Genomic DNA, 144,179 nt, shown 5'->3' with positions numbered 1-144,179 from the left:
GCCTCCACTATCTACATACCAAAGGCTATCTAAGCATGCAGAAGCTCCCTGCACATGAAGTAAAAGGATTAGTTCATTAGGGTCTCCAAAGCCAATAAGGCTTTGGATGGGGTCTCAACAGTGTCTGGGATGAGTTCAGGTGGATGGACAGTGGTTAGCTCAGGGGTTTGGACAATTTTGGTTCTGTTTTTTTCTAACCACTGCTGGGGGTCTTGCCCAATGATCTGCTGATAACCAAATGGATGCCTGTTCACTCTTGGTTTAGAAGGCTTTTTGTAAACCTCAAAAACATGTGGGATCCTTTGGTATGGTGGTTGACCTTTACCTCTTCGGTACTGGTTGCCAGGGGGTGCATAAGTCACCTGAACATCTCTTTTAACAAAGGTTTGGTTCAGCTATTTTGTAATAGATGTTTGAACTGGCACAAACAATGGTTGATTTTTGGTGAATTTGACAGATGATGTTGATGAACTCAAGGATGTTTTTGTAGTGTATTCATTCTTTTTTACATCAAAGGATTTGAGATACACACATTCCTGAGTTTTGTGGTTTGATTTACCACAGATGGTGCAGCTCTCAGCAGGTAAAATAACACGTGTTTTGTTGATATCATATGCTTTTAGATGAAAATAGTCTTTTGTTAGATGATTCTTCTTTTCACAGAAATCACAAAAAAGGTTTTTAACTTTTTATCTTCTTTTCTTCTTCTCAGACTCCTTAGCAACAGAGTTTTGAACCACTGTTGGGATGTCTTTGAGAGGAATGACCTTTGCTTTAGGAGCTTTTACACCATCAGTGGTTGTGAAGTCCATTGGTTTAAAATTCTCAAGAATGTCACACTCATCAGACCATGTGGGTTTAAATTGGTATTTCTTAATTTCCTCAAAAGTTGAGGACCCCACAGATCTTTCCAAAGTGATCTTGTTACCAAGTTTGTCAGTTATTTTAACTTCTTGGCCATTCTTGTTGGTTGGTGAGATTTCAACTGAACCAACTTGTTTAGCAGCAGTGTTTTCAATTTCATCATATTTTCTAAACCCTATGCCAAATTTTACATTGCCTTCAAGCTGTTTTTCTAACATGACCTCATAACCTTTGCAAGATTCCACCCATCTCTCACAAGTGATTTGGGTGGATTCCAACTCCTTTTTGCAAACATGATATTTTTCTACCATAGTTTGGAGTTAGTTCTTGGTTATGCTTTGCTCTTCTTTGAGACTGCAGATTTCTTTATCCTTTTCAGCCAATTTGTTTTTAAGTTCTTTTAAAGACTTTTCAAATTTGACCTCATCATTCAACACTCTATCCCTAAGGTTTTCATTCACCTCTTTAATGTTAGCAAATGCTATGATGCACTTGTCTGAACATAGATTTTCAAAAACCTAAAATGATACCTTAGCTGCAGCCATCATGGCACAATCACAAGTATGCTCTTTCTCATCAGTCACCTTCTCCTTCTTCTCACCATGTTTCTTCTCTTCTTCTTCTTCAGACCAGGGGTCAGTCAGTGGTTCAATCAGGGGTTTTGAATTTTCTTCCAGCAGTAGTTCACCAGCAACAGCAGTAACCACTGCTTCAGCAACTTCATCCACTGTTTCAGCACTTGTTTGCCCTTTTTCAGCATCCAGCTCTTCTGGTATTGATTCTAATGCCATAAGACAAAATTCATCATTAGAAGCATCATTAGTAGCATAGAGTGCAAAATTTTCATCACCTAGCTCATCAGGTAAGCTGCTCCAGTCAACAAAGCCTTGAGTGAAAAAGCTTTGTTGATCTGGTTGAACCACTGCTGGTGGTGCAGCTTGTTGTGGTGCAACTTGTTGCACTTGAACCTGAGGTACAGGAGCTTGGACATACTGGATTTGAGGGACAGTGGTTTGAACATAATGCACAGGAACAGGGTTTACATAATGAGCAGTGTTTACATGGGCAGCAAGGGTATAATGGGAATAGTGCACAGTGCTTTGGTTTTGTGGTCTAGGGTTTGAGCTGGGATGAGTAACAATTGGACCAGTGGTTTGACTCCTACATTCCCTAGCAAAGTGACCTAGCCTATTGCACTTATAGCACTTGATCTTTGACTTATCCAACCCCACTTTTAAATTCCCATGTAACCCTGGGAATTTTCTCCTTGTCCTCTTATAAAATTTGCTTGTTCTTACACTAAGCAAAGCCAATTGGTGCAAAATATCCATTTCTTCAAGATCAGTTGGATCAAAGTGCTGTAAGTCATTGAGTTCAAAGCACAGATTATCTGAGTTCTGGTTTTCACAATTAGCAGTGAAAGCTTAATTTGTAGAGTAAGGATCAGAGTTGTTAAAGGTTCCACCAGCAGTTATGTCAATGTAATGATCATAACTCTGATCCTTACTACTACTACCAGACTCTTCCTGACCCAAAAGAGTTGTGCTGCCAAATGAGTAGTCATCAGCAACTTTTCCAGACTCTTGCAACTTCTTTTTCTGGTTCAACTCCCTTTCATAGGTCAGGAGTCTACCATGAAGTTGGGTCAGTGTCAGATCTTTGAACTCAACAGAGTTTCTGGTCACAAAAGCAATTGTATCCCATTTTTCAGGCAATGATCTAAGAAACCTGCTATTTTGTGTAGATTTAGCAAATTCAACTTTAACAAGTCTTAGCTCACTAATGAGACAACTGAATCGCTCAAACTGTTGAGTCAATGATTCACCCTTAATGTGACAAAAGGTTTCCTACTGCTGATTCAGAATTTCCCTGTTATTTTCAATTACTTCTTCAGTTCCCCCAAATTGTTCCTTAAGTGCATCCCATAATTCCTTGGCACTGTTACAGTGTAACAGCCCAGCATAAATTTCATTTGGAATAGCAGATGCAATGATGCTAAATGCTTTGGCATCGAGTTCGAAGTTTTGAAAGTCAGTTTCAGTATAGTTTTCAGGTTTTTTAGGTTCGAACTTCTTTGTATCCTCAGCACTTGGCCCCATAGGAACATGTGGTCCAAAAACAACAGATCTCCAAAATCCGGTATTCTGTTGAGCAAGGAAGGATGTGACCCATCCTTCTCTCCCAGATGTTGTATTCATTACGTTTCAACATGGGTGGTTTGAAAAGTGATCTGATGTTATTCTTATCATCTTGTGATTGTGACGTCATCCTGGTTGTTTTACAGGCACTGATTAATCAACTTTGAACGTGATTAAACCTTACTCTGTTTTCCAACAAAACGAACAACTATCAGTATCAACGATTGTGAGCTGAACTATTTACGTTAAAATGATTGTTAGATCAAATTTGACTGTCCCAGCTCTGATACCAATTGTTAGGATCTGAGTTTCTTTTTTATTGTGTTTTTGTTTAAGAAATGATGAAGATGAACAAGTAATGCAGCGGAATTAAAATGGAAATAAACTTTGCACACAATCAAACAGGAGAAATGCTTTTAACACACAAGTTTTAACATTGAATCGAATGCTTGAATTTATTCCAAGGTTCAATTACAATATGCATGCATGTAACAAACTCCCCCTCAGCCTAAGCTCATAATGTTTGTTCGTACAGGAAGAAAAGTGATGAAGAGCTGATAGAATAGTACAGGGTACTATTCTATTTATAGGCATGCCCAAACCACTATGGCATCTTTGCTGACACACCATGAAAGTGACATCAAAACTCCTAACAAACTCTAACAACTGATCTAATACAAACACTGCTATGCTAACTACTGATTACAATACATTACATAAGAAAGACTAAACTACTGCTTTATCCTTCCACTGTTGTGACTCCAGTAGTACTTGATATCTTCAGCAGTGCTTGACCCATAGCAGTAGATTGATCAACAGAGCTTTAGTCTTCATCAGTCTTTAACTTGATCAGCAGTTGTAAGTCAGCAGATGTTGTAAAGGATCAGTGGATGGAGATCATCAGTTGATAGAATCACTTTCAAGGGGAGAGACTTGTATACATCCACTGCTTATTCTGGATCCACTGCTCTGATCCAGATTTGGCTTTAATCATCTGTTCCTCTTATAGGGTTCAATCCCGACACGTGCAATTTAGCTCTGTGGTAATATGGCTGATTGAGAGCAGTTTGTACGATAATGATGGAACATAAAGACAATTTGATAACTTCATAGTTGGTGAAATTTCAATTGTTCCTCCTCCTTTCACTTGCATCGTTCTGTTGTTGGCAGTGTGGATTTGAGTTTATTGACGATTGAACATTGACCGTATGTCTAACGGTTCAAACGTCATGGTGTCAGTGGCACCAGAATCGAATATCCAAGAACTGTTCTTCCCATGATTGATTTACATTTTTAACCAGAGCTGTTTGACGCTTCTGTGGAGTTTGCCGAAGACTGATAGGTGGGCAAGAAGGAATTGACGAAGAAGGAACCGAGGAACACCTAGCCGAGGAACGAACTCTATGAAAGGTTAATAGGATTCGAATCAGTCAAGCTACACTATAACGATAGCCGCGACCATTATCAGACCTACTAAGCAATCGAGAAGAGGAACCGGCTAGCAACAGATCCAAAGGGTCGAACAGAACCGAATCCCGGAAGCGAATGGAAGGAGCGAAAGATCAACTTAGGGCGAGAGGTTAAACCAGGAGAGATAGCGACCTCGCACACTAAGCCTGTCTTCTCCTCTTCGTCGAGCCACCGGCGACCGGAGAAAGGAATGTACGTGGGATGTGGAAGGGTTCGTGGGATGTGGAAGGGTTCATGGGTTGTGGAAGGGAAACAAAGGCTGTTGAAAGGTTCGTAGGCTGTTGAATAGTTGAAAGGGTTCGTGGGAAGTTTGAAAGTTTCTTAGGCTATTGTGTAGTTGAAAGGGTTCGTGGGAAGTTTAAAAGGGTTCGTGGGAAGTTTGAAAGGGTTCGTAAGCTGAGGAAGTCAAAATGAGAAGGGTTCGTGGGAAACAATGGAGGGTTCGTCACATCTAGGAGTTCGTCTGAATGAGAGTTCATTGGCAACTGATGCTACGAGGGTGTTGTTAACTGAGGGTTCGTGGTTAGTGAATGAAAGGGTTCGTCACATCCAGGATGCTGTTGGTAACTGAGGGTTCGTGGACTACAAGGTTGATGCTACGGAAAACAACAAAGATGATGCTGAAATTTCAGATGCGGACATTTCTTTCTTCATAAATCTCTTTCCAGATGGATATTCGATTGGAAACCTCTCTGAGAATCGAGCTAATCAAGCCACTGTACAAGATGATAATCGACTGGACGACGGCAGCGGCTGATTATACTAGTTAGGGTTCTTACACCAGTTTGAACCTCAAAAACAAGAGGAGGATTGGATTTTTTTCCGGTGTGTGATTTTGGTTTTGGGTTTTTTCTGGTTTGATTTTGATTTTTGTTATGATTGATTATAGAAGGTGAACAAGATGTTTCACAGATCAGAAACTCTGCTCTGATTATATCAAATATGGTATAAAATCAACCCTTTCATGTATTAATGTTGGGAAAAGTGCGTTTCTTTATATACTTTTGATTTTCATATTTAAAAGAGCTTAAATGTATAAAAGGAACAAATTAACGGCAAAAACCAACATATACACAAAAGAATAGAAGTTGATACATCATGCCGACCCTCTGAGCTTCACCCCAAGGCCAAAAAAACAAATCATAAGACAAGCACGAGATCGTGCCCCACTCCAGATTCCATGAAGGAAAAGGCAAACAGAAGCAAACAAGAGACACGGGGTCATGTCCCATGTACACGGGCCGTGGTTAACTCCCAGATATGTAAAATCTTCAAAAGTACAGCAAGTACAAGGCCATGGGGCCGTGTGAGCACACGGACTGACACGGCTCATTAAATGGAGACCGAGAAGAATGAGACATGAGGTTGTGCCCTCTGGGAAAGGGGGCATGTGAAGAGTCTGTTTCCAGCTATAAATAGGGGTGTTTGGTTCAATTGCAATACATCCCTTTGCAAACCAATTCTCTCACACTTGCCACCACTCCACCACCATCATCCACCACATTCCTCCAACATCCATCTTTAGAGTGTGTAGTAGTCTCGGGATCCAAGATTGATCGTAAGAATTGTTGTCAAACAAATGCCATGCTTGGCTAATCTCTTGCATCACTTGGTGAAGACAAGTCTTTCATGTATTACTTTTGATTTCCAAGCTTTGGTTAACTTTTTAATTGGGTATATATTAATGACTTTAATAACTAGTTTTTTTATATTGAAAGTGAACTTTATTCTATAATCTCTTCATTTTTTTGTTGATTCACTCATTCGTGTCTTTACGGTCTATATAAAGCATGTTAACTGCATGGAAGGGAGTTAGAAGGGTGGTTTGGGTAAAGTTCTTGCCGCGTTCAGTGTATAGATCCTACGAGAACTTGATTCAAGCTTACTAAGATTTCCTTTGAGGCAGATAGCATCAAATCGGGGGAAGTAAGAACAGCTTGAACCCCTTATAAATAAACTACTATTAAAATTTTAAGCCGGCCTTGCAGGACTGTATCCCTGCTAACTCAGACCAACATGGCCGAGGGTAGCGTTGCCTCCAAAAGAGGGACATGCCACATTTTGCATTAATAACTTACTTAATTATCTTCCAATATTCCGGCCTTGCGGGACTGTATCCCTGCTGACTCAGACCAATATGGTGTAGGGTAGCGTTGTCTCCAAACGAAGGACTTGCCACTATAACTAAGATAAGTCAGAACCAATCGATTCTATCTTGTCTATTTGTGTCTTTTATTATTTTAGTTTCTTTCTTTAATTTAATTACTAAAAATATTTTCTCAAAAATTTGGTTAGATTAACCATTGACGATATTCCGGTATTAAAAGGTCGTGTGTCCTTGGACGACCTCGCTATCTTACTGTCACTATACTATGCCAACGATGGGTGCACTTGCCCTAGCATGTTGTAGAGAGTGATAGTGGTGTATCGTATTTTATAAATTTAAAGCTTGATAAACGATTAAAAGTGCTTAAAAATTATATCCACTCGACTAGGGATGGCAAAAAAGCCCAAGGCTGACGGGTATGCCCGAAACCCGAAACATACGGGCCAGGTATACCCGAAGCCCAATGGGTATAGGCCGGGTACGGGCTTAAATAAAGAAAAAAATCGGGTACGGGTATGGGATTTAGTGATACCCGCCCGATACCCGGCCCATTTACCCGAATAATACCTGAAAGTATCATGTTATAGATTTCCATATATATAAACTTAGTACATGTACATATTACCTTCTCTATAGTTATATGTGGATATGTATTTAGCAAGTGCTTAGTGAATAAGTAGCTTATTTTTGAGCATGTATATTGGATATGGAAGCAATCACCCTTTACTATGTGGATGTTTATGCAATTAGGTGGTCCTGATACAACTACTTAATTAAGTAATCGTTTTGATTTAGTTTGGTATATATGGTCTGAATATGATATGTAAGTTATTAATCATATTTTCATTTGTTATAGTCATTAAAATAGTAAATTATATACACATCAAAGTAAAAATTGCACATTTGTCCTAACGGGTACTTTTATGAAATTAACGAGTATACCCGATACACGCGGGTATGCCCGATACCCGACGGGTAATTACCCAACAAATACTCGATGGGTAACGGGCCGGGTATGGGACAAAGAATTACAACCGGGTAAGGGCCCGACATTACCAATACCCGGCCCATTGCCATTCCTACACTCAACACCACATTAAGTTTTTGGCGCCGTTGCCGGGGACACAAGGGTTTTAAGAAGGTTTAAAATCGACGGCCTAATCATTTTTTATCTTCTTTAATTTTTCTTTTTTTCTGCATTTTTTATACTTTCTGCAGGTGTAACACGGAGCCGTGTTTGATCAACATGGGATCGTGTCAAACTTACAGTACAGAATGTCACACCCTGCTCGTAGCGGAAGCGCGAGGTGTGATCTGTTGGTTCTCATTGCATAACGATATAAGTAAACATACTAAATGAATAAAACATACTCCATTGCCATTACCATAATTGTTCAAAAGATGCACAACATACATTAAGTTTATAATTTACAAACCATTCAAAGAAACTAAGGTGTTATTATTTCATACATTCAAAACGAAAGTTTTAAACACTAAGGCTTTGTCCACTATATCACCGCAAAGCGGCAATATAATAGATAAACCCTTCAAAAGATGGCACGGAGTCTTGATACTTGTTTCCTGAATTAGAATCCCTGACAAGGTCCACTAATTCCCTGAAATACATGTTTAAGTAGAAAAATCAACAAAGGTTGAGCGAGTTCATGCAGTTTAGTTGTGTATGATACACCCGAAAAATGAAAAATGTATTTGTATTTGAATCAAATATAGTATGAAAAGCGTCAATGAAATCGTGATCATTAATGTTTTGCAAGGACATTAATATGTGTGACGAAATAGGAAGCAAACCAACCCTAGACGATTTTAATTGTATCGACACCATGTCGTAGGGCAACAAATGCACTCCTAGGCAAAAGAATGGCCATGAGTGGGGCTCGCCAAAACCCATTAGATCTAACCCTTTGTTCCTTGGTCCAAACTGGATTAATGGTGCTTTAGTTATGGCCCTAATTTCTCACATGATCTAAAGTGTTTCATTCCTTGACTTATCATACTTATTGTACATGTATTTTCCCCGATAGTTGTAAAGCTTGAAAAACATTTAAAATGAAAAGGGGACATGAACTCACAATATCGCTTCAGTGAGTAGAAGTAAATATGATTTCACGTACGGTAGTCCTGAACAGTATTGCGACCTACAATCATTGTTATATTTTGTTAGACACTTCGGTCTTTGTAAATAACTTGAGTACAAGTCTTATGTCTTAATTATGTGTAAGACTTGTATGTCTTTATTGTTTAACCGTTATATACATATTTTTCCAAATACATATATGTAAGTAATCGTGTATCTGGTATGTCATATAGTCGGATCTAGTTCCCTTGAATTCGTGTTTAGTAGTAATTAATCGTATACTTGTATTTCATTACAAGTTATGTTATTTGGCCTAAATAGTGTTGGGTTTAAATATTGTTGGGCTTTAAATAGTGTTGGGCTTTTGGGCCCATAAGTTTGGTATTGGGCTTGGCCCATGAGTTATTTGCTATTGAGCTTAGCCCAAGTATTTAGTTTAAGCCCAATATAATTTATAAAAAAAATATAAGCCCATTTTATATAAATATTTACCCAAAAGATAAGTCTTTCATTTTTATAAATATAATTTTATAAAAATTTTCTAGTTATACTTTTTAGATAATAAAAACATAATACCTTTTATAAGTTTTCAAAATGTTCAAAGTTTGTTAACAGTAACGCAAATTTTGTGTCCGTGTCGAAAGATCGTCTAGATGTCGTATTAAGTCCTCGGGTTGGTAATATGTCCATAAGTTCATCTGTCGTCCGTTTTGTCCATAATTTATGTCCTATTGTTCGTAATGTCCGTAATATGTCTTTAAGGCGTATTTATATGAAATTTGGTAAGACTTGAATTCTAAAGTCTTTTTGAGTTTGTTATCACCATTTTAATCAAGTTCTTATCTTTGATATATATAACTAATACACAAATTACTACATATCACATAACTTGTTAAAATGAACAAGTATATATTTTCTCAAAATATATAATTATCTAATCTTTTCTTTTTATAAAAATCTTTCTTTTATATCTTTGTAAATCTTGGAAAGATTGAACTAAAAATGATAGTTTTTATATCATATAGTTTTTAAGAAAATTTTGCCATATAACCTTTGTTTTAATCACTTTGCCATGTTTAATAAACATATCTTTTTCTTTTCAAATCAACATCACAATTTACTCATAACTTTTATAAACAAGATACATAAACTTTATAACAAGATTTATAACATAATCTTATCAAGATGATCTCAAAATCATGTAGGGTTTTGAACATGATCATAACATATTTTAACTAGTTCAAAAACCAAGTTTACTTCTAGTTTTAACAACTTTTATAAAAATCTCATGTTGTATATTATCTTGTAAAAAGTCTTGTTTTTAATTAAAACCTTAGATACTTTAATTACACCATAAATTTTGATCATCCATTATCTAAAAAAAACTTTAACATATTCATGTATACTTGTTAGATCATATTTTTAGAACTTCATCTAACAAGTTATACATGTCTTAATCATCTCAACAAGATCAAATATGCAAATAACAATCTTAATCACCACATAAACAAACATATACATCATGATTTGTAATTTTTGCTTCTTTGTATCTTCATATTATTATTTATGATTACTTTGTTATTACTAGTTATAATAATAATCATAACATAAATAAGTATGAAAAATAAAGTTAGAAGCTTACTTCTAGCTCTAGGCTAGGGATGATCTAGAGGATGTTAAGAAACAAAGAAGATGAAGATCTTGTTGTTAGAAGACTCTTGGATGGATGAAAAGACTTGATTTAGCTTGCAAATGCTTTAGATCTTCTTAGGTTCCATGAAAATCCATGTTGATCATAAGAAACATGAAGAAGATGAAGTGGGTTTTCTATGGTGTTCTTGATGAAATGATGAAGATGAAGAGAGAGTTTGTTAAGTGTGTGAAAGTAAAGGTGAAAAGGAGTTGTAATTGTGTTAGTGATTTATGAGAAGTGTTATAACAAGGACACCACATTACTAACTCTTTACACTTATGTTAATTTCATGCCACCACACCTTCCACTTATTATTTAGATAAGTATCATTAACTAAAAATAAAATAATAAAAAAAACAAAGAGAGAGGGGGGGTTCCCACTAGTTCACGGTTCACATGAGGGGGGGGGGGTCTTTTATTGTAAAAATGGGTTAGTAAAATTAATGGTTCATAATTGTGATGAAATGTTTAAATGTTTAGATGTTTTAGGGATTTAATGTTTCAAGAGGTTTCATAACATTGAATGACTATAAATAGGCCTTAAAAGACCCAAAAATAATATTCACTAGTTCACTACATATGTCAATTTGTAGTTCGGATAGTCTTTTGTCGCTCGTTCCGCAAGAAGATAGTCGAAAGGTTTGCTTATGAAAGTTGTAGAGAAACATTTGGTTATATTTTTATATGATGTTCCTTATGTATTTTCATATGGAATTTGAGTTTAAACAACCCATTTTGCACTTTGTAGTAAAAATACAAATGCTGAATTTTGCGGAAAAATATTAAAATGGTCATTTTTGGTGGTTTTTGGCAGTTTTTTGTGCTATCGGACATTGGTAATATATTAGACCAAACCCTTGTATTTCCAAGTAGGGTTTATCGTATAATTGATATTGGACTTTCGTCTGAGTAAAAAAAAATATTTCATCACACTAGTTTGGCGGATCCTGAGTTTTTGTCAGCACACTAGTTTACTAGGCACTACTCTAGTTGTTTCGATGCACTGTTTACACTGTTTCAAATGTAACCACTAAAAATGAATCATGTGCATCATAAATGAATATTCCATAAGTATTCTAAGATGTATATCATGAAATCATGCATTCCGGATATTCTAATCACGTATTTGTATAATGTAATTTATTGCTTTAAATGTAAGTAATTTACCAGAAAGTGGCAGTTGTCACATTCTCCCCCTGTTATTGAGAATTTCGTCCCGAAATTCGAGCTTTGTTATTCTTTGTAGGAGTCTTCGGAAACAGGTGAGGATATTTTTCTTTCATTTGATCTTCACGTTCCCAAGTATACTCGGGTCCGTGACGAGAGTTCCAACGAACTTTTACTAACTTGATACGACTTCTTCGTGTTTTCTGAACCTTCCAGTCCGTGACCTCAACAGGTTCTTCGGTGAATTGAAGTTTGTCGTCAATGTGAATTTCATCCGCAGGGATGATAACGGTATCTTGTGTTGGACACTTTCTAAGATTCGACACATGAAACGTGTGGTGCACACTGCTAAGTTCTTCTGGTAACTTCAACTTGTAAGCAACAGTGCCAATCTTTTCTAAGATTTCAAATGGTCCAATGTAACGTGGGTTTAGCTTTCCACGATTACCGAACCTTGCTACGCCTTTCCAAGGAGAGACTTTCAACAATACTTTGTCTCCGACCTCGAAAGATAATTGTTTTCGCTTTTTGTTTGCGTAGCTCTTTTGTCGATCGCGAGCCGCCTTGATACGGTCTCGGATCTGGAAAATTTTGTCCGTAGTCTCTTGGACTAGTTCCGGACCAATTAACTGACTATCGCCTGTTTCCGCCCAACATAGCGGAGAGCGACACTTTCGACCATAAAGAGCTTCAAACGGTGCAGCTTGTATACTAGTATGGTAGCTGTTATTGTAGGAAAACTCAACTAAAGGTAGATGAGTATCCCAATTGCCGCCTAAATCCATAACACACGCACGAAGCATATCTTCGAGTGTTTGGATTGTCCGTTCGCTCTGGCCGTCAGTTTGAGGATGAAAGGCCGTACTTAGATTTAATTGTGATCCAAAGGCCTGTTGAAATGAATTCCAAATTCTAGAAACAAAACGACCATCTCGGTCCGAAATGATTGAAATAGGTACCCCATGACGAGCCACTATTTCTCTGACATAGATTTCCGCTAGTTTCTCAGTACTATCCTTCTCCCGAATTGGCAAGAAGTGTGCGGACTTTGTTAATCTATCGATGATTACCCATATCATGTCATGACCTTTTGAGGTCTTGGGTAACTTCGTAATGAAGTCCATCGATATTTGTTCCCATTTCCAAACAGGAATCTCAGGTTGTTGTAACAAGCCCGAGGGTTTCTGATATTCAGCCTTGATCTTCGCGCAGGTTAAGCATTTTCCAACATAAGTCGCGATATCACCTTTGAGTTTAGGCCACCAATAGTACTCTTTCAAATCTTGGTACATTTTATCCGATCCAGGATGAATCGAGTATTTAGACCTATGTGCTTCCTCAAAAATAACATCTCGAAGGCCTCCAAAGAGTGGAACCCAAATTCGACCCATAAGGTATAAAGTTCCATCTTCTTTTGGCACTAATTGCTTTTCCATGCCTCGAAGTGTTTCAGCTTGAATATGCTCTTCCTTGAGCGCTTCTTGTTGTGCATTATGAATCCGAGTGATAAGATCTGTGTGAATTGTCATTTCAAATGCTCGGACTCTTAGCGTTTTAACTCGCTCCTTGCGGCTCAAGGCGTCAGCTACCACATTCGCCTTGCCCGGATGATACTTAATTTCACAATCATAATCGTTTAACAATTCAACCCAACGTCGTTGACGCATATTTAATTCTTTTTGGTTGAATATGTGTTGTAGACTTTTATGATCTGTGAAAATAGTACATTGAGTACCATATAGATAATGTCGCCATATTTTCAAAGCAAATACCACTGCGCCTAATTCAAGGTCGTGAGTGGTATAGTTCTTTTCGTGAACTTTTAGTTGGCGAGACGCGTACGCGATAACTTTTTCACGTTGCATGAGTACGCAACCCAAACCTTGATGCGAAGCATCACAGTATACAACAAAATCATCGGTACCATCGGGTAATGATAAGATTGGTGCAATGCACAACTTGTCTTTAAGAAGTTGAAATGCTGCTTCTTGTTTCTCTCCCCAATCGAATTTCTTGTCTTTATGTGTAAGATAAGTTAGCGGTTGAGCAATCTTTGAAAAATTCTCAATAAATCTCCGATAATATCCTGCTAAGCCCAAAAATTGTCTCACTTCGGTAGGAGTCTTGGGCGCTTCCCAATTCTTAATTGCTTCTATCTTCGACGGATCTACTTGAATGCCTTTCTCGTTCACTACATGCCCCAGAAATTGTACTTCGCGAATCCAAAATTCGCATTTGGAAAATTTCGCGTATAGTTTCTCCGTCTTTAGCAACTCCAAAATTGTTCTCAAATGTTGTTCATGTTCCTCAGTCGATCGAGAATATATCAAGATATCGTCAATAAACACTATAACGAATTTGTCAAGATACGGCTTGCACACGCGATTCATTAGATCCATGAAGACCGCTGGTGCATTCGTTAAGCCGAATGGCATAACGAGAAACTCGTAATGACCGTAACGAGTCCGAAAAGCCGTTTTCGGTATGCTTTCCTCTTGAATCCGTAATTGATGATACCCCGATCGTAAGTCTATCTTTGAGTATAAGCTCGACCCTTGTAGTTGATCGAATAGATCATCAATCCTCGGTAATGGATACCGATTCTTGATGGTAAGTTTATTCAACTCGCGATAATCGATGCACATCCTGAAAGTTCCGTCCTTCTTCTTTACAAACAAGACTGGAGCTCCCCAAGGCGAGTAGCTCGGTCTAATGAATCCTTTATCCAACAACTCTTGAAGTTGTGTGGATAACTCTTGCATTTCAGAAGGTGCTAAACGATATGGAGATTTAGCTACGGGTCCGGCTCCTGGTACCAAATCGATATGAAATTCGACTTGTCGATAAGGGGGTAGTCCTGGTAAGTCTTCAGGGAAGACTTCCGGAAATTCTTTCACTATAGGAATATCTGTCAACTTTGGCCCATCAGTCTTCTTGTCAACAACATGTGCTAGAAAAGCAATACACCCTTTCCGTAAGCACTTCTGGGCTTTCATGCTATTAATGATCCGTAATGGGGTGTCTCGCTTCTCTCCATGTATCACAAGTGTCTCTTCGTTCAATAGTGGTATGCGAATGATCTTTTCATGGCAAACAACTTCGGCTCGATTATTGGATAGCCAATCCATGCCAACCACTACATCGAAACTACCCAACTCAACAGGTAAGAGATTGATAGTGAATTTTTGTTCTCCAAGTTGTAAGGAACACTCCTTAACAACTTCCCCCGACTCTACTAGTTTACCGTTAGCCAATTCTATAGAATATGGGACATCTAACTTACTAGATTTTAGTCCCAGAGTATTTTTAAATTCTATAGAGATAAAGCTAAAATCGGCACCAGTATCAAATAATATGGATGCAAAATGATTGTTAAGGAGGAACGTACCAGTGACCACATTAGGGTCTTGGCGCGCATCCTTAGCTCCAATCACAAATGATCGACCACGAGCTAGGTTTTCTTTAGGGCAATCCCTTTTGAAGTGATCTTTGCTTCCGCATCCAAAACATCCTTGCTCACGCCCATTCCCATTCTTATTGTTGTTTCTATTCTCCGTTCCTGATCTATTCCCTGATCCCCAGCATGACTCGGTACGGTGGCCAAGTTTGCCACACTTGTCACATTTCCTACAATTACCCACGTGATGATACGTGCATCGCTCACACTTGGGCATAGTACCTGAGTACTTCTTCGGGCCAGTATCATTGGTGGCTACAAACGCCTTTGCATCCCTTGCCTGAGTATTCTCTTGTTTTATGTTATAATTGTTGGGGTTGTTGTGATTGCGGTTGTTGTTATTGTTGTTGTGGTTATTGCGGTTGTAGTTGTTGGTATTGTTGTTGGTATTGTTGTTGGGGTTGGTGTTATTGTTGTAGTTGTTGTTCCTACGAGTTCCCTTCTTGAAATTTGAGTAACTCCTTTTTCCACCCGTGGAAGACTCGACATGTGAATCTTTCTTCTCATCTCCTTTCACATTATATTTCTTCATCCTGATCGCGTCTTCATTAAGGCTCACAGCTAAAGTTACCGCCTGCGTGATAGTCGTGGGTTCTGCTGCAGTAACATGGCTTCGGATCTCAGGAGCAAGTCCCCAAATATAGCGTTCAATACGCTTGTATTCTGGTGTAACCAAATAAGGAATCACACGAGACAGGTCGTGAAACCTTTGTGTATACCCAGTAATATCAGATCCGACCATAGTAAGGTTCCAAAATTCATTCTCCAACTTCTGGAGTTCAGCACGGGAACAATATTTTTCTCTCATCCTTTCTTTCAATTCTTCCCACGTCAATCCGTATGCTACACTATCACCCAAAGTTTGCACTTGTAAATTCCACCATGTAAGGGCCTCATTGATGAACAAGCCAGTGACGTAGGTGACTTGCTGATCAAGAGAGCATCTACTCATTCTTATGGTGGAATCCGTTTTCTCCGTCCAACGCACATAAGCCACAGCACCGCCTGTGCCATCATAATTGAGTGGCTTGCAGTCTAGAAACTGCTTGAATGTGCATCCTGAAATAGACAATTAACGGATTAAGAATGAGCAAACAATGAAACACACGAATAGATTATAAAAGGAATTGGATAAGTTGTGACAAAACACTAAGTGTTACCATTGGTATTGGTTCCGCCATAGGTACCGCCGTGTCCTGGGCCTCCTGATCCGCTAGTGCCACCACTGTGTTCGGCACGTGAGGCCTCATAAAGGGCTATAGCTTGGGAAACCCTTTCTCCGATTAATGCATTCAATTCCGCCTCATTTGTAGGCATTGGTGGAGGTGGGGGTGGATTAGATGTTCGTGTACGTGGAGGTTGTCTTCTTGGCGCCATTATTCTTCCAAAAGAATATACGATTAAGTTTAGGCGTTGGTTTGTTAAATATTTTTACTAAGTATATAAAACACATTTATAACATTAATAAAAATATAATCCAGTAATATATCATGTGAATAGACCAAACAATACAAGCAACAAAACATGTATCATATAACATTCAAATGCACATATAGGATAACACCAAGTTTTCTTATTTATATAACTGACAACCGATTACATGATTGTTTTTGAAAAGGAAATCAAAATAGACTCGGGCTACATCCCCCGGTCTTACTAGACTAGTACATATACAAAGTGGCAAAATTTTTCCTTCATTCCATGCGGTCTTTAGTCTTTCAGTTGTCTTGAAACTTGGTGTGAGTCTATGTACACAAAACGCTGATATAGCTACCTATCACAAAAGAAGTACCTGCAAACACAAAGTCTATGGTGGAGGAAAAACTGGTGGTGGAACCGGAAACAATGCCCTGTAAACATGAGAAACCCTATCCTCCATATCATGAACCAAACGGTGAAGGAAAATCATCTGCTGCTCGAGTGTCAAAACACGAGCAGGTAAGTCAACTGGTGGTATCTGAGGTGGTAGTGGGGGTAATGGTGGTAACTCTGGTGGTGGTGGTGGAGCATGAGGTGGTGAATGAGCTGGTGGTGATGGAGTCAAAAATACCAAAGCCTCAAGATGAAGAAACTCCTCCTCGAGTTCATGAACTCGACGGACAATAAAGTCTATCTGATGCTCGAGAGTCAGCACACGAGCACATAACTCGGTAGTAACAGATGGGTAATGCGATGGGTGGTATGGATCTGTCACGGGCATGACGTGAGGTGGAGAGTGTGGCGCAATAAGAGGCTCACTGGGTGGTATGTGGGCATGTCCAGAGGGTCCTGCCTCGTCAGTATGGTCGGTCTGTGGTAGGATAGAGGCAATATGGTCAGGTGTAGGGACAACTGGCTCATCTGGTAGGAGAGCATCCTCATCAACTGCGTTGCGCTGTAGGCCAAGGGCCTGCAGTGCAGATGAAGTAACGGATGCATAAGAAGAAGCATCCGAGTCTGTATCTGCATCCGAAGAAATATCGATCACCGAGACCACCGGTGATGCAATATCTAAAATAACCACATCATAAACATCTCCGTCTCCCAAGTCATCATCTATATGCTCTACGGGAATCACCGGGACAATGTCGTCATCATCCTCGTCAAGGTCGACGAAAGGCACCATAGCAAGAGGAAGTACATCCAAAGGTATAATCTCGACTATATGTTCACCCTCCGGGTGACCTATAATAACTATGTCATTGAGTGGTGGAGGTACAGCTAATACATCATCGTCAACAATATCCCCTAGATATGCAAACGGCTGAAAATCATCCATATCGCTATCAGATCCCGTCTCACTATCTGATGTAATGACCTGAACCTCGGGTATGTAATCATCATCTGAAGAAGGTGTCATAGGATCCACGTCATCATAAATGTTACTTCCTTCGGATGAAGACATGATATCCTGTAACATAATTGGTTTGACGTATGTATTAATAAAATAATTTTTCAAATATATATATACACAAAATGTTGAAATCACATAATTTCATTTTAAGTTATTCTATTTGTTTTATGCGGATTAACTTAATGTTTCATGTCTACCATTTAGAGACTAATGCACTTAATGTCCTTGCTTGATTTGTATGATATGAATTTGTTTATGCAATGAAAACTCTTGTTTTTGTATAAATTGTTTTCGTGAGAGGTTCCCTAGTGATTGTAGACTAGACTCGAGAAAGAATCCTGATTCACTACAATCGAAGCTCTGATACCAATCTGTCACACCCTGCTCGTAGCGGAAGCGCGAGGTGTGATCTGTTGGTTCTCATTGCATAACGATATAAGTAAACATACTAAATGAATAAAACATACTCCATTGCCATTACCATAATTGTTCAAAAGATGCGCAACATACATTAAGTTTATAATTTACAAACCATTCAAAGAAACTAAGGTGTTATTATTTCATACATTCAAAACGAAAGTTTTAAACACTAAGGCTTTGTCCACTATATCACCGCAAAGCGGCAATATAATAGATAAACCCTTCAAAAGATGGCACGGAGTCTTGATACTTGTTTCCTGAATTAGAATCCCTGACAAGGTCCACTAATTCCCTGAAATACATGTTTAAGTAGAAAAATCAACAAAGGTTGAGCGAGTTCATGCAGTTTAGTTGTGTATGATACACCCGAAAAATGAAAAATGTATTTGTATTTGAATCAAATATAGTATGAAAAGCGTCAATGAAATCGTGATCATTAATGTTTTGCAAGGACATTAATATGTGTGACGAAATAGGAAGCAAACCAACCCTAGACGATTTTAATTGTATCGACACCATGTCGTAGGGCAACAAATGCACTCCTAGGCAAAAGAATGGCCATGAGTGGGGCTCGCCAAAACCCATTAGATCTAACCCTTTGTTCCTTGGTCCAAACTGGATTAATGGTGCTTTAGTTATGGCCCTAATTTCTCACATGATCTAAAGTGTTTCATTCCTTGACTTATCATACTTATTGTACATGTATTTTCCCCGATAGTTGTAAAGCTTGAAAAACATTTAAAATGAAAAGGGGACATGAACTCACAATATCGCTTCAGTGAGTAGAAGTAAATATGATTTCACGTACGGTAGTCCTGAACAGTATTGCGACCTACAATCATTGTTATATTTTGTTAGACACTTCGGTCTTTGTAAATAACTTGAGTACAAGTCTTATGTCTTAATTATGTGTAAGACTTGTATGTCTTTATTGTTTAACCGTTATATACATATTTTTCCAAATACATATATGTAAGTAATCGTGTATCTGGTATGTCATATAGTCGGATCTAGTTCCCTTGAATTCGTGTTTAGTAGTAATTAATCGTATACTTGTATTTCATTACAAGTTATGTTATTTGGCCTAAATAGTGTTGGGTTTAAATATTGTTGGGCTTTAAATAGTGTTGGGCTTTTGGGCCCATAAGTTTGGTATTGGGCTTGGCCCATGAGTTATTTGCTATTGAGCTTAGCCCAAGTATTTAGTTTAAGCCCAATATAATTTATAAAAAAAATATAAGCCCATTTTATATAAATATTTACCCAAAAGATAAGTCTTTCATTTTTATAAATATAATTTTATAAAAATTTTCTAGTTATACTTTTTAGATAATAAAAACATAATACCTTTTATAAGTTTTCAAAATGTTCAAAGTTTGTTAACAGTAACGCAAATTTTGTGTCCGTGTCGAAAGATCGTCTAGATGTCGTATTAAGTCCTCGGGTTGGTAATATGTCCATAAGTTCATCTGTCGTCCGTTTTGTCCATAATTTATGTCCTATTGTTCGTAATGTCCGTAATATGTCTTTAAGGCGTATTTATATGAAATTTGGTAAGACTTGAATTCTAAAGTCTTTTTGAGTTTGTTATCACCATTTTAATCAAGTTCTTATCTTTGATATATATAACTAATACACAAATTACTACATATCACATAACTTGTTAAAATGAACAAGTATATATTTTCTCAAAATATATAATTATCTAATCTTTTCTTTTTATAAAAAGCTTTCTTTTATATCTTTGTAAATCTTGGAAAGATTGAACTAAAAATGATAGTTTTTATATCATATAGTTTTTAAGAAAATTTTGCCATATAACCTTTGTTTTAATCACTTTGCCATGTTTAATAAACATATCTTTTTCTTTTCAAATCAACATCACAATTTACTCATAACTTTTATAAACAAGATACATAAACTTTATAACAAGATTTATAACATAATCTTATCAAGATGATCTCAAAATCATGTAGGGTTTTGAACATGATCATAACATATTTTAACTAGTTCAAAAACCAAGTTTACTTCTAGTTTTAACAACTTTTATAAAAATCTCATGTTGTATATTATCTTGTAAAAAGTCTTGTTTTTAATTAAAACCTTAGATACTTTAATTACACCATAAATTTTGATCATCCATTATCTAAAAAAAACTTTAACATATTCATGTATACTTGTTAGATCATATTTTTAGAACTTCATCTAACAAGTTATACATGTCTTAATCATCTCAACAAGATCAAATATGCAAATAACAATCTTAATCACCACATAAACAAACATATACATCATGATTTGTAATTTTTGCTTCTTTGTATCTTCATATTATTATTTATGATTACTTTGTTATTACTAGTTATAATAATAATCATAACATAAATAAGTATGAAAAATAAAGTTAGAAGCTTACTTCTAGCTCTAGGCTAGGGATGATCTAGAGGATGTTAAGAAACAAAGAAGATGAAGATCTTGTTGTTAGAAGACTCTTGGATGGATGAAAAGACTTGATTTAGCTTGCAAATGCTTTAGATCTTCTTAGGTTCCATGAAAATCCATGTTGATCATAAGAAACATGAAGAAGATGAAGTGGGTTTTCTATGGTGTTCTTGATGAAATGATGAAGATGAAGAGAGAGTTTGTTAAGTGTGTGAAAGTAAAGGTGAAAAGGAGTTGTAATTGTGTTAGTGATTTATGAGAAGTGTTATAACAAGGACACCACATTACTAACTCTTTACACTTATGTTAATTTCATGCCACCACACCTTCCACTTATTATTTAGATAAGTATCATTAACTAAAAATAAAATAATAAAAAAAACAAAGAGAGAGGGGGGGTTCCCACTAGTTCACGGTTCACATGAGGGGGGGGGGGTCTTTTATTGTAAAAATGGGTTAGTAAAATTAATGGTTCATAATTGTGATGAAATGTTTAAATGTTTAGATGTTTTAGGGATTTAATGTTTCAAGAGGTTTCATAACATTGAATGACTATAAATAGGCCTTAAAAGACCCAAAAATAATATTCACTAGTTCACTACATATGTCAATTTGTAGTTCGGATAGTCTTTTGTCGCTCGTTCCGCAAGAAGATAGTCGAAAGGTTTGCTTATGAAAGTTGTAGAGAAACATTTGGTTATATTTTTATATGATGTTCCTTATGTATTTTCATATGGAATTTGAGTTTAAACAACCCATTTTGCACTTTGTAGTAAAAATACAAATGCTGAATTTTGCGGAAAAATATTAAAATGGTCATTTTTGGTGCTTTTTGGCAGTTTTTTGTGCTATCGGACATTGGTAATATATTAGACCAAACCCTTGTATTTCCAAGTAGGGTTTATCGTATAATTGATATTGGACTTTCGTCTGAGTAAAAAAAATATTTCATCACACTAGTTTGGCGGATCCTGAGTTTTTGTCAGCACACTAGTTTACTAGGCACTACTCTAGTTGTTTCGATGCACTGTTTACACTGTTTCAAATGTAACCACTAAAAATGAATCATGTGCATCATAAATGAATATTCCATAAGTATTCTAAGATGTATATCATGAAATCATGCATTCCGGATATTCTAATCACGTATTTGTATAATGTAATTTATTGCTTTAAATGTAAGTAATTTACCAGAAAGTGGCAGTTGTCACACAGAAAAGAATATGTTCTCTGGGTACTGGAATAAAAACACGGGGTCGTGTTACAGGAGCATGAGACCGTGGAAAACCTTCAGTATCTGGGAACAAGAAAAAAGAAACATTATCTCGACAACATGGGGTCGTGCCTATATAGACACGGGGCCGTGCTTGTTAACTGATCAGCATTTTTTTGTTCGCAAAAACATACACCATTTCATATAATTGGCAGAAAATACGACCCAGTGCATGACCTCCACCTCCAACAAAGACATAAAAGTGCCGCTCGAAGAACCCGAGCGCTTTTTAAGAAAAAGACTTAAAGCTAAAAACCAACAAAAACCTCCCCATGGCGATCAACGTACTCTCATGGATTACCTACGGCCCACGGTCGGTAATCTTGGAGCCGCTATTAACCCACCAAATGCCAATGCTATCAATTTTGAGCTTCGACCACACCTAATCCAAATGTTCCAAAATTCCGCCACCTTTCATGGCCTACCCTAGGAAGATCCCCATCTACATATTACCAAAATTCCCTTTTTCACTCAAGGACCGAGCTAAGGTGTCACGGCCCCCATCCCGGTTTTACCCGGTCCAGGAGCCGCGAGGCAGAAAACCCGTGGTATTTATTATTTGATTTGGCAGCGGAAGATTTTTAGCAGGACCTTTAAATTTGAAAATGCCCGATTATTTTATTTCATAACATGGGACTAACCCCGTAATTTACAATAGAGGAATTTCCCGAGGAAATTCCCTGGTTTACAAAACATGTTTATTTATTTAACTGAGCCACCCTTCATGCTTGATTAGTGCTCCGTAGCACTTTTCCTTGATTCATATGAGGTTGCCTGAAACATGTTTTAAAAAGATTTTTGTCAGCGGGGAAATTCTGGTGAATCATTCAAAGTTAACCAAATGACACTTAGCTATTAATTACATCATAAGCGCGATTACAAGGGCTTTTATCTTATTTTTATCTGGCGCCGTCTCACACCCTGATGACGATGGTCATACCCACTATTGGGTCCTTTCACTCAAGTAGTGACGATTATCACTGTTAGGATTTATTAGCCTAACCGTGAGAAATTAGTAATGTGCACAATACCCCACTAGCCAGTGATTCAATATAACCATGACTTAATCCCTGTAATTATAATTTTTTTAAAATACTTGGAGTATTGTAAAACACTGTTAATAAAAAGAGAATGACTCACATTGCAAGTTTAAATGGGCAGCGTTTAGCCTACTGATTATAGCCTGATTAACCTAAATTCACATAACAATGCACACGAAAACTAGGTCAGTAACTAATACAACATTTACGATAACTCACGAGATACAAACCCTCACAACGAATGACAAAGTGCGATACTTAACATCCATCGAGTTAACGACGAATGACAAAGTATAACCCTAATGTGGGCAGCACTTAAATATCCATTGGATAGTTTCAATCGATCGGACATTGAATTGTAAAAGCGATTGAGTTATTACCCTGTTGTCATGGCAACGTTTCGTGTTGTGTATGTGTGTTTTGTAGTAAACAGAGGATATCTCAACGTACGATTTGAATTTTAACATCAAACCAATGCCAGAAATCAAGTCCCACATGTGACACCTATGTCACCACCACCATCAAACAAATACCAAGCCAATGAAATATTGTATTTCATACTTGGGATCTGTATAAATATGTGTATCTTTTGCACGTATCAATTCTTGTTTGATTTCGGGCTTTAAATCGCTTTCTGGAAGGTTATACGCGATCTGATGCGTAAATATAACCAGTTTAATGCAACAAACACTCCAGAACAGTGAAATAGGCTTAACATACCTTAAATAACCATTACATAACTAAGTAAACATACAAGGTAGAGATGTAAAACAATGTGTCCATATGTTACGAGAACATATGCAACAGGGATGCAATGTAAAATAATGTACTAAGTATGCTAAGTAAACATACAAAGCAGAAAAAGTAATGTAAAACAATGAGCTAGCATGTTAAGTAAACATACATAGCAAAAGAATGAATGTAAAACATTGTGCTAGCATGTTAAGTAAACATACATAGCAAAACAATGTAATGAAATCATGTGCTAATAGTGTACTAATAAAAGCATGAAATCATGAAAGTGACAAGTAGGCACATGTGTTTCACCCCAAAATGTTTGGAAAACAGTAAAAGAGGGGACTATGTACTCACCTTGGGTGCGTTTTTAAATGTTAACACGATCCCTCAAATTGTTTATGCGTCCTAAATAAAGTAAGGATGATTTTAATAATCAAAATTCACATAAATACCGAAGTTTCTCCGATACTTAGAATTTTCACATAACTTTGAGTTTTCTCGAAAAGTTATTATTTTTGATTATTTTGGTGTATTTGTATATATACATATACTCAAGCGTAATACGCATAATCTTGTCAACACTAACACATCATCATACACATATTGTAAAACACATAGCACATTGTGACACATTAAATTTACTTATGAACAACCCATTCTAGTTATGTTGAAAAACACTTATTTTATCGTTTCGGTAACATTTTTGAGCGTCGGAAGTCACGTATGACTAACCGAACACCAAGTAAACTTAGTATAAGTTAAAATACTTGTTTTTGTATAAAAAATATCAGTTTGGTTACTGATCAAAAACAGTTTAATAAAAATTCTCCGAAAAGGCGATTTTTAACCGTTTTACTGCATAGTTTTGCATCAAACGTTACCCGAACCATCCGAAATCGAAACGACTTGAAATTTTGACACAACCCATGTTATTTACTGAATAAAATAATTGTTATACTCACAATAGTGCAGGTCTTAAATAGAGCATATAAATCATGCAAATTTCACATATTTTATCACTTTTTAAGCTATATGTACAACATGCAATGCTACCAAACCTATGTCAAAGTTTTATGCCATTATATTACACCAAAAAATGTTATTTTTAGTGTTTATAACCTGTTCAAAAATATTTTTGTCATACAACCATTTTTTTTATCACTTCTTGAGCTTTAAATCAACATGTATCCTCATGTACAAGTGCCTAAAACACACTATCATAGCATCATCATTTTATATGAGTTTTAGATGCTTCTAATATGTGATTTATTCATGTTATTTGCTGATGCTTGAACATTTAACATATCATACATAGATCATCAATCACTTGCATTTAAACTATTATTCAAGAACATGCAACATCATAAACAAGTACTTAACAAGGAATCAAACTTCAAGACTCATACACACATATATATATATACGGTTATACACACACATATATATACATCACCATTTATATTTTGTATCAAGACCCATTACTTTTTAGATCTCAAGTTTGTGAAAAATTCCAAGATTCAAGAGAAACTTCAAATCATCAAGAACAACCAAGAATCAAGAGTATGATTTAAACATAAATTTTATACCTTCAAGATTCAAGTAGGTTATGGGATGAGATTTTGATGATAGAAAGCTTGAAATTACTTGAATGCACCTTGAAAAACCCTTTAGATCTTCATACTAACTTGAATTTAGCTTGAAATGGTGATGAATTCTCAAGAACAAAGTTGAAGGTATGAATATGGTGAGAGAGAGAGATGGGACGATTTGGGAGGAGGGATGGAAGGAGGTTGAGTGAGGTGTAGATTGAAGTATGGTGTACTTATAAAAGAAAAATCCCATAAATCTAAACATAATCTAATAAAATCTAACGAAATCCAAGAAACATCAATTCAAATCTTGGAAAATCTTGACAAAATATATGGTGTGGTCCCCATAATATTTGAACGGAAATTAGATGGGGGGGGGGTAAAGTGTAAATTCGATGGTATATTAGATAAAAACAGGTGTTTAATCGGGTACCGGGTATTTTATCTAGCGTTTAAATCCCGATTTATGGCGTTCCAATTTATTTTTATTATTCTATAAAAATAAACTCGCCAAAGTATTACTGAAATAAATTTCAGTTGCCAAGACTGGCTACGTTGTCCGCGTTTCGCAGTAAAAGCACTGCGTCGCGCAGAAACACGCGGTACGTGCTTAAACTTGGAAAATAACGTTTTTAAGCGTTTTAATTTATTTTTCAACACGAACCTGATTAAAATAAGATTTTAATCATAACACAATATTTGTGGGATTTAAATATTATCCGGGCGGTCACCAACGTTCGTTTCGCAGTTTTGTCGTAATTAGTTCTTTAGTTTAAATAAACATGTTTTCGCCATACCGAATCCTTCGAAACTTATTTCTAAGTTATGAAAGGGATATTTAGGGTATGTTTGGCTTTCGTCACAGTTCCGGAATGTACGTCGCGTTAAACTGATTGCGTTTAAGCACCAGTTTGCGTATAACCTTCCAGAAAGTGATTTAAAGTTTGAAGTCGAAATCGGATCAAATTGTAAAATCATTAAACACAAGAACACATATAATAACACCAAAGCGTATTGTTTTATTGATAACCAACATTGTTTTACATTATACGGTGCTTACAGAACACAGTTGTCACAGTCTCCCCTACTTTAGGAAATTTCGTCCCGAAATTTTATTTAGAGGAAACTTGTGAAAGCTTGAAACATGAAGTTGAAAAGATCGAACAATCACTGGTTAGAGTCTTGAACTTCTAGTAACTTTAATTAACATCATGCTTGCAATGTGAGAGGGTCACTTATATACAAGTATATAAAGTGTTATTGGTGCGTCCACCGTACCTCTATTACATTGTTCACATTTCGTTATGGTTGTCACTATCGGTTCTTACACATAGTAAGTCTTACCACGGTTTCTTGTGCACTGAACTTCGTAATTATGTATGCATCCATAATTACGTAATCCCTTGCATAGTCACGTAGTGCATCTTAGAATGTGTAGGGGAGGAAAACAATGAACGAGCCTGTGATGATTGTGATTTGACCACACTGGGGTCCTTTTTAATTGAGTCAATAAATGATCTCCAGACCGCCAAGAAGTCTTTTCAGCTTATATCGTCACATGTCATTCTCAACCAGATCTTGAATCAAACCTTTGACTAGACCACTCAAAGGGTCTCTTTTTGAATCATGGAATGGTACTATATAATCCAAGGGTCTTGACTATCACGTAGAAACCCAATAAGGAATTAAGGTAGTACCTTTTTGAATATCCTACTACGAATCCCTCATATGAAGATATGGAAGGTTCTATGAGGATTTGGATAACGAATATCCAGAGTATTCAAAAACACAAAAATGCATAAAAGAAAACATAAATTGCATAAACACATAATCACATAACCACAAAATTGCTTATCTTGATTTTAAATTTGTCATGACTTAATTTGTTCTGTTAACTGAGCACATGCATTTAAGCACACCAGGTATCCAATCAGTGGATTTTGATTGGTGCTTTAAACATTATCAAGAATCCAACTATGAAGATAGAAAGATCTTAAATAGGAAATTCGATTTCGATTGTAAAGAACCGAAATGTTCAAATTAAGGTACACAAGGAATCCAATTAAGGACTCTGATTTGAAAGATAATTAACCGCAAGGGTCTAATTGTAAAGATAAAAAGATCTCATATGGATTTTAGAAGTTGAATATGTTTTGAAACCTTGCACTGGATGTGCTTTAAGTCAAAACATGAAGTAAAAAAAAATGCTTATAAAGATGAGATGCTGGATATGTCAAGGTGACATATGAAGCAGAATTTGAAGGTTAAGTCAATGAATGAAGAAAATATTTTTGAAAACTATGCATGGGGTTCTAAAAAAAATGTGTTCAATGTTTTTAAAACCTTATATATAATACTTTTGAAATCATAAAGTAGGTGCATTAGGTAGGTATATTTATAAAAATGTTTAAAAATCATGCGGGATGAATTTTGAAATTATGTATAAGGTTTTTGAAAACATGAGTGATGCTTTGAAATCATGCACTTGATGTAAGTAATTATACTGTATTAATAATATTTTGAAATCATGAAGGTCGTTTTTTGAAAACATAGACATTGTTTTTGAAATCATGGAGGTTGTTTTGAAAACTTATGTTATGCATGTTGAAAAATCAGAACGTAACGAGTATGAGGTTTGAAAATACCCTTAGTTATCTAACCAAGGATTCAAAGGCACAAATGTGAAGAAGCACGATTACTCATAATTTGCTTTATTTCTTGTACTTTGTCTCCTAGAATGAAACGAGTACTTAAAATTTTGAGGAAATCATGAGCGATCACTTGAAAGGGAGAATCACAAGAGTAGTTTGTAAGGAACATAGTTCCTTGATGAAGGTATCATAGGAAAATGCCATACACACATGTAACTACATTTGTACACCAGAATTGCAAATAACAACTTTTATTTATGAACAAGGCAGATTGTTTCACAGTACAAGAAAACAAAAGAAACAAAGGCATAAGACAGCAACATCTTTTACTCAGCCAAATGCTCATCCAAGGGTCAGATTTGCATTAGCATGCTTTGGGCAATCCCTTCGGATATGGCCCATCTCGCCACAGTTGTAGCAAGAACGAGCTTGTGTAGGATTGTTGCCAGCCTGATTTGGTGTTGTTGCAGCTGGGCAAACTCTTGCTGTTTGCTCGGACATCTGAACGTTGCTGAGATAAAGAGACATTCCAGAAGAAAATGAAAGACATAGGAAGAAACAAGTGAAAGGTTATCGGGTGATCAAAACAAAATGACAACGCATAGAAATTGCGATCATTTGTTTGTTACCTAAGGCAAACAAATGAGATGGTGAAGAATCAAAGTAAGCGGGTCATAATAATGCATCGCTGAAGACATGCTCGCCTATAAGTGAACACTCACCCCAAGAGTTCCCAGGTAAGAGTGACTGGTCCGATACTGTGGATTTGTATGAACACTCTAGCCTTAGACAGAAAACTCAGAGTACAGGCATTCACTCTTCCAGTTCGCACGTGTTCACATCATTTAGACCCAAACTTTGACGGGATTTTTGAAAACTCGAAAGGCACTAAGCCAAATATGAGTTAAACTGGAAGGGTTCAAAACCTTATAACAAGGGTTCAAAACCTAGTAATCAATCATCCTAGAACAGATGATTAGTTTTCAAAGCGGATCAAATTTATGTTCTTGTTGTGGTTGTCACCTAAGGATAAGTGACGGTATTGTTTTATGACTAAACGCAAGTAAACTCGCGTTAGGGTCCTAGGAAGGTTATAGACTAGGTCAAAGCATTACTAATAACCTAATTCCCTATAACCATGAGCTCTGATACCAACTTTTCTGTCACACCACGACCACGTAAAACAACAAAACGTGGCGGAATCGTCGGGGAGTGTTGTAACAGAATCATTGTTTCATAACACATCGAAAATTGAAATATTGTTTTATTGATTAAAAGAGTTTCAATGTCTTAACAAACAAATAAGTATAACATAATTAACTAGTCTTGCATCTTTTATTGTCACTAAGGCCCAAGTCCGCCTATGTGTATCTTGATCAATCCTATGCATCATCTCCTGAAACACATGTGAAAATAGGTACGTCAGCATAAAAATGCCGGCGAGTAATGTCACACCCCCAAAATACCACCTAGGGAATATCCCTTTTAGGCGTGTGACGAATCAACAACGAGCCACTAATTACATTGAACCCATCCAAGTTATAATTAAAATCCTCAATTATTAATGAAAAATACCATCAACAAGTTTAAATGAAAACCAACATGTTTAGCGGAAGCAAATAGTAAACCAAGGTTAAACAGTTTCAAAGCCAATGTATAGCATCAAGTAATCAATCACATGAATCCCTCCAGTCGACCCATGACCACTCCAGCTACTCCAGATAGCAAGTTCCCAAATCCAAGATATCTAACGACCTGCGAGCATGCAACAAGTGTATCAGACAACGCTGGTGAGTTCATAGTTTTATAAAAACGTTGGTTACCAAGTGTTTAGTTAATCCATTGAATTTAATTCCGAAAATAATGTTGAAAACAATGTTGATAATACCCCAATACAAGACGGCTTCTGATTATTTTGCCCTTTCTCCAATGCTCCTATCAAAGCATTGGTCATGACTAGGTCATTAGTTCAACACCCGTCCTCCCAGGAATGGGGTGAGGTTGCCAAACCTAAGTAGCGCTACTAACTAATACCATGTTACCTTCCAGGTAACCAAACAACACGGAGGGACTTTAAAGGTGATAGGAAGAGTATATTATCCAACATTCCCGTTTTAACCCAAAAGACTTATCCCTTCCCGGGATACCCACTGACTGTCCCAACCACCGGGACGCATGCTCAAGAGATGAACTCACCTTGGGTTGCTCGGTTGAACTCTTTAAAATAGCTAACGGTCGAGGTTGGTCAATCACGTCCTAATATGATTACCATTTAGTTTATTAATAATTTCAATTAAAACACAAAGTTCCTACACGCATCTATCACATAACATACACTCACTTTAACAGTTCACACCCATATGTACATGCCACCTATAACTACGCACCAACAAGCATACAATATTTCACATAACACTTTCATCGACATATAACAAGTTGGATCGTTATCAGATAAGATAATTGACAATCAGATGCACACATTGCGACTTAATACGTTTCAGCTTCAATACTCAAAACTGGGCTGTTTTCGGGTATTTTTATAAAATAGTTACAGGTCATAATTAATTCCCAAAAAAATATATGACATGTGAAAAGGTCTCGGCGTGTTCCTGTAAAATTTTCAAAGTCTACTTGTTTACAGATTTTTCGTAAAAAAAACGAGCAATGAACAGTGATCTGAATTGTTACAATTCTGACCCCTGCCCACCGTTTATTCTATTTAAAAATCACCGAGTCTCCAAACGAGGTGAATCCAGTTGGAGAATTTCAGTTCACTCGCATATTTCCTACAGTTTAAATTTCATAACTTATATCCCAATACACCCTTAGATATGACAGAAATCGTGACCTGCAATTTCTGCAGAAAATGGACAGTCCAGTGCACTGTAACGAAAAATTCCATTTAAAATAGTAAACGACGTCGAAAATTTATGATTCCAGTTCCGTTTGAATTGTATTTCTAAACTCTACTTTTTGGACTCCAGAAAACTCAGTTTTCGGTATGTTATGACCCAGTTACAGCCAACGGAAGTTGGCTGTAAATTTCAGACAGATTACTGTTTACGTTTCCGATCCCGCAAACGATTAACTAGTGAACCCGAGACACAAAAACATGATTCACAGCAGGTGCATAGTTGTTTTATATCATATTCGTCAACAAGTACATCAAGATCACCAATCAAAACAGAGCCACGCAACCATCTTAACTCTTTGATAATCACGCATGAACATTATAAATATCATCACAATTCAGCAAGTTTCAACCCGCAGCTTACCCCAAACAAATAACGACTCGAACATTATGAATACAAGATCCCTAACATATAACACCTTAGATGACAACACCATATATAACAGTTAAACACAGCCATATAAAATCCCAATTGAACCCTAGAAAAGCATGTATAATCACATATATTATAACAAAGGTGCAAGGACTAGTACCTAGCGGAGTAATAGAAGTATTATCACCTTGAACCGAAGTTGTAAAGGGTCTCTTTGGGTCTTGTATACGTTGGCAGAAAAGAGAAAGAAGGAGCGCAAGGTCGCAGGTCGGATATGTGGTTTTTAGGGTTTGCCTTTTGTGGAGTTGGTGTATTAATGAAGAACATGCACACTACATACGTATATAACAAACTGGTGGGATGTGGGCAATTTGAGAATGGTCGACATGGGCTTGAGCCCATCTTGAAGGTGTTAGGCTGATTACATAAAAGAAGAAACAAAGTGGCAGATTATATGTTACCGATTTGTTGTTATATGTTATTTCTTTATTTTTATTTTATTTTATTTTTACATCCAGCAATCAACTAAATACAAGTATACAATTAGTCAATTAATATAAATTAATATAAATGTGTAATATCCGTGCTATGGTTCGGGCCTCATAAGTTTTGAGTTACGCGAGTGGGTTGGATCGACAAGCGAGACATGTACTTCGGTTCAAACGGTTCGGGTCGGTATACGATATAGATTTGGTTTCAAATATTCGTTGACACGCTATAATTTAAATAAGTATAAATTAATCCATCAAAAAAATAAGTATAAGATTTAATTTATAAAAACGAAATAAACGGTTTCTACCTTGAAGTCACGGGTTGTCACATCATCCCCAACTTGGAAGAAATTTCGTCCCGAAATTTGATAAGTAATCCAAAAGCGGCGAAGTGCCAGATCAGGATGACTGTGGATTTTCCTCAGGTACCACATCATCCCCAACTTGAAAGGGAATTTCGTCCCGAAATTCCTCAATGATATCAGGAGTTGATTCAACCCTGCAAACAACTGGAGAAAATAAAGCTCCCTCTGAGTGTTACGTTCCCATAAGGACTACGGTCCACGTACTGAGTTCCAACAAACTCTCATGATCGGAATTCGACTATGATAACGAATTTTGACATCTTGGTCCAGGATTTAAGTAGATTTCTCAACCGCTGCAACCTGTCATTAACTTCCGACTCTAATAAGGGTATCACAAGTGTCTCATCGGACGAGCACTGCCTTAGGTTTGAGACATAAGTGATATCACACACGTTACTCAACTCGACATGTAATTCAAGCTTGTATTGTACGTCACTTGCCAACACGTTTCCAAAATTTTGAATGGCCGAACATAATGTAAGTTAAGCTTGCCACGCTTCCCAAGGCGTACCGCACCCTCCCAGGGTGAGACTTCCAATATGACTCGTTGTCTACAGCGAACTCCCAGTGTTTCCTAAATTATCAGGTTTCCTGGCGATCACACGTTGCCGCCACATGATTTCCAATCTAAAAAAAAAAATCTTCCCAAGAGTTTCGAGTGTAAGTTCTGGACCCATGATTAGGTTGTCATCCACCTTAGTCCAACAAGGGGGGGGGGGGTTGGCGTTGCCATCCATGCAATGCTTCAAACGGAGTTGTATGCATACTAAAGCGGTAACAGCTGGATGCCCAAAGATAAGTGTCCTTCTAAATGTTTACTAAAGTCAATCACGCACATGCTCTCAGCATGTCTTCAGGTGCCAGGATGGTTTGTTGCTCTGATTGTTTGTCCAACGACGATAAGCAACACTCTGGTCCTGACGTGAGCCAAGGGTGTTGGGTATTGCCTGACATAGATCAAGCATAGCTCAAATTCAGAGGTAACATGAGTTGGCACCTCGTTCCTAAAAGCCGTCCCTCTCAGAGGAACATTCACAACTGTGAAGACTCGTCAGTTTCCTTGATTGCAAGAAAGTGTACTGTTTACATGAGACAATCAACGATCTCCCGGGCGATATTGTTTCCGTTTTGAGTTTTAAGTGGATCAGTGACGAAGTCTATGGCAGTCTATTCTCTTTTCCGTATGGGATTTCCGATTGCCGATCCAAACCAGAGGTTCCTAATATTCCCCTTTGTCTTTCACACACGTCAAACGTCATTCACATACATTGCTATGTGGGCCTTAATGCCCGGTTGCCCGTACAAAATCCTCAGATCCTAATATTTCCCATTAAGATCAATATGAGCAGAATATTGAGGCTTGTGACGCCGTGTTAGGAATCGTCCTCCCCACGGTCTTCCATCGGATGACAGTCCGGCATTAAGTCAGTTTCCAGATAGAATCTTGATTATTGCAACGGGTTAAACAGGTCGTCGATGCGAGATGACGGTCTATGGTTGCCACCTTGTGGTAGTCGGCACACGTACGAAAGAACTCGTCCTTCGTTTTCACAATAAGCGCGTTTCCACAAAACGAGAAGCTAGATCTACAAAACTCCCATCCTGTAGTTTCATGATGCTGATTGGGCAGTTTTTGCAACTTTCTAGGCGCCAACCAATGAGGAGTACGAGTAATCAAGTCTGGCTCTGGTCGTGAGATCAATCTGAAACTCTACCTAATCAGTTGTGGAAGTAAACCTGAAAGTTCCTCAAGTGGCACGCTGCGTGGAATCACGAACAATTGTTAGATCCTCGATCCTCATCCCTTAGCCCACACATTAGTAACGGTTGCCAACATAGCGGGGTAGTCCCTCCGTAGACGCTCCTGGCTTTCATTGCTGAAAAGATACTAATCTTTACACCCCTCTGATTCTTTAGAACAGACGACGATTCGCCACTAGGGAGAGAGATACTCAAAACTTTCTCCTCACAAGGTATATCTGTGCGATATCCGGTTAACCAATCTACACAAATACTGCATCGAAACCATCAAGATAGTAGGAGGGAAGTCGATGCCGAACACTTGTCCCACAAGGTCGAGTTCCCATCCCAACGAACTTATGAGGTGTCAGTTGTCTTGTCATCGGCCGGTTCCACAACAGGTTCGGTTTCGAGAAGTATCAGGGCTTAAACAGAACAGTGACGAAGTGATTAGTTACCGAGAACATGTAGGCCACCATGTTGTTATAATCCTGGCGTCGCCCACGCCAATCCTAAATGTCCCTCCATGAGCATCATTTCCCGTGTTGTTGTCGTTTCATTTAACAACGACCACTACATGTTGTAGGCACCTTCATTTTCCATACAGTTGGTTACCATTACAAATGCCTTGATGTTGCTGTGACTGTTGCCTCTAGTGTTGTTTGAAACAGAGCTCTACTCATGGTGAGGGGAGTTTCACATTCCATTCTCCAGTCAGTTGTCATTGCTTATGTCCTGATTGGTTTGTAAAGGTTGACTCCCATCTGTCGCTGACTAGGGTTGGAGATTCGATTGCAGTCACTTTGCTGGTGTTCGTTGCTGGTAATCAGGGTTATCCAATTACTGAGGTCGATAAAATACTAAGCTCACCCTTTTGCCCATCAATCTAGCAAGTCGATTGAGTAATACGCGGTATACTGCGAGAGTGTTGCAGAAATGATTACACTCCGGAGTCTAAGACGTCAATGCATAGAGTTTCATCAAACGAAGGGAAGCGAGAAAGGTACAAACCAACTCAAGGACGTACATGCAAGCACCTAACATTCTACACGTGTCGCTAGGCGTTCAGATGTGTGTTCAGGTAATACTCGACAACATCGAGATTCGAAAGGATTCAGAGAGGAGTGAGGAGATCACGTTCGAGTATGAGACAGTCACTGCTATGACTCCTATAGACTTGTTACGTTTCACATTGATCAAATAACAGAGCAAAACCCATTTTCCACTTGTTAAGGCTCACTGGTACTCGCATGCACCCCACATTATTATTGTGTGTGCACCCACAATAATATTGCGATTTGCATGCTCATCTCAGTTCCTCTTAACCCATGTCAAATGGTTCCTCAAACTCGAATGCCAATTAGAGGTTATCAAAAGATAGAACCACAGAAATCCAAGGACTATAACAAATTATCAATGCATCATAATGTAAGCAAGTAGTTCAGGTATTCATGCTATAGCGACGAGTGTGTGTTTGTATGTTACGTCATAAACAAATGTGTACTAGTCATGTAATGTATGCATCAAGTGAGAAAGACGAACCTTGTAATCTGGAGCTGAGTGTCATGGTCGATTTTCGAAGTGGTTGGGTTATAGTCTGGTTTTATGAAAACGTTTTAAAACCAAGTTCACTATAACCAATGGCTCTGATACCAAACTGTCACACCCCCAAAATACCACCTAGGGAATATCCCTTTTAGGCGTGTGACGAATCAACAACGAGCCACTAATTACATTGAACCCATCCAAGTTATAATTAAAATCCTCAATTATTAATGAAAAATACCATCAACAAGTTTAAATGAAAACCAACATGTTTAGCGGAAGCAAATAGTAAACCAAGGTTAAACAGTTTCAAAGCCAATGTATAGCATCAAGTAATCAATCACATGAATCCCTCCAGTCGACCCATGACCACTCCAGCTACTCCAGATAGCAAGTTCCCAAATCCAAGATATCTAACGACCTGCGAGCATGCAACAAGTGTATCAGACAACGCTGGTGAGTTCATAGTTTTATAAAAACGTTGGTTACCAAGTGTTTAGTTAATCCATTGAATTTAATTCCGAAAATAATGTTGAAAACAATGTTGATAATACCCCAATACAAGACGGCTTCTGATTATTTTGCCCTTTCTCCAATGCTCCTATCAAAGCATTGGTCATGACTAGGTCATTAGTTCAACACCCGTCCTCCCAGGAACGGGGTGAGGTTGCCAAACCTAAGTAGCGCTACTAACTAATACCATGTTACCTTCCAGGTAACCAAACAACACGGAGGGACTTTAAAGGTGATAGGAAGAGTATATTATCCAACATTCCCGTTTTAACCCAAAAGACTTATCCCTTCCCGGGATACCCACTGACTGTCCCAACCACCGGGACGCATGCTCAAGAGATGAACTCACCTTGGGTTGCTCGGTTGAACTCTTTAAAATAGCTAACGGTCGAGGTTGGTCAATCACGTCCTAATATGATTACCATTTAGTTTATTAATAATTTCAATTAAAACACAAAGTTCCTACACGCATCTATCACATAACGTGCACTCACTTTAACAGTTCACACCCATATGTACATGCCACCTATAACTACGCACCAACAAGCATACAATATTTCACATAACACTTTCATCGACATATAACAAGTTGGATCGTTATCAGATAAGATAATTGACAATCAGATGCACACATTGCGACTTAATACGTTTCAGCTTCAATACTCAAAACTGGGCTGTTTTCGGGTATTTTTATAAAATAGTTACAGGTCATAATTAATTCCCAAAAAAATATATGACATGTGAAAAGGTCTCGGCGTGTTCCTGTAAAATTTTCAAAGTCTACTTGTTTACAGATTTTTCGTAAAAAAAACGAGCAATGAACAGTGATCTGAATTGTTACAATTCTGACCCCTGCCCACCGTTTATTCTATTTAAAAATCACCGAGTCTCCAAACGAGGCGAATCCAGTTGGAGAATTTCAGTTCACTCGCATATTTCCTACAGTTTAAATTTCATAACTTATATCCCAATACACCCTTAGATATGACAGAAATCGTGACCTGCAATTTCTGCAGAAAATGGACAGTCCAGTGCACTGTAACGAAAAATTCCATTTAAAATAGTAAACGACGTCGAAAATTTATGATTCCAGTTCCGTTTGAATTGTATTTCTAAACTCTACTTTTTGGACTCCAGAAAACTCAGTTTTCGGTATGTTATGACCCAGTTACAGCCAACGGAAGTTGGCTGTAAATTTCAGACAGATTACTGTTTACGTTTCCGATCCCGCAAACGATTAACTAGTGAACCCGAGACACAAAAACATGATTCACAGCAGGTGCATAGTTGTTTTATATCATATTCGTCAACAAGTACATCAAGATCACCAATCAAAACAGAGCCACGCAACCATCTTAACTCTTTGATAATCACGCATGAACATTATAAATATCATCACAATTCAGCAAGTTTCAACCCGCAGCTTACCCCAAACAAATAACGACTCGAACATTATGAATACAAGATCCCTAACATATAACACCTTAGATGACAACACCATATATAACAGTTAAACACAGCCATATAAAATCCCAATTGAACCCTAGAAAAGCATGTATAATCACATATATTATAACAAAGGTGCAAGGACTAGTACCTAGCGGAGTAATAGAAGTATTATCACCTTGAACCGAAGTTGTAAAGGGTCTCTTTGGGTCTTGTATACGTTGGCAGAAAAGAGAAAGAAGGAGCGCAAGGTCGCAGGTCGGATATGTGGTTTTTAGGGTTTGCCTTTTGTGGAGTTGGTGTATTAATGAAGAACATGCACACTAAATACGTATATAACAAACTGGTGGGATGTGGGCAATTTGAGAATGGTCGACATGGGCTTGAGCCCATCTTGAAGGTGTTAGGCTGATTACATAAAAGAAGAAACAAAGTGGCAGATTATATGTTACCGATTTGTTGTTATATGTTATTTCTTTATTTTTATTTTATTTTATTTTTACATCCAGCAATCAACTAAATACAAGTATACAATTAGTCAATTAATATAAATTAATATAAATGTGTAATATCCGTGCTATGGTTCGGGCCTCATAAGTTTTGAGTTACGCGAGTGGGTTGGATCGACAAGCGAGACATGTACTTCGGTTCAAACGGTTCGGGTCGGTATACGATATAGATTTGGTTTCAAATATTCGTTGACACGCTATAATTTAAATAAGTATAAATTAATCCATCAAAAAAATAAGTATAAGATTTAATTTATAAAAACGAAATAAACGGTTTCTACCTTGAAGTCACGGGTTGTCACAAGTAACATAGGTTTTGTGAAAATAGGATTCATGACTTATAAGTTTAAGAAAAGTGTTTAATAAAAGTTAGTCATGAACCTTGTAAAATGTTTTGTTTTGTAAATCATTCGAAAAGCGATTAAATTTGATGATATGTATAAATAAAAGAATTATGTATGGTTAAAGAATAACCAAGTAAAATAAGTTGTATAAAGCAAGTTGTTTTTGTAAAACGAAGCCTTGTGAAAATGTATTATTCGTGTAAAAATGTATAAGTCCAAACTAAATGATTTAAATAACGCTATGACATGTAGTACAATACAAGCACTTATATATAGGAAGTACCAGCGGCGTATCCACCATGCTTGTAGCATACTACACACATATCTTTACTTAAGTCACTTAAACAAACCATCAAAACATATAGTTCATGTTCAAACTAATCATCAAATGTTCTTGTCTAAACCATTGTCAATGTTTAAAACCCAAAATGTAGTCATGTAGTTATGTGTAAACAAAAGTTATGTATGGTAAGTAACAAAATGAGAATACTTAACCATAAGTAAAAATGAACCAAAACAAAGTATTTTGAGTAAATCAAAAAGTTATGTTTTGCAAAATAAAAACATGTTTTAATGATACAAACATTTATGTGGTGAGTTAACGCATACATCCAAGCCTTGAGACAGCAGGATAACCTTAGAGTAAAGGTTATCAAAGTAAAATGTTCACGGATTCGGTCATTCCATCCATCCAAACAAACCTAGGATTTTAGGAACGGGATTTGTCAAGTCCTATGGTACCACTACCTACTACCGAGCGGCATGATCGGTGTTAATGAATGTAATAAAGAACCGTTTAAACAAACCAAATGTTATACCAAATGTAAGCATGTTTTATGAAAATAATGTACCTAGTATGCTAAGTAAACATACAAGGTAGAGATGTAAAACAATGTGTCCATATGTTACGAGAACATATGCAACAGGGATGCAATGTAAAACAATGTACTAAGTATGCTAAGTAAACATACAAAGCAGAAAAAGTAATGTAAAACAATGAGCTAGCATGTTAAGTAAACATACATAGCAAAAGAATGAATGTAAAACATTGTGCTAGCATGTTAAGTAAACATACATAGCAAAACAATGTAATGAAATCATGTGCTAATAGTGTACTAATAAAAGCATGAAATCATGAAAGTAACAAGTAGGCACATGTGTTTCACCCCAAAATGTTTGGAAAATAGTAAAAGAGGGGACTATGTACTCATCTTGGGTGCGTTTTTAAATGTTAACACAATCCCTCAAATTGTTTATGCGTCCTAAATAAAGTAAGGATGATTTTAATAATCAAAATTCACATAAATACCGAAGTTTCTCCGATACTTAGAATTTTCACATAACTTTGAGTTTTCTCGAAAAGTTATTATTTTTGATTATTTTGGTGTATTTGTATATATACATATACTCAAGCGTAATACGCATAATCTTGTCAACACTAACACATCATCATACACATATTGTAAAACACATAGCACATTGTGACACATTAAATTTACTTATGAACAACCCATTCTAGTTATGTTGAAAAACACTTATTTTATCGTTTCGGTAATATTTTTGAGCGTCGGAAGTCACGTATGACTAACCGAACACCAAGTAAACTTAGTATAAGTTAAAATACTTGTTTTTATATCAAAAATATCAGTTTGGTTACTGATCAAAAACAGTTTAATAAAAATTCTCCGAAAAGGCGATTTTTAACCGTTTTACTGCATAGTTTTGCATCAAACGTTACCCGAACCATCCGAAATCGAAACGACTTGAAATTTTGACACAACCCATGTTATTTACTGAATAAAATAATTGTTATACTCACAATAGTGCAGGTCTTAAATAGAGCATATAAATCATGCAAATTTCACATATTTTATCACTTTTTAAGCTATATGTACAACATGCAATGCTACCAAACCTATGTCAAAGTTTTATGCCATTATATTACACCAAAAAATGTTATTTTTAGTGTTTATAACCTGTTCAAAAATATTTTTGTCATACAACCATTTTTTTTATCACTTCTTGAGCTTTAAATCAACATGTATCCTCATGTACAAGTGCCTAAAACACACTATCATAGCATCATCATTTTATATGAGTTTTAGATGCTTCTAATATGTGATTTATTCATGTTATTTGCTGATGTACTTGAACATTTAACATATCATACATAGATCATCAATCACTTGCATTTAAACTATTATTCAAGAACGTGCAACATCATAAACAAGTACTTAACAAGGAATCAAACTTCAAGACTCATACACACATATATATATATATACGATTATACACACACATATATATACATCACCCTTTTTATTTTGTATCAAGACCCATTTCTTTTTAGATCTCAAGTTTGTGAAAAATTCCAAGATTCAAGAGAAACTTCAAATCATCAAGAACAACCAAGAATCAAGAGTATGATTTAAACATAAATTTTATACCTTCAAGATTCAAGTAGGTTATGGGATGAGATTTTGATGATAGAAAGCTTGAACTTACTTGAATGCACCTTGGAAAACCCTTTAGATCTTCATACTAACTTGAATTTAGCTTGAAATGGTGATGAATTCTCAAGAACAAAGTTGAAGGTATGAATATGGTGAGAGAGAGAGAGAGATGGGACGATTTGGGAGGAGGGATGGAAGGAGGTTGAGTGAGGTGTAGATTGAAGTATGGTGTACTTATAAAAGAAAAATCCCATAAATCTAAACATAATCTAATAAAATCTAAAGAAATCCAAGAAACATCAATTCAAATCTTGGAAAATCTTGACAAAATATATGGTGGGGTCCCCATAATATTTGAACGGAAATTAGATGGGGGGTAAAGTGTAAATTCGATGGTATATTAGATAAAAACAGGTGTTTAATCGGGTACCGGGTATTTTATCTAGCGTTTAAATCCCGATTTATGGCGTTCCAATTTATTTTTATTATTCTATAAAAATAAACTCGCCAAAGTATTACTGAAATAAATTTCAGTTGCCAAGACTGGCTGCGTTGTCCGCGTTTCGCAGTAAAAGCACTGTGTCGCGCAGAAACACGCGGTACGTGCTTAAACTTGGAAAATAACGTTTTTAAGCGTTTTAATTTATTTTTCAACACGAACCTGATTAAAATAAGATTTTAATCATAACACAATATTTGTGGGATTTAAATATTATCCGGGCGGTCACCAACGTTCGTTTCGCAGTTTTGTCGTAATTAGTTCTTTAGTTTAAATAAACATGTTTTCGCCATACCGAATCCTTCGAAACTTATTTATAAGTTATGAAAGGGATATTTAGGGTATGTTTGGCTTTCGTCACAGTTCCGGAATGTACGTTGCGTTAAACTGATTGCGTTTAAGCACCAGTTTGCGTATAACCTTCCAGAAAGTGATTTAAAGTTTGAAGTCGAAATCGGATCAAATTGTAAAATCATTAAACACAAGAACACATATAATAACACCAAAGCGTATTGTTTTATTGATAACCAACATTGTTTTACATTATACGGTGCTTACAGAACACAGTTGTCACACAAAAGCAATTAGGATAGGTTTCGTTTTAGTACGTAGGCTTTGTTAAACCATATTACATAAGTTCCCATACTTATTTGGTTTACGAACCCTTGTACTACCCGATCCTCCGATAGGTCCGTTTATTAATGTAGATACCTATATAGGTGCCGTTTGATTCCGTGATCTTCTAGCTTTGCTTGGTGGTTATCCTTAGACTTCTAAGCACCCTCAAGTGAGTACATAGTCCCCTCTTTTACTGTTTTCCAAGCATTTTGGGGTTAAACACATGTACCTACTTGTTACTTTCATGCTTTTCATGATTTCATATCATATACATGCTATGTTCATTTGTACGCTAGTAGTACATGATTTCATTATGTTTTAGCTATGTATGCCCATTGTGTGCATACTTAGTACATCGTTTTACATAACATTCCATGCTATGTATGTTCATCATACTTAGTACATTTTACATCACATGCTTTGTATGCCCATTGTGTGCATACTTAGTACATCGTTTTACATAACATTCCATGCTATGTATGTTCATCATACTTAGTACATTTTACATCACATGCTATGTATGCCCATTGTGTGCATACTTAGTACATCGTTTTACAAAGACATCTTATACTTGGTATCATGCTATGTATGTCCATCCGTCGCATACTTAGTACATTGTTTGTGCATTCTTACTTATGGTTTGGTTGTTACATATTTCACTTGCCACACATGACATTTTGTTTACACGTTACTTGATTAACATTTGACAACTGTTTAGACATGGGCAATTTACATTGGTGGTTTATGTGGGTAAGTGATTTGAGTAACGAGACGTGTGTAATGTGATACAAGCATGGTGGATACGCCGCTGGTACTTCCTATATATAAGTGCTTATATTATATTACATGGCGTAGCGTTATTTAAATCATTCATTTGGATTTATACATTTTTACACAAATAACATATTTTTCACAAGACATTGTTTTACAAAACAGTTTGTTTTATACAAACTCATTTTTACTTGGCTATTCATTTAACCTTACATCATTCTTTTAACTATACATATCTATCATCGATTTTCAAACGTTTTATAAAAGCAAACACTTAAACTGGGTTCATGACATGTTTTTGGTTAAACATTTTTTTAAACCTAAGTCATGGATCCTATTTTTCATAAAACCTATGTACTCGCCGGCATTTTTATGCTGACGTATTTTCACATGTGTTTCAGGTACAATAGTTGATGATATTGATGCATGCTCACATAGGATTGGATGAGACCTTAGTGACATTAAAAGATGCAAGACTAGTTAATTTTTGTTATGTTTCTTTATTGTTAAGACATTGTAACTCATTTAATTCAATAAAACGAAATTTGTTTAATCCATGGTTGTGAAACAATGATTCTGTTACAACACTCCCCGACGTTTCCGCCACGTTTTGTTGTTTTACGTGGTCGGGGTGTGACAGAAAAGTTGGTATCAGAGCCAATGGTTATAGAGAATTAGGTTATTAGTAATGCTTTGACCTAGACTATAACCTTCCTAGGACCCTAACGCGAGTTTACTTGCGTTTAGTCATAAAACAATACCGTCACTTATCCTTAGGTGACAACCACAACAAGAACATAAATTTGATCTGCTTTGAAAACTAATCATCTGTTCTAGGATGATTGATTACTAGGTTTTGAACCCTTTGTTATAAGGTTTCGAACCCTTTAAGTTTTCAAAATTTCGTCAAAGTTTGGGTCTAAATAATGTGAACACGTGCAAACTGGAAGAGTGGGTGCCTGTACCCTGAGTTTTCTGTCTAAGGCTAGAGTGTTCGTACAAATCCGCAGTATCGGACCAGTCACTCTTACCTGGGAACTCTTGGGGTGAGTGTCCACTTATAGGCGAGCATGTCTTCGCGATACATTATATTGACCCGCTTACTTTGATTAGTCACTATCTCATTTGTTTGCCTTTGGTAATAAACAAATGGTCACAATCTTCATGCGTTGTCATTCTCTTTTGACTATCTTTTGCTTGTTTCCTCCTATGCCTTCCATTGTCTTCAAGATGCCTCTTCATCGCAACAATACTCAAATGTCTAAACCTGGTGCTGCAATTACCCATCGAATAGGCGTCGTACTCAAGAGGACCGTTGATTTAACTACCACCATGACTCGCCTCAGGGATGAAGCTGTATAAGGGAACTGCTCCTTGGTGCAATCAATGCCACCGTCATCATCCGAATCAAATACCCTGTTTTAAGTGTACCCACAGTGGATGATGGGGACATTTGGTTAACATGTGCCGCTTTGCAATCCAAAGCAAAGCTGTTACAACCCTGCTGCTGCTTAACCTTCAATTTCTGCTTCATATGTTGTCTTGGAATATCTATCGCCTCAACCTCATGAACTTTCTACCCTGTGTATCGACGTAAGCACGCCTAGTGCAAGGTGTCGGAACACCTCTCGTTACACAAACTCCAAAATCCATATAGGATCTTTCTATCCTCATAATTAGATCCTTGTGGGTGAGTAACATTCATCGGAGTCCTTAATTAAATTCTCTGTATGATTCAATACGTACATTACAATTCAATAAGGACAAAGCCGAATTCCTATTAAGATTTTTCTATCTTCATAGATAGATTCTTGAAAATGATTAAAGTGCCAAATGAAATCCACGGATTGGATTCCTGGTGTACTTTAAGTATCCGCGTCCAAAGATAACAAATTAATAACTGAGTTAAGCAACTATGTGATTATGTGCTTATGTGTTCCCTTTTATGTTTTCGGTGTAATCCAAGTTTTTGTTATCCAATTCCTCGTAGAATCTTCCATATCATTCGTATAAAGGATTCATAGTAGGATATCCAAAGGTACTTTATTAAATCCTCAATGGGCTTTTACGTGATAATAAAGACCCTTGGATTATATTGTACTATTCCATAATTAGACCCCTTGAGTGGTCTAGTTAAACAGATTGATCCAAAAATCTAGTTAGGAATATCATGTGATGATATAGCTGAAAGGACTCCTTGGTGGCCTAGTTAAAAAGATCATCTGTCGATCTAATTAAAAGGACCCTATGGTAGTCTAGTCACCCTCATCACAAGTTTGATATTCTTCCCCAAAACATTACAAAACAAACTGTGCGGACTGTGCAAGGAATTACGTAATTATGGATGCATACATAATTATGGAATTTAGTGCACAGAAACCACAGCAAGTTTTGTCGTGTATCTAGAGTTAACCCTGTTCATTTTCGTATCTGAAGAAATTGTGGAAAATGACTCATTCCGTTCATTTTCGTATCTTAAGAAATTGTGGAAAATGACTCATTCCGTTCATTTTCGTATCTGAAGAAATTGTAGAAAATGACTCATTCCGTTCATTTTCGTTTCTGAAGAAATTATGGAAAATGACTCATTCCGTTCATTTTCGTTTCTGAAGAAATCGTAGAAAATGACTCATTCCGTTCATTTTCGTTTCTGAAGAAATTATGGAAAATGACTCATTCCGTTCATTTTCGTTTCTGAAGAATACCCATTAAGGAAAATGACTCATTCCGTGCATTTTCATTTCTAAAGGATACCCATTAAGGAAAATGACTCATTCCGTGCATTTTCGTTTCTAAAGGATACCCATTAAGGAAAATGACTCATTCCGTGCATTTTCGTTTCTAAAGGATACCCATTAAGGAAAATGACTCATTCCGTGCATTTTTCGTTTCTGAAAATTTTCCCTCGAAGGGAAATGAATATCCCTGATTTTTCCTTCATTTCTATTTCTGAAGAGTCTCCGTTAAGGAAATGATAGGATATTGCCTTGCAAATCTTTGGTGGCTTTTTGACACAAAGTCACAGATAGACTCCTACGAATATATTTCGCGACGAAATTTCCTAAAGTAGGGGAGACTGTGACACCTGTGTCACCACCACCATCAAACAAATACCAAGCCAATGAAATATTGTATTTCATACTTGGGATCTGTATAAATATGTGTATCTTTTGCACGTATCAATTCTTGTTTGATTTCGGGCTTTAAATCGCTTTCTGGAAGGTTATACGCGATCTGATGCGTAAATATAACCAGTTTAATGCAACAAACACTCCGGAACAGTGAAATAGGCTTAACATACCTTAAATAACCATTACATAACTTAGAAATAAGTTTTGGATGGTTTGGTATGCCGAAATCAAGTTTATTCGCATACAGGGACTAAATTCGACAAACTGCGAAAGTATGTCAATTTGTACTGTAACAGACCTTCCAGAACTTGATCATAAGTTAAGTATGCCCTAAATATTCTTTACATAGCTTAGAAATTGGCTTTGAGGTGTTTGGGGCGCAAAAATAAACTTTATGCTCATTCAGGAACTAAAAGCGTCAAAAAGTGCATAAGTTTGCATTTTCGCGCATATATTACGTTCTGAATACTTCCGGACTTCCAAAATTTTATGTAAGCATTAAAATATTTTATTTTAGTGTTTGGTATGATAAATTCCATTCGTCTCTTAATTTGGATCGTTTTTGCGTTCATTACGACTCCCGTCGTAATTAAGCGAATAACGCAACCGTACGACCAAACGAACCGACATCCGTGATGTATTTGAGCATATTTTAAGTTCCCTATACTTTAATATCATTTTAGAGCCTTGAAATGAGGTTAAAGGGGTTTAAAAGTGCCAAAAAAAATCAAGTTTTACAAGTGTAAGGACCATTTCTGAAATTTCTGGCAGATTCAATGAACCTAGTCCATTTTGAAGTGTTAATGGTTTTCACCCATGGTTTTGCAAAACCATGGGATGGTATTCAATGAACATAGTCCACATTAGGGGCTCCCATGGTTTTTGAAAACCATGTGCCCACATGTAAGGTCTAGATCAAATCACGTTTTTCGACGAACGATCTTAACGGTTCAAGGAAATCTATAAATACCCCTCACCCATTTCATTCTTCCTCACATTTGAATCTGATTCTACACTCTCTAAGTGGAAGTATATGCTTCCTACCTGAGAGTGAATCGGGTTCGAATCTTGCGGGGACCTTCTGTAAGTATTCTTTCGCGTTTTTCATTCGTTTTAGCGTTAAAGTCAAACTGCGTTTGACTTTCTGCATTAACCAGTTTATGGTCAATGCGAAGTTCGTTTGAACTTCATAATGTGCGTGTAATCACGATGGTTATAGTCCCTAGTAACTATACCTACTGATTACCACGTTATCTAGGCTCAGTGACGAGTCGTAGTTTCGGCCAAAATGCGTTTTCTCGCGTATTTTGTAACCAAACTACTCTAGGGTATTAAAACCATTTGTTTTAATACCAAACCTGTTTTCTAACTTTACTAAACATGTTCTAGCATGTTTAGCTCGTCGCTTTTAGATTTGTGCTTGTTTAGGGTCGTAAAGGTAAGCGATCTAATCAATCGCTTATGCTTACGAACCCGACCCAGTTGGTCGATCTTTAGGATCCGACCAAACACATTAGGTGACCATAGTTGTATAGGGAATAACCTTCCGAGGTTATACCTTATGGTCACGACGTTTAGTTAGTTATATGATAGGTAGTTTATATGCCTTTGGTAAATTACCAAAATGCCCTTTTTACGCATAAATTCATTTTAAGTCTATGTAACGAAATTTTTGACATCTAAGCTGATTTAACAACAATATTAAACATGTTAAGGCATATCTTGCTTGTCATAGGACTAGTTAGGCATTCCAAACGCGTTTTACGCAAACGACGCGTTAAAGTGGCGTAAGCTACCTAAACGGGTCGTAATGGGTCAAAAGCACTTAGGATAGGTTTTGTTTTAGTACGTAGGCTTTGTTAAACCATATTACATAAGTTCCCATACTTATTTGGTTTACGAACCCTTGTACTACCCGATCCTCCGATAGGTCCGTTTATTAATGTAGATACCTATATAGGTGCCGTTTGATTCCATGAACTTCTAGCTTTACTTGGTGGTTATCCTAAGACTTCTAAGCACCCTCAAGTGAGTACATAGTCCCCTCTTTTACTGTTTTCCAAACATTTTGGGGTGAAACACATGTACCTACTTGTTACTTTCATGCTTTTCATGATTTCATATCATATACATGCTATGTTCATTAGTACGCTAGTAGTACATGATTTCATTATGTTTTAGCTATGTATGCCCATTGTGTGCATACTTAGTACATCGTTTTACATAACATTCCATGCTATGTTCATCATACTTAGTACATTTTACATCACATGCTATGTATGCCCATTGTGTGCATACTTAGTACATCGTTTTACATAACATTCCATGCTATGTATGTTCATCATACTTAGTACATTTTACATCACATGCTATGTATGCCCATTGTGTGCATACTTAGTACATTGTTTGTGCATTCTTACTTATGGTTTGGTTGTTATATATTTCACTTGCCATACATGACATTTTGTTTACACATTACTTGATTAACATTTGACAACGGTTTAGACATGGGCAATTTACATTGGTGGTTTATGTGGGTAAGTGATTTGAGTAACGAGACGTGTGTAATGTGATACAAGCATGGTGGATACGCCGCTGGTACTTCCTATATATAAGTGCTTGTATTATATTACATGGCATAGCGTTATTTAAATCATTCATTTGGATTTATACATTTTTACACAAATAACATATTTTTCACAAGACATTGTTTTACAAAACAGTTTGTTTTATACAAACTCATTTTTACTTGGTTATTCATTTAACCTTACATCATTCTTTTAACTATACATATCTATCATCGGTTTTCAAACGTTTTATAAAAGCAAACACTTAAACTGGGTTCATGACAAGTTTTTGGTTAAACATTTTCTTAAACCTAAGTCATGGATCCTATTTTTCATAAAACCTATGTACTCGCCGGCATTTTTATGCTGACGTATTTTCACATGTGTTTCAGGTACAATAGTTGATGATATTTGATGATGATATTGATGCATGCTCACATAGGATTGGACGAGACCTTAGTGACATTAAAAGATGCAAGACTAGTTAATTTTTGTTAAGTTTCTTTATTGTTAAGACATTGTAACTCATTTAATTCAATAAAACAAAATTTGTTTAATCCATGGTTGTGAAACAATGATTCTGTTACAACACTCCCCGACGTTTCCGCCACGTTTTGTTCTTTTACGTGGTCGGGGTGTGACACCACACCCCTCTATTTATATTTGGAAAACAGCTCCCTCACGTGGTGCGAGGGGCTGTCGCGTGGCGCGAGGGGTACCCCCCCTAGCATAGGGTAGCCCCGTGTGTTTGTAGCCTGGGTGAGTCGACAGAACGAGAAAATTCGATTTCTACGAAAAACTGTAAGGATAATATCAATTAGGGTTTACCCCCCCCTTGAATTTCTGGGGGCCCTGATTCTGATTCTGATTATTCTGGAAATTTTTAGGGGTTATGCAGGATTACTTGGGGGTCTTAATTAGGGTTTCCTATGGGATAAAATAAAATAAGAAATGTTGGTATAGTTTTTTGTCGACTACATCTTCGTTCAAGTCTTAGATAGGATTGTTTGTACAATGCATGGAAATCAAGAAAACATGTTTTTAGGGTTGATTTCGCTCATAATGACACCTGGTCATATGAGCGAAATCATCAACAACTTGATTTCGCTTATAGGGTCAATTAGTATGATTTCGCTTATTCAGTCATGTATGATTTCGCTCATGTGGACCTTGTGTCCCTTGGGGCGAAATCCCTTGCCTATAAATAGGTATCATAAGCGAAATCACGAGGGAGTTAACTTGTTTCCGACGGCGAAGCCCTGTCAAAGTGTCTTCGCGTCTGTAACAGCTTTCTAATCAATACAAGAGACAATTAATAGTGAATACAAGCTATAGAAAGACAGAATCAATGAATTCTGCCTCTGATTCTGTCTGAGCACTCTTCTGATCGACATGTTAGGTCGTTTCGCGATCCTACAAGAAATAGTAATTTTGATGAGAGTTGTTACATCCTCCCCACCTTAATTAAAATCTCGTCCTCGAGATTTACTGAAATAAGTAGGGATACTTTCGCTTCATTTCTGATTCCAGCTCCCAAGTGTATTCGGGTCCTCTCTTTGAATCCCGCTTGACTTTGACCAGCACTAGTCGTTTGTGTTTGAGAAACTTGACTTTTCTGTCTTCCATTTGCAATGGCTTCTCAACAAATTTTAACTTTTCATTTACCTCAACATCTTGAAGTGGTACTACCAGGGATTCGTCTGACAGACATTTCTTGAGGTTGGATACATGAAACACATCATGTACTCCAGCTAGTTCTTCTGGTAGTTGTAAGCGATAGGCAACGGGTCCTATTCGTTGGATTACTGGGAATGGTTATACGTACCTTGGACTTAGTTTCCCTTTCCTTCCGAACCGCACTACTCCTTTCTAAGGAGAAACTTTCAAGAGTACCTTGTCACCGACTTGGAATTCTAATGGCTTGCATCGATTGTCTGCATAACTTTTCTGACGATCCCGAGCCGTTTTCAGTCTTTCCTTGATTTGAGTGATCTTATCGGTGGTTTCTTGTACTATTTCAGGACTGATAACTGACTTTCTCCTATTTCTGCCCAACAAACTGGAGTTCTACACTTTTCGTCCATACAGTGCTTCTAATGGGGCAGCTTCAATGCTTGCATGATAACTATTGTAATAGGAGAATTCAATTAAGGGTAGATGGTCATTCCAGTTTCCACCAAAATCTATTACACATGCTCTGAGCATGTCTTCCAGGGTTTGAATCGTCCTTTCACTTTGTCCGTCTGTTTGGGGATGATAAGCTGTACTTAAATTTAATCGTGTCCCCATGGCTTCTTGGAAACTTGTCCAAAAATGTGAAGCGAAACGACTATCTCTATCCGATACAATGGAGAGTGGAACTCCATGTAGGGATACTACTTCGTCTACGTATAGTTTTGCTAATCTTTCCATGCTGAAAGTTTCCTTCATGGGTAGAAAATGAGCTGATTTGGTTAATCGATCCACAATTACCCAAATTGCATCATTACCTTTTCTGGTTTTGGGTAGCTTAGTAACAAAATCCATGGTTATTAATTCCCATTTCCAAACAAGCATTTCTAATTGTTGAAGTAACCCTGAAGGTTTCTGGTGTTCTGCCTTAACTTGTGAACAAGTAAGACACTTAGATACATATTTAGCTATGTCCTTTTTCATTCCTATCCACCATAGATTATTTCTTAAGTCTTGGTACATTTTATTGTTTCCTGGGTGCATGGTAGACCTAGATTTATGGGCTTCCTCTAAGATCTTATTTCTTAACTCTCCTTGCTTAGGTACCCAAATCCTTTTCTTATGGAACCTCCAAATTTCATCAGTTCCTTGCTCCAATTCCTTTATTCTTCCTTTCATTCCTTCATCATCATCATCCTTGAATGTTGTTTCTTGGACCTTCTTCAGTTGTTCCATTAAATCTAGTTGTTTTTTGGAATAAATAAGTATATCGTCGATGAAGACAATTACGAATTTATCCAAATATGGTTTACAGATCCTATTCATCATGTCCATGAATGCTGCAGGAGCATTTGTCAGTGTGAAGGGCATGACTGTAAACTCGTAATGTCCATACCTAGTTCTGAAAGCAGTTTTAGGTATGTCTTCTTCTTGGACCTTCAATTGATGATACCCGGAGCGTAGATCTATCTTAGAGAAATATCTAGCTCCCTGAAGCTGATCAAAAAGATCATCAATCCTAGGTAATGGGTATCGATTTTTAATTGTAACTTTGTTCAATTCCCTATAATTGATACACATTCGCATCGAACCATCTTTCTTTTTCACAAACAACACTGGTGCTCCCCAGGGGGATGAACTAGGTTGTATAAACCCTTTACTTAGTAATTCATCTAACTGCTTTTTCAATTCTAACACTTCGGTGGGTGCTAACCTATAAGGTGCCTTGGCTATCGGTGTAGTTCCGGGAATTAGATGAATTCTAAATTTTACTTCCCTATCGGGTGGCAATCCAGGTAGTTCTTCTGGGAATACATCCGGGTATTCTGATACTACTGGAATATCCTTAAGTTCTTTACTTTTGGTATTAATCACTACCGAAACCATATATGCTATTCCCTGTTTTCTAGAGTAACTGGCCACTTTCATGACTGAAATGAATTTCATTGGCTTTCGTGGCTTATCTCCTACAATCACAATTATTTCTCCTGATGGCGCACGAATTTCTATGGAATTCTTTTCACAAAGGATTCGAGCATGGTTGGCTACTAACCAATCCATTCCTAATACAACATCGAATCCGGCTAAGTTTATGGGTAACAGGTTTGGAGAAAATTTATGACCTGAAAGTTCTATTTTACCTTCCTGCAAAACTCGATCTATGCTAACAGAGTTACCGTCGGCTGTTTCTACTATATAAATCTGTCTAAGTTTGGTTAAAGGTAACTTAATAGCTTGGCAAAACGAAGTATTTATAAAACTTTGGTTTGCACAAGAGTCAAATAATACTTTCGCATAAACATTGTGAACTAGAAACGTACCCGCTATCACATCCGGAATCAGATCCGCTTCTTGTGTAGTCAACTAGAAGGCTCTTGCATTCTTCTTAGTCGTTCCTTCTGCAGGTTTAGCCTTATTATCAACCGGTTTGACCAGCTTAGGGCAGTCTGGTCTAAAATGTCCAGCTTCCCGACAATTGAAGCAGATCGTCGATTTCTTCCTTCTGCAATCTTCTTCTTGATGCCGTGGAATTTTGCAGAAATTGCAATACCCTCTGCATCTTCCAGAATGCTTTCTTTTGCAAATCCTGCAAAATGGAATAGTGGAGGATTGCCCAGTTCCTCTTTTCCTGTAACTATTACTAGCATTACCCCCTCGGAATCCTTGGGTAATTTTCTGAGCCAGGTCCTACTTTCTGTTTTCTTCTCGCGTGCGTACCAGTTCATCTGTCAAGGTATTGGCTAATTCCACCGCATCATCAATTGTGCGAGGTCTGGCAGCTTTGACGATATTGCGGATCTCGCTAATCAAACCCCAAATGTAGCGAGAAATAAGTACTGGCTCTGGCGAAGCCAGAGTTGGCACAATCCTAGCATATTCGAAAAATTTCGAAGTATAACCTCGACAGTTAACATCCACCATTCGGTGGCTCAGGAACTTGTTTGCCATTTGTTCTTTTTCATATTTGGGACAGAATTTTCTTTCCACCAATTGCCTAAATTCTTCCCAATTCATAGCATAGGCCAAGTCACTTCCCTTGGCTTGCAGGACCGTATTCCACCACTCTAATGCTTCTTCCTTAAAAAGGTGAGAAGCGTACATGACTTTATCTTCCTCCACACATTTACTTATTTTAATTACTGCTTCAGTTTTCTCTAGCCAATGCAGTGCGGCAGTCGCCCCTTCAGTGCCTGCAAATTCAGCTGGTTTACAGGCAAGAAATTCCTTGTAAGTGCAACCAGGTGTTGCAGCTTTCATTCTTTTGAGTATTGGGGCCTGAATTAAGTTGTTGTTATCGCCTCCTCCGTTAACACTATTACTGGAATTATCATCGCACATGCGTTTACTGGGGTGGGCTTGTGAAGGCTCGACAGGACTTTTAACTGCAGCGACGATTGCTGGAATAGCGTTAGCTATTCCCTGAGCGACAATGTTTTCTATATCTTGTCGATTTAAGAAGTGGTCCTCATTATGGTTTTTCGATTGATTAACTTCATTAACCGGTTCATTCACAGCGTGTTCCATCAGATAACTAACAATATATCTAAATAAGTTATTGGTATGAATAAATACGACCAAATGCAATTAAAGTAATCGCACGAAATCACACTAAACACGTATAGCTAAAATAGTCGACTTTTATTTATATACATGTCTATTACAACTTACAATTGAAATTTAAAATATACTAGGTTTGTGCATTTTAATCTAGCTAGGGACATTCTACTCAGCATACTTTTATTTTATTTCTTTTTACTAAAGTTTCTGGTTTATAGATGATATGGGTGCTAGTACTGGATAAAGGTGTTGAGATCTAACTTTATAGGTTGGTCCGGGTTTGGCTAAAGGTTGGCATTTACTGCTGTAGTAGCTAATATATAGAGATCTGCCCATTTGTCATCTAATTCGTCTTCCCATGGGGGTTTATTACTTATTTCCTGAGTTTCCTTATTAGTGATCATTTCTTTTTCTTGACTTTTTCTAATAATCCGACATCTTTTCTTAGCGGTAAGTGGTTCCTCAATTTGTGCCTTACGAACAAATATTCCTTCCTTAGTATCTGCTGAATATTTTGAGGAATTCGTTTAAGATGAGGTTCCCTTATCTTTTGGTGAATTATCTAGTTGACGATAGATGTCCGAAATTCTTTGCTTACCCATACTGTAAATTAACAAATAGTCAAATAAAAGAAAGACAGAAACACATAATCACACTAACATGTACAGCCAAAATTGTCGACCTTGCGACTATCCGATTTTATATATTCTTAATAGTATGCATCCGTACACACTGATTATCTTACAGAAGTTTTATTTTAAGAAATTTTACAAGATTACATTATTTATTATTTTATTATTATTAAACAAACACACCACACCCCCACATACTATCCCCGTCAGCTGGTATTTCAGAAACGACGTTCCCTCTCGTCGTACTTCCAGGAGATCTGTTCTCCCACTTCCCGGATCCTATTTCCTGCATCCACCAACTCCTCGCCATAGAGGCGGAGTTCAGCCAAGTTCTCATTGCTCATTGGTGGGTTTGGTGCAGGTTCCGGGTCGAACTGAGGGAAAAAGGTGTTAGGGTTATTTAAAAGGTTCTGAAATTGCTAGTCGGTGGTCCACCATTCTTCCAGTTCTGCTGGTAAAGGTTGGGGGTTAACAATGGGATCTGGGATAGCTGGCTCCAAATTTACTGGGAGTTGGGATTCAACTGGGTAATAGAAAAAGTCTTCATCGGCAGGTCCGATGAGGTCACTAATTGCCAGTTTATGATCTAGCTCCTCCCAAGGTGGCATTTCTTGAGCTTGCCTAGAACTCTCTCCAATCTCGATCCCTTTTCCCTTATCCTTGGGATCCTCAACCTTTCTAACTTTTGCCTTCGGTATCTTTGGTCTCTTCCTACGCACACGCCTCCAGCCTACAAACTTCGTTCTCTTTTTCACTTTTGGTTTATCCTCGGGTTGGGCCCGGAATACCATTGGCTCCTCAACATCAGCCTGATAGCCCATAGTAGTATCCATATCTGTAGTATGGATAGTAAAATTTTGAAGGGCTTCTGATAGTTCATTCATGCTGTTAGCATGAAGAAACATCCAAAATTCTAAGTTAAATTCTTGTTACTAAAATTTCATAGAATCACAGAAAGGCAATCAGAAATTTAAATATTTAAGAATACTTAATTGGCTTGAATCAGTGGCTCTGATACCACCTTTTTCTGTCACGGCCCCCGTCCCGGTTTTACCCGGTCCAGGAGCGCGAGGCAGAAAACCCGTGGTATTTATTATTTGATTTGGCAGTGGAAGATTTTTAGCAGGACCTTTAAATTTGAAAATGCCCGATTATTTTATTTCATAACTTGGGATTAACCCCGTAATTTACAATAGAGGAATTTTCTGAGGAAATTCCCTGGTTTACAAAACATGTTTATTTATCTAACTGAGCCACCCTTCAAGCTTCATTAGTGCTCCGTAGCACTTTTCCTTGATTCATATGAGGTTGCCTGAAACATGTTTTAAAAAGATTTTTGTCAGTGGGGTAATATTGATGAATCATTCAAAGTTAACCAAATGACACTTAGCTATCAATTACAGCATAAGAGCGATTATAATGGCTTTTATCTTATTTTTATCTGGCGCCGTGTCACACCCTGGTGACGATGGTCATACCACTATTGGGTCCTTTCACCCAAGTAGTGACGATTATCACTGTTAGGATTTATTAGCCTAACCGTGAGAAATTAGTAATGTGCACAATACCCCACTAGCCAGTGATTCAAGATAACCATGACTTAATCCCTGTAATTATAACTTTTGAAAATACTTGGAGTATTGTAAAACACTGTTAATAAAAAGAGAATGACTCACATTGCAAGCTTAAACGGGCAGCGTTTAGCCTACTGATTATAGCCTGATTAACCTAAATTCAAATGACAATGCACACGAAAACTAGGTCAGTAACTAATACAGCATTTACGATAACTCAGAAGATACAAACCCTCACAACGAATGACAAAGTGTGATACTTAACATCCATCGAGTTCACGACGAATGACAAAGTATAACCCTAATGTGGGCAGCACTTAAACATCCATTGGATAGTTTTAATCGATCGGACATTGAATCGTAAAAGCGATCGAGTTATTACCCTGTTGTCGCGGTAGCGTTTCGTGTTGTGTATGTGTGTTTTGTAGTAAACAGAGGATATCTCAACGTACGATTTGAATTTTAACATCAAACCAACGCCGGAAATCAAGTCCCACACCCCTCTATTTATATCTGGAAAACAGCTCCCTCGCGTGGCGCGAGGGGCTGTCGTGTGGCGCGAGGGGTACCCCCTACCATAGGGTAGCCCCGTGTGTTTGTAGCCTGGGTGAGTCGACAGAACGAGAAAATTTGATTTCTACGAAAAACTGTAAGGATAATATCAATTAGGGTTTACCCCCCCCCCCCTGAGTTCTAGGGGGCCCTGGTCCTGATTCTGATTATTCTGGAAATTTTTAGGGGTTATGCAGGATTACTTGGGGGTCTTAATTAGGGTTTCCTATTGGATAAAATAAAATAAGAAATAGTAATTTTAATGAGAGTTATTACATAAGGCTTGGCTAAACACCCTCCCAAGTGGATCCGTACACACTTGGGATGAACTTGCCCAAAAATTTCTTTACAAATATTTCCCTACCGGTAAAACCGCCAAACTCATGACCGAAATAAACTCATACTCCCAAGAGGATGGGGAATCTTTATATAAAACATGGGAAAAAGTTCAAGGAGTTATTAAGGAAATGCCCACATCAAGGTCTAGAACGTTGGCAACAAGTGTCCATTTTCTACAATGGACTCTTACCACACACGAGGCAAATCCTTGATTCTAACTCCGAGGGACTCCTTGGGAATCGGCGAGACCCGATGATATTTATAACCAAATTGAGGAAATTGCTCAAAATAGTTTTCAGTTGCACACTCCTAAGGGTTCAAAATCAATAGCCCCTGGTGCCCATAAAATGGACGAAACCACCTCTTTACAAGCCTAAATCGAAGCTTGAACCACAAAAACAAAGAAACTTGAATTAACTAAAATGGCCTCGGTTAGGGCTTGTGAGGGGTGTGGCGGAACACATGAAAACTAGAGTTGTATGAAAGATATGGAAAACCAAACGGAAGTGGTAAACTACCTCAATAACCATCAACGACCATCGGGAGCCCCAAGCAACTCCTGCAACCCTGAGAAGCGAAAGCAACCCAACTTGTGTTGAAGGGAATCGAGAGGTAGCAACCAACAATATCAAAATCAACGGCCCAACGTTCAACAATAACCCAACAACGAGCAACAAAGTTACCCACAATAACAACAAGGAGGAAGAGAAAGACTTGAAGATCTCATCACTCGTCTCTTCTCCGAATCTGACAAACGGTATTCTGAGAGGTTCCTACAAACCGAAGCCGAAATTAGGAACCAACGGGCCAGTATACAAAACATTGAAAAACAAGTAAGCCAACTTGCCCAAAATTTCTCCAAGAGACCACAAGGTGCCTTGCCTACTAACACTGAACCAAACCCAAAAGCCTAAGTAAACGTCATCAATTTAAGAAACCAGAGAGTAGGGCCCGATAATGACACAACGTTTCCTCAAAAAAAAAAAAAAAACTCTACAAACTAACCAACCCACAAACACACCCGTAACCAATAACCAAGAAAATACTCAACCCTAAAACGCCGAACCAACCAAACCACCACCGGTACCCTACCCCGGCCGTTTACTTCGCCAAAAGACCGACGAGCAATTCACGAAGTTCGTAAACCTACTAAAACAACTTCACATCAACCTTCCTTTTGTTGAAGTCCTCACAAAAATGCCAAAGTACTCCAAATTCATGAGAGACTTCCTCAATCACAAAAGGAAGATTGAGTTAATTCAACAAGTCAACCTAAGTGAAGAATGCTCGGTGGCACCGACGTGAATGGAGGGTGTACGATTTTTAACATAATTTTAAGCATTTTTACTCGTTTATCAAGCTCTAAATTTATAAAACACAATATAACACTTTCACTCTCTACAACACACTAGGGCAAATGCACCCATCGTTGGCGTAGTATAGTGATGGTAAGATACCGAGGTCGTCCAAGGACACCAGAGCTTTTAATACCTGAATATCATCAACGTCTAGTCTAACCAAATTTTAAAAAAAGATTTTTAGTATTTAAATTAAAGAAAGAAACTAAAATAATAAAAGACACAGATAGACAAGATAAAATCACTTGGTTCCGACTCATCTTTTACGTATCCTTTGATGAATTCCGCCCTTTGGGTTTTTTAAGAGATTATCTTAGGTATAGTGGCATGTCCCTCTTTTGGAGGCAACGCTACCGTCGGCCATATTGGTCTGAGCCAGCAGGGATACCGTCCTGCAAGGCCGGAATATTGAAAAATAATTAAGTAAGTTATTAATGCAAAATGTGGCATGTTCCTCTTTTAGAGGCAACGCTTCCATCGGCCATATTGGTCTGAGTTAGCAGGAATACAGTCCCGCAAGGCCGGTTTAAAGTTTTAATAGAAGTTTATTTATAAGGAATTCAAGTCGTTCTTACTTCCCCCGATTTGATGTTATCTGCCTCAAAGGAAGTCCTAATAAGCTTGAATCAAGTCCTCGCAGGATCTATACACTAAACGAGGCAAGAACTTTACCAAACCACCCTTCTAACCCCCCTCAGGCAGTAACGCACTTTATATAGACCGTGACACGAATGAACGAATCAACAAAATATGAAGAGATGATAGAATAAAGTTCACTTTCAATATAAAAAACTAGTTATTAAAGTCATTAATACAAACCCAATTAAAAAGTTAACCAAAGCTTGGAAATCAAAAGTAATACATAAAAGACTTGTCTTCACCAAGTGATGTAATAGATTATCCAAGCATGGCCTTTGTTTCACAAAAACTTTTACGCTCAATCTTGGATCCGAGACTACTACACACTTTAAAGATAGATGATGGAGGAATGTGGTGGATGATGGTGGTATTGTGGTGTTGTAGTGGTGGCCGGTGTGAGAGAAGTGGTTTGCCAATGGATGGATTGCAATTGAACCAAGCACCCTATTTATAGCTTGAAACAGACTGTTCACACGGCCCCATGCCCGGAGGGCACGACCTCGTGCCTCCTTCTTCTCTGTCTTCATTTAATGAGCTCTGTCAGTCCGTACGCTCACACGACCCCGTGCGTCAACGGCACGGCCCCGTGGCCTTATACTTGATATACTATCCAAGAGTTTGCATATCTGGGTGTTGACCATGGCCCGTGTCTCTTGTCAGCTTCTTTTTGTCTTTTTCTTCTTGGAATTTGGAGTGGGGCATGGCCCCGTGCTTGTCTTCTGATTTGTTTTTTTGGTCTTGGGGTGAAGCTCGGAGAGTCGGTATGATTTATCATCTTCTCTTCTTTTGTTTTTATGTTGGTTTTTGACGTTAATTTGACCCGACCCGAACGAGGACCGACCAGAAAATTTTAATGTTTTGTTATGAAAATTTTGAACACCGAAAAAATGGACTGCATTAAAAAATAAATCTTAAGTCCACCATCGGCAGTAAAAGTCTTGACAATATCAACCATCATTAACAATATTGACCTGAAAATACCAGAAACCCGAAACAAATCCTAGAAGAGCACCCCTAATTCCGATGTGAATACTCTAACCAATATTAACCACAGGTCTCAAGTTCGAATCCGATCCTAACCGGGTTTTATCAGGGGGGTCGGGCCGCCCCGTTATGAAGGGCTGGCCACGCGTCGTCTACCATGATACATCACCGCCACCATGTCTTATAACACATTGACTTGGCCACGCGTTGCCATGATCACGCGTGAAGAATTGAAGGTGCTGCACATGTTCGATGATGGAGATGAGTGTGTGGTGAGTGATGGGCATTTTCACTAAAATTCATCACTAGTGATGGAATAACGCTCAATGACGTGGCGGAACTTGATTGAATGTTGTGAGTGATGGAATTCCATCACTAGTGGAGCGCCCCTACCCCCCTCATAGTAAGCCTTCGAACGACTGATTTTCCCCGAAACTGGAGATGGTGGGCAGGGCCGGCCCTAAGAATTTGTGTACCCTATTTGAGCTTGAAAAAACGTGCCCTTAGGCCTTAACGAAATTGGGTATTGAGCTCATTAAAGGTTTAAACCTAATGGCAATTGCCTAATAACTAATGTTAACCATAAAAATAGTTTTGTAAGTGGGTCAATGTTGGTGTTTGTATGAGTATACACTATTCGTTTATTTATTTTTACATTTACATATCGGATTTTTTTTAAAATAACGTGCCCTTCAAAGTATCAGGCCCTGGCCGATCGTCCTCCCCGCCCACCCTAAGAGCCAGCCATGATGGTGGGTATGGGTTACCCTAAGTTGTCTAATAGTACGGGCGTTTGGAGTCACCTTTTTCCTTTGAATTATTCAGCTAGGGTCGGGCTTTAATTTGTTTGGGTTTTAAAAAAAGAATATTAACCCTATTGACCCTTTTGACCAATATTGACCATGCCCAATGATGACCTCATTGATGACCAATGAATTTGCGCACATGGTTGCCGGTTAGTTGAAAAGGACAATCCTTACTAGAAGGTGTGATATGTGTATCAATAACGGCCATGATTAAAAATTTGTTCATTAATGCGTTCATATTAAAAAAAAACATGTGATTACGCGGTATCTTGACATATATATATATATATATATATATATATATATATATATATATATATATATATATATATATATATAAACAAACCAGATGCACTTAATCTCCACACTAAAAACTCAAAAGACTTGAAGTTTGATCAGACCTGAGAGAAAAATGACGCTGAAAGTATACTGTGATCGAATGTCCCAACCGTCTCGTGCAATTCTCATCTTCTGCAAGTAATATATATCTATGATCATCCATATGTTTTTTATTTCTGTTTAGAAATAATGTTGAATCTTTTCTAATGTGAGTGTTTGTTTGTTGTGTGTTATATAAAGGATGAATGGGATAGATTTTGAAGAAATCACCATTAATATCTTGAAGGGCGAGCAACACACCCCTGAATATAAAGGTTTGTTAACCCCTGAATATAAAGGTTTATTAACAACAATAAGTATGTTCATTGATCTTGTTTTATGCAGCGATAAATCCCATGTCTCAAGTTCCAATGATAGTTGACGGAGATTTTACACTGTTTGAGAGGTTTTTACTTTTCCTATATCTTTTAGAGTTCGGGTTTTAGGGTTTATGTTACTTTCTGTAATGTGTAAAGTAAAAGCATTGTGTGTTTTTGCAGTCACTCAATTCTTATCTACTTTTGTTGTAAGTATCCGAGAGTGGCTAGTCACTGGTGGGTCATTTTTCTTCTCCTTCCACATATTTATGCAAGTTCCAAACTCTAAATTAAAACCATTGTTGTAATTTGGACATTTAACTTTTATATTTATGTAGGTATCCGAGTGATCTTGTTGAAAGAGCAAAGGTCCACTCTGTTTTAGACTGGCATCATGCCAATTTACGACGTGGCTCAGGTAATATAATAATATAAATCTTTAATTTCCGATACTTAGTATATTTTTACTGAATAGTTTCATGATCTGCTCGGTTTAATGCTTCGGATTTCAGTTGGAGTTATTGTAAACAATGTCCTCTTACCGCTAAATGGTGTCCCATCAAACCCTCAATTGGCCGAAGAAGCTGAGAAGACACTTGAGAAAGCATTGACTGTATTAGAAACCTTTTGGCTAAAAGATGGACCGTTTTTGGCTGGAAGATCTCAACCGTCAATTGCTGATCTCAACTTAGTATCTCAAGTCATGGAACTTGAGGTAATGAGTTTGTTTTCCTATGTTTTTGGTTAAATTTGCATCAAAACACTTAATATCACGAGTTTTCAGCTTCTGAGCGAGGAGCTTCATGATCGGATCTTAAGTCCTTACAAGAAAGTTCTTCAATGGGTTGAAGATACAAAGAGTGCAACGGCGCCTCATTTTGAAGAAATTCACGGGGTTTTGTTTAAAACTCGAAAAGAATTTCGTGAACTGATGGCAGCAAAATCTGGGAAAACCGAGTGAAGTCCATGTTGATTGTTGGTATCTTGATCATTGAGTCTATTTATATTCATCCAATAAAGTTTTAAATTTCGGGTTGTAGTGGACAGTTGTGTGAAGGTTAATTTTAATTTGTCATTTGTTATTGGGTAGTTTGGAAATAATGACATTTGCTGTTGTTTGGTGTTTTTTATGTCTGGATTAAATAATTAAACAAGTTATAATTAATATTTTTTATGACATCACAAGGAATAGATGTTTTGATGGAAAAATAGTGACATCAACGGTTTATGCATGTGTGAAAATTTCGAGCGCCCCATAAAACTTCACAATCGTCCCTCTTTAACTTTTGAAACCTATTGCATAAAATTTACAAACCGACCCCTAAGAAAAGTCAAATTGAAAGTTTACAAAATTTTCAAATCTAACTTTAATATAAATAATATTCTCAATTAAACACTAGTTTTTAGGACCCCACGTTTTGCGGGACCATTAAATCGAAGAAAAAGTATACGTAAAAACGTGGAACCAAACACTCACTTTGCGGTGGTTAACTCGCAAAAGTTTGACCGAAATGTAAAACATAGAAAAGAATATTTAAGTCGATTATAACTCATGCGTTGCGACGTGAAAAGTATGGAGAAACAAAGTTGAACTTAGAAAACTATTGAGGTTAAAAAAGAAAAAAAAATGTGACAATTTGTTAACTTGAAAATAATGAGGTTTAAAGTGAACAAAAGTCAAAGAAGAAGTCAAATTATGATGAATAGTAAATATTATGGACTCGCACATGTTGTTGCACGCTAAACCATGCGAATAATTAAGGTACTAAAAACTTTATAAAATAAAATTGAAACCTATACATAAACCCACAACGTTAAACTATAAAGAGAAATGAAATTTTGAAAATAGAAAAAAAATACTCAATTTTAAAGATTATTAACATCTTAAACACTAAAAGGTAATTTAATGACTACGACTAAAAGACCGTGTTTTGCGTGAACTTTTGGCCAGTATCAGTTTAGTTTGTTACAGTACCGTCACATACTAAGTAGAGCAATTAAAAGAGATAAAAACGAATACTGATATTATACCCATTTATATATTTATAGTTTGTAAACAAATATATATAGGCTTATAGTTATAATATCAAACTTGAATGTTAATATTTATGAGTAGGATATAAATTTTGTTCTTTAGTATTCAATACGGTCTTGTAATAATAAGAATACGATATAGAAATTTATACAATATTAAAGTATTAATCGGATAGTGTACTTGGACCATTACTTAGAGCTCTTAAGAACATATTGTACTCTCTCTCTCTCCATATACAAATTGCTGTATCCATCATCATCATCATCAAATCTAACTTATAATAAAAGATTTCAAATAATGCCACATAACATTCTCTCCTTCAAACTAATAAATTTTATTTATAAATATTTAATAAATTTCTTTTAATATTAATATTAATAACTAATATATAGATATCATTTATTTTTATGCTTATCTATATATCTATATCTATATAACTATATAAAGCATCACACAATGGTAATTTCCAGCAAAATTTTAAGATGGCATACAAAAAGTCAAGTTAAAATGCTAACTTTTTGCTATTTTCTACCAATCCTGCCCCTCTTCGTAACACACCGGCCTCCCTCTTTTCCTCATGAAAACCCTATCACGTGCCTTGTGTCTGCGGTCTTCAATTGCAAGCAAATGAAGCGTCTCGCCTTCCGGCGGTTTCCTTCGCCCCTCTACTCTATAATACCTATACAGATTTGGGGAATTTTAGGATCATCGTCAGTCGTTTAGGGTTCGAGAATCAAAACCCCTAATGTTGAACATCAATGGATTCAGACGTAGCGATGGTTCCCGCCGATGTCCTTCATCATCTTCAAAGAAACCGAAGCGTCTTGAAATCAAGAAGTGGAACGCCGTCGCTCTTTGGGCTTGGGGTCGGTATTTCAAAAACCTAATTCTGATTTTATGTTTTTTTATGATAATAATCTGTTTGATGTTTTTCGTACATTGATTGATGCAAATATTGTTGTTGACAACTGTGCGATTTGTAGAAATCACATCATGGATCTATGTGAGTGTTTTTTTTTTTACTGAAATTTGATTTTGTTGTTGGATCCAGTCTTTAACTCTTATGTGTTTTGATTTATTCAGGTATTGAATGTCAAGCTAATCAGGCTAGCGCTACCAGCGAAGAGTGTACTATTGCTTGGGGTAAGTTTTCGGCAAAGAAGCAATTGAAGGATGATTTTAGTGCCGGGTTAAGGGAGCCGGTGCCAGTTTCTTGATATTATTTGTTTTCATTGTTTCATATAAATGGCACACCGTAACAAGTGGATGTACAGAGTTCACATTCATACACGGGGCACACACATATACACTTATTCACGAGTTTTATAGGATGTTTCATAACATTTGTCACTATTAGCCATGGGTATCAGTTACCAATTATTGGATGGGGTGGGCGTGGGTTGAGTATGTTTGATATGTTGTGGGCTTTGGGTCTTTTGGTTTGGGCTTGAGATATAAGGGAGTAGCAGGTAGTTGACCCGTATAGAATTTCTGCTTGTTTTTTGGTTGTTCGTTTTCATTCTTCTCATCTTCTTATTTGGTAGCTACATTTTCGGTCCTTGAACCCTTTTTAATTCTTTTTAGCGGGTTCAAAATGACACATGACCACATTTTAGTCTTTAGAAGCTGTGATCTTTATTTCTTGTTTTAGAGTGCTTATATGTAATGTTAATATTTTAACTTGAAATTTTAAATCAGTGGTACTGTTTCGTTTGGTTCAGGTTGCTGGTGAAGAGCCAAATCCTTGCTGGTGGAAGGGGCCTAGGGAAGTGTTTAAATCAGTGGTACTTTCTTTACTCTATGGTTTAAAGCACGTCATCTTTGCATTGATCATAAATTTTGACCATTCAAATTTTATCTTCATCTTGGTCGTAATCGTGATTGTCCGTTTCCTTTCCTTGAATTCTTTAATCATGTCTATTACAACTTACAATTGAAATTTAAAATATACTAGGTTTGTGCATTTTAATCTAGCTAGGGACATTCTACTCAGCATACTTTTATTTTATTTCTTTTTACTAAAGTTTCTGGTTTATAGATGATATGGGTGCTAGTACTGGATAAAGGTGTTGAGATCTAACTTTATAGGTTGGTCCGGGTTTGGCTAAAGGTTGGCATTTACTGCTGTAGTAGCTAATATATAGAGATCTGCACATTTGTCATCTAATTCGTCTTCCCATGGGGGTTTATTACTTATTTCCTGAGTTTCCTTATTAGTGATCATTTCTATTTCTTGACTTTTTCTAATAATCCGACATCTTTTCTTAGCGGTAAGTGGTTCCTCAATTTGTGCCTTACGAACAAATATTCCTTCCTTAGTATCTGCTGAATATTTTGAGGAATTCGTTTAAGATGAGGTTCCCTTATCTTTTGGTGAATTATCTAGTTGACAATAGATGTCCGAAATTCTTTGCTTACCCATACTGTAAATTAACAAATAGTCAAATAAAAGAAAGACAGAAACACATAATCACACTAACATGTACAGCCAAAATTGTCGACCTTGCGACTATCCGATTTTATATATTCTTAATAGTATGCATCCGTACACACTGATTATCTTACAGAAGTTTTATTTTAAGAAATTTTACAAGATTACATTATTTATTATTTTATTATTATTAAACAAACACACCACACCCCCACATACTATCCCCGTCAGCTGGTATTTCAGAAACGACGTTCCCTCTCGTCGTACTTCCAGGAGATCTGTTCTCCCACTTCCCGGATCCTATTTCCTGCATCCACCAACTCCTCGCCATAGAGGCGGAGTTCAGCCAAGTTCTCATTGCTCATTGGTGGGTTTGGTGCAGGTTCCGGGTCGAACTGAGGGAAAAAGGTGTTAGGGTTATTTAAAAGGTTCTGAAATTGCTAGTCGGTGGTCCACCATTCTTCCAGTTCTGCTGGTAAAGGTTGGGGGTTAACAATGGGATCTGGGATAGCTGGCTCCAAATTTACTAGGAGTTGGGATTCAACTGGGTAATAGAAAAAGTCTATATCGGCAGGTCCGATGAGGTCACTAATTGCCAGTTTATGATCTAGCTCCTCCCAAGGTGGCATTTCTTGAGCTTGCCTAGAACTCTCTCCAATCTCGATCCCTTTTCCCTTATCCTTGGGATCCTCAACCTTTCTAACTTTTGCCTTCGGTATCTTTGATCTCTTCCTACGCACACGCCTCCGGCCTACAAACCTCGTTCTCTTTTTCACTTTTGGTTTATCCTCGGGTTGGGCCCGGAATACCATTGGCTCCTCAACATCAGCCTGATAACCCGTAGTAGTATCCATATCTGTAGTATGGATAGTAAAATTTTGAAGGGCTTCTGATAGTTCATTCATGCTGTTAGCATGAAGAAACATCCAAAATTCTAAGTTAAATTCTTGTAACTAAAATTTCATAGAATCACAGAAAGGCAATCAGAAATTTAAATATTTAAGAATACTTAATTGGCTTGAATCAGTGGCTCTGATACCACCTTTTTCTGTCACGGCCCCCGTCCCGGTTTTACCCGGTCCAGGAGCCGCGAGGCAGAAAACCCGTGGTATTTATTATTTGATTTGGCAGTGGAAGATTTTTAGCAGGACCTTTAAATTTGAAAATGCCCGATTATTTTATTTCATAACTTGGGACTAACCCCGTAATTTACAATAGAGGAATTTTCTGAGGAAATTCCCTGGTTTACAAAACATGTTTTTTTATCTAACTGAGCCACCCTTCAAGCTTCATTAGTGCTCCGTAGCACTTTTCCTTGATTCATATGAGGTTGCCTGAAACATGTTTTAAAAAGATTTTTGTCAGTGGGGTAATATTGATGAATCATTCAAAGTTAACCAAATGACACTTAGCTATCAATTACAGCATAAGAGCGATTACAATGGCTTTTATCTTATTTTTATCTGGCGCCGTGTCACACCCTGGTGACGATGGTCATACCACTATTGGGTCCTTTCACCCAAGTAGTGACGATTATCACTGTTAGGATTTATTAGCCTAACCGTGAGAAATTAGTAATGTGCACAATACCCCACCAGCCAGTGATTCAAGATAACCATGACTTAATCCCTGTAATTATAACTTTTGAAAATACTTGGAGTATTGTAAAACACTGTTAATAAAAAGAGAATGACTCACATTGCAAGTTTAAACGGGCAGCGTTTAGCCTACTGATTATAGCCTGATTAACCTAAATTCAAATGACAATGCACACGAAAACTAGGTCAGTAACTAATACAGCATTTACGATAACTCAGAAGATACAAACCCTCACAACGAATGACAAAGTGTGATACTTAACATCCATCAAGTTCACGACGAATGACAAAGTATAACCCTAATGTGGGCAGCACTTAAACATCCATTGGATACTTTTAATCGATCGGACATTGAATCGTAAAAGCGATCGAGTTATTACCCTGTTGTCGCGGCAGCGTTTCGTGTTGTGTATGTGTGTTTTGTAGTAAACAGAGGATATCTCAACGTACGATTTGAATTTTAACATCAAACCAACGCCAGAAATTAAGTCCCACACCCCTCTATTTATATCTGGAAAACAGCTCCCTCGCGTGGCGCGAGGGGCTGTCGTGTGGCGCGAGGGGTACCCCCCTACCATAGGGTAGCCTCGTGTGTTTGTAGCCTGGGTGAGTCGACAGAACGAGAAAATTTGATTTCTACGAAAAACTGTAAGGATAATATCAATTAGGGTTTACCCCCCCCCCCACCCCTGAGTTCTAGGGGGCCCTGGTCCTGATTCTGATTATTCTGGAAATTTTTAGGGGTTATGCAGGATTACTTGGGGGTCTTAATTAGGGTTTCCTATTGGATAAAATAAAATAAGAAATAGGAATTTTAATGAGAGTTTTACATAAGGCTTGGCTAAACACCCTCCCAAGTGGATCCGTACACACTTGGGATGAACTTGCCCAAAAATTTCTTTACAAATATTTCCCTACCGGTAAAACCGCCAAACTCATGACCGAAATAAACTCATACTCCCAAGAGGATGGGGAATCTTTATATAAAACATGGGAAAAAGTTCAAGGAGTTATTAAGGAAATGCCCACATCAAGGTCTAGAATGTTGGCAACAAGTGTCCATTTTCTACAATGGACTCTTACCACACACGAGGCAAATCCTTGATTCTAACTCCGAGGGACTCCTTGGGAATCGGCGAGACCCGATGATATTTATAACCAAATTGAGGAAATTGCTCAAAATAGTTTTCAGTTGCACACTCCTAAGGGTTCAAAATCAATAGCCCATGGTGCCCATAAAATGGACGAAACCACCTCTTTACAAGCCTAAATCGAAGCTTGAACCACAAAAATAAAGAAACTTGAATTAACTAAAATGGCCTCGGTTATGGCTTGTGAGGGGTGTGGCGGAACACATGAAAACTGGAGTTGTATGAAAGATATGGAAAACCAAACGGAAGTGGTAAACTACCTCAATAACCATCAACGACCATCGGGAGCCCCAAGCAACTCCTGCAACCCTGAGAAGCGAAAGCAACCCAACTTGTGTTGGAGGGAATCGAGAGGTAGCAACCAACAATATCAAAATCAACGGCCCAACTTTCAACAATAACCCAACAACGAGCAACAAAGTTACCCACAATAACAACAAGGAGGAAGAGAAAGACTTGAAGATCTCATCACTCGTCTCTTCTCCGAATCTGACAAACGGTATTCTGAGAGGTTCCTACAAACCGAAGCCGAAATTAGGAACCAACGGGCCAGTATACAAAACATTGAAAAACAAGTAAGCCAACTTGCCCAAAATTTCTCCAAGAGACCACAAGGTGCCTTGCCTACTAACACTGAACCAAACCCAAAAGCCTAAGTAAACGTCATCAATTTAAGAAACCAGAGAGTAGGGCCCGATAATGACACAACGTTTCCTCAAAAAAAAAAAAAAAAAAAAAAAAAAAAAAAAAAAAAAAAACTCCACAAACTAACCAACCCACAAACACACCCGTAACCAATAACCAAGAAAATACTCAACCCTAAGACGCCGAACCAACCAAACCACCACCGGTACCCTACCCCGGCCGTTTACTTCGCCAAAAGACCGACGAGCAATTCACCAAGTTCGTAAACCTACTAAAACAACTTCACATCAACCTTCCTTTTGTTGAAGTCCTCACACAAATGCCAAAGTACTCCAAATTCATGAGAGACTTCCTCAATCACAAAAGGAAGATTTAGTTAATTCAACAAGTCAACCTAAGTGAAGAATGCTCGGTGGCACCGACGTGACTGGAGGGTGTACGATTTTTAACATAATTTTAAGCATTTTTACTCGTTTATCAAGCTCTAAATTTATAAAACACAATATAACACTTTCACTCTCTACAACACACTAGGGCAAATGCACCCATCGTTGGCGTAGTATAGTGATGGTAAGATACCGAGGTCGTCCAAGGACACCAGAGCTTTTAATACCTGAATATCATCAACGTCTAGTCTAACCAAATTTTAAGAAAAGATTTTTAGTATTTAAATTAAAGAAAGAAACTAAAATAATAAAAGACACAGATAGACAAGATAAAATCACTTGGTTCCGACTCATCTTTTACGTATCCTTTGATGAATTCCGCACTTTGGGTTTTCTAAGAGATTATCTTAGGTATAGTGGCATGTCCCTCTTTTGGAGGCAACGCTACCGTCGGCCATATTGGTCTGAGCCAGCAGGGATACCGTCCTGCAAGGCCGGAATATTGAAAAATAATTAAGTAAGTTATTAATGCAAAATGTGGCATGTTCCTCTTTTAGAGGCAACGCTTCCATCGGCCATATTGGTCTGAGTTAGCAGGAATACAGTCCCGCAAGGCCGGTTTAAAGTTTTAATAGAAGTTTATTTATAAGGAATTCAAGTCGTTCTTACTTCCCCCGATTTGATGTTATCTGCCTCAAAGGAAGTCCTAATAAGCTTGAATCAAGTCCTCGCAGGATCTATACACTAAACGAGGCAAGAACTTTACCAAACCACCCTTCTAACCCCCCTCAGGCAGTAACGCACTTTATATAGACCGTGACACGAATGAACGAATCAACAAAATATGAAGAGATGATAGAATAAAGTTCACTTTCAATATAAAAAACTAGTTATTAAAGTCATTAATACAAACCCAATTAAAAAGTTAACCAAAGCTTGGAAATCAAAAGTAATACATAAAAGACTTGTCTTCACCAAGTGATGTAATAGATTATCCAAGCATGGCCTTTGTTTCACAAAAACTTTTACGCTCAATCTTGGATCCGAGACTACTACACACTTTAAAGATGGATGATGGAGGAATGTGGTGGATGATGGTGGTATTGTGGTGTTGTAGTGGTGGCCGGTGTGAGAGAAGTGGTTTGCCAATGGATGGATTGCAATTGAACCAAGCACCCTATTTATAGCTTGAAACAGACTGTTCACACGGCCCCATGCCCGGAGGGCACGACCTCGTGCCTCCTTCTTCTCTGTCTTCATTTAATGAGCTCTGTCAGTCCGTATGCTCACACGACCCCGTGCGTCAACGGCACGGCCCCGTGGCCTTATACTTGATGTACTATCCAAGAGTTTGCATATCTGGGTGTTGACCATGGCCCGTGTCTCTTGTCAGCTTCTTTTTGTCTTATTCTTCTTGGAATTTGGAGTGGGGCATGGCCCCGTGCTTGTCTTCTGATTTGTTTTTTTGGTCTTGGGGTGAAGCTCGGAGAGTCGGTATGATTTATCATCTTCTCTTCTTTTGTTTTTATGTTGGTTTTTGACGTTAATTTGACCCGACCCGAACGAGGACCGACCAGAAAATTTTAATGTTTTGTTATGAAAATTTTGAACACCGAAAAAATGGACTGCATTAAAAAATAAATCTTAAGTCCACCATCGGCAGTAAAAGTCTTGACAATATCAACCATCATTAACAATATTGACCTGAAAATACCAGAAACCCGAAACAAATCCTAGAAGAGCACCCCTAATTCCGATGTGAATACTCTAACCAATATTAACCACAGGTCTCAAGTTCGAATCCGATCCTAACCGGGTTTTATCGGGGGGGTCGGGCCGCCCCGTTATGAAGGGCTGGCCACGCGTCGTCTACCGTGATATGTGACAACTCGTAATTCGAGCCCACTTCTGTGTAACATTATGTGCTGATGTGAACTATTACGATTGTTATGACGTTATGATTTTGTGTTTTGTGTTATATGAGTGCATGTATGTATGTCATAAACAAACCGAACCACACAACATGAATTTTGGGCCGTAATATTTGTACTCGAGATGTGGGGCTCGGCCCACTCTCATGCCCGCAAACAAACATCTCTTTAGGGGTTATTGCCCTTAGTTAGTTACAACACACACACACAATACTCTCTCTCTCCCTCTCGGCTACTTGGAACCCGGCGACACACCCACACCCTACAACCGAGGATCACTCTTGTCCCTTCTCTAATTCGGTTAGTTATTGATATGTTTATTGTTGGTTTGAATATTGTTGAGGAATCGGCTGTTATATGAATGTTCTTGTTAGTATTGTTGCATGATAGTATGTTTGATTTTGATGTTAACTATTAATGTTCATGAATCGGCTATTATATGTGATTACCGGATATATATTGTATGATGTGTTAATGGTATCTTGGGTTTGATTATGATTTAGCTGGGAAATTGTTATGCTTTAGGGTCTAAACCGATTTATGTTTGGTGAAAAATTGATGTTCACGCTTTGATCATGACTAGGGTTCATGAGAATTATGTTAAAACTGCCTGTTTGATTCGTTTGTATGGTAAACGAAACTGTTAATTGATTCTGATTGAATTGCCAAAATTATGCATAATCTGTTACGGAATTTAGATGCTACAAATCAGGAAAACTGTTACACACTTGGTTGCGACACATGGTTGCGAGTCGAGACCATAGTTGCGGGTCTAGTTACGACTCGAGACCCCACACTGGTACACACAGAGCGCAACTCGAAACCGTGGTTGCGAGTCCAGTTGCGACTCGAAACCAGACCATGACAAACCGAAACCACTGTTGCGACTCGTAATCTCTGTTGCGACTCGTAAACCACAGTTGCGACTCGAAACCCCTCGTTGCGACTCGAGATCGCTGGTTGCGACTCGAGACCTTTCTTTGTTGCGACTCGAGACCATATAACCGTACATGCTAATATTGGGCCTGCACAATACGAGCCCAACTGATTGGGCTGAACACTTGGACTTTGCTTGTTTAAGTGACTGTTTACGTCGATGCCTATACGTGGATTATGATGCCGAATACTTGTACAACTTGTATACGAATCTGACTAGCATAATAACTTTGGTAGGACGGGGTTGACCACTTTGTAACTTAATTGAACTGTGTGAATCATACCGAGCAATCCCAGGTGAGTTCATTGCATTTTCTCAAGCATGCGTCCCAGTGGTTTGGGACAACTGGTAAACATTGGACGGGAAACATTGGGTAAACAACTTAATCGGTTTTGGTTATTGCCTGGAGGGCAATGGGGGTAATTAGTTGATAGCGCTATTAGGTACTAATTATCTGGGTTTCACTATGGTTGTTTAGAGGCACACTCCTCGGTTACGTAAGGGCGGTTCCCCTAGGGTAACTAACCGAACAACATAGTGGGTTGCTAAGAGGCACACTCCTCGGTTACGTAAGGGCGTAGTCCCTAGGGTAATCTAACTTGAGCAACATCGTAACATATCATTGAATCGTATTAACATATATCTGGTAACATATCGCGTAATAACACCTTGAACTCACCAGCGTAGTCTGACAAACTTGTTGCATGCTTGTAGGTCGTTAACTTTGGAGCGTGGACTTGCTATCTGGGAGTGCTGGAGTTGTCATGGATCGAAGCTATGGGATTACTAGTATTGACACTTTGGTTTTGAGTTATTATGAAACGATTACAAAACAATTTATTGTATGCTTCCGCTACTCAACATTATTGAATTGATAACATGTTTTATTAAGTATTTTCTATTGGTTCAATGTGATTGGTGGCTCAGACTCTGATGTGTAACACGCCTCGCGGGGGTTTTCCCGCAGGTGGTATTTTGGGGGTGTTACAGTTTGGTATCAGAGCCACTGGTTATAGTGAACTAGGTTTTAAAACGTTTTGTAAAACCAGACTATAACCGAACGCCTTCGAACATCGATCATGACACTCAGCTCCAGATTGCAAGGTTCGTCTCTCTCACTTTATACATTATTTACTTAGCAGCCACACACTCATAACATATATCGACTGAAACATTTAACACCGTAGTGACCTGATAGTGTGACACTACTCTTCGACTCACACGAACTATAGACCTGTGATACCATCTGTTGTGTTGTTTGAACGGGGGAAACTTCGAGCGTAAGCTAAGAGGCTCTGAGATGAACATGCAAATCTCCTTATTATTATGGGTGCACACTTAATAATAACGCGGGGTGCATGCAAGTCCCAGTGAGGCTTATCGAGCGTGAGAAGGGTTCTGCCTTACTATGTGCAAACTTGGTAGTATATGGATATCTGTATGACACCTAACTTCCATCTCGTTTCGATTTCTAAATCGGTTTATTCCCAACTATAGAAACATGAGTGGACGAGGACACGGACGTGGCAACATCAACATGACTCAGGCTGAGTTGAATGACCTAATCAATACCCGCGTGGCTGAGGCTTTAGCGGCCTATCAAGCTGGTCAGCAAGCGCAACCTCAACCTAACCAGCCTGCGTGTACGTTCAAAATGTTTATGGACTGCAAGCCACAGACCTTCACCGGGACTGAAGGGGCTGTGGGACTTCTAAGATGGTTCGAGAAAGCGGAGTCTGTGTTCGCTATCTGTAACTGTCCCGCTGGGGACAGGGTGAAATATGCTGCGGGTACCTTGGCTGATGGTGCCCTAACATGGTGGAACGCCCAAGTGCAGTTGTTGGGAATTGAGGCAGCGAATGCCACAACTTGGGAAGATTTTAAAGAACTGATCAGGGAGGAGTACTGTCCTCGGGACGAGGTCCAGAAGTTGGAAAACGAATACTACGACTTGAAGATGGTTGGATCTGAAGTCGAAGCGTATGTGAAGCGATCGTATGAACTGGCCGACATGTGCCCGAACTTGTCCCGGCCTATGTCTCGGAGGATTGAGTTATTCATCAAAGGGTTGCCTCCGCGTGTGAAGAGCTTGGTCACTGCAGCCCATCTCAATGATTTGACACAGATTGTTCGTCTGACTCATAAGATTGTGGACCAAGAGGTAGAAAGTGAATCGTTGCCTCCGCGCATTTCAGCCACTGCTGCTGCGACACCCACTGCTGCTACATCTGCCAATGATAACAAACGAAAGTGGAGCGACTACGACAAAGCATCCAGTGCTGGTCAGACTTAGAAAAGGCCAGACAACAGCAACCGCAACGTCAGCCAGTCGTCTTCTGTCAATCAAGGCCAGGGGAGTGGCCACAGCCAGGGTTCATATGCAGGGAGGAAGCCACGGTGTAACAAATGTGGCTATCATCATTGGGGGCCGTGTGGTCGGACGTGTAACAAGTGTGGTAAGCCAGGCCATGAGGCCAGGGATTGTAGGACCTCACAACCCAAACACCAGCAGCAACAGAACCAGCAGAACCAGAGACAACAGGGGCAACCACCCCAGCAGAACCAGGGTTTCAGAAAGGGGTGCTATCAATGCGGTGACGAGGGTCACTTTAAGCGGGATTGCCCTCAGTTAAACCAGAACGTTAACGACAACAACCGCCCGAATAACAACAATGCTGGGAACAACAACAATAACAACAACGGCAACAACGAGGGTAATGGTGCTCGGGGCAGAGTGTTTCAGCTTGGAGCAGGGGATGCCAGGAATGACGGCAACGTTGTAACTGGTACGTTTCCTGTTAATGATCGTATTGCTTCTGTATTATTTGATTCGGGTGCCGATTGGAGTTATGTGTCCCTAGAGTTTAGTCAACGATTAGGGATAACCCCAACACCTCTAGAAGTTAAACAAGTAGTAGAATTAGTTGATGGTAAAACGATAGAAGCCTCGAACGTTCTTTTCGGGTGCAAACTAGATCTCGTGGGTCAGGTGTTTGATATTGACCTCCTTCCCGTTACGCTCGGTAGTTTTGACATAGTGGTAGGCATGGATTGGTTGTCTAAGCACCAAGCAGAAATTCTATGTAAGGAGAAGATTGTGCGTATTCCTCTCCCTGATGGAGAGTCACTGTTAGTTCAAGGGCATCGTAGTGGGACGATGGCTGGGATTATCACGGCCATGCGTGCACAACAGTACCTACAAAAGGGGTATCCTGCACTGTTAGCGCTAGTTACCAACGCTCAGTCTGAAGAAAGTAAGATCGAGGATCTACCAGTGGTGCGAGAATTCGCGGATGTATTCCCAGAGGAGCTACCAGGGTTACCTCCTCACCGTCAAGTAGAATTTCAGATTGATCTTGCACCGGGAGCGGCTCCAATTGCTCGAGCTCCTTACCGGTTAGCACCAGGAGAGTTACAGGAACTGTCTAATCAACTGCAGGAGTTGTTGGACAGGGGCTTTATTCGACCCAGTTCTTCGCCTTGGGGAGCCCCAGTTCTGTTCGTAAAGAAGAAGGACGGGTCATTCCGTATGTGTATCGACTATCGAGAGCTCAACAAGGTGACCATTAAGAACCGCTATCCGTTACCACGCATTGACGACTTGTTCGACCAGTTGCAAGGGTCAAGCTTCTATTCAAAGATCGACTTAAGGTCGGGTTATCACCAGGTAAGGGTTAGGGATGAGGATGTTCCCAAGACAGCCTTTCGAACGCGCTACGGACACTATGAGTTTTTGGTCATGCCGTTTGGATTGACCAATGCACCAGCAGTATTCATGGATCTCATGAACCGCGTATGCAAGCCATATCTCGACGAGTTTGCTATAGTGTTTATTGACGACATCTTAGTCTATTCCAAGAACAAGGAAGATCACGAGCGTCACCTACGTCTCATCTTGGAACTCTTGAGAAGGGAACAGCTGTATGCGAAGTTTTCTAAGTGCGACTTTTGGATTCGGGAAGTGCATTTCCTTGGGCACGTTGTTAACGAAAAAGGGATACATGTGGACCCTGCGAAGGTGGACGCAGTTAAGAATTGGGCGGCACCAAAGACTCCGTCGGAGGTGCGTCAATTTCTTGGTCTCGCTGGATACTATCGAAGGTTTATTAAAGACTTCTCGAAAATCGCGCAACCTCTCACCTCACTGACACAGAAGAACACGGCGTACTCTTGGGGAACGAAGCAGGAAGAGGCCTTCCAGTTGTTAAAACAGAAACTTTGCAGTGCACCAATCTTGTCGTTACCAGAGGGTACTGAAGACTTTGTGGTTTATTGTGATGCTTCGATTCAGGGTCTCGGTTGTGTGTTGATGCAACGCGAGAAAGTAATAGCTTATGCTTCTCGTCAGCTGAAGGTGCACGAGAAGAACTACACGACGCACGACTTGGAGTTAGGAGCGGTGGTGTTTGCGTTGAAGATTTGGAGGCACTATCTGTACGGTACCAAATGCACCATCTACACCGACCATAGAAGCCTCCAGCACATCTTCGACCAGAAAGAGTTGAATATGCGACAACGACGATGGGTGGAATTATTGAACGATTATGAATGTGCCATCAAGTACCATCCGGGCAAGGCGAACGTTGTAGCTGACGCCCTCAGCAGAAAGGATAATGCACCTAGGCGCGTGCGAGCATTGCAACTCACGATTCAGTCCAATCTCCCTTCCCAGATACGGGATGCTCAGTTAGAAGCATTGAAACCAGAGAATGTTCGAGCTGAAGCTTTACGTGGCTCGAGACAACGACTAGAACAAAAGGGAGACGGCGCCTACTACGTAACTGGACGCATTTGGGTTCCACTCTTTGGCAACTTACGGGAACTTGTAATGGAAGAGGCACACAAATCACGCTACTCTGTACATCCCGGATCAGATAAGATGTACCATGACCTGAAAACTACCTACTGGTGGCCCAGCATGAAGGCTCATATAGCAACCTACGTAAGCAAATGTCTGACCTGTGCTAAAGTCAAAGCAGAACATCAAAAGCCCTCGGGTCTACTGCAGCAACCGGAGATACCCACATGGAAGTGGGAACAGATCGCTATGGATTTCGTGACAGGATTACCCAGAACTCAGGCTGGGAACGACACTATTTGGGTGATTGTTGATTGCCTCACGAAATCAGCACACTTCTTAGCAATCAAGGAAACAGACAAGTTTTCTCAATTGGCAGCAATCTACCTTAAGGAAGTGGTTTCTAGGCATGGAGTGCCGACTTCTATCATTTCGGACCGTGATCCGCGTGTCACACCCCGATTTCCACGTGTCTCACCGGTGGGCCCGGTGGGGGATTACCGTGACGATGTTGGCAACAATATAGTCAAACCACACAATTATATAATGCACAGCGGAAGCATAAGATAAATATATAAATTTCAACCTCTGATGATAATATCAATGTATTACAGAAGTTGAATATCCACAGTGGATCGTAAATAAAGATAAAGTATTGTTCCATTAGATACTGCAATCAAGCTTGCGAGGCTTATCCCGACGCTAGGGAGCTAATACCAGCCAATTACGTTTAGGTACCTGCACTTAATCTTTTTGGGGAAAATACGTCAGTTTACACTGGTAAATACATTCAACTGACACATTTGAAAATGTTTATTAAAATTGATTTGAATGCACAAGGCACAAACTCTTTTATAACTTGGGAAAATTCATAATGATCTTGTGAACGTTTTACATGTTCTTTTATGCGTTCAGTAGCCCGGGTCGTGCCGGGTTAAAGATTTATAGACACACCACGTTTGCGTAAAACCGTAGTACAGAAACCAACGGCTACGTCTTTTAGTTTTAATGTCGACACTTTATACCGGGTGTACGCCTACACCGGGATGTCGATGGTCGTGGCCATTTCGTAAAATGATGCCGAGGATATCCGGGACAACGGTCATTAAACCCCCCAAAGGCTTATAAGCAACAAAACTGTTTAAATGAGCCGATCATATTTAATCAATTAACCACCTAAGCGATGGAATTATATAATGCTCAATCAAGCGGTATTAATATACCGTAACCCAAGCCCATATAGGGGAAATAAGTCAAAAGTATTTACCTTTGCAAGTATTAATCCTTAATTTAGATCAAGTCACCGATAGCTTTTACTGGGGCTCCTAATCTGGAACGAAGGTTTTAATTAACCTCTTAGAATCCTAACGGGTCGTTATAATGGCCGTAGCCTAGACCGGTTGGTTCCGATATATAGATATGGTTAATTCGCACGAAAAGGCGAAAACCGAGAATGGAGTATGATTTGGACCCAACAAGTTCAGTGACTTGTTTTATATGGGTTTATTGTTCATACTCGGGATTTTGGGGTTCAAATAATATAATTTGACCCATACCGGCTATTGCACGAAAACTAGTTCCGTGGGCCGTACCGTGTGCGCAAATAGGCGAAACGGTTAACCATAAGAGTCGTACGCTTATTTCCTAAGTCAATATGCCTTAAAAGTATTTTGGTATCAGTAGGATACCTTCCGTAATGCCCGTAACGAGTTTAAGTTTATATTATGCCCCGTAGGGGCTTTTCGGTCATTTTAAAGACTTTAAAAAGGATTTTCGAGTTCTACAGGAAATCTGAGTTTCCCGAGCAGCTTAAAAAGCTTAAAATACTTTATTTATTATTTAAAACCAGTAGCAACTGGAATCGGGTCAAAAGACCTTGTAGAACTCCCGTTTTGGCCAAAAAGGGCATATTCGGTATTTACCGAACCGTAGCCATAACCGCAGGTTATGAGCAAGGTAAAAATTATTAAAAATCTTTAAAATTCCCAAAATATTATTTTACCACAGTGGGTAAAAGTTTTGGTGACGAAAACTTGGGTTAGATGGGCGTTATGCTAATTGCGCCGTTAATTACAAAACTTTCTTAAAAGTGCGCCTTTTAGCATAACTCTCATTCTAGACCTTGGTTTGACGTGAAACTTTAGGGACATGCTTATAATTTAATAAGCAAGGTTTTGGTCCGTTCACGTGTTCGAAATACTCGTTTTAATTTTAAAAGGCCGTTACGGTCAACTTTTAGGCGAATGACGGAAATGCGCTAAAGACTCGGATAACTCATGAACCGACCACAGAGGCTTATACCAACATGTGACCTGGTCCTAAGAGAGTCCTAAGGTATATTTATACCTCACTAAAACGGGTCAGAACTGAAGTCAAAGCAAAAGTCAAACTTTTGCGACTTTCGGCTCCGAACCGGTTCTATATAGCAAATGATCGATTCAAACGAGCGCAAACAAGTTTATATACTTATTATCATGTTTTATGATTGTCAAAACAGGTTTCATAACATATACATTACAGATTATGCTTAAATCGCTAAAATAGCTTTCTGTTGACTTTTTAACCGCACGTTTGACTCGATAATTGACATAGTTAGAGTGGTGATCAGGGGGAACCATTTTAGAGGTTTAATACCCACATAAATACCAACTCATAACCACTTTTGATTCATCATAAGACTGAATCATTTGCAAGATATTGCAATGACAACCGTTAGTTACGACGGTTGCGTTTATGAGCCATAACTAAGGAAATGTGGCACCACAAAGGGTTAGATCACTTACAGAGGTTGTGTTCTTGCTTATGGAGCAGAAGAAAAGCTAGAGAGCTCCTTAGAATGATCAGATAGTGTGTTTTGAGTGTGATGAAGGTTGTAACTACAACATGGCTATTTATAGCCAAATGCCAAGCCATATTGATCATTGCAAGCACTACTATCAGACCAGGGGTGATGGTAGGTGTCCCCTAAGTGTTATGGGTTGAGCATAGGGTGCCCATGCCCCATAATTATGTGCATGATCGTTCACAAGCTCCAAAAGTCAAGAAAACACAATTTTTCTGCATCTGGGCACTTTACGCGGCCCGCATGGGAGTTCCATGCCATTTTAACGCGGGTCGCCTAAAGTTCAAAAATCAGACGCGAAATAGAGGAGGCTCGCGGCCCGCCTCAACTTATGTCTAAACCTTACGCGGGTCGCCTAAGGTTATATTTTCTGAATTTTTAAATCTTTTTGTAATTATTACAAAATCTGGCCATTAATAACGAAATCTTTCGTAATGATTCGCCTGACCTTTCGGTTTTGAAGGGGTAACTTTGCGGTTTGGCCCTCGGTTATTTACCGATAGGGGCCTCGTGTTAATTACCCGCATTATTAAGTCCCCGGTTTATTTATTAATTATATTGGAAAGCCTTAACTTTCACTGTTGACGCTTTTAACCCTTCTCCTACGAATTCGATCGTAACTTTCTCGTTTCATATCGAAACTTCGCGAAATTCATATATATTATTTTAGTGAGGGTATAACACCGTTACAAAGTCTTTGGAACGTTAAAGGGTCACTCAGAGGTATTATTAAACATGTTGACACAGTTAACCCCTGTAGTTTGTAATCTCTCACTTTCTTCCGCGTTTCATTTTTGTACGATCTATAATTTATTCGATTGAAGGTTTAAGCATTATTTAGGGATACTATACAGTATATTTACCCTTGTTGACATTTATAACCCTCGAATTTATATACTTTCAAGGTTTGTCAAAATTAGTCCTTTATTTATTATAGATGCCACGTGTAAACAAATGACACGTGTTAACACATCATTGGACACAAAAATTCGAGGTGTTACACCGCGTTTCACTTCAGAGTTATGGCAGTCTATGCATAAATCGTTTGGTTCCCAACTCGACATGAGTACCGCTTATCACCCGCAGACGGATGGTCAAAGCGAGCGCACCATCCAAACACTCGAAGATATGCTTCGGGCATGCGTACTCGACTTTGGAAAAGGATGGGAGAAGCACCTACCGTTGATAGAATTCTCCTACAACAACAGCTACCATTCAAGTATTAAGGCAGCTCCGTTCGAAGCACTGTACGGACGGAAATGTCGTTCACCTCTCTGTTGGCATGAGGTGGGTGATAGCCAGATCACAGGACCTGAGTTTGTTCTTGAAGCATCGGAAAGCATTGTGCAGATCAGAAACCGTATGGCCGCAGCTCGTGATCGACAGAAGAGCTACGCTGACAAGCGTAGTAAACCGTTGGAATTTGAAGTTAATGACCGCGTTATGTTAAAGGTTTCACCCTGGAAGGGTGTGGTGCGTTTTGGAAAACGTGGCAAACTAAACCCTCGTTATGTAGGACCATTCAAAATTTTAGAACGGATTGGAAAGGTGGCCTACAGGTTGGAATTACCTGCTGAGTTGGGTAATGTTCATGATGTGTTTCACGTATCGCAGCTAAAGAAGTGTTTGGTTGATGAAACACTAGTAGTACCATTTCAAGAGCTGAAGATAGACGACAAATTGCAGTTTGTCGAAGAACCTATTGAAATCATGGATCGGGAAGTTAAAGTTCGTAAACACAGCCGTATACCGATTGTGAGAGTTCGTTGGAACTCAAGACGTGGTCCAGAGTTCACGTGGGAACGCGAGGACTAGATGAAACTTAAGTATCCACATTTGTTCCCCGAAGACCAGTCAAAACCTAGCGAACCTAGTGTTGGTGCAACTAACGAATTTCGGGACGAAATTCCCATTCAAGTTGGGGAGGATGTGACACCCCAGGAAAACCAGCAAACGATATAACTTACCTAACTTAAACTTAGCTAGCTTCTAGCTTTCTCAGTGTGTGCGTACTAAATTTCGGGACGAAATTTCCTTTTAGTTGGGGATACTGTGACAACTCGTAATTCGAGCCCACTTCTGTGTAACATTATGTGCTGATGTGAACTATTACGATTGTTATGACGTTATGATTTTGTGTTTTGTGTTATATGAGTGCATGTATGTATGTCATAAACAAACCGAACCACACAACATGAACTTTGGGCCGTAATATTTGTACTCGAGATGTGGGGCTCGGCCCACTCTCATGCCCGCAAACAAACATCTCTTTAGGGGTTATTGCCCTTAGTTAGTTACAACACACACACACAAGACTCTCTCTCTCCCTCTCGGCTACTTGGAACCCGGCGACACACCCACACCCTACAACCGAGGATCACTCTTGTCCCTTCTCTAATTCGGTTAGTAATTGATATGTTTATTGTTGGTTTGAATATTGTTGAGGAATCGGCTGTTATATGAATGTTCTTGTGAGTATTGTTGCATGATAGTATGTTTGATTTTGATGTTAACTATTAATGTTCATGAATCGGCTATTATATGTGATTACCGGATATATATTGTATGATGTGTTAATGGTATCTTGGGTTTGATTATGATTTAGCTGGGAAATTGTTATGCTTTAGGGTCTAAACCGATTTATGTTTGGTGAAAAATTGATGTTCACGCTTTGATCATGACTAGGGTTCATGAGAATTATGTTAAAACTGCCTGTTTGATTCGTTTGTATGGTAAACGAAACTGTTAATTGATTCTGATTGAATTGCCAAAATTATGCATAATCTGTTACGGAATTTAGATGCTACAAATCAGGAAAACTGTTACACACTTGGTTGCGACACATGGTTGCGAGTCGAGACCATAGTTGCGGGTCTAGTTACGACTCGAGACCCCACACTGGTACACACAGAGCGCAACTCGAAACCGTGGTTGCGAGTCCAGTTGCGACTCGAAACCAGACCATGACAAACCGAAACCACTGTTGCGACTCGTAATCTCTGTTGCGACTCGTAAACCACAGTTGCGACTCGAAACCCCTCGTTGCGACTCGAGATCGCTGGTTGCGACTCGAGACCTTTCTTTGTTGCGACTCGAGACCATATAACCGTACATGCTGATATTGGGCCTGCACAATACGAGCCCAACTGATTGGGCTGAACACTTGGACTTTGCTTGTTTAAGTGACTGTTTACGTCGATGCCTATACGTGGATTATGATGCCGAATACTTGTACAACTTGTATACGAATCTGACTAGCATAATAACTTTGGTAGGACGGGGTTGACCACTTTGTAACTTAATTGAACTGTGTGAATCATACCGAGCAATCCCAGGTGAGTTCATTGCATTTTCTCAAGCATGCGTCCCAGTGGTTTGGGACAACTGGTAAACATTGGACGGGAAACATTGGGTAAACAACTTAATCGGTTTTGGTTATTGCCTGGAGGGCAATGGGGGTAATTAGTTGATAGCGCTATTAGGTACTAATTATCTGGGTTTCACTATGGTTGTTTAGAGGCACACTCCTCGGTTACGTAAGGGCGGTTCCCCTAGGGTAACTAACCGAACAACATAGTGGGTTGCTAAGAGGCACACTCCTCGGTTACGTAAGGGCGTAGTCCCTAGGGTAATCTAACTTGAGCAACATCGTTACATATCATTGAATCGTATTAACATATATCTGGTAACACAACGCGTAATAACACCTTGAACTCACCAGCGTAGTCTGACACACTTGTTGCATGCTTGTAGGTCGTTAACTTTGGAGCATGGACTTGCTATCTGGGAGTGCTGGAGTTGTCATGGATCGAAGCTATGGGATTACTAGTATTGACACTTTGGTTTTGAGTTATTATGAAACGATTACAAAACAATTTATTGTATGCTTCCGCTACTCAACATTATTGAATTGATAACATGTTTTATTAAGTATTTTCTATTGGTTCAATGTGATTGGTGGCTCAGACTCTGATGTGTAACACGCCTCGCGGGGGTTTTCCCGCAGGTGGTATTTTGGGGGTGTTACATGATACATCACCGCCACCATGTCTTATAACACGTTGACTTGGCCACGCGTTGCCATGATCACGCGTGAAGAATTGAAGGTGCTGCACATGTTCGATGATGGAGATGAGTGTGTGGTGAGTGATGGGCATTTTCACTAAAATTCATCACTAGTGATGGAATAACGCTCAATGACGTGGCGGAACTTGATTGAATGTTGTGAGTGATGGAATTCCATCACTAGTGGAGCGCCCCTACCCCCCTCATAGTAAGCCTTCGAACGACTGATTTTCCCCGAAACTGGAGATGGTGGGCAGGGCCGGCCCTAAGAATTTGTGTACCCTATTTGAGCTTGAAAAAACGTGCCCTTAGGCCTTAACGAAATTGGGTATTGAGCTCATTAAAGGTTTAAACCTAATGGCAATTGCCTAATAACTAATGTTAACCATAAAAATAGTTTTGTAAGTTGGTCAATGTTGGTGTTTGTATGAGTATACACTATTCGTTTATTTATTTTTACATTTACATATCGGATTTTTTTTAAAATAACGTGCCCTTCGAAGTATCAGGCCCTGGCCGATCGTCCTCCCCGCCCATCCTAAGAGCCAGCCATGATGGTGGGTATGGGTTACCCTAAGTTGTCTAATAGTACGGGCGTTTGGAGTCACCTTTTTCCTTTGAATTATTCAGCTAGGGTCGGGCTTTAATTTGTTTGGGTTTTAAAAAAAGAATATTAACCCTATTGACCCTTTTGACCAATATTGACCATGCCCAATGATGACCTCATTGATGACCAATGAATTTGCGCACATGGTTGCCGGTTAGTTGAAAAGGACAATCCTTACTAGAAGGTATGATATGTGTATCAATAACGGCCATGATTAAAAGATTTGTTCATTAATGCGTTCATATTAAAAAAAACATGTGATTACGCGGTATCTCGACATATATATATATATATATATAAATAAACAAACCAGATGCACTTAATCTCCACACTAAAAACTCAAAAGACTTGAAGTTTGATCAGACCTGAGAGAAAAATGACGCTGAAAGTATACTGTGATCGAATGTCCCAACCGTCTCGTGCAATTCTCATCTTCTGCAAGTAATATATATCTATGATCATCCATATGTTTTTTATTTCTGTTTAGAAATAATGTTGAATCTTTTCTAATGTGAGTGTTTGTTTGTTGTGTGTTATATAAAGGATGAATGGGATAGATTTTGAAGAAATCACCATTAATATCTTGAAGGGCGAGCAACACACCCCTGAATATAAAGGTTTGTTAACCCCTGAATATAAAGGTTTATTAACAACAATAAGTATGTTCATTGATCTTGTTTTATGCAGCGATAAATCCCATGTCTCAAGTTCCAATGATAGTTGACGGAGATTTTACACTGTTTGAGAGGTTTTTACTTTTCCTATATCTTTTAGAGTTCAGGTTTTAGGGTTTATGTTACTTTCTGTAATGTGTAAAGTAAAAGCATTGTGTGTTTTTGCAGTCACTCAATTCTTATCTACTTGTGTTGTAAGTATCCGAGAGTGGCTAGTCACTGGTGGGTCATTTTTCTTCTCCTTCCACATATTTATGCAAGTTCCAAACTCTAAATTAAAACCATTGTTGTAATTTGGACATTTAACTTTTATATTTATGTAGGTATCCGAGTGATCTTGTTGAAAGAGCAAAGGTCCACTCTGTTTTAGACTGGCATCATGCCAATTTACGCCGTGGCTCAGGTAATATAACAATATAAATCTTTAATTTCCGATACTTAGTATATTTTTACTGAATAGTTTCATGATCTGCTCGGTTTAATGCTTTGGATTTCAGTTGGAGTTATTGTAAACAATGTCCTCTTACCGCTAAATGGTGTCCCATCAAACCCTCAATTGGCCGAAGAAGCTGAGAAGACACTTGAGAAAGCATTGACTGTATTAGAAACCTTTTGGCTAAAAGATGGACCGTTTTTGGCTGGAAGATCTCAACCGTCAATTGCTGATCTCAACTTAGTATCTGAAGTCATGGAACTTGAGGTAATGAGTTTGTTTTCCTATGTTTTTGGTTAAATTTGCATCAAAACACTTAATATCACGAGTTTTCAGCTTCTGAGCGAGGAGCTTCATGATCGGATCTTAAGTCCTTACAAGAAAGTTCTTCAATGGGTTGAAGATACAAAGAGTGCAACGGCGCCTCATTTTGAAGAAATTCACGGGGTTTTGTTTAAAACTCGAAAAGAATTTCGTGAACTGATGGCAGCAAAATCTGGGAAAACCGAGTGAAGTCCATGTTGATTGTTGGTATCTTGATCATTGAGTCTATTTATATTCATCCAATAAGGTTTTAAATTTCGGGATGTAGTGGACAGTTGTGTGAAGGTTAATTTTAATTTGTCATTTGTTATTGGGTAGTTTGGAAATAATGACATTTGCTGTTGTTTGGTGTTTTTTATGTCTGGATTAAATAATTAAACAAGTTATAATTAATATTTTTTATGACATCACAAGGAATAGATGTTTTGATGGAAAAATAGTGACATCACAAGGAATAGATGTTTTTATGTGAAAATTTCGAGCGCCCCATAAAACTTCACAATCGTCCCTCTTTAACTTTTGAAACCTATTGCATAAAATTTACAAACCGACCCCTAAGAAAAGTCAAATTGAAAGTTTACAAAATTTTCAAATCTAACTTTAATATAAATAATATTCTCAATTAAACACTAGTTTTTAGGACCCCACGTTTTGCGGGACCATTAAATCGAAGAAAAAGTATACGTAAAAACGTGGAACCAAACACTCACTTTGCGGTGGTTAACTCGCAAAAGTTTGACCGAAATGTAAAACATAGAAAAGAATATTTGAGTCGATTATAACTCATGCGTTGCGACGTGAAAAGTATGGAGAAACAAAGTTGAACTTAGAAAACTATTGAGGTTAAAAAAGAAAAAAAATGTGACAATTTGTTAACTTGAAAATAATGAGGTTTAAAGTGAACAAAAGTCAAAGAAGAAGTCAAATTATGATGAATAGTAAATATTATGGACTCGCACATGTTGTTGCACGCTAAACCATGCGAATAATTAAGGTACTAAAAACTTTATAAAATAAAATCGAAACCTATACATAAACCCACAACGTTAAACTATAAAGAGAAATGAAATTTAGAAAATAGAAAAAAATACTCAATTTTAAAGATTATTAACATCTTAAACACTAAAAGGTAATTTAATGACTACGACTTAAAGACCGTGTTTTGCGTGAACTTTTGGCCAGTATCAGTTTAGTTTGTTACAGTACCGTCACATACTAAGTAGAGCAATTAAAAGAGATAAAAACGAATACTGATATTATACCCATTTATATATTTATAGTTTGTAAACAAATATATATAGGCTTATAGTTATAATATCAAACTTGAATGTTAATATTTATGAGTAGGATATAAATTTTGTTCTTTAATATTCAATACGGTCTTGTAATAATAAGAATACGATATAGAAATTTATACAATATTAAAGTATTAATCGGATAGTGTACTTGGACCATTACTTAGAGCTCTTAAGAACATATTGTACTCTCTCTCTCTCTCGATATACAAATTGCTGTATCCATCATCATCATCATCATCAAATCTAACTTATAATAAAAGATTTCAAATAATGCCACATAACATTCTCTCCTTCAAACTCATAAATTTTATTTATAAATATTTAATAAATTTCTTTTAATATTAATATTAATAACTAATATATAGATATCATTTATTTTTATGCTTATCTATATATCTATATCTATATAACTATATAAAGCATCACACAATGTTAATTTCCAGCAAAATTTTAAGATGGCATACAAAAAGTCAAGTTAAAATGCTAACACACCGGCCTCCCTCTTTTCCTCATGAAAACCCTATCACGTGCCTTGTGTCTGCGGTCTTCAATTGCAAGCAAATGAAGCGTCTCGCCTTCCGGCGGTTTCCTTCGCCCCTCTACTCTATAATACCTATACAGATTTGGGGAATTTTAGGATCATCGTCAGTCGTTTAGGGTTCGAGAATCAAAACCCCTAATGTTGAACATCAATGGATTCAGACGTAGCGATGGTTCCCGCCGGTGACTCAACGAGTCTTCCAGGTCCTTCATCATCTTCAAAGAAACCGAAGCGTCTTGAAATCAAGAAGTGGAACGCCGTCGCTCTTTGGGCTTGGGGTCGGTATTTCAAAAACCTAATTCTGATTTTATGTTTTTTTATGATAATAATCTGTTTGATGTTTTTCGTACATTGATTGATGCAAATATTGTTGTTGACAACTGTGCGATTTGTAGAAATCACATCATGGATCTATGTGAGTGTTTTTTTTTTACTGAAATTTGATTTTGTTGTTGGATCCAGTCTTAACTCTTATGTGTTTTGATTTATTCAGGTATTGAATGTCAAGCTAATCAGGCTAGCGCTACCAGCGAAGAGTGTACTATTGCTTGGGGTAAGTTTTCGGCAAAGAAGCAATTGAAGGATGATTTTAGTGCCGGGTTAAGGGAGCCGGTGCCAGTTTCTTGATATTATTTGTTTTCATTGTTTCATATAAATGGCACACCGTAACAAGTGGATGTACAGAGTTCACATTCATACACGGGGCACACACATATACACTTATTCACGAGTTTTATAGGATGTTTCATAACATTTGTCACTATTAGCCATGGGTATCGGTTACCAATTATTGGATGGGGTGGGCGTGGGTTGAGTATGTTTGATATGTTGTGGGCTTTGGGTCTTTTGGTTTGGGCTTGAGATATAAGGGAGTGGCAGGTAGTTGACCCGTATAGAATTTCTGCTTGTTTTTTGGTTGTTCGTTTTCATTCTTCTCATCTTCTTATTTGGTAGCTACATTTTCGGTCCTTCAACCCTTTTTAATTCTTTTTAGCGGGTTCAAAATGACACATGACCACATTTTAGTCTTTAGAAGCTGTGATCTTTATTTCTTGTTTTAGAGTGCTTATATGTAATGTTAATATTTTAACTTGAAATTTTAAATCAGTGGTACTGTTTCGTTTGGTTCAGGTTGCTGGTGAAGAGCCAAATCCTTGCTGGTGGAAGGGGCCTAGGGAAGTGTTTAAATCAGTGGTACTTTCTTTACTCTATGGTTTAAAGCACGTCATCTTTGCATTGATCATAAATTTTGACCATTCAAATTTTATCTTCATCTTGGTCGTAATCGTGATTGTCCGTTTCCGTTCCTTGAATTCTTTAATTTTTTTAAAATATCCCATTAAAGATCATGATTTTTGTATGTTCTATGAAAATCTTGACCACTTCTTTGATGAAAGTTCTGATATGGACTTTCTTTCAGTTTCTTTTTCTTAACATCCAAGGTATACAAGTTTCAAATATTTTTATTTATTTTGACTAATCAGAGAGAGACAGAGTGACATATATATATATATATATATATATATATATATATATATATATATATATATATATATATATATATAGGACAAAGATCCGTTAGGAACCACCCTTTATTGCGAGAACCGCAAGAACCAGTGTGAACACAAACAGTAATACCTAAAAAAAATCTAAAAAACACCCAAAAATTTTTTTTTTTATTTTTTTACTATTTTTTATATAAAAATCACTACTTTTAGTATCCAAAAAAAAAAATTTTTAAAAAAATTTTTTTTTGGCTACTAAAAGTAGCGATTTGAACATAAAAAATAGTAAAAAATAAAAAAAAATTTACATTTTTTTTTTGATTTTTTTAGATTTTTTAGGTTTTTTGGGGGGTTTAGTTTTTAGCATTTTAGCTTGGGGGGTGGGGGTGGGGGGGGGTTTAGGTTTTTGGGGGGTGGGGGAGGGGGGTTTAGGTTTTTTTTTGAGGGGGGGGGGGGGTGGGGTAGGTTTTTTGAGGGTTTTAGTTTTTAGCATTTAGCTTGGGGGGGGTTAGGTTTGGGGGGGGTGGGGGGGTTTAGGTTTTTGGGGGGTGGGGGGTGGGGGTTAGGTTTTTTTTAGGGTTTTTTTAGGTTTTTTTAGCTATTTTAGGTTGTGTTCACATTGGTTCTCGCGGTTCTCGCAATAAGGTGGTTCTCGCATGAACCTTACCCTATATATATATATATATATATAGGCTAACCTCCTAAAAAAAGTGAGTCAGCTTCTCATCATGGGTTCATTCTATACCTATTCCCAAAAGGCTAAACCTCGTATTCAGTTTTGTAGTGTGTTATTCACACATTAAGTATCTCTAAAGGTTGTTGCAGCCATGGAATCTTAAATGTGCAAAGAAGGCATGTTCTCAATGAATTTCTACAATTGAAAGGTAAGTAAATCTAAGAAGCTCGTCTTAACATCAAATGGGCCATTTGGGTTGTATTCTTTTTTTAACAGGTCAAATGGGTCAAAACAAGATTTAGCTAAAAGGGTAACGGGTCTAAGGGGTTGAGAGTAGCCGGATTCAATTTTTAATCCATGCGACCCCTTAAATTATTTTATTAAACATGTAGGTTACTATTAAAATCAACACATTAACTGAATTGGCCGGTTTCAACTCAACTAATTTTGATCTTGCTACATTTAACAAAGATAATTGATATAGGTGTTGAATATAATTATCCACCTTATTAACATTTCAAGAAATATTCGTGTATTTTGTCGAATCAGGCCCACAATAAACGGTGAGAAATTTAGCCATCAAAGGCCCGTTGTTCCGGTAGATTCAAGTGGCATTCTGGTTCATTTCGCCGAGAACAAGAGAAAACTGTATGATTTTCAGATATATGTAGTATGTTCTTTATATTTCAATTGATGTATCTAATCATGATAATTTGTCCTTGAGAGTTCATTTGTTTTTCTTATATGTTCATGATTTGATCTTTAGTTATGCTATATACTGTAGTGCGTTGTGTATATTACGATCGGGTGCACCTACTCATGTGTATGTTCATGATTTGTACTTATATTATATTGAGTTATGAAAAAGTTAATCATCTTGTCTTCTAATCCTATGAACTTTTAGCTTTTTTTAAACTTTTGGTCTTGATAAATTATAAGGCTAAACAAACAAGAACAGTGTGTTTAATATATTTATAACGTTTTTTAGGTTTGAATTATGTTTTGGGCCCACATTGTTAACTCCGTCGCAACGCGCAGGTTTCCCACTAGTATTTATCTAAGATTAATAAATAAATTTAGTTTTGCAATTTAGACCCTTTGTTTTTTTACTTTTAACCCAAAGTTTTTCATCTTTTGCAATTTAATCTCAACTCTTTTTTATTTTCAATTTTGGTCTACCATACTTATCATCTTTCCCAAGTGTTTCGTTTCGTTCTAAATTTTGTGAGTTAATACACCGCAAAGTGCGTGTGGGGTTCAACATTTTTTTCGTATATTTTTTTTCCGTTTGACTGGCCCATCGCAGCACATCTATTTTTCTCCGTTTAACAAGTTTGACCAACGCACGGGTCCTGGAGTGACTTAGTTATTTTTTCTATGTTTTACGTTTCAGTTTAATTTCTTTGCAACGAACGTTCGTGATTCAAAGATTTTACGTCTGCTTTTCGCTCGGCGTTATTTTTTTCGTTTTTATTTAATTTTTTTACGAGCTTTTCCGGTGTTGGTGGTCGCTGACAGTGGTATAGCATTAGTACTACTTGACATAGTTTTACAACAACCGCTGCAACGCAGGGGCTTAATACTAGTTTTGAATAAATAACACTCACTTTCCCCTAAATTCACTTAAAACCCCACCTTCCACAAATCCTAATCTCACACAGGCTATTACTTGTTGTGACCAAATTTACTCTCTTCTCTTCATCTTAGCCACCGCCTCGTTCCGGCAGACAACCATAGCACCACAATCGCCATCACAGAACAACCACCTAGCGGCCTGGTGAGCCCGTATACCGACTTCTTCCTACCACCGGTCTCCGTCACGCCAACCCAACTGCAATCGACTTCTTCAACGCACCACTACACTCATTGCCGTCGTGACCCGCATACTGATTTCTTCCTATCACCGGTCTCCGTCACGCCAACCCAACTGCAATCGACTTCTTCAACGCACCACTACACTCATCGCCGTCGTGACCAATAACTTGTTGTGTTAAAATCCCGTTTTGAGTTGGTTCTCTATGATTCAATTAATGAAGACTTGTATAGTGATTTGGATCAAGTGGTGAGTAATGAAACTTGAAGGGTGGTGTTTATTTAGTGAGTGAGAATCAAATGTTGTGGATAGAGGACTATGTGTACTAAAGTAAATGGTAGTACAATATTGGACCACTCACCAGAGCAAATGAGAGGAAGAGAGAGAGAGAGAGTAGAGAGAGAAAGAAATTGAACAGTAATTTAGTGAGGGGAAGTAAATTTGATAACTAATATAGGGAAAATAATTACTAATATGGTTTATATAATTAGGATTAGGTTCAAGAGTGAACACTAGTGTAGCTTGCGAATTGAGTGAACTAATCCTAGCCATACACGTGTGTAGATCAATGGTCGGGATTTGATGTTGAAATATACTAGTGTAATTTACGATTTGATGTGAGATCCTGGCCATGCACGTGTGTAGATCAATGGCCAGGATTTGTTCACTCAGTTCGCAAATACACTAGTGTTCACTCTAGAATCCCATCCTAAATAATTAAACCAAATATCCAAATGTTAACATTTAGATCCAATGATCAATGCCTAAAAGTATAAATGTTAATCTTATGTACTTTACTATTTTGGCTGGAAACTAGTTTCGAAACCGTTGCGAAAAAACAGGTTCCGAACTGGTTCTAACCATTGGCAGGATCAACCCTTTTAAAAACGGTCTTAAGGCCATTTGGAGATTTTTTGACCATTTTTTCACCCCCTAACTCACCATTTTGCCTCCCTAAGTTGGTATAAATAGGTATTTGGTGTTTTTGGTTGATCACCACACTCGAAAATACAAAAACAAACTAAACAACGGAAAAACGCTCTCGTATACACTCGTTTTTTTGGTTCGCTTTTCTTGTTTGTTACTTCACTTTTGGATTCATCACAACCATCCGTTAATGCCCAAGGTTCCACAAACAAACCTATCGTTGTTGAAGTTCACCAAATGAAATGAAACAAAGAGTTTTTGGTAAAGAAAATAGGTGGTTTGACTTATGTCTAATATCGAATGGCCATCAAAGGGCACGTTGTAGAAGGTGTGGTGGTTTTCTCCAACCAAACTCAAACTCCACCATGAGAAATCATATGACGAAGTATTGCAAGTCAATAAAAGATAATCCGGTGGAAGCTATTTTTCACTATGACTATAACAATGTTCAAAGACTGAATGGCGAAATTTGTGATTGAAGAAGGTTTGTCATTCTCCCACTTCGACAACCGTTGTTTGACAAATATGATTCTTGACATGCTCCAACATCAATACAAACACGAAAGTCGTATTACTCTAAAGCGCCATTATATGAAATTGTGGAAACAAGTTAAAAATGTTTTAATTAGGTATTTTGAAAACTTACAAAGCAGTCTGAACTTAACCACCGATGTTCGGACGGCTTCACATGGTTTACCGGAATCGTACCTTTCCGTCACCGCTCATTTGGTAGATCCTAATACATGCCGAACGATGAAATGTACTATTGTGTTTGTCTTGTTGCGTTTTTATTATAATAAACCAAATTGGGTTACCACCACAAAAATACTTTCGGCAAACAATTTCAAGCATTGCATGATACTTATTAGAGAGATCTGGTCCTGAATACACACCCATGGGATCACTGAATCAGATTCAAGTCTAGATTCAAGTCTAGCTAACCTTAAACTTAATTTATTTAACATTATGAGAAACCAAACACATAAAAACAAAGGGGTGACACCCCAAATTGCGAGCTAGGGAGATATAAAGGTTATGATTTTGCTACCGGTATGATTGTCGCTGAATATGTAAAGTTTGATATCTTGTCTTGATAGAAAGGAATGGAATCCCAATTTTCGATCATGGCCACTATTCTTGGAAATAAAACTATCTTCAATATAATCAAACAATGGAATTAACAAAAAAAAAAAAAAAAACTCTTGGATTAAAATTGAAGGCATATAAACCCTAAACAGGTCATCCATATTTACACTAAACAACCCCTTAGAGAACAAGTCACAAAGGAAACCAAATAAAACGAAGCTAGTGTAAATCCTGAATCTTCCTACTAAAATAAAATACAAACAAAAATAAACCATTTAAATCTTCTAACTTTTGAGTTTCTTTTGAACGGCCAACTAAATCACCAGATAAACATCCTAGGAAGCAGTCAATCGAGCAAATGCATCCACCTAATACTCTGTAAGGTCTCTCTCATTATATACATAAAACTAATGTTTTATACGAACTATATTGCGAAAAGATTACAAGTTTTAAGAAAACGTAAGCTACTCGAGGTAGCAACAATTTGATTTACAGTACATGTACTTAAGTGTTAAGCTTAAAAACAAGTTAAAAAATGCAAAAATGAATATTTATGAGATGTGTTCGGTTCGTCGCGCAGCTCAGGGGCGGACACAAGTATAGTCCAAGGTGGGCGGGCGCACCCCCGGGGAAAAAAAATTAGTGCTAAGTTCCGTCGAAAATCCCGTCCGCACCCCTTGGAATTTTTCGTCCGCACCCCTTGGAATTTTTCGACCACACCCTTGAAATTTTTTGTCCACACCCCTTGGAATTTTTCGACCGCAACCTTGAAATTTTTCATCCGCACCCCTTAGGTAAAAAGTGTTATCAATTTATATTTTAATTTTTTAGTAAACTCTTATTTAAAAAAAATATTACCTAAATTATATAACTTTTAATACCTAACTAACTAAACCCAAATACCCATACCTTTACCCCCTTATAAATTTCCTAACTAGCTAGCCCATTAACCAAACCCAACAATATTTCAAACTATAATAAAATAATTAAAACACAAAACCTTTAGAAATTCTCTCCCTCTCTCTCTCTCTCTCTCTCTCTCTCTCTCTTGCGTCCCTGCATTGCCAACGAACAACATCACCCAGTGACAACAGTCTAGCAGCCGGCGACCACCGTAATCAACCACCATACCACCGTCGTTTGACGCTAAATCTAACCGGAATCCCAACACGGGTAAGTTTCTTTGTTATTTTGATGATTTTGGTTGATATTATAGGAGAAAAAAGGGTAATAAAGTTGTTAAATAGGTTTGAAATTTTGTGTGTTTTGACGTTGTTTATGGTTGTTTAGATGATTTTTAGGGTGATTATGTTGTTTATATATTTTTAGTATGATTACAACTTACGTTATGATTTCTAGGGCTTGAATAGTTGAAAATTAAAATTAAAATTGAAACATTATATTATGGAGCGATGAACTTATGTTATATAGAGAAAGATATGCTTAAGAAATTAGCTTTAGATGATGTTTTGGATAGATTTCAAAAAATGAAAACCCGTAGGGCGTCGACGTTTTAATTATGTTTGTAACAAGGTTTGACATGTTTTTGATGATTATATAAATTTAGTTTGATGTTCGTTTGTTTTACATGACCCGACCCGACCCGATACGAACCGATTTTTTTACTTATATACCTAGGGGCCTAAAAATTTTAAAAATGTTCCGCATCCCCATGGAAAAATTCCTGGGTCCGCCACTGGCGCAGCTTGACACTACATCAAAAAAGGGTTATGGCCACACATTTGCCCAAACTGTCTTGCACTCACTCGAATAAATGTGTGGCTAAAGGTCATCATAACACTTTTCGTCACACATTTTATTTTTCATATAACCATTGTATAACAATTCAAACCTTTAGCCACACTTAAACAAAAAAATGTGACATTTACCAGCTATACTCAAAAAAAGAGTTGCCAAATGTGACCAACAACCACAATATTTGTTTGATTTTTGATTCATATGACCAAAAACACATCAGTTCGAAATATTTAGCCACACTTTAAAAAAACCGGTGACAGGCTAGAAAAGTATGGCCAAATATGACTTACTGCCATGATATTTTTTAATGATGTGACTAAAAACAATACATATGGTCACTTATTTTAGTTTATGTGACTAAAATAAGATACATATCACACATTAATTGTTTCATATCCACCCTCCACCTCCCAATTGGAACCCTAATCTCACCTGCTGCCATATGTTCACCGTTGGGGGGGGGGGGGGGATAGTGCACGGTCCTCCTAACCGCCGGGAGCTGCTACCCGACCAAGCTAGCTCTGCGGTGATTTCCCAATGCCGAGTTCTTACCCTGGGCGACATATGCCACTCCCAAGACTCGAACCTGGTACCTCTGGGAAGAGGTGGGTGTCGGTGGCCAACTGGACTACCTCAGTTGGTTATCATACGTTCACCGTTACCAATTTCAACAGTGCATCAACATCGAATTGAAGCTCATCTTAGTTTGGTAGGTGATTTACACCCAAAAATTTAAAATGTTTTGAAATAATAACCGAAATTTCTGGTTGATTCCATGGCAATAGTGTGTTATGAATTTAGTTTTGTTTGTATATGGTTTTGTCGATTATATTGAATTTGATTAGATTGTTTTTATCGTAGGACCCGACCCAAAGTAAACTAAAAGTAATTATTATATAGAGAGAGGATCAAATAGGAAGTTTAATTTGACTTTTAGTTTGATTAGGAAGGATAGGGACCAATAAGATTATAACATGTGGCAAAATTTAAAAATAAAGATGAAGGGTGTTTAAGTCAATTTTATCCAATCTTCTCCCCTTCTTCTGTCCCTGTAACTTCAAAACCCACCATCTTCAACCTTTTTTTTTCACTTTCTTTTTCAATAATCACTACATTATAGTGCGATTTTAGTCACCAATCAATGATTCAAACACTCAATCAACGTGTTCTTCAACTTTTTTTGAAGAAACCCAGTTTAATTCATACAATATCTCATTTTTTCCTGTGATTTTGAAGCGAATCACTCGATTCGTTTGATTCGATCGCTGATAAGTGTTTCTAGCATTCAAATTTTGTCAATCGTTGAATAAATCTGAAGAAATTGGCTTCGATCTATGTAAGAAAATTTTGAATTGCATTTTTATGATCTGGGTTTTTGAATTGAGTCATCGCGTTTTACAAAGGAATGAAAAAACATTTTTTTGTATTTTCAGTTCATTGCGTTTTAGACAAAACACATTTTATGTGTTTTTAGTACATTGCGTTTTAAGTAAAACAAATTTTTATGTATTTCTAGTCAATTGCGCTTTATAATAAACACTTTTTTTGTGTTTTTAGTACATTGTTTTTTAGAAAAAAACATATTTGTTTGTATTTTTAGTCAATTGCTTTTTAGAATAAACACTCCTTTTGTGTTTTTATTACATTACGTTTTAGAAAAAAAAAAATTCTTTGTGTTTTTAGTCTATTGCGTTTTAGAAAAAAAGGCATTTTTTGTGTTTTTTGGCCTATGCATTAAAAAAACATTTTTTTTGTGTTTTCTGGCCATTACATTTTAGAAATAAGACATTTCTTTGTATTTTACAAAAAAAAAAAGACATTTTTTTGTGTTTTTCAGCCATTGCGTTTTAGAAATAACACATTTCTTTTGTGTTTTTTGTCTATTGCGTTTTAGAAAAAAAAAACATTTTTTGTGTTTTACGCATTTAGGTTTTTGAAATTTTTTTTTCAAAAATATAACAATAGTATACTCGTTTTAAAGATAATCATTTTTTTTTGTGCAATTTTTATAAAAAATAATATCGTATGAAAGAGTTATTAACGTTTTAAAAACGGGGAGAATTGAAGGAGAGAGAAACTATTGTTTTGGATTGACTAGAATACCCTTACACAAACTCACGCACATCCTTCTTTTTTATCGGTTATACTCATTTAATCCAAATCCTTGATTAATCAATTGATCGTTAAGATTACTTACTAACCTTCCTAATCAAAATAAACTTTCTAATATATCCTAACCTTTAAGTTTTAAATATTTTTCACTTTCATGAAAAAGAAAATGTTGGGTCCACGCCATGGAACATGATTACCTAACATTGATACCAATGGGGTGGTCGTCCATTGGCAAAGTCAAAGGCAAAGTCTTTAAAACACCTAGGTTGAGAAGAGAATGTTTTAAGTTCAAGTCCCACAGACAACATGGAATTAAAGAAATTAACCGTTAAAAAAATAAAAGAAAATCCTAACATTCATCATGAATAACATCATTGACCTTTATCACTATCATTGACCAATATTAACCATATTGTTAACCAATATTAACTCTCGTTGACAATCACCAACGAATATATTCACCCAAATCATACGAAAGGTTTACAGCAAGTTGCTGTGACCCATTACAATCCACAGAAACCATCACTAACAAATATTAACCCTAGGGGACCCTCGTTGACCAATATTGCCAATTCTTGGCAAATAATGACCTCATTGATGACTAAGGCATCCCAACATGAATTCACACATACAGTTGCCGGCTAGTTGAAAAGTGCAATACTTACTAGAAGAAATTATACGTGTACAATTAAGGGCCATAATTAAAAGATTTGATAATCAATGCGTTCATATTAAAAAATACCATGTGATTACGTATCTCGACATGTATAAATAAACAAACCAGATGCTCTTCGTCTCCACATTAAAAACTCAAAGATTTGAAGATTGATCAAATTCCTGAAAGAAAGATGACGCTGAAAGTATACTGTGATCGAATGTCCCAACCGTCTCGTGCAATTCTCATCTTTTGCAAGTAATTAATTTATCATCATCCATATGTTCTTTCTTTCTATTGTTGTTGTACTATTTAGTAACAATGTTGATGAACTTCTGTTAGTTAATTAATTAATGTGTGTGTTATATAAAGGATGAATGGGATAGAGTTTGAAGAAATCACCATTAATATCTTGCAGGGCGAGCAACACACCCCTGAATACAAAGGTTTGTTAACTCCTGAATATCAAGGTTTATTAACAACAAATAATTAAGTATGTTCATTGATCTTGTTTTATGCAGCGATAAATCCCATGTGTCAAGTTCCAACAATAGTTGACGGAGATTTTACATTGTTTGAGAGGTTCTTATTCTTCTGTATTTTTATGGTTCGGGGTTTTGAGTTTAAGTTACTTTCCATTATGTAATAACTAAAAACATTGTGTGTTTTTGCAGTCATGCAATTCTTATCTACTTATCTAGTAAGTACCCGGGAGTGGCTAGTCACTGGTGAGTCATTTTCCTTCTCCGTCCACATCTTTATGCAAGTTCTAAACTGTTATTTTTGTAATTCGACATTTAACTTTTATATCTATATAGGTATCCAAGTGATCTTGTTGAAAGAGCCAAGGTCCACTCTGTTTTAGACTGGCATCATGCCAATTTACGCCGTGGGTCAGGTAATATAATCATATAAATCTTTAATTTCTGATACTTAGTATATTTTTACTGAATGGTCTCATGATCTGCTCGGTTTTATGCTTTGGATTTCAGTTGGAGTTATTGTAAACAATGTCATGTTACCGCTAAATGGCGTCCCATCAAACCCTAAAGCGGCTGAAGAAGCTGAGACGACGCTTGAGAAAGCGTTGACTGTATTAGAAACTTTTTGGCTAAAAGATGGACCGTTTTTGGCTGGAAGATCTCAACCGTCAATTGCTGATCTTAACTTAGTATCTGAAGTCATGGAACTTGAGGTAATGATATAGACGTGTTCAACTTTCTTGTTTCTTTTCCTATTTTTTTTTTATTAAATCTGCATCAAAACACTTAATTTCGCGAAATTTTCAGCTTCTGAGCGAGGAGCTTCATGATCGGATCTTAAGTCCTTACAAGAAAGTTCTTCAATGGGTTGAAGATACAAAGAGTGCAACCGCGCCTCATTTTGAAGAAATTCACGGGGTTTTGTTTAAAACGCGAAAAGAATTTCGCGAACTGATGGCAGCAAAATCTGGGAAAACCGAGTGAAGTCCATGTTGATTGTTGGTATCTTGATCATTGAGTCTATGAATATTCATCCAATAAAGTTTTAAATTTCGGGTTGTAGTGGACAGTTGTGTGAAGGTTAATTTTAGTTTGTCATTTGTTATTGGGTAGTTTGGAAACAATGAAATTTGCTGTTGTTTGGTGTTTTTTATGTTTGGATTAAATAATTAAACAAGTTATAATTAATAGTTTTTATGACATCACAAGGAATAGATGTTTTGAAGGAAAAATAGTGACATCAACGGTTTATGCATGTGTGAAAATTTCGAGCGCCCCATAAAACTTCGTAATCGTCCCTCTTTAACTTTTGAAACCTATTGCATAAAATTTACAAACCAACCCCTAAGAAAAGTCAAATTGAAAGTTTACAAAATTTTCAAATCTAACTTTAATATAAATAATATTCTCAATTAAACACTAATAATTACTAATATGGTTTATATAATTAAGCCAAATATCCAAACGTTAACATTTAGATCCAATGATCAATGCTTAAAAGTATAAATGTTAATCTTATGTCCTTTGCTAATAGCCTAGCTAGAGATGAACACCAAAGGCTTTAACCGAATCAGTTCGTCCAACCTAACTAGAACCAAAACTAGTTCGGAACTAAAAGTACAGAAACCGGTTCAGTTCGATATTCAAACCACCGGTTCCACACCCTCACCGTAAAACTTGACTTGAACTACTTTGGCCGGAACTAGTTTAGAAACTGATTTGAAAAAAACAGGTTCCGAACTGGTTCTGACCATTGACAGGATCAAACCTTTAGAAAAAGGTCTTAAGGCCATTGGAGCTTTTTTGACCATTTTTTCACCCCGTAACTCACCATTTTGCCTCCCTAAGTTAGTATAAATAGGTATTTGGTGTTTTTGGTTGATCACCACACTCGAAAACACAAAACAAACTAAAAAAACGCAAAAACCGCTCTAGTATACACTCGTTTTTTGGTTCACTTTGCTTGTTTGTTACTTCACTTTTGGATTCATCACAACCATCCGTTAGTGCCCAAGGTTCCACAAACAAACCTATCATTGTTGAAGTTCTCCAAATGACATGAAATAGAGACCTTTTTGGTAAAGAAAATGGGTGGTTTGACTTATGTCTAATATCGAATGGCCATCAAAAGGCATGTTGTAGAAGGTGTGGTGGTTTTCTCCAACCAAACTTAAACTCCACCATGAGAAATCATATGATGAAGTATTGCAAATTAATAAAAGATAATCCGGTGGAAGCTATTTTTCACTATGACTATAACAATGTTCAAAGACTGAATGGCGAAATTCATGATTGAAGAAGCTTTGTCATTCTCCCACGTCGACGACCGTCGCTTGACAAAGATGATTCTGGACATGCTCCAACATCAATACAAACACGTAAGTCGTATTACTCTAAAGAGCCATTATATGAAACTGTGGAAACGGGTTAAAAATGTTTTAATTGGGTATTTTGAAAACTTAAAAATCAGTGTGAACTTAACCACCGACGGATTCACAGGGTTTACCGGAATCGTACCATTGCGTCATCGCTCATTTGGTAGATCCCAATACGTGGCGAATAATGAAATGTACTATTACATTTGTCTTGTTGCGTTTTTATTATAATAAACCAAATTGGGTTACCACCACAAAAAAAATGCTTTCGGCAAACAATTTCAAGCATTGCATGATACTTATTAGAGAGATGTGGTCCTGAATCCACACCCATGGGATCACTAAATCAGATTCAAGTCTAGGTAACCTTAAACCTAATTTATTTAACATCGTGAGAAACCAAACACATAAAAAACAAAGGGGTGACACCCCAAATTGCGAGCTACGGAGATATAAAGGTTATGATTTTGCTACCGGTATGATTGTCGATGAATATGTAAAGTTTGATATCTTGTCTTTTTTTTTTAAAAAAAAAAAGTGAACTTCATTGAAACCAACCAAAACCGACAACTATCACCAAGGCGGAGATAGAAGCCGAAAACCAAAACAATAGATCAAATTACGTTACATCAAATAAACACCATCTACTCCAATCCACTACCCCCGCTTTAAATCTATGTTTATACCAAAGAAAACCCAATGACTTTATGTCCGCAACCAACTCCGTCACAATGGGCGCCTTACTATCGAAAACCTTGTCATTCCTAGCTCTCCACAATCTCCAACAAGCTATGATAATAATCCCCTGGAGGACCTTCTTCTTAATACCCGTCACCCTGCTATGCTCGTGAAGCTCCACCAAATCGTTGACATGAAAGACGAACGGTCTAGGAATATTACACCAACTAGCTAGAGAGTTCCACACCCCCGAAGCAATGGCGCAACCTGTCAGAACATGTTCTATATTTTCTTCAGCATCCTCGCACCACACACACGAAAGATCATCAATATTAATATGTCTTCGGGCAAGAGCCATCTTGGTCGGAAGACGATCCAAGAAAGCGCGCCACATGAAGATGTTGCATTTGTTAGGGACCCAAGAGCTCCACTTGAAACCAAACTCTGCGTTACTAGAAACCGGGCCACGTAGCCATTTTTTTACCGAAGCAATCTGAAAAACGACGTCCGAATCATGTGACCAGATCCAAGTATCATCTCTATCCAACAAAGTGACCGAATGAAGCTGGTCTTCTAACCTCTGCTTGTCCGAGAGCTCCACTGTGGAAGAAGGAGCCCGAATCCAATCCCAAACCAACACACGAGAAGTACCAATACGCTTCAACCTGTCAGCGATCACCACCCCTTTGGATTTTCCGAGACTATAGAGCGAAGGGTACACGGCCTTTAATGGTTGATTACCCAACCACGTATCCAACCAAAACCTCAATTGACGCCCGTTACCAAGATTACCGCGTAAAACGCCGTTTAAACCGATCCCATCCACCTTGTGCTTGTTCCAAAACGTCGTTTAAACCGATCCCATCCACCTTGTGCTTGTTCCAAAACGCCTTTAATGGTTTGATATCTTGTCTTGATGGAAAGGAATGGAATCCCAATTTTTGATCATGGCCGCTATTATTGGAAATCAAACCATCTTCAATATAATCAAACAATAACAAAAAAAAAAAAAAAAAACTCTTGGATTAAAATTGAAGGCATATAAACCTTAAACATGTCATCCATATTTATACTAAACAACCCTTGGAGAACAACTCACAAAGGAAACCAAATAAAATGAAGCTAGTGTAAATCCTAAATCTTCCTACTAAAATAAAATATAAATAAAAATAACCCATTTAAATCTTCTAACTTTTGAGTTTTTTTGAACGACCAACTAAATCACAAGATAAACATCCTGGGAAGTAGTCAATCGAGCAAATGCATCCACCTAATACTCTGTAAGGTCCGTCTCATTATATACATAAAACTAATGTTTTATACGAACTATAATTCGAAAAGATTACAAGTTTTAAGAAAAAATAAGCTACTCGAGGTAGCAACAATTTGATTTACACTACATGTACTTAAGTGTTAAGCTTAAAAACAAGTTTAAAAATCTCAAAAATGAATACTCATGAGATATGTTCGGTTCGTCGTGCAGCTTGGCCTTCATCCAGTTCACTACAGTGAGTATTATCTGTCATTTATAAACCCATCCAAATGGTTAGTAACTTAGGCATATAAAGGAAACATTAAAACCAAAAATAAAATAAAATTTTAATTCAAAAAGCCCCCGCGCGTCGCGGAGGGATCGCTTGTCTCCCCCGCGTGGTGTGGGGATGGCAGTTTTGACCATACGTTTGACCAGGCTCCCTCACGCATCGTGGGAGGGCCTAATGTAGCCTATGCATGGCGCGGAAAGGACATTTTTCCAGCAGGTTGCCAGAGCTAGGCAACTTTTCACCCTTAGCTAAATTTTGCCATTTTCCATCTAATTCTCATCCAAATCAATCCGAACTCAATTTAATTACTTGGAGTTTATTTCTAAAGATATTTAAATTATGACCCACTACCCGGACCCATTAATCCTGAGTTTTTCACTTTTATTATCCGGTTTGGGTTTATTACTCGTTTGACTCGTTATGAAAATTTGAGCATTTTAACTCAAGTCTTCTACATCCTTGTTAAAGCTTTGTATTATTTTTCCCAACCACAACCAATGTCATGGTTTTTTTTCTTAGAAATAACCATGGCGTCAAAATGCCATCTTTTCATTTGGTGTCTTACTCGTTTGACATGTTATGAGATTTGAGCTCTTTAGCTTAAATCATCTGCATTCTTTCATTAAAGCTTCTTATCATTTTCCAACCACGATCAAAGTTTGTGGCAGGTAACTCGGATAACATCTCGGCTTCTACGACCTCGCAGGTCATTTATAACTTGGTTTTACTTGTCCGTTATCTAGCTTATGGCCTTATAGACCATAAGCGACCCGTTTAGTTCACCATTGTGACTCTCATTGTCCACAAGAGGCAATTACCATTTTTAATCATTTTCACCATGGTCCTAGACCATGTTCATTTGTGTTAGGCCTCACATCCGCTTCTATGACCCCGCGGGTCAATTATGCTTCAGTTTTACTTGCCTTCGGCACACTTTGTTTAAAATTCATTTTTCTTTAATTATTCCACGATTCATCAATAATCTTTTTTTACGTTTCATTTAATAACATCAAAGTTAATTTCTAATAACAATGATAACGTAACATCATAGCTACGTATCTTAAAGATTCCCTTTAAGTCGACTATCCGTTCCTGCTTGGCCTTCCATTTTATCACTTGAGTTGCCTAAAATTTACAACCCAGTTGATAATTAGAATATCATCTTTCATGTCCCCTTAATGAGGGATTCACTAGTAAGCATATCATAACACTTTCATCAAAATTCTAGCCAAGTAATTATTCAAGTTTTTCAATTAGGCATTTTATCAAGCATTTGGTAGGCATTCTTTTCTAGCTACATCATTAGCTTATCTATCACTTGCCACTTTCTCTCAACTCAACAAGTTCAATCATTCATTATAAACCAAACTAACATGTAAATTCAGTAAATCAAAGCTATCACATCTATTTACTACACATGAAATTGGGGTTTCTCACACTTAGGTTAAAACCCAGTTCACTTCATACTTGAACAATCATTAAAGCATGTCATAGAACAAATGTTTCACATAATCACAATTATGATAATCTAAATCACTCCTACGGTAAACAAAACTTATCTTTATGGTGCTTAGATCACTAGATCCTTTTTTCCATGAATTTCCCCTAACTAGAGAACTCCACCAAGGATGAAATCATGACATACCTTATGTTGTAGTGATATTGTATGCTTTAGGTCTTCAAACATGCAAACAAACCCCTTTACCCCAAATTCTAAGATTCTAGGTTCTAGGGTTTTGAGGGGTTTTCCCTCTTTTTTGTCTCTTAATCTCGACACACACACTCTCTCTCTCTCTCTCTCTCTCTCTCTCTCTCTTGTGTGTGTTTTACTTTTTTTTAGCTTTTTATACTTTCCACCTTCACTAATGCCCCAATTCAGTCCCTATGGTTTAGTTTTGTTATAAAAAGGCTACCCTCCTCTTTTTTTATTAACAAACATGTATTTAACTAGGTTACATATTTTCTAGTTACTATATTCATGATCATTTTCACAACATATATATATATATATATATATGTATATATATTTATCTATTTAATATTTTTGGGGTGTTAGTGTGTTACATACTCAAACTCTTGTGTTTGCTTTGCATCAACACCTATGCTACAGCCGACACAACACCCCACCCTGTGCTTTCTGACTCCTTTGGGATCATACTCAAAACTTGTCCAAACACTTGAACCATTAACCATAAAAAGAACATCCTTTCTTTTCCACCTGATCAAAGATACTACTTCATCGCCTTTGAAGTCTATTGTTGATTTGATCTAAGACTGCCCTACACGTGGGTTTTCTCATTTGATCAAGTTTGCAATTACTGCTCATTGATTCCCACGGTCTTGTCGTTGTTGATCAGAATATCGATCATTACAACCTGCTGCTATCCTTTGATCAACAAACCCTCTTGCATCTGCCTTCTTGATCACAACAACCTTTTTTCCTTTGTTCTAAAACTTTAGAAACCACAAAAATATCCTTTTGATAACTATGAATTTGTGGTTCTTGAAATTGAAAATCCCAATATAGCCTCCTTGAACGTGACTTGATAATTTACTTCCAACACAAATTCTTAATTTCACTTACAATGGAAAAGGCGACCTTTTTCCGAGACCGTTTTGAGACGACAACTTTGGAATCAATTGCCGATGCCGTCAAACACTTACAATCTAACAATAATGACAACCTCCCAAATTGATAAACCATTATGATACCAATTACTGGAAATCAAGCCTTCTTCAATATAATCAAATGATGGAATTAGCAAAAAAAAAAAAAAAAAAAAAAAAAAAACTCTTGGATTAAAATTGAAAGTACATAAACCCTAAACATATAATCCCTATTTATACTGAACAACCCATTGGAGAACAAGTAACCTACCCCTATAAGGAAACCAAATAAAACAAACTACTAAATCTTCCTACTAAAATAAGATACAAGTAAAAATAAATCAATTTAAATTTTCTAACTTTTGAGTATTGACAAGATTAGTTCCAAGTTCGAACAGATATGACTCGTGATCTACTAAGTATCCAAGCGTCTACAGTAGCTTCAGAATTGATTTTTTCTTTTAGTGGTAGTGTTTTATTGATACGAAGAACACGACTAACTCCCCTATCGTTGTAGATGTGCATATGTTTAAATAATCACTTGGACGTCATGGATCATGTACAACATCAAAGTACTCTCGATGACATAACACAGATCGAAGAAAAAATACATGATGAAGAGGTGGAAGAGGGACTAAGTGATCCCTATCCAATGAAGAACTCGCCTACGATGCATTGATGCGCGCAAATATCAGTTCGGAGGAAGAATAAATACCAAAAATAATAATTGTAATATTTTTTATTTATGTTTTTTGTATTTCATTTTTGTACTTTCTTGTTTTGAAATCTAAAAAAAATAACAAAAGTCGTATTTTATGTTTTTTTTGTAGTTAAAAAAATTGAAAATATGCGCGTACGAACCGGTTTGAAACCGAAAGAAAACCAAACCGAACCGGTGATTCAAACCGGCTTTTAAAACTGACCAAACCGGGAAAGAACGGAACCGGAAAAATTCGATTTGGGTTCCTAAAAAGGCTAAAATGTTGATCGCTAGCCCAGTGTCTAATACTACAATAGATTCTATTACACATATTATTATTTACATTTAATTGTACCGCTATCGTACCAAAAGGAACCCACACCGACCGAATAATATATGTATCGGCACCAGTATTTATTTATATTGTTTTTGCTTTCGATAAACTGATATCGTATCGCTACTATACCGTACCGACAAAATCTGTCACACCCCAACCGATGGCGGAATCATCGGGGCATGGCACTGAGGAAACAAATTGTCCAGAAGTTTCCACAACAACTATTAATACTATTCAGTTAAATGATACGTCCCATACCGTATCCCAAATAATACAATATATTATTACAGATAACAACTAGCCAAGTAATTCTGTTCCGACAACTCGGATTTAAATAAAACAAATAAAAATTGTTCAAATGCTCCTAAAGACCCAGTCGGACAAGATCTACAAACAACTATACTTTAGACGCTTGTTCCTGACAGACAACTATTTGTTGGGGGCCTCTAGAGCTTTATTCTAGCCTCGCTTTCCTAGCAAGCAAACATCTTAAACACCTGTCACATACGTTAAAATAAAGTCAATACATATAATGTAAAAGTGAGCATACAAGTTTGATAATAGCATATAGAGTTCGAATAGTTTACGCATAACCAGCACGTACACAGAGGAAAACGAAGCATGTTAATTATCGACATGGATCTATCGATACCAATGACTGCGGGTTGACTGTCCGAGACAGTTCGCAATACATGATTACCACCGTAATCCATGCAAGTAATTGTCCTTAACAACCCCCGTGTGAACGGGTGCTGAGTCCAAACTATAGTACTACGTCGTTAAGGCAGGTAGACAGCATTCCACGTGTAAACATAACAACAAGCATTCATTTAGTCACGTAATACATGCGAATCGGTTAGCGTTCAAATAGTTTGAGTAGTGTGATCGATTGTGTTTTGATATAAGTAATGTATGTAACACCCAAAAGTGCTAAAAGCAAAAAGGGATCGAGTATACTCACAGCGATTGATTGATGGATTGAAGGGAGCGCTTGAGAGTAGGGTTAGCCTAAACAGTTCGATAGCATAACGATGAATAACACGTAGAATGGAAACAAGTGTAAGTGGGTCGAATAGCCTGGTCGATCGAATAGCAGGTTCGATCGAACGGGTTGTTCGTTCGGCTGGACAGTCTGTTCGGACAGTCTGTTCGATCGGCCGGTAGGCTCGATCAGCTTGACTGTTCGAGTGGATTGTTTCTTCCTTTGAGTAGGATGTGTTTGTGTATGATGGCTTGACCTTTTGAAGTTTTCGTTGTAGTATTTGAGAACACTGATGTGTCCTTACCTTTTCAGGTCGATCGATCGAACGGTCTGTTCGATCGACCGGCGTAACCGATCGGTCAGGAACTTCAAAAATGAGTCCTCAGCTGGAGGTCACCTGTTCGATCGAACAACATGTTCGATCGGGTGGCACTCCGTACTACTACGAGTTGTAAATCGCTTAAGGGTTGAAGCATAGTATCTCATGATCCGATGAGTAATGTTTACCAAACGGTTCGTTCGATCGGACATCACCTCGTTCAATACTATACTTCAGGAATTTCTCAAAGTGTGGGGCCATATGCTAGCCGATCGGCTGGCTTGGTCGATCGGCTGACATGTCCGATCGGTTGGGCTGTTCGTTCGGATAGCCTCACCGTTCGGTCAGCATCCTAACCTGGTCGGCCTGTTCGTCTAACACTTGGCTGTTTTGGTTATTTGACGTTATTTCGAGGTAGTTTGACAACGAGCTGAACTGTGGAACTTTCGTTCTTACTTGTTTCCCCTGCTCGGACAGGAATCACCCGAATCCGGCCGGTAAACTGTTCGGAACGGTAGTTTGATGTTTATCCCGAAGTTGGTGAACCTTGTAGATAGAATCCGAATCTTGAACCACTCATCCACTAGGATGATCGGTGAGTTGACTCAAGCTCCGTTTCTACCGGTTTAAAGGCATTGAGTGTAAAAGAGTTGAAAGAAAGTTTGGAAATCCTTCTTTCAATCCTTCACACCATGTAAATGTTCAGATCTTTGATAGATCTTAGTTTGTTTATGTGGAAATCGGTTAGATCCGAGCTATTCATGGTGGATTGAGGCCAAAGCATGATATTCTTGAAGAACACCATGATGACATCATCCAAGAATGCTTAGATCTTGATGATTTCACGGTTAGAAATCAAGATTCGAAAGATAGAAAGGTGTAGAAGTGTGTATTGATCAAGAAAGTACAAGATTTAGGATGAAAACTTACCGAAATTGGAAGAAATATGAGAAAAGGTGAGAAGCACGAGCTGATCGGTCAGAGAGTTTCCAAAAGTGGAAAGAATAACAATGACAGCCAGGAACGGGCTGGTTGATCGGCCAGGCATCCCAATCGGACAGCCAGCTCGATCGGACAGTCCGTCCGGTCGGCTGGGCTGTTCGATCGGCTGACAGCCTGATCGATCCACAGCCTGGTTCGAGTGTTCGGTGCGACGATTTTCGATATTTTGATTTTGATTGAAGACGATACGAGTACGATAGAGTTTCCTATTCAAATTACTTTCAGTCCCAACTACTATATCTAACGTACAATCATCTATATTTCACCCTATCCTTACGTTACCATTCGTCGTAATTCGATTTCGATTGCATTCGATTTGATTTTCGAGTTTCGATTTGAGTTTCGACTGATTCGATTGATCACTACACAAAACATAAGGTAAACATGCACAAGTAACACATAAGGCGCACACACACGTATAACAACAACCAAAGTTCACGTAATTCGAGATTCGAGTTCGATGATGGTTAGATTGGTTTGATTACTGATTAGTTAACTTTATCGCATTGTTACTTCCTACTATTCACAGTCGTAAATCGGTTCGCGTCGATTAAACATTCAGTTAGTTCGATTCATTCTGATTAACAACACTTACTCCACATAATACAAATAAAACATAAAATAGACTAATTATAGTCAAAGAAGTCAAAGTTGACTTTGACTTTGACTTTGACTTTGACATTCGAAAACACGGGGTGTTACAGCTTCCCCTTGTTTAGGGAATTTCGTTCCGAAATTAGGCTCGAAGCTGCACATCGCCGTGAATGATTTTACCAATTTCTCGCTTCAGATCTTCATTCAAACAATTGTGGGTACTTAGCCTTCATGTCGCTTTCGAGTTCCCAAGTGAACTCTCTGCCTCGTTTGCCTTCCCATCGGACTTTCACGATAGGGATGCGCAAGCGCCTGAGTTGCTTGGTTTGGCGATCCATGATCTCGACAGGCTTTTCCACGAAGTGTAGCGTTTCGTTTACTTGAAGGTCGTCGAGCGGTACAATCAGATCATGATCAGCTAGACACTTTCGGAGGTTCGACACATGGAAAGTTGGGTGGACGTTACTAAGTTCCTCCGGTAGTTCGAGTCTGTAGGCGACTTTTCCGATCCTTTCCAGAATCTTAAAAGGTCCAACATATTGAGGCGCTAGTTTCACTTTCTTGCCGAATCTGACCACACCCTTCCAAGATGAAACCTTTAGGAGTACGTAGTCGCCAACGTCAAATTCAAGGGGCTTGCGTCTTCTATCGGCGTAACTTTTCTGCCTATCCCTGGCTTTCGACAAGTTGTCTCGAATCTGGAGGATTTTGTCAGTCGTTTCTTGTAGTAACTCGGGATCGGTTAATTGCGAGTGACCGATCTCGTGCCATACAATAGGCGAACGACATCTTCTTCCATATAAAGCCTCGAATGGTGCCATTTGTATGCTGGCATGATAGCTGTTGTTGTACGAGAATTCGACTAACGGTAGGTATTTGTTCCAACTACCACCGAAGTCTATAACACACGCTCGGAGCATGTCCTCAAGAATACGGATCGTTCTTTCAGTCTGTCCATCGGTTTGAGGATGGAATGTAGTACTCAGGTTAAGCGACGTACCAAGAGCCGCTTGAAACGTTTCCCACAATCTCGAAGTAAACCGAGCATCACGGTCTGAAATGATGTCACGAGGCGTACCATGATTACAAATGATCTCGTCGGTGTAGATTCGGGCTAGTCGTTCTACCTTGTAGTCTTCCCGTATTGGCAAAAAGTGGGCTGATTTGGTCAGACGATCAACTATAACCCAATTGTTGTCGTGACCTGATGGCGTGGGCGGAAGTTTGGTTATGAAATTCATAGCTATACTCTCCCACTTCCATATGGGGATTGGAGGTTGTTCGAGTAAGCCAGAAGGTCGTTGATGTTCAGCCTTAACTCTCGCACAAGTCAGGCAGCTTCCAACATAGAGGGCGATATCCCGTTTCATGCCCGGCCACCAGTACTTGTAGCGAAGATCCTGGTACATTTTATCAGCACCGGGATGAATAGAATACCAGGATTTGTGGGCTTCGTTCATTATAATCTTTCGCAAATCGGTCCGCTTAGGGATCCAAATTCGGTCCAGATAATAGAAAATCCCATCTGCCTTGCTTACAAGCTGAGCTCCATCGTGATAGATTCTCTCCTTCTTCAAGGTGCGTTCGTTAAAACAAGCATGTTGGGCTTCGCGGATGAGAGTTTCGAGGTTGCGTTAGGCTTGGGTATTGCGAATACTGAGCAAATAACTCCGTCTGCTGAGTGTGTCGGCTACAACATTTGCCTTGCCTGGGTGATAACGAATCTCACAGTCGTAGTCGCTAAGAAGTTCTACCCATCGGCGTTGACGCATGTTAAGTTCTTTCTGATTAAAGATGTGTTGTAAACTCCTGTGATCGGTGAAGATCGTACACTTGGTACCATACAGGTAGTGGCGCCAAATCTTCAATGCAAAAACAACTGCGCGTAGCTCGAGGTCATGGGTTGTATAGTTCTTCTCGTGGATTTTGAGCTGACGAGATGCGTAAGCTATAACCTTGTCCCGCTGCATGAGAACACAGCCGAGACCAAGGTTGGAAGCATCACAATAGACAATGAAATCGTTGTTTCCGTCCGGCAACGTGAGAACAGGAGCAATGCATAGCTTGCGCTTAAGGGCTTGAAAAGCAGATTCTTGTTCAGTTCCCCAAACAAAAGACCTGTCTTTATGAGTAAGAGCGGTAAGCGGCACAGCGATCTTAGAGAATCCTTCGATAAATCGTCGATAATAGCCCGCTAATCCAAGAAAAGATCGGACTTCAGACGGGTTCTTAGGCGTAATCCAGCTCTTAACTGCTTCAATCTTCGCGGGATCGACATGAATACCTTGACTATTAACGATGTGACCCAGAAACTGAACCTCCTCCAACTAGAATTCGCACTTGGAGAACTTGGCATAGAGTTGGTTCCCCTGGAGTAACTCGAGAATCAAACGTAGATGTTGCGCGTGTTCGGCTTTCGATTTGGAATAAATCATGACATCGTCGATGAACACGATGACGAAACGGTCAAAATAAGGCTTACACACGCGATTCATCAGATCCATAAAAACCGCGGGTGCGTTGGTTAGACCAAAAGGCATAACAACGAACTCATAATGGCCGTATCGAGTACGAAAAGCTGTTTTGGGTATATCTTCCTCTTGTATGCGTAACTGATGATAACCTGAGCGTAAATCGATCTTCGAGAAACACGATGCACCTTGTAGCTGATCGAACAAATCGTCGATTTGGGGTAGGGGATAACGGTTCTTGATGGTCAGCTTATTCAATTCCCGATAGTCAATGCACATCCTGAACGACCCATCCTTCTTTTTGACGAAAAGGACTGGTGCGCCCCAAGGAGAGGTGCTCGGGCGAATAAAGCCTTTTTCAAGTAACTCCTGGAGTTGGTTTGAGAGTTCCCTCATTTCGGATGGCGCGAGTCAATAAGGGGCTTTGGCAACAGGGTTAGCTCCAGGAATAAGGTCGATACGAAAGTCGATATCACGACTTGGCGGTAGCCCGGGAAGATCATCAGGGAACACCTGAGGAAATTCACGAACCACTGGAACGTCTTTGACTTCGGCCTTCTTTTTCTTTTCCTTCTCCGATACTACAATGTTGGCCAAGAAAGCGCTGTATTCCTTGCGGAGATACTTGCTAGCTTGGATACACGACATGAGCTTGAGACCTTTCGAAGCTGTTTCACCGTACACACATAAGAAATCACCATTTACGAGCGAGAATCGAATCATCTTTTCAAAGCACACAACTTCAGCATGGTTTTCGCGAAGAAAGTCCATGCCTACTATGACGTCAAAACTTCTAAGTTGCATTGGAATGAGATCAATTGGGAAGAGGTGATTGTTGAGCTCAAGGGTACAATCACGAAGAACAGAGTTAACTGCGACGGTTCTTCCGGTAGCAACTTCGACTTCGAATGACGAGGGGAGATAAGAACGCTTACGACTAAGGAGCTTCTCGAATTCAAACGACACAAAGCAGTTATCGGCTCCAGTATCAAACAAACATGATGCATAAATACCATTCACAAGGAACGTACCATTAACCACGTTGTTGTCAGCCTGGGCTTGACGGGCGTTGATGTTAAAGGTTCTGGCACGAGCTGCTTGTTGTTGCTGCTGAGGCTGTTGCTGGTGCTGCTGCTGCTGCTGCTGGGGTTCTTGTTTCACAACCCGGTTCAGGCACATGTTTGCAAAGTGGTTAGGATCACCACATGCAAAGCAGACTCGAGCATTGACCGCGGGTGCTTGAGCTGCAGGTTGGCCTTGAGGGGCTGGGAGTAAAGCTTGATGAGCGGGGGCTTGAACTGGGGCTTGACGGGGACCATAGCAACAATTCGCAATGAAATGCCCGTAGAGGTTGCAGTGGGCACAGAAACGACAGGCGACTCCCACCGGATGATGGTATGAACATGTCGGGCAGAGCGGGTGGGGACCTGTGTAAGCGTGCTTGGCTGGCGGCGCATTAATCACTAGAGCTTGTCGACGGTGAGACTGCTGCTGAGCCTGTACGGCTTGCAGATGAGCAGCAGTCGTTGTCACAGCACAGTTCTTGTTGCTGGAGCTGTTGTTGTTGTGCTTCTTCTTTCTTCTTGATGACTTGGAGGGTTGAGCAGTGGTGGTGTCGACGGTCGATGAGGTGGTGGCTTGATGCAGAGACTTGGTATGCTTATCCCAAAAACCAGACTTTACCCGCTTGTCATTGATCTCAGCGGCAAGCAGGTAGGTCTCTTCGATCGATGATGTCTTGTCGGCATGCACGAAATCGGCAACACAGTCGGGTAGAGCTCGAATATACTTCTTGATGGCCATGTCTGGCGTCTTGACTTCGTCGGGACAGATGATGCTAAGCTGCTTGAAGCGAGCAGTTAAAGCAGTGTTGTCTCCATCCTTCTGCTTGATGTTCCAAAACTCGTCCTCCAGCTTTTGGCGTTCATGGGGAGGGCAGAATTCGTCCATCATGATGGCTTTCAGCTCCTTCCATGTCAGCTCATAAGCTGCATCATTCCCGCGTTTGTTTCATTTGGCCGTCCACCAGTCTAGAGCTCGGGACTGGAAGACGCCTGTAGCATTGAGGGTGCGGAGATTTTCAGGACAGCCGCTTTGGCGCAGAGTGACTTCGATAGAATCAAACCATTGAAACATAGCTATTGGGTCATCTTCTCCGGTGAATTCTTTGGGTCCGCATGCTTTAAACTATTTGAAGCTGAAACCAGTCTTGTTGGTATCTTTAGGAACATCGATTCGCGACTCCTCAGACGATTTGCTGGCGTTTTCATACACATCGCTCACAGCTTTTGCCACACTCTTGGCAATGATAGCAGCAAGACGTCTGTCTCTCTTCTCTTGGCGAGTAAGTGGGGTTCGGTGTCCAGATGACGACATGGTCTGCAATAGACATCGCCGTAGGTCTCGGACACAACAATCGAATCTCACCTCACACGTCAACTACTTACTAAAGCTTAGAAACACGTCGAAACACGCATCACAAAATCACATAAGCATAAAGTCATAAATTCACATAATCACAGAAGCACGTAGGCACGTAGAGCACAGAGACACCTAAGCACAGAAGCACATACACATTTAATCACAGAGGTAGTCAGAATACAGAAACCTATCATTCAAAGCTCGCGAGTCGTTCGTTTATAGCGATCGCGTACAGTATATCGAATAATGTCGTATAATCGTATCGCATGTTGAGTATAGTATAGCGTATATCGCAGCATAGTATCGTCTAAGTTCGTAACGACTTATTAGCGTTTTGGGGTGGAAGAGCAATGCGAGTCGTGTGTGTTGATCGATGTGATAGCAAGAATCGAATAAATACCAAAATTAAACACATAAACAGATAATCACACATAAAGCACATAAAATCTATGAATCATCAGAGTCGGCGGTTGCGGGCTCAGAATCGAAAACTCATAAAAATCGGGAAATAGATTGTCTGCGGCTACTAGACATCGACTACCCAAAGCGATTCGACTATTCACAGTAGACTTGTCATCACTTTTGGACTTTCGGGATCGCGTTTCTGCCTCGATTCTTGGGCATTCAACGCGTATTCCCTAGGTCATACTTGTGAGTTCAGGTCGTTGGAGTCCGTCGAGGCTTTGGTGAGATGAGTAAAAGTTGGAATAAGTTGCCAAGGTTCGGGTTTCACCCCTGGCTTAGCAATTTCTTCCTTGTTTTAGTAAAATTTGAGAAGATTATTCATCAAAATAAGGATTTCACTCCTGATTTTGGTATAATTCTCCTCGTTCGTTATCAAAAATGATGAGGAAATCATTGATAAATTGATAAAATCAGCATTGACCAAACAATTTAGTCGAGAGTTTGCGGCTTTCACACCTAATCTCGACTAAATAACTTGACTCTATTTGAAAATTCGAGTGCAGTGATAGCGAAGAATATTAGAATATAGCACATAAGCTTGGTCTGTTGGTTCCTAACTATAGTCTAGGTCTCTAAGACAGCGACCCGGACTAGGTCGTGTCTAGCCTAATTCCCTATAGTTATGGCTCTGATACCAATCTGTCACACCCCAACCGATGGCGGAATCATCGGGGCATGGCACTGAGCGAAACAGATTGTCCAGAAGTTTCCACAACAACTATTAATACTATTCAGTTAAATGATATGTCCCATACCGTATCCCAAATAATACAATATATTATTACAGATAACAACTAGCCAAGTAATTATGTTCCGACAACTCGGATTTAAATAAAACAAATAAATATTGTTCAAATGCTCCTAAAGACCCAGTCGGAAAAGATCTACAAACAACTATACTTTAGACGCTTGTTCCTGACAGACAACTATTTGTTGGGGGCCTCTAGAGCTTTATTCTAGCCTCGCTTTCCTATCAAGCAAACATCTTAAACACCTGTCACATACGTTAAAATAAAGTCAATACATATAATGTAAAGGTGAGCATACAAGTTTGATAATAGCATATAGAGTTCGAATAGTTTACGCATAACCAGCACGTACACAGAGGAAAACGAAGCATATTAATTATCGACATGGATCTATCGATACCAATGACTGCGGGTTGACTGTCCGAGACAGTTCGCAATACATGATTACCACCGTAATCCATGCAAGTAATTGTCCTTAACAACCCCCGTGTGAACGGGTGCTGAGTCCAAACTATAGTACTACGTCGTTAAGGCAGGTAGACAGCATTCCACGTGTAAACATAACAACAAGCATTCATTTAGTCACGTAATACATGCGAATCGGTTAGCGTTCAAATAGTTTGAGTAGTGTGATCGATTGTGTTTTGATATAAGTAATGTATGTAACACCCAAAAGTGCTAAAAGCAAAAAAGGGATCGAGTATACTCACAGCGATTGATTGATGGATTGAAGGGAGCGCTTGAGAGTAGGGTTAGCCTGAACAGTTCGATAGCATAACGATGAATAACACGTAGAATGGAAACAAGTGTAAGTGGGTCGAACAGCCTGGTCGATTGAACAGCAGGTTCGATCGAACGGGTTGTTCGTTCGGCTGGACAGTCCGTTCGGACAGTCTGTTCGATCGGCCGGTAGGCTCGATCGGCTTGACTGTTCGAGTGGATTGTTTCTTCCTTTGAGTAGGATGTGTTTGTGTATGATGGCTTGACCTTTTGAAGTTTTCGTTGTAGTATTTGAGAACACTGATGTGTCCTTACCTTTTCAGGTCGATCGATCGGACGGTCTGTTCGATCGGCCGGCTTAACCGATCGGTTAGGAACTTCACAAGTGAGTCCTCAGCTGGAGGTCACCTGTTCGATCGAACATCATGTTCGATCGGGTGGCACTCCGTACTACTACGAGTTGTAAATCGATTAAGGGTTGAAGCATAGTATCTCATGATCCGATGAGTAATGTTTACCAAACGGTTCGTTCGATCGGACATCACCTCGTTCAATACTATACTTCAGGAATTTGTTAAAGTGTGGGGCTATATGCTAGCCGATCGGCTGGCCTGGTCGATCGGCTGACATGTCCGATCGGTTGGGCTGTTCGTTCGGACAGCCTAACCGTTCGGTCAGCATCCTGACCTGGTCGGCCTGTTCGTCTAACACTTGGCTGTTTTGGTTATTTGACGTTATTTCGAGGTAGTTTGACAACGAGCTGAACTATGGCACTTTCGTTCTTACTTGTTTCCCCTGCTCGGACAGGAATCACCCGAATCCGGCCGGTAAACTGTTCGGAACGGTAGTTTGATGTTTATCCCGAAGTCGGTGAACCTCGTAGATAGAATCCGACTCTTGAACCACTCATCCACTAGGATGATCGGTGAGTTGACTCAAGCTCCATTTCTACCGGTTTGAAGGCATTGAGTGTTAAAGATTTGAAAGAAAGTTTGGAAATCCTTCTTTCAATCCTTCCCACCATGTAAATGTTCAGATCTTTGATAGATCTTAGCTTGTTTATGTGGAACTCGGTTAGATCCGAGCTATCAATGGTGGATTGAGGCCAAAGCATGATGTTCTTGAAGAACACCATGATGACATCATCCAAGAATGCTTAGATCTTGATGATTTCACGGTTAGAAATCAAGATTCGAAAGATAGAAAGGTGTAGAAGTGTGTATTTATCAAGAAAGTACAAGATTTAGGATGAAAACTTACCGAAATTGGAAGAAATCTGAGAAAAGGTGAGGAGCACGAGCTGGTCGGTCAGAGAGTATCCAAAAGTGGAAAGAATGACAATGACAGCCCTATTTATAGGCTCCAAAAGAGGAAAGGGTTGGCCGATCGGCCAGGCATCCCGATCGGACAGCCTGCTCGATCGAACAGTCCGTCCGATCGGCTGGGCTGTTCGATCGGCTGACAGCCTGATCGATCCACAGCCTGGTTCGAGTGTTCGGTGCGACGATTTTCGATATTTTGATTTCAATTGAAGACGATACGAGTACGATAGAGTTTCCTATTCAAATTACTTTCAGTCCCAACTACTATATCTAACGTACAATCATATATATTTCACCCTATCCTTACGTTACTATTCGTCGTAATTCGATTTCGATTGCATTCGATTTGAGTTTCGAGTTTTGATTTGAGTTTCGATTGATTCGATTGATCACCACACAAAACATAAGGTAAACACGCACAGGTAACACATAACGCACACACACACGTATAATGTAGGATCGGTTTCGGACCCGAATGAGTCTATCAGAAGAACCTTTCCTGATTTGAACGGCGGAAACAGAAAAATCAGGTTCAATTCACCGAGAATTCACTTTCAACTGTTGATTCTATTAATTGAACGGCGTTTACACTTGAGTCAACACTTTGGGAGCACTTCGTGGCTCACCGGGAGATAATCACCTAAACTCTATTCTTACAACCACTTGATTTCGCTCCAACAGACACACTATATATAGTTAAGCTGATTTCGCTCCAACATGCACAATCATCAGGAGTGAAATCAACATGTTACATCATGAGCGAAATCAAGTTTAAACATTACGAGCGAAATTAGAACCTATGAGGTTTCGGGCGGAATCAGATGATTGGGGTTTCGCTCCTAATGACAAAATGTCATTTGGAGCGAAATCAGATTTAAAACAATTTCTTGATTCACGTGCCCTGTACTATCCTATTCTACTCTAGACTCGATACAAGACGAAGTCGACAGATGCATGCACCAACAGACTCCCCCCCTCAGATGTTGACGAGTCGCACGTGTCGAGTCTTTGACAGTGTCATGACTTCGCATCTTCAGTCTTGATCAGTCTCTGGGCTTCTCTTTGAAATATTTGACATTACAAGCATCCTCAATCTCTATCTATCCTTTTCAATCTATATTGCGCAAATGCAGTTCCAGGATCAACACTGGCTCAACATCAACATGCACTCCACCTCAAATGTTGATTCTTGAAACTTGCTTGGGATTGACAGACCCAGCTCTATTTCAACATGCATAAAACTCTACCACAAACATAAGTTTTATGATACACATTTAAGCATTCAAATACCACTTTATAGATCCTATCACAAACTGATCTATCAATTAGTTTCTGATGAACCACTTGCAAGAGAAACATGTTTGCAGCTTCTGATTAACACATGTAAAATTTTAACCTTAAATCTTTCATACTCATCACTCCCAAAACAGTTCATCAAGTTTAGCACTTTAGAATTTTGAAAGTCAGCTTTTCAACACCAGTTGTCGAAAATCTTTTTTTATTTTTCAAAATTTATGCTAAAACATACTAAAAACTTTTTGGTTTTTTCAGAAAGAATAAAATGTAGTAAAGAAACAATTTACAGCCAATATTTTTGTGAGTTTGTGCAAGAGGATCACATCAGTTTTTGAGACACATCACCAACACCATTAAGCTTGATTTCATTTTAAGCTCTAAACAATTCACTTAGATTGTCAGTATATTTGTCCACTTATATTTTCACACAAACATCAACTGATCCGAGATACGATATTAATGTTTTAAGAACTTAAACTTATCCGTGTGTCCCACTACTTGAATATACTCCCGTATCCAGGTCCCAATATTCAGTCTTACAGGTGAGTATACCACTGATGATATCTGTAAAGGGGTTAAATTACGAGGGCCGTGAGAGCTCAGGTCGATACTTCCGTATACGCAGAGAGATGACGGCTTCGACTTTTGGTGTGTCCCCTTTAGAGCATCTTTTGTTTCAACAGCAGTAACTATCAATTTTATTGTTTCATCAATTTGCTGAGGGCGATGCTATGTTTCAAGCATTTGCAGAAAGCATTATCCGGGGACTAGGTCAGTATTTCCATACAGCAGAAGTCCCAGGATAATACCCCAGATATCACTGAGCATAAAGACCTAGTATCTCAGAATAAGGGACCTTTCAAACAAGATTTCAGGGGTTACCCATATATCCAAGAAGTTGTTACCCTCAGAATAAACAAGTTTGAATTTTAGGTTTACATCTCGTCACAGTCTACTAAATGTGTAAAAATCTACTGACACATCCGCAGTAAGATTTTTTATCACATTTTATCTTTACATTTCTTTAGCGTGCTGTGATAGTCCACTGATGTACTATCATTTCCTCTTTTATGCAACAAAAACTCATTTTTGAATTTTATCATGTTTTTGGCTTTTTCAAATTTTCTAATGTTTATGGATTTTCTTAAATTTTCTACTCCCCCTAAAATGCAAACACATTAAAGAAAAATTGAAAAGAAACGGTATAATAAACTTGACAACTGATATCAAATCGCATCAATTCGCCATCCACTCGGCATAAACAATCAGAACTCCCCCTATCAACAAACTATTTTCCCATTTAGATTTCAAAACACTTAAGTTTGTTTTAATCAAAATGGTTTTTCCGGAAAATAAGTTTGGTTGATTTTACCACTTGTAGGTATACCATTAATAGGTTTGGGGATGTGGTTCATCACGTTGTTTACCAATCAATTGTAGGAAAATGCAAGTACAAATTAATGCCCTTGATTTACCAAATGCAAGTATGCACATTCAAATCTTCTTACCACTTGGATGCCAAATAAATCTTCTCAAGAAAGATGCCGATACCTGATCCACGATTACAAACTTAAGATCTCCGGCAAGTCAGGTTTTTCATTCAAAGAAAATATCCTCCCAAGCCTGACCAGCCTTGGGTGTCACCGAGTTGCCAACACTCGGTTTCTTACCTCCTCTCTTCTTCTCATAGAATTCTTTAACCCCTTTGACTTTTCGGTCAATCATCTTAGCAAAGATATGCTTTACCTTGGGGTTAAAGGCCTTCTACACATCAAAAACCTGCTTATCATTATAAAATTGGTTAGAAATTTCAACCTTACCAATTTTCTTTTTATAATTTTCAGTCCGAGGTGATGGAAAATTCTCCCCATTCACATTCAGAACTAATTTTTCATCTTTCAAAACAGCTTCACATTTTGAAACAACCTGTGGCTCATCTGACTTTGTGGAGTCAGATTCATCGCCAAAAGATAGCTCCTCTAATTTTGACCTATCAGAATCATCGCTAAAGCTTTCAACAGCTTTCTTAACAACCCATTTCTGGTTGTCAGATTTAGCTCTCTTCTTGTAAAACTTGTTTGAACATTCACCAGTTTCAAAAGTAGAATTCTTAAACAGTTTAGTTCTATCAATCAGTGGTTCAAACTCAACCACTTTCTCTTTGAGTTTACGAGATACTCCCTATTTTGATTGTATTGCCTTAGTACAATCTCTGGCAATATGTCCAACAGTGTTGCATTGGAAACAGGTTCTCGTATCTTTCTTCTGCTCATCCATCTTCTTCATTTCATCTTGCTTCTTTGCAAGGAACTCATAGTTTGACTGCCTCCAGAATGCTTTCTTTTCTTCTTCTTCAGATGATGTTCCTGAAACAAATGTCATTTTGGATTTAAAATCACGAACATATTTTTCATTTTTCTGTTTTTCTGTTGGAGTAAAACCAAGACCTTTCTTTTTGAAATTACCGTTATGGTTTGATTTCTTTTGGAAACCAGAACCAGAACCGTAACCTTTTTTTTTGTTTAATCTTTGTTGAACTCTTGAGGTGTATTTTTTAGGTTTTTCATTAAGACATAAGTCTTTTATTTCAGAAATATTAATTTCTGTGAGTTTGAAAACCTTGTTTATCAGTTCAATTTTGACACCTCTTATTGGAAATTCCTCATCAGAATATAATTTGTCAGAACATTCAAAGTGTAAGCAACTTTAAACGGTTCATCATCCAAATTAGATTTTGATAACAAAGATTCTTTGTCATAAACTATTTTGCCCTATTTTTCTGTTTGACTCGGAGTGCTGGACTCAGACTTTGACTCTGAACTAGACTCCGACTTTGACTCCTTTGTCTCATCATTATCTAACACATGATCCACCACTATCTTCATCAAATGAGACTGTTGATCAGTGTCAGATGATGTAAACGTGACATCAATACTCTCTGGTAGATTGACTGGCGACTCTGACTCCCACTGTAAATTTGTTGTCTTTTTGACTCTTTCATCATTTGGATTTCTAGCCAAATATCCATTTTCCAGCGGGGGTAGACACTTGTTGTAACTGACACCTTGTTTCTTACCAGATGCCGTCTCTTCAGTGCCTTTCTTCTTTTTAGTCTTTTTCACTGGAGTCTTTTCTTCAACTTTTCTTCTGAAACTTTCTTTTCTTCAGTTACATCATTGTCCTCAAATGCCTTTAAGCTTTCAGCTGTCGGATAAATCCTGTCAATGACATAAGACGAACATGAGTAACTTTTTAATAAACGGTTAACTCTTTCAGTTTCGATTCTTTGAAGTTCCAACTTTTGTTCAAGAGCAGCACACTTCTCGATGTAGTTGTTCACAACTTTCTGCTTGATCATGAACGCTCCCTGAAGTGTTTTCATTGTTGTAGCCTGTTCTTCACTTGTGTCGTTGTACATATTCATTGCCTTGTTCAACACATCATATGATTCTTTCAATCTGTTCATATTGTGGATCAATGAACTGTTCTGTTTCTTTACAGCTTCACAATTTTCACAAGTTACTGGACTTTTCTTCGCAACAGCTTCTTCATTAATCTCAAACTTTGGAACTTCTTTCACTTTCCTTCTAATCACCGGTACTGTCTCATCATCACTACTCACCGGTGTCTTTACCTTTTTCTTTTTCTTCTTTGCCTTCTCATCTTCACTGTCATTTTCTACCATCATCTTCAGATGTTGTGCCATTGTCTAGCATATTACTCAGTTCCATCATCATCACTATCTTCTTCAATTCTTGCAGCGAAAGCTTTGTGAGCTGTATTGGCTGTGGCTTGATCAGGAATATAATCATCCCAAGTGAAATTCTCCCAGTTAAAACCCTCGGGTAGCTTTTCATCTTCTTGATCAATCAAACAAGCTTTTCCATCAGCTGAGACATATTTATCCCAGTTGAATGGCTTCTTTTCATCTTGATTAACCGCACAAGCTTTCTTTCCAGAATCTTCAATCACATTTCTTCCATGTGCAGTTTGAGCTTAATGTTGATGGTGTTGAGATGGTTGTTGAGCAACTTGATGGTAGATGGCTTTTCGGTAGTAATCGTTGTTATTGTTAAAAGGATTCTGAGCGCCACTTGCTTCGCGATTGGTGCACTCCCTCTTGAAGTGACCTTTCTCCCTGCAACGAAAACAAGTGACTTTAGATTTATCAAAACCTAAAGTTGAAACATTAGCTTCACGAAGATCATCTCTCCCCGTGATCTGCTTGAATTTCTCAGCTCTCCTTAACACGCTGGCCAAACACCATTTTATGTCCATCAGCTCCATCTCTTCAGCATCTATTTGGTCGTAATCCTCCTTTGTTAGCATTGGATTTCCGATACGACCTGCAACAAAACAACTGTAAGATTCTAAAACCATTCCCAATAAAGACATTTGATTTTTAGCAATTTCATCTGAATAATCTTGATCATTCTCAAGATTTAAAACAATATTGCATTGAAGTTTTCTTCCATTCTTTGTTGCTGAAATGTTCGGATCAAATGATGGAAATGACGAGAAACTGGTGTTGCTGCTTGATCCTTTTGATGAACTTCCAGTTGAATTCTTGGCGTTGTAAGCAGTTTCAATTTTTGGAGATAAATTTGTAGATTTCTCATTCACCCCTGCTTTGTAGTACAACCCAATATCTTGTTCACCGTCGAAAACTTTCATTCGAACAATCTTTCTTTGCTCTATTTCCTGAGCTTCTAACTTCTCAATGAATTTGCTCAAGGTTAACGTGCTAAATCCTTTCTTGTTCCTGAGCATCATCAAGTATGTGCCCCATGTTTCGTGTGGCAATGCATCAGCTAGCTTCTCTATCAGTTCTTCATTGTCTTTGTTGATACTTACCCTCTTCATATTCACCAATAGATTGCAATATCTTTCGATGATTTGCTTTGTGCTCTCATTCTTTAATCCACGAAACAAGTCAAATTCTTTATTTAACAGAGATTTCTTGTTCTTGATCATTTCTTGACTACCGACAAACTTTGATCGCAACGCTTTCCAAATTGAATAAGAACTTCCGTTGTGTTGCAGCAAGACCATAATGTCTTCCTTTACAGCTTGTTGTAGCAAACTCAGCATCATTTTCTCATTCTTTTATTTCTTCTTGTCATCGGCACTCATATCTTTGATCGCAACTTCCTCTTCATCGTCATTTAATGGTCTCACATACTTCGTCTCAACACATTCCCACGCGTCAAGGTAATTAACTTGTTCATGAGCTTGGGCGGTTTTTTGCATTGTTCCCGTTTCGTTTTCTAGCATTGTGTTTTGTGCAATAGTGATCAAGGTAACCGGAGTAGCGAATGCGTTGTAGAATTCTTCGTCCATTTTTCAGATTTCAAAAATTTCACAAAAATAATCTTTGTTCAGGCGAAATTAACAATTTAAATGAGATAACAGTTTGGAGCGGAATCAATAGGATCACCAGGAGCGAAATCACTTTGTAACCAGGAGCGAAATCACTTTGCAACTAGGAGCGAAATCAACAAGGTGATCAGGAGCGGAATCACCAAGTTAATCAGGAGCGAAATTAGAATGTATTTGGAGCGAAATCTGTAATTTCGAGCGAAATCCGGAGTTTGGAGCGAAATCAAACCATAATTTCGAGCGAAATCAATCGTGACGTCATCATTACTTCGAATTCGTTTAAGGCGAAATCACAATATTGTTCAGATTTAATTCGAATTTGCTGATGAAACTTTTAAGGCTTTCTTAGATTACTATTCCGAGCAACATGTGTAAAAATCAGAACAATTCGATCACTTTTTCCCGGTTAAATTTCAAAAGACAATGTAGAAGGTGTAGAAAAACAGAATTTTCGGCTGAATTGGCAAGAGCTCCTCCTCCTTAGCTCTGATACCACTTGTAGGATCGGTTTCGGACCCAAATGAGTCTATCAGAAGAACCTTTCCTGATTTGAACGGCGGAAACAGACAAATCAGGTTTAATTCACCGAGAATTCACTTTTAACTGTTGATTCTATTAATTGAATGACGTTTACACTTGATTCAACACTTCGGCAGCACTTCGTGGCTCACCGGAAGACAATCACCTAAACTCTATTCTTACAACCACTTGATTTCGCTCCAACAGACACACTATATATAGTTAAGCTGATTTCGCTCCAACATGCACAATCATCAGGAGCGAAATCAGCATGTTACATCATGAGCGAAATCAAGTTTAAACATTACGAGCGAAATTAGAACCTATGAGGTTTCGGGCGGAATCAGATGATTGGGGTTTCGCTCCTAATGACAAAATGTCATTTGGAGCGAAATCAGATTTAACACAATTTCTTGATTCACGTGCCCTGTACTATCCTATTCTATTCTAGACTCGATACAAGACGAAGTCGACAGATGCATGCACCAACTTATAACAACAACCAAAGTTCGCGTAATTCGAGATTCGAGTTCGATGATGGTTAGATTGGTTTGATTACTGATTAGTTAACTTTATCGCATTGTTACTTCCTACTATTCACAGTCGTAAATCGGTTCGCGTCGATTAAATATTCGATTAATTCGATTCATTCTGATTAACAACACTTACTCCACATAATACAAATAAAACATAAAATAGACTAATTATAGTCAAAGAAGTCAAAGTTGACTTGGACTTTGACTTTGACATTCGAAAACACGGGGTGTTACAAAATCGGTACCTGCACCTATAATCATTTGTATGGTTTATGTTTGGTAATGAATTTTGTGTCGCGGTCGTAGTCAACCAAACTGAAACCGAATGAATAACGTTGGTATTGGTACCGGTACTTATTTTTAGTGTTTTTACATTTGATAAACTGACGTATCCTACCGAAAAACATTGTTACATGTACCTGTATTCATGTTTATGATTTCCAGTCGACAATTTTCATTTATGTCTCTGTCTGGATGATAAACAAACATCATTAGTAGTGCCGTGGCGATCTGAACTGATCGATACCATTTGGACAACATCGTTGTTAGTACCGATGTTTGCTTTTTCCGTTTTATATTGATGTTAACGATGTGTTGATTTCTATACCGAGTGCATGTATCTTACTAGTACTATAACGAACCTAGCCGATACCGATCGAATGCCTGTGATAACGTAACGCTGTAGCGTACGGGAAAATAACCTAGTCATCATCAATACATTAAAAAACCAGGCTAATGAATAGTGTTTGGCCCATTAGGAAGTTGCCATATGGCAACTTTTTTTTATTGTTTTTTATTTATGCTATATAATTTTTCTCCAATAACTCGTGTTTGTTAACTTAAAAAAAAAAAAAAAAAAAAAAACTAAATTCGTAACTTTCCTTAATTCTTTTAGGCTTTTCGTTGCAAATTTTGATTAGAGCAGAGTTGCATTCAAATTATAGTGTACATTTTGTTTTTTTATATATTCTATATGAGTGCATGCTAGTATCATGGTGGTACCCTAACGAACCGAATCGATTCCTACCAAACAATTTTTTTCATTCGATGTAGACCACATGTTGATATCCTTTTGGTCATATCACTATTTTATTTATTTGTTTTTCCTTTTTCGGTTGCTAAAACGATTGTCGGTACTGTAACATAACGAGATAAAACGATACCAATCAAATTCATGTGTAGTATGAGGAATCCACCAGCGCAATACTCCGGTTTTGATACCACTAGTGATGTTAAAATTTGAACTTTAAACCTTATTAAAGATTTAAAAATAAAGAGTAAAAGCAAGTAGCGGAAACCAATGACCAGGAACATCGTCGATCATCGCGTCAGCGTGTCGTTATTGCCTATCGCATCTCCGATCAGCCAGAAGAATTCCAGCTATCCACCCCTGTTTAGATTGAATATATGAATAATTGAAACTTAAAAGCATTATTTGTATGATTAATTAATGTGGATTAGCATCAAATTCTTAAAAAGTTCTGAATGTGATTTTCATTAAAATTTAGTTTGACGTTTTACATACTTTTTGTTGATTAGACTATCTTCAACGTGAAATCCGTAACCCATCCAAGATAACATGGAATAAGTCCAACTTTACAGGCGCAATGGAGCACAATGGCCCAAGTCCATATCCGAAACAAATATCCATCTGCAAGGACTTTATATGTTTAGGTTAGTGTGCCATTTTCTTTATTTTATAATATTTTTTTAACAAATTATTATTTCAACTTAACTTAAATGAGAAACTAATTAAATTACTTCAACTTAAACCATAAATATTATTCACCAACTCAATACATGTACTTCATTTATATATCTCTCTGATCCTTTATATTCAATTAATTTGTAATTCATCAACTTTACTAATATTCACCAACTCAGTATATACACTTCATTTACCAAACTTTTATTTACTTTTTTGATACTACTTAATTATTTATATTAACTATTTGAATACATTTACTTTATTTAAGTAATTAAATTTAAAGGAAAATGGGTGATGATGTGGAAAATATAAGTATGTGTAAGGATGTTTGTATGGTTAGAGGTGAAATTGGGGTTTTTAAGGATTTATAAGGATTTTTAAAGATTTATAAGGATATGATGTGACAGCTGATTAGGCAGCTAAGGGCGTCTAAGGGCGCCCTTAGCATTGGAGATAGTCTTATATTGAGTTTGATTACATTGTTTTTATCGTAGGACCCGACCCAAACTAAACCGAAAATAATTATTATATAAGCTTTAAGGTAGTGTTTGGTATGAAGGAATGAAAGGTGGAATGGAATGGATCATTCTGATGGAATGAAAAGAAACATGTTTGGTTATAATGTGGTAATGGAATGAAGCATTCCAAAGGAATGTAACTCCTTCCAAATATAATAATTTCCATTCCTTGGTATGTAGGTGTTTTTTTTTCCATTCCTTCAAGGAATGGAAAGAAATATATTGTTGTTGTTGTTGTTGTTGTTGTTGTTTTTGTTGTTTGTTGTTGCTGATGCTGTTGCTGTTGGTGTTGCCGTTGTTGTATTTATATTTATTAATATTCATACTAATATTAATATATATCAAAAATCTATTATTAATTTTTTATCATTAATATATTATTATTATTATTATTATTATTATTATTATTATTATTATTATTATTATTATTATTATTATTATTATTGAGGCAATTATATTTTTGTCGTTTTTAATACAATTGTGTTTCGTTGCTTCATTTTTTGTTGTTTATCAAATTATACAAAGTAATGATTCATTCTATTCACATATGAGTAACCAAACATCACAATGGAATGGAATGATCCATTTCATTCCGTTGTCCATTCCATTACCTCGTTCATTCCATTCTCTCCTCTATTCCATTACCTCATGCCAAACAGACCCTAAAAAATTTCACTTTCATGAAAAAGAGTTAAGTTCACGTACAAAGTGGCTTATCGTACAAAACGTACGAAAGACATGAAAAAGCCAAAAAAAACGCGGTGGCATTTTCGTAATTATTTACTCGTAGAGTAACTATCAAAATTACTCTAGAAATGATCTTGTAGCGTAATTTTGATCTTGTAGAGTAATTTGTAGAATGTTCTTGTAGGGTAATTTTAATCTTGTAGAGTAATATTGTACAGTATCATAATTACTCTACAAATGATCTTGTATGATAATTTTGATCTTGTAAGGTAATTTTGTGAGTTAAATGTCATTTTATTCCTTGTGGTTTGGGTCATTTTGTCAGTTTAGTCAAAATGTTTCAGTTTTCGCGTGTGAGTCCAAAAAGGTTTCACCATTGCCATTTTAGTCCACTGCGTTAACTTCATTATTTCTGTTAACGAGAAGGGCAATTCGGTCATTTTATATGGCTGAATTACCATTCTAGTTAACAGAATTGCATATAAAATGACCAAACTCTCGTTAATAGAAAAATTGATAAAGTTAACCCAGTGGACTAAAATGGCAACGGTGAAACATTTTTGAACCCACAGGTGAAAAATGAAACCTTTGGACTAAACTGGAAAAATAGCCCAAACCACAGGGACTAAAATGGCATTTAACTCTACTTTTGTAGAGTATCATAATTACTCTACATATGATTTATTAGAGTAATCTTGAATTGTATATCGTTTGATAATTACCATAGAAGATTAAAATTACCCTATAAGATACACTTGTAGTACAAATGATTTTGTAAAGTAATTTTGAATTGTATGTATTTTGATAAACTTGCAGAATAATTTTAATACACTTGTAAAGTAATTTTGTTACAGAGTAATTTTGATACACTTGTAGAGTAAATTTGATAATTAGCATACAAGATCAAATTATCATATAAGAACATTTTAAAAAATTACCCTAAAAGATCAAAATTACCCTACAAGATCATTTGTAGAGTAATTTTGATAGTTACTTATGATTACGAAAATATCACTGTGTTTTTTTACATTTTCACTTTATTCGTACGTTTTGTATGATAAAGGTATTTGTATTTGATTCTTTTTCAAAGAAAATCTTGGGTCCGCGCCATTGAGCATGATTACCTAACATTCATCATGAATAACATCATTGACCTTTATGACTATCATTGACCAACATTAACCATAAGGGTGTAAGGGGCACTCCCCTAAGAGGGGAGTCCCCTCTCTTAGGGGAGTGCCCCTCTCTTACGCCCAACCAATCATCGTGTGCCACGTCAACTCCCCTCTTAAACTCCCCTAACACCCTAAATTGATGGCGGCACTCCCCTCTTAGGTGACTTGGTTTTTTAATTTTTTTTTGTTTTTTTATTTGTTGAAAATATGCATGTTTATAAAAAAAATATTAATAAAAATTAAATAAAAATTAACAAAAGACATTTCAAAGTAGAAAATAAAAATAAAAACTAAATTCAAACTAGAAAATAAAAGTTACATTCAAACTAGAAAATAAAAATTACATTAAAACTAGAAAATAAAAATTTTAGAAATCGCATGGCCACCCGTACTTGTTAGCGATTTCGCGTTTTCGGGCGAGGATGAACGACAACATATTTGGCAGAGCGTCGTCGTGCGGCTTGAGGAATGTTTTCATATCTCGATCGTAATTGTAGTTTTTCATCGTCTCGCGTTGTTCCGATATGAGCTCGCGAGCCTCCAACTCTCTTTTCTTCCTCAATTCGATCGCCTCATCGCTTGCTTGGCTTCTTTCATGGCGGTGTACTCTTTGAATTGTGCCGCCAACTCGGCCGAGCTTCCCTCGGACGATGTCGCTTGACGCTTGTCTCGCCGTTGTGGTCTTTGTGGCGAGGGGTCTTCGTTCAAATCCGGTATCGAAGGGTCCACGTCAACGGGCTTTCTTTTATGTGCCGAACCTCCACCTTCCTCACCCAACAATGGGACTTGGGCCCATTTGTCGTGTTTTCGAACGACCTCCCACGCCTCGACATGTTGAAAAGCGTTCGGAAATCTCTCTTTAAATTCTGTTAACGCGACTTTCATCACGTCGAGATCCTTACATCCACTTCCTCGTGTGCGATCCTACATATTATAAAAATAATAAGTGTTAAAAAAATATGAACTTAGTAAATAAAATTAAAAAATATACAATGTTAAAAAAATTAAAATTTTACCGCTTGTTGGTATAGGCCATTGAAAAAGTTTATTTTCGCTTTCATCGGGTTCCATTTAGACCGTACTTGATGCACGGTCCGGTTACTTCCGCCGACGATGGCGTTAAAATGCTCTAAAATTTTACGCCAAAAACTATCGCGGTTTTGTTGATTGCCCTTCTTTTTGTTGGTAGAGCAATGTACCCACGCCTTCGCCAACGCCTCTTCTTGGACCTTTGTCCATTTTTCGCTCACCGTTTTTCCCTTTTTATCCCGAGCGTCATCTTCTTCGTTGCCCGCGTCTTCATCCACGTTATATTCATCATCCTCGTTCTCGTCCTCGTCGCCCAAATTTTGAGTTTCGGGCACTACCTCATCGTCCTCGTCGTCGAAAATAGGTAGAGGACGTTCGACATTTCCTCGTGATGGAACTTGTGGGGCACGAAAAGCATATGGGTCGAAGGCGGGGGATTGAGGAGGAGCGTCCATTGATAACAAATTTTAAAAATAGCCGAAATTGGCTTGAAGGTTGGGTGGTTGGGTGTTGTAAAAGGAGGGGTGTGAAGGTTGTTGGAAAGAAAACGGGGGTTGTGAAGTGTATCCGAAAGGGGGTTGTGGTTGTGCACTTGCACCGCTCGAACCACCACGAGATGGTTGCGAGCCCCGTCCCTTAGTTTTTTTCTTGGCCTCGCGGGGTTGGTTCTCCATTGCTCGGTTTGAAGTGGGTGTGGTTTGAGAGTATAAAAAATAAGTGAAGTGGGTGTGGTTGGAGAGTATAAAAAATGTGTGAAATTGTTGTAGTTTGAGTATAAAAATTGAGTGAATGCTGTGGTTATTTATATATGTTTTAAAAAGTGATTTTTTTTTTTAAAGTCGACCGTTGCACACTTGACCGTTCCTCAAAAATCGTGCATTTCAAGCGGTGAATACACACCGAGCCCATCCCCGAATCGGGTCCCCACGTTGATGGCGGCGGTGTTCCCGATCAGGGTTATGGGTCACCGAAACCATCCTCGCGTGTGCCCCGTGCACCCTAATTAAAATTGTTTACCAATATTAACTCTCGCTGACAATCACCAACAAATATTTTTTTTTTTTTTTTTTTTTGAACAGCATATTTTATTCACCCAAATCATACGAAAGGTTTACAGCAGTTGCTGTGACCCATTACAATCCACAGAACCCATCACTAACAAATATCAACCCTAGGAGACCCTCGTTGACCAATATTGCCAATACTTGGCCAATAATGACCTCACTGATGACTAAGGCATCCCAACATGAATTCACACATATAGTTGCCGGCTAGTTGAAAAGTGCAATACTTACTAGAAGATATTATTCGTGTATAAACAAGGGCCATAATTAAAAGATTTGATAATCAATGCGTTCATATTAAAAAATACCACGTGATTACGTATCTCAACATATATATAAACAAACCAGATGCTCTTCATCTCCACACTAAAAACTCCAAGACTTGAAGATTGATCAGATTCCTGAGAGAAAGATGACGCTGAAAGTATACTGTGATCGAATCTTCCAACCGTCTCGTGCAATTCTCATCTTTTGCAAGTAATTAATTCATCATCATCCCTATGTTCTTTCTTTCTATAGTTGATATATATGTTGAATCTTTTCTAATGTGAGTGTTTGTTTCTTGTGTGTTATATAAAGGATGAATGGGATAGATTTTGAGGAAATCACCATTAATATCTTGAAGGGCGAGCAACACACCCCTGAATATAAAGGTTTGTTTAGTTTAATATGTATGAATAAAATAATTATTAACAACAAATAAGTATGTTTAACATTCTTGTTTTATGCAGCGATAAATCCCATGTGTCAAGTTCCAACAATACTTGATGGAGATTTTACACTGTTTGAGAGGTTCTTGCTTCTTCTGTATCTTTTATATCTTTTATGGTTCGGGATTTAGGGTTTATGTTACTTTCCATTATGTAATAAGTAAAAACATTGTGTGTTTTTGCAGTCATGCAATTCTTATCTACTTATCTTGTAAGTACCCGGGAGTGGCTAGTCACTGGTAAGTCATTTTCCTTCTCTGTCCACATCTTTATGCAAGTTCTAAGCTATAAATTAAAACCGTTATTTTTGTAATTCGACATTTAACTTTTATATCTATATAGGTATCCGAGTGATCTTGTTGAAAGAGCCAAGGTCCACTCCGTTTTAGACTGGCATCATGCCAATTTGCGCCGTGGGTCGGTAATATAATCATATAAATCTTTAATTTCCGATACTTAGTATATTTTTACTGAATAGTTTCATGATATGTCGGTTTTATGCTTCGGATTTCAGTTGGAGTTATTGTAAACAATGTCATGTTACCGCTAAATTGCATCCCATCAAACCCTAAAGCGGCTGAAGAAGCTGAGAAGACGCTTGAGAAAGCGCTGACAGTATTAGAAACTTTTTGGCTAAAAGATGGACCGTTTTTGGTTGGAAGATCTCAACCATCAATTGCTGATCTCAACTTAGTATCTGAAGTCATGGAACTTGAGGTAATGATATAGATATGTTCAATTTTCTATTTTCTTTTCCTATGTTTTTTATTAAATTTGTATCAAAACACTTAATTTCGTGAGTTTTCAGCTTCTGAGCGAGGAGCTTCATGATCGGATATTAAGTCCCTACAAGAAAGTTCTTCAGTGGGTTGAAGATACAAAGAGTGCAACTGCGCCTCATTTTGAAGAAATTCACGGGGTTTTGTTTAAAAAGCGAAAAGAAATTCGCGAACTGATGGTAGCAAAATTTGGGAAAACTGAGTGAAGTTATGAGCTTCATGTTCGTATCTTGATCATTGAATCTATGAATAATCATCCAGTAAAGTTTTGAATTTCGGGTTGTGCCAGACATTGTGTGAAGGTTGATTTTAATTTTCATGTCATTGGGGAGTTTGGAAACAATGCATACATTTGTTGTTGGTTGGTGGTTTTTTATGTTTAAATTAAATAAAGTAAACAAGTTATAATTTAATGTTTGTACTTTTTGTTTGGAATTGAAGCTTATTGTTGTGTATTTTGATGTTCCCAACAAATGATCTTATTTTGATAAGAACAAGTGTAGTAAAAAAGTCTCTTAGGGGCGTTATGCGATAAGTGACGAAACGCGTAAGAAAGTGGACTTATAGGATTTTATCTCACAAGAGGGTGTAGTGGGGTTATATATGTATGAGGCTTTGTATATATGCATGTACACATATGTGTGAGAGTGGGGAAGGAAGGGCCACACCGTTATGCATTTCGCGAGAAGACAAAAAAATCAACCCATAGCGCCGGCCATAGCAGTGTGGCACGGCGCTATGGGGCACTATGTTCGATTTGGCTATGATATGCCGCCCCATTAGCGGTGGCCAAAGGTACCAAATTTTTAATATTCTTTTGGCAGCATCTAGTAACAAATGACAGAATGGAATCGCCACTGTTCATGGATCTTGATATCATCTCATACATTTTTTAATGTTCTTTATTTTGTTAATATTAGATTAAGATATAAGCTAGATATGATTTTATATATCGTATGATATAGTTTTACTAGTTACGTTACAATTATTATGTATTATTTTCTTTTCCTAAGTTCCGGCAGTTACCTATGTAAGGCTGCCAAGTATGTATGTATCGTATATGTCACAATATCAAATTACCAATTCGAATATACAAAGAACGATTACTTTCTCTGCATATATCTCGAACCCTAGTTTTACAATCAACAAAGTGGTATCAGAGCCAAACGCATCGATCCACTCACAAATACATATCGATTCTTCTCATTCACTGTGGTTAGAATCTCAAGATAGTGGTATTCAAACCCAAATTCCGAAATTATTTGGGCAAAATTATTACCACTGGCACATTCAAATGAAGGTTTTGTTAGAATCTCAAGATCTGTGGACAATTATAGAAGAAGGGTACAACGAAATCGCTGCCAACGCATCGGAAGCCGACCAAAATGCTTATAGGGAAAAAGTCAGAAAAGATAAGAAAGCCCTGCACATAATTTTCCAGTCTGTAAGTGAAATAGTATTCGAACGAATAGCAAATAGTAAAACGGGAAAAGAAGCATGGAATATTCTTCACAAGGCATACAGAGGAGAACAAAGGGTTAAAACGGTAAAACTTCAAACTTTACGTTGTGAATTCGATGCTTTACGAATGAAAGATAGTGAATCTATAGAGGAGTATGTGAATAGAACCACTGTAATAGTAAACTAATTAAGATTAAATGAAGAAGATGTTCCAGAACAGCGAATAGTAGAAAAAAATCCTTCGAAGTCTTACCCGGAAATACGAGTCTGTGGTTGTAGCCATTGAAGAGTCAAAAGACTTGAATCTGATTACAACAGAGGAGTTACTCGGTATATTACAGTCGCATGAATTGCGATTAAGGCAGTATGATGACTCTCCGATGGAGCAAGCGTTTCAAGTTAAGAGTCAAGATCGGTCAAGACAATATCGATCCGAACATGCAGGAAGAGGAAGAGGTAGAGGAAGGAATAGGTTTAATGGGCATATTCGTTGTTATCGTTGTCAGAAATTAGGACACACCGCAAGATTCTGTCAACGGAGAGAAGAAAACGGAAGAAACAACAATGTTCTCATGCATGAAGATGAGAATGAAGGAGATGAAGAAACTATGTTTATGATATTTAACATAGAAGAGATAACTAAGGAAGATTGTTGGTATTTAGACAGCGGATGCAGCAACCATATGACTGGAAATCGGAGTTTATTTATTACATTAGATGATGCGGAAAGAAGAGAAGTAAGAACAGGAGATAATAAGAAACTCGAAGTATTAGGTTGCGGAGATGTGTCGATTAAGGTTAAAGGAATCGAAAAAAAGGTGCCAAATGTATTTTACGTAGAGGGTTTAAAACATAATCTCTTAAGTGTAGGTCAATTAATACAAAAAGGTTATGAAGTGAAATTTAGCAATCAAGAATGTATTATCAAGGATTCAAAAGGAGCATGCATAGGGACAGTTCGGATGACAGGAAACAAAATGTTTCCTTTGAATCTGAGAAACGATATAAACCAAGAGTGTGTAGTATGATAATACAAGATAATTCAGTTTTATGGCATCAAAGGTATGGTCATGTTAACTTCGAGACGTTATATAACATGGGAAGAAATAATACTGTTAAAGGTCTACCAAAGATCTCAAAAACATCTCATAGCTTATGCGAAGGATGTTTGTTTGGAAAGCATACAAGGAAGCCGTTCCCTAAGCAATCAAAATGGCGGGCATCACAACCGTTACAACTGATCCATTCTGACATATGTGGACCCATGAGAACAAACTCCATAGGTGGTTGCAGATATCTTATAACTTTTATAGATGATTTTTCGAGGAAGACTTGGGTCTATTTCCTAAAACTAAAATCAGAAGCACTTGTGAAGTTCAAGGAATTTAAGAAACTGGTAGAGAATCAAGTAGACTACAAGATGAAATGTATACGTACGGATAGAGGGGGAGAATATTGCAGCCATGATTTTCAAAGATTTCTTAAAGAAAATGGCATTCATCATCAATTAACGAGAAGTTATACACCCCATCAAAATGGAGTGGCGGAGCGAAAGAACAGAACATTAATGGAACGCAGTAGAAGCATGTTGAAAATGAAGAGACTTCCAAATTCTTATTGGGCTGAAGCGGTAGCATGTGCAACATACTTACTGAATTGAACCACAACAAAGAGTGTTCAAGATGTAACCCCATATGAAGCATGGAGTGGTAGAAAACCAAGTGTAGAACATCTTAGAATTTTCGGTAGTATAGCCTACTCTCACTTTCCCAAACAACATCGTGGAAAACTTGATGATAAAGTGGAGAAAACAATCTTCATAGGATATAGTGAGAATAGTAAAGGGTATAAGCTTTTTAATCCAACAACAAACAAGACCATCATAAGCTGGGACGTGACCTTCGATGAAGGTCGAGACTGGGAAACAGTCAAGACTGATGAATGTTATACAGAATCACAGCTGAATTGTGATAATGAAAACGATGAGGAAGTAGGACCTGCACATCAACAAACTGAGACCGGAGATCAAGAACAAGATGTTAACTCTCAAGTCAGCGATCAAAGTGAGGATCAAGACAATAATAACAATCAGGATTCACAACATGAAACAGATGAGGATGATATATCTTCAGTTACATCAGAAAATGAAGAAATTAGGACACGTAATATATCCGAAATATATCAAAATTCTCAACCATTAACGAAGACGCAAGTAGATCAGTTATATGAAAATAATCCACTTGGTTCCACTGATGTAACCAATTTTGTGTTATATGTTGATGCCGATCCTACCAACTACAGTGAAGCACTAAAGGATGCAAAGTGGAGGGAAGCCATGGATAGAGAAATAGAATCAATTAAAAGGAATGAAACCTGGGATCTTGTGGAACCTCCATTGAATCAGAATCCAATAGGTGTTAAGTGGATATTTAAAACGAAATATGACGAGCATGGGAATGTGGATAAGCATAAGGCACGGCTGGTGGTCAAGGGGTATAATAAAAAATATGGGATCGATTATCATGATGTATTTGCTCCTGTGATTAGATTCGACACAATAAGATTGGTTTTAGCATTAGCAGCACGACATGGATGGTATTTACACCAAATGGACGTCAAGACAGCTTTTCTGAATGGAAAGTTAAATGAAGAAGTCTATATTATACAACCAGAGGGCTATGTCAAGAAAGGAGAAGAAAGGAAAGTGTGTCATCTAAAGAAAGCGTTATACGGATTGAAGCAGGCTCCAAGAGCTTGGTACAGTCGCATAGATGAATATTTGCAATCACATGGTTTTAAAAAATGTGTGTATGAGCATACTTTGTTTATCAAAATAACAAAGGAAGCTCGTATGGTGATATGCTTATATGTAGATGATCTTATCATTGCGAGTGATTCACTGGAAATGATAAATCAATTCAAATGCTCGATGAAAAGGGAGTTTGAAATGACTGATCTGGGTAATCTTCACTATTTCCTAGGAATGGAAGTAAAACAAGTAAATGGAAACATTATGTTGTCGCAAAGGAAGTATGCTGAAAATTTACTTGAAAGATTTAATATGAAGTACTGTAAGTCCATTTCAACCCCGATGGAATATGGGTAGAAATTATCAAAAGAAGATCTAGGAGAAGATGTGAATGAAAACTTATATAGAAGCCTAGTAGGGAGTCTGGTGTACCTGACAAACACACGTCCGGATATTATGTTTGCAGTGAGTAAGATTAGCCGTTTCATGGAGAGACCAAAAAGAAGCCATTGGGAAGCCGGAAAACGCATACTACGATATGTACAGGGAACCATAAATGAAGGACTTATATATTCAAAAGGGAGCAAAGGAAAGTTAATAGGTTTCAGCGATAGTGACTATGCAGGCAATGTGGATGATAGTAAAAGCACCTCAGGTTATGCTTTCCACTTAGGTTAAGGGGCAATCGCCTGGCAATCAAAGAAACAGAAAGTTGTTGCACTATCATCCACTGAAGCCGAATACATAGCACTGTCAATGGCTGGGTGTCAAGCGTTATGGCTGAAAGGCATACTGAATGATCTGCAGATTAACATGGACTGTCCACCTACCATTCTATGTGATAATAAATCCACTATTAGTCTGGCCAAAGATCCTGTCTACCATGGGAAAAGCAAGCACATTCGAGTGAAATATCATTTCATTCGAGAACTCATTCGAAATGATGAAGTAGAGATCTGTTATTGTTCAACCAAGGATCAAGTTGCAGATATCTTTACAAAGGCACTACAGCAAAAGGATTTTCTCCATTTTAAAAGACTTCTTCACGTTGCACCAATCTAGCTTACGGGGGAGTATTAGATTAAGATATAAGCTAGATATGATTTTATATATCGTATGATATAGTTTTACTAGTTATGTTACAATTATTATGTATTATTTTCTTTTCCTAAGTTCCGGCAGTTACCTATGTAAGGCTGCCATGTATATATGTATCGTATATGTCACAATATCAAATTACCAATTCGAATATACAAAGAACGATTACTTTCTCTGCATATATCTCGAACCCTAGTTTTACAATCAACAGTTAAAGTATTTTAAACTTTTAATATTTATGATTTTGTGATCTGGTGATATGCATGATCAACATTATAGATGCGTGACTAGGTTGTTAACGCCTTTAACACAGTCTCTCTCTGAATGTTATATGGATATGAAGAGTGAGAGGCGTTTCTAGTATGACACCAAATATGAAAATAAATTTGGAAAATAATGACTGAAAGAGCATTGAAAAAGGTTAACAATTACATATTTTTTGAAAAAGGCGTTATGGTGCTGATGTGGTGAAAAACACCAGTAAAAATTATTGTTAAAAAAATTTGAAAGTAAACTAAATTTAATAATCCAATTCTCTCGTTTGATTACTTTATTAAATCTCTTAATCTTAATCAACCTTTCATGTTTTGTTTGATGGCTAGGTTTCACCTAAAAATTATCAACTAAGCAAGGTATAGTATTAGTTATGACCTATGGCATGCAAGCCTAACTTTTTTTTTTTTTTTGGAACGACAGCTATTTTATTGAAACAAACAAAATAGAACAAATTAAGGGGTGAGCAAGAAACTGGGGATTCCGGGAGTCGAAACAAAATTACAAGATTATATCTCGCATATTAAAGTTTCGCCATCTCTCCCAAACAAGCCCGATAAATTTTGATCTAAACTTTATCCACAAAAACGAGTCTTCTTTGATATCTTCTACCACTTTGATGACGCAAGCAGGACTTTGTCAAGCCTAACTGTTTCACCTCTTAGGGTGTAAACAAGACGATCCAGTAATTAGTTACTCTGCATTGCATTCTTACAAACTTTAATTGAGTTGACTTTAAATGATAACCGCACCGAAGCCTAATTCATGTGTTCATGCTAGAAATTCAAACACTGATCTTGATTAAACTCGCGTGATTAAACCAAAATACTACTTATAAAAATATAATGATATAAAACTTAGTTTCATAATAAAATTTATTTTATATAACTCCGATAAAAAGTCAAATAATATATATTGTTGCAGTTACTCCAAAGTGGTTGAGAGTTTTAATCACATGGGGAATAATACATGCAAATTTAAAAGTAGGTTTAGAAGGTGTGATAGTTAGTCATTCTAATAAAGAAAAGTTATTGTATGCGATGTAGAAGAGAGTGACGTGATTTTTATGTTTTAAACGCTTTGAATTTGAACCTGAACTATCTTCAACGCGGGATCCATCGAATGAATCCTTAGGCGAGGTGGAAGAGAGTGACGCGAGCGATTGTGATGGAGATAGGATTACACCCATGCCACCTCCCATCTTGTGGATTTCTGGAACGTGACATAATGGTTGGCAAGAGTCCATCAGGCACACAACCCAAATTATTGATGGATTTGAATCTTATTTTACATACAATTCACACACCTCTCCCCTTTGTCTCTTTCTCTATATACACATAAATATATAGAGATAGAGTGAAAAAGACATAGAAATATCATTTTGTAGTGTGAAAATAGAATGACCCTAATTATAAGTATAGTCTACTTACAATCATAATGTCAGATAGATTATAATCTTTAGTATTTTTTTTATGATAAACCTTATTTTTATCCCATTACACTTAATTAAATAATTCAATTTGCGTAGATTTAAATATAAACATAAAACGAAAAACATGTAGCATCCATATAAAAGTTAAATAAATAAATAAATTATGGAAGTCATTTAAAAGATGGATTTAGGAACTTTTAAACTTTATATATATATATATATATATATATAGGTAAAGAGTATGGTACAAATCTCCTTATCGTACATTATGTACGCGACGCCCACAGCCCTACACGTGTCCCTGTTTCTTTTTTCTTAGATGAGGGTATATCAGACATCCCGTTCAATCATCAGAGGGCAAATTAGACAATTCTTTCAACAAGCAAGCAAATCATGAGTTCGTTACACAACTATCTCTGTAATTATGATTCGTATCAGTTTGATTTTTAGGGTTTTATTGATTGTTTGATTGATTCGTATCAGATCAGAGCGTTACGTTCTAAGAAACCTAAACACATGCGATTTCTTGAACAATAACATGCATATTAAAACAATAACATGCGATTAGACGTTATGCACATTAAATAATAATATACACATGCGATTTCATAACATATAACATACACATTAAATAAATAACATGCGATTATGTTTTAATGTAACATGCGAATTCCCAAAAAAAATTGTAACATGCGAAATATGCACATTAAATAACATGCGAAATCCAAAAAGATGAATTCCAAAATATTAGTCACATGCGAATTTGATAATATCTTGCGAAATCTAAAACAAATGAATTCCAACATGCAAAATCCAAAACAAATGAATTCATATCATCATGCGAATTTATAATATCATGAATTCCAAAACAAACAAATGAATTCCTAACATGCGAAATTCAAGAATCTGCATATTTTAATTTTAATTAATTAGCATATTTTAATACAACTGTAACATGCGAATTCAACAATGTCCATATTTTAATTAATTAATAACATGTGAAATTCAACAAATGTGCATATTTTAATTCAACTGTAACCACTAATACTCAATATATCCCAAATCAGCAGTCCTCATCACTGTCGTTTGAAATCGCACCAGAAGAATCGAGCAGAGGTTGGGGAAGAAGAATGTAAGGTTTTTGATTTAGGATATGATTTTGAAGTATCTTCGCTGATTTTTACAGGGTTTATGATTTCGCAATGACGATTTTAACCTTGGCGGTATGATTTATATATATTAATTTGATTAATTTAATCATATCAATTAATTAGACCCGCGTTTAAATGATGGATGATCCTACGGCTGGGGTAATCGCGTACAATATGTAGGATTAGGGCTATTGTACAATAACCGGGCTCTATATATATATATATATATATATATATATATATATATATATATATATATATATATATATATATATTTGAATAGCTAACGGAACGTTCATTAATAGAAATACGAAAACAAAAACAAAACATAGTTCCCAGCCAGAGAGCTGGACATTAAACAGTAGAAAACAACTCAAAAAAGGAAAGCGAAAAACAAACAAACCAAACCCATATTACAAGTTTACATTAAAATTCCACCATTCCCGCCTCGATATCGTACAATATTTTGATCTCTGCTTCAATCCCTGAAAAGAGGCATCCTTTATGTCTTCCACTACCGTTTGGACCACGCCTTGTCTTCCTTTGAAAACCCGTTCATTTCTTGTCTTCCACAGTATCCACATCGTTTGAATTGCTACAGCATGTATGGCTTTCCTTTCATTCCGACTTCTTTGTATCTCGGACATCTCCATCAGCAGCTCCGCAATGTTCCACTCCGTGCTGACCATCGGGATTTTTAACCATGTAGTAATCGCCTCCCAGACTCTTTTGGCGAAACTACAACCGAGGAGTATATGACCTGCAATTTCATCCGCTGCCCCACATGTTTTACAGGTTACGTCAGGCAAGTTCATGCCTCTTCCTCTTAGTGCCACTGCCGAAGGGACTTTCTCGTCAATCGCTCTCCAAACAAACGTTGTACTTTTTCTTGTAACCCAATTGTTCCAGTTGAACGTGCTCGGTGTGAATTTTAAATCCAGATTCTGCCCTAATGAAAGTTTAACATTATTTACGCTGAAGTCTTGGTGTTCAAAATTTTTCCAATACCATACGTCACCATTTTATGATAATTGCTGATGTTGCAGCCGATCTTTTAGGCTTTCCATTTCTTGTCTTTCTTCATTGCTAGATGGTGTCCTTATCCAAGCCCATTCCCAACATCTCCCCCCGTTTAGTGTTTTGTAGCTTTCTAGGACCGTCGTTTTTTTCTTTGACGATAGTTGAAATAAAATCGGATATTGCTCTTTCAACGGCTCATTCCCTAACCAGGTATCGATCCAAAATAATGTTTTGTCACCCACTCCAACTTTGCTTCTTAACTTGTATTATATTGACATTGCTCTTTAGAAAATCCTTTGCTATGTCCCCGATACTTTTCCACACACCCAGTAAAGATTTTTTAACCGGAAACGATTCCACTTTTCTTTGGTTTGAGTGTATTGATTTAATTACCTTCACCCATAAACTCTTCGGCTCCATTTTGATTCTCCACCACCATTTCAATAGTAGTGCCAAATTCATGTCTCTAATGTTCCCAATGCCGAGGCCACCAAAGTCCTTTGCCGCTACCACCTTTTCCCATTTGACCCATCTTATTTTGCTATTTGTGTTACATCCCCCCATAGAAATTTTCTTCGGATTCCTTCCAATACTTTTATGACACCAATTGGACACTTATAGAGAGAAAGGAAATAATTCGGTAAACTACCGAGAACTGATTTTATAAGAATTACTCTACCTGCAAAAGATAAGGTTTTCGCCTTCCAATTTGTAAGTCTTTTGTTGAACATGTCGATGACCTCTTTCCAATTCGCTATTCTATTCATACTTACACCGACCTTTAACCCAAGGTATACAAACAGGAATTTTCCGGCCTTACAATTGATGATTAACGCCATGTTTTTCACTTCTTCTTCGTTCATTCCCACCCCATATATCTTGCTTTTACGTGGGTTCACTTTTAATCCTGATATTAGACTGAAAATACGAAGAATCCTTTTAAAATTCTTAACATTATTTTAAAAAATGGAATCATCTGCATAATATCATACTTCATACTACAATTGTGCTTACATCAACATTTTTCAATTAGATAAACACAACCATTAATGTCGTTAAAAATATTATATTGGATTAACTAGTTTAAGAACCCGCGAAGTTCGCGGGTTGATAAAAGAAAATTTCTTCATTAATACCGCTGACATTAAATATTATGATTTTATACACGGTAAAAGACAACCGGATATATTAGATTACGACGACAAATTGAAATACATGAATATGCAACGATCACAATTCGTTCAAAATCTCTTTATAAACCACATTGGTTGTTAGTACCCAACCTTCATAAAGTCAAATTTGACTTCAAGTTCTGTAAACAGAAAAAAGTAAGTAAGGCTATGTATTTTAGTACATGATTATTTGGCAGCCACGGTCTTTAATTGCATTCGCTCTACATTTTTCAAACGTATTCTATATATTTAATAAATTACCAATGTAACCAAATAAAAAATGGCTACAAATTGAAAATTTTGGTTAACCAGTGAACAAAAAACAAAACCACCCTTTTAAACCGAATTAACCACAGTGTCCAGTTTTGA

General features: G+C 37.8%; 5 protein-coding genes and 2 non-coding genes across 16 annotated transcripts; 4 read left to right on the top strand and 3 right to left on the bottom strand.

Moving 5' to 3' along the window:
• Window positions 1-56,614: 56,614 nt before the first annotated feature.
• LOC118486163 lies at window positions 56,615-56,722 on the bottom strand. The gene has a single exon (XR_004878019.1). It is a non-coding gene; the product is annotated as a small nucleolar RNA R71 (small nucleolar RNA).
• A 4,004-nt stretch (window positions 56,723-60,726) lies between these two features.
• On the top strand, window positions 60,727-62,234 carry LOC110902688 (glutathione S-transferase T1). The gene is made up of 7 exons (XM_022149159.2): window positions 60,727-60,840; window positions 60,943-61,016; window positions 61,087-61,147; window positions 61,242-61,295; window positions 61,397-61,476; window positions 61,571-61,773; window positions 61,843-62,234. The coding sequence occupies exons 1-7, from the start codon at window positions 60,776-60,778 to the stop codon at window positions 62,017-62,019; spliced, it is 714 nt and encodes a 237-aa protein (XP_022004851.1). The 5' UTR covers window positions 60,727-60,775; the 3' UTR covers window positions 62,020-62,234.
• Window positions 62,235-63,635: 1,401 nt separating this feature from the next.
• On the top strand, window positions 63,636-90,700 carry LOC110897767 (RING-box protein 1a). Of its 6 annotated transcripts, none has more exons than XR_004876101.1 (6): window positions 87,660-88,032; window positions 88,150-88,169; window positions 88,248-88,307; window positions 88,886-88,948; window positions 90,036-90,143; window positions 90,485-90,700. XR_004876101.1 is itself a non-coding variant. In XM_035981548.1 (6 exons), the coding sequence occupies exons 1-5, from the start codon at window positions 87,906-87,908 to the stop codon at window positions 90,124-90,126; spliced, it is 312 nt and encodes a 103-aa protein (XP_035837441.1). In that variant the 5' UTR covers window positions 87,661-87,905; the 3' UTR covers window positions 90,127-90,143; window positions 90,485-90,700. The 6 variants fall into 6 exon arrangements, 4 of the variants coding, with proteins under 4 accessions (XP_035837440.1, XP_035837441.1, XP_035837442.1 ...); XM_035981548.1 differs by having other exon boundaries at window positions 87,661-88,032; window positions 90,085-90,143; XM_035981549.1 differs by having other exon boundaries at window positions 87,662-88,032; window positions 90,075-90,143.
• On the bottom strand, window positions 68,054-68,161 carry LOC118486162. Its single transcript, XR_004878018.1, has one exon. It is a non-coding gene; the product is annotated as a small nucleolar RNA R71 (small nucleolar RNA).
• LOC110897766 (glutathione S-transferase T1) lies at window positions 84,819-86,140 on the top strand. Its single transcript, XM_022144499.2, has 7 exons — window positions 84,819-84,925; window positions 85,028-85,101; window positions 85,172-85,232; window positions 85,327-85,380; window positions 85,482-85,561; window positions 85,656-85,858; window positions 85,928-86,140. Exons 1-7 carry the CDS (start codon window positions 84,861-84,863, stop codon window positions 86,102-86,104), a joined length of 714 nt encoding a protein of 237 aa, XP_022000191.1. The 5' UTR covers window positions 84,819-84,860; the 3' UTR covers window positions 86,105-86,140.
• Window positions 90,701-98,386: 7,686 nt separating the features above from the next.
• Window positions 98,387-133,902, top strand: LOC110897765 (glutathione S-transferase T1). Of its 5 annotated transcripts, none has more exons than XM_022144498.2 (7): window positions 98,387-98,544; window positions 98,659-98,732; window positions 98,808-98,868; window positions 98,961-99,014; window positions 99,105-99,184; window positions 99,279-99,481; window positions 99,576-99,956. In XM_022144498.2, exons 1-7 carry the CDS (start codon window positions 98,480-98,482, stop codon window positions 99,750-99,752), a joined length of 714 nt encoding a protein of 237 aa, XP_022000190.1. In that variant the 5' UTR covers window positions 98,387-98,479; the 3' UTR covers window positions 99,753-99,956. The 5 variants fall into 5 exon arrangements, with proteins under 5 accessions (XP_022000190.1, XP_035837438.1, XP_035837436.1 ...); XM_035981545.1 differs by lacking the exons at window positions 98,659-98,732; window positions 98,808-98,868; window positions 98,961-99,014; ... (1 more) ...; window positions 99,279-99,481; window positions 99,576-99,956 and adding exons at window positions 132,545-132,618; window positions 132,718-132,757; window positions 132,861-132,914; ... (1 more) ...; window positions 133,186-133,392; window positions 133,484-133,902 and having other exon boundaries at window positions 98,394-98,544; XM_035981543.1 differs by lacking the exons at window positions 98,659-98,732; window positions 98,808-98,868; window positions 98,961-99,014; ... (1 more) ...; window positions 99,279-99,481; window positions 99,576-99,956 and adding exons at window positions 132,545-132,618; window positions 132,697-132,757; window positions 132,861-132,914; ... (1 more) ...; window positions 133,186-133,392; window positions 133,484-133,900 and having other exon boundaries at window positions 98,399-98,544.
• Window positions 133,903-142,031: 8,129 nt separating this feature from the next.
• Window positions 142,032-143,077, bottom strand: LOC110900772. Its single transcript, XM_022147638.1, has 2 exons — window positions 143,032-143,077; window positions 142,032-142,567 (listed from the first exon to the last, which is right to left on the bottom strand). The coding sequence occupies exons 1-2, from the start codon at window positions 143,075-143,077 to the stop codon at window positions 142,032-142,034; spliced, it is 582 nt and encodes a 193-aa protein (XP_022003330.1).
• Between the last annotated feature and the right edge of the window lie 1,102 nt (window positions 143,078-144,179).

Source organism: Helianthus annuus, chromosome 13 (genome assembly GCF_002127325.2).
Source record: "Helianthus annuus cultivar XRQ/B chromosome 13, HanXRQr2.0-SUNRISE, whole genome shotgun sequence".
In the NCBI taxonomy this organism is placed as follows: domain Eukaryota; kingdom Viridiplantae; phylum Streptophyta; class Magnoliopsida; order Asterales; family Asteraceae; genus Helianthus; species Helianthus annuus.
Note: the sequence above shows the minus strand (reverse complement) of the source record. Positions and strands in the feature narration are given on the sequence as shown.

Excerpts from the sequence above, each read along its gene's own strand:
- LOC110902688 (XM_022149159.2), top strand. The coding sequence starts at position 60,776 with ATGACGCTGAAAGTATACTGTGATCGAATGTCCCAACCGTCTCGTGCA. Across the intron at positions 61,017-61,086 it reads ACACACCCCTGAATATAAAG|CGATAAATCCCATGTCTCAA; the intron begins GTTTGTTAACCC and ends TGTTTTATGCAG. Across the intron at positions 61,296-61,396 it reads CCGAGAGTGGCTAGTCACTG|GTATCCGAGTGATCTTGTTG; the intron begins GTGGGTCATTTT and ends ATATTTATGTAG.
- LOC110897767 (XM_035981547.1), top strand. The coding sequence starts at position 63,852 with ATGGATTCAGACGTAGCGATG. Across the intron at positions 88,170-88,247 it reads AAATCACATCATGGATCTAT|GTATTGAATGTCAAGCTAAT; the intron begins GTGAGTGTTTTT and ends TGATTTATTCAG. Across the intron at positions 88,308-88,885 it reads AGAGTGTACTATTGCTTGGG|GTTGCTGGTGAAGAGCCAAA; the intron begins GTAAGTTTTCGG and ends CGTTTGGTTCAG.
- LOC110897766 (XM_022144499.2), top strand. The coding sequence starts at position 84,861 with ATGACGCTGAAAGTATACTGTGATCGAATGTCCCAACCGTCTCGTGCA. Across the intron at positions 85,102-85,171 it reads ACACACCCCTGAATATAAAG|CGATAAATCCCATGTCTCAA; the intron begins GTTTGTTAACCC and ends TGTTTTATGCAG. Across the intron at positions 85,562-85,655 it reads CAATTTACGCCGTGGCTCAG|TTGGAGTTATTGTAAACAAT; the intron begins GTAATATAACAA and ends TTTGGATTTCAG.
- LOC110897765 (XM_035981543.1), top strand. The coding sequence starts at position 98,480 with ATGACGCTGAAAGTATACTGTGATCGAATGTCCCAACCGTCTCGTGCA. Across the intron at positions 132,758-132,860 it reads GATTTTACACTGTTTGAGAG|TCATGCAATTCTTATCTACT; the intron begins GTTCTTGCTTCT and ends GTGTTTTTGCAG. Across the intron at positions 133,393-133,483 it reads CTGAAGTCATGGAACTTGAG|CTTCTGAGCGAGGAGCTTCA; the intron begins GTAATGATATAG and ends GTGAGTTTTCAG.
- LOC110900772 (XM_022147638.1), bottom strand. The coding sequence starts at position 143,077 with ATGGTGGTGGAGAATCAAAATGGAGCCGAAGAGTTTATGGGTGAAG. Across the intron at positions 142,568-143,031 it reads CGAAGAGTTTATGGGTGAAG|GGCAGAATCTGGATTTAAAA; the intron begins GTAATTAAATCA and ends AACTTTCATTAG.